General features: G+C 35.5%; 3 protein-coding genes and 1 long non-coding RNA gene across 5 annotated transcripts in view; 1 reads left to right on the top strand and 3 right to left on the bottom strand.

The window, feature by feature from the left end:
* The first annotated feature begins 9698 nt into the window (after positions 1 to 9698).
* On the top strand, positions 9699 to 67102 carry LOC110450069. The gene is made up of 3 exons (XR_002462931.1): positions 9699 to 10223; positions 47484 to 47630; positions 57676 to 67102. It is a non-coding gene; the product is annotated as an uncharacterized LOC110450069 (long non-coding RNA).
* A 7740-nt stretch (positions 67103 to 74842) lies between these two features.
* LOC110450070 (NXPE family member 3-like) lies at positions 74843 to 91930 on the bottom strand. Of its 2 annotated transcripts, none has more exons than XM_021497314.1 (5): positions 91795 to 91930; positions 84196 to 84341; positions 81309 to 82097; positions 78330 to 78376; positions 74843 to 76302 (listed from the first exon to the last, which is right to left on the bottom strand). In XM_021497314.1, exons 2-5 carry the CDS (start codon positions 84294 to 84296, stop codon positions 75512 to 75514), a joined length of 1728 nt encoding a protein of 575 aa, XP_021352989.1. In that variant the 5' UTR covers positions 84297 to 84341; positions 91795 to 91930; the 3' UTR covers positions 74843 to 75511. The 2 variants fall into 2 exon arrangements, with proteins under 2 accessions (XP_021352989.1, XP_021352987.1); XM_021497312.1 differs by lacking the exon at positions 91795 to 91930 and adding an exon at positions 84565 to 84677.
* Positions 91931 to 94436: 2506 nt separating this feature from the next.
* Positions 94437 to 122581, bottom strand: LOC110450071. Its single transcript, XM_021497315.1, has 9 exons — positions 122253 to 122581; positions 113602 to 116748; positions 112662 to 112856; positions 110424 to 110624; positions 109413 to 109577; positions 105906 to 106252; positions 104884 to 104980; positions 98915 to 98994; positions 94437 to 97637 (listed from the first exon to the last, which is right to left on the bottom strand). Exons 1-9 carry the CDS (start codon positions 122449 to 122451, stop codon positions 97560 to 97562), a joined length of 4509 nt encoding a protein of 1502 aa, XP_021352990.1. The 5' UTR covers positions 122452 to 122581; the 3' UTR covers positions 94437 to 97559.
* A 4407-nt stretch (positions 122582 to 126988) lies between these two features.
* The window catches only part of LOC110450079 (putative sodium-dependent excitatory amino acid transporter glt-3), a 36931-nt gene continuing 19740 nt past the window's right edge, over positions 126989 to 144179 (bottom strand). The window contains exons 3-11 of the mRNA XM_021497327.1: positions 140704 to 140826; positions 139908 to 139992; positions 138221 to 138263; positions 137720 to 137846; positions 137433 to 137559; positions 136839 to 137072; positions 136134 to 136328; positions 134516 to 134650; positions 126989 to 127632 (exon numbers count right to left, since the gene is read on the bottom strand). Coding sequence (XP_021353002.1) covers positions 127386 to 127632; positions 134516 to 134650; positions 136134 to 136328; positions 136839 to 137072; positions 137433 to 137559; positions 137720 to 137846; positions 138221 to 138263; positions 139908 to 139992; positions 140704 to 140826 — 1316 coding nt within the window. The 3' untranslated portion in view covers positions 126989 to 127385. The remainder of the gene's footprint in view (positions 127633 to 134515; positions 134651 to 136133; positions 136329 to 136838; positions 137073 to 137432; positions 137560 to 137719; positions 137847 to 138220; positions 138264 to 139907; positions 139993 to 140703; positions 140827 to 144179) is intronic.

The raw sequence follows: 144179 nt of genomic DNA on the forward strand, positions 1-144179 counted from the left end.
ACATCCAGTCATTCAATCGTCTCGGTAACAACGCACACGTGTGTCATCGACCTCTCTTAAAAAATGTTTTATCAAACCGTTACGTCTATGTATTTCAAGCTGATTCGAAATTGTATACGAAGCTAGCAATTTCATCAACATATAGCATTATTTAAATGAACTGCCAGGTTATTCAATAAAGAAGGTTCGTAGATAGCGATATTATGAAATTACATTTCGACAATACTGTCGCCATTTGCAGCTGGTTCTAATACAGGCTGTGCACATGAAACATCTATTTTTGGGCTGTATCATCAGGTACAATCACACATACGACAGGTATCTCATTAGAGACATACATGCTATAATTACAAAATCCTTGCTAGTGCGAGGTAAGTTTGATTATGAACGTTGTCGTATTACCTAACAGGGTAATTGGTATGTTGATATCCGTTTTGTGATATTCAGAGTTATTTTGCAATGTAATTCACAACATTTAAACGTCCTTGTAAATAAATAGTTTTTTTAATGAGATCTTAGAGTGACTCCTTAATGCAAATCACAGATATTTTATTTATGACCTCTACACGAATTGAGGAACCTCTATTATATCATATGCTTAGGTATAGACGATTAAGGATTAACTCAAATGAAAAGGCTAGTTATGAAATACTCTATTGATGACATTTGTTACCAGGACGCCTCACCTATTACATTACCAATTATTGTTATTGTTTACAGTTTAATCAATTGCGAAAATGATGAGACATGATTCTGTGAAAAGAATTCTTGTAAGTAATATTTCTCGTTGAATATTTGTTCAGCATGCATAAAAAAATCCTGAAATTTTGAAACAAGATTTTTCATTGAAACATAGCCAGAGTTTTGTAGATTATAACTTATCTTGTGGTGGCTAGTTGATCTAAATATCCATTAGCTAGCAACGATGTATAATGTTCCTGTTTTGATATTATTTCCCAAAGGAACATTTGGTGATATTCTATGTTCATTTTGAAACAATAATTTGTATTTTGACTGCGAGTATTGTTAAATTTTATTATAGGAAAACTTAAATAGTATTTAATATTTGAATTAATTGCATGCTTATCGACAAATACATCAGTGTCATGAAGCTGATTTAATGGTTATACGGGTGGCTAACTTGATAGTTTCCTTCTTCTATTTAAAATAAGCCATATAACTGGAAGCGTTGCGATTGATGTGCCAGGTGATTGTATAGGTACACAAAGTTACAGGATGCATTATGAAACGGGAAACACACTATGGCAAGTTTAGTCAATGGCAATATTAAAACATAAACCAAAAAGGGGGAGGGAACTTACACAAAATCACCAGCAGACGACTCTAGGTCTCCGGATCGGTAAGTTTCTTCCGCATGAAATACGGCATCGTATCTGCATCACATATTCTTTCAAGTCCAGGAAAGCATGACATTCACAAACTATGTAATACACAATAATAAAGAACTCCAGCCAACGCATTTCAACTTTAAGGGAGAGTTTTGTATCATTTAGATCAAACATTACATTCTGAAACAAATGCTGGCAATGAAGTTAACATACTTCAAATGATGATTGTTAGGAAATTCATTTAACGTATAAGTATAAATCATAAACATAATAGCATTATGATTATTGATTCCTTTGCTTGCCCAGAACAAAGAAATCGAGCGAACTATTTTGTATGTGTTAACCGATGGACCAAGATAACCCGTTAAATACTGATACTGCTTTGTCGTAAAAGCGATCAGTCCTTGAGAAAATACATCAATTACCCAACGATTTCATGTATGTGATCTCATATGTTCATGACTTTTGCGCACTGGTTGATTTTAACAGCAATTTTGGTCCTCTTCAACGATCATTTAATCTGAATTTCGACTTCGCTGAAACACAAGTTTCTTTTCAATTTTATTTTAGTTGATGTCATGTGTGTGCTGTGTATTTCTCTTATAAAAATTATAACAGATTCATAAAAACATTTACCCTTCAGAAGATTTTTTTTTAAACCGTGTTTAGTACGTCACACATTCGTTGTTATGGCTACACATGACTTACATATTGATGTATATGCCTTTGACATCGTTAGAATGGACGGAATAGATCCCAGTAGATCAATTATAGTCAGGTAAATGTACACACAGAAAAATACACCAGCATATCTCATGTATTATGTTTTAATATGAAAACAATCAATATGTTGAGACTCGATAAGTATACCGGATGTCAAGATAAGGTATTTTAGTAATTTAGTTAGGAATATCTTAAATAATACCAATGTATACAAAATATACAAGATATATATATCGTCTTATCTAGGTAGAATAAGCCACTCTAAAGCGCTTTTCAGAAAGTGCAAAGATATACAATTTTATATATCAATACAATGAGCATTTACATTATAATGAATACAATTTGGGAGGAATTCGCTGGGGCTGCCTTATCAGGCGATAACTACTAGCCCTATGCCACCTGTCTAATATTTCCCTATGTGTGTATGCCGGCGTGTGTGCCGGCGATGTAGTGTGTTCTGCTTGTAGTGGGACTTTGCTTCCAACGGTATGATTTATAGTACCACCTCACTTGAATGCTACTGCGCAACATCCATCCCAGACAGTTTTATACTCCACCTGGGTTGTCGGAGATGTGTTGGCAGGAGAAAAACACTTTCTCTGACTGCGTGGAAAGCCGGAGTGTTAACCCCTCTATCAATCCGCCAATCATTCAATAAATTGTATTTTTGTCCCAGTTTTAATGAATGCTTTAAATACAATACGTTTTACTTTATACATGCATTTGATAACATCTTTCTTTTTATAGCTGTCAATGTTAAAAAAATGTTGTACGTAAAAACACTTTATTTCCTGATTTCTTCGTTTTATAACTGTATATGTGTAAATCTATTACGTGAAAACAGTATATATAATAAATTTGGTTTAATATTGCTGTAAATGTGGTAAAATGATTTCCACAAATGTTAAATGCAGACATACAAATTAACGAGCCATAACAAAACACGGTTCTTCTACGATTTTCGTTTAAATACCCAATATATGCCACAGCACTTTTTACTTAGCCATTCACAAATAAGTGCATGAAATGTGACATCATATGTGATCAGCTAAGCAAGTCTTAAATTGTTTCATGATCCCGGGGTCAAAATGATAATTCACAAATCACAATTTAGGAGTTAAGAAAATTCAACAAATCTTATATAAATGTTGATGCAAAGTTTATTAGAGTGTCCTCGAGGATAATGTATGATACTTTCACGTTTCTGTGTGCATAAGCAAACAAAACTGTTAACACAACGACATCACCTCGGCGTGAAAACCGTCCGCCATGGATGAAACAAAAACTCGACATTTTCCATTTTCTATTTTTCTCTATCAAGAATGTTTATTTCACAAGACAAAGCTGGGAACGGTTTATGAATACCATCATGACCTAGTTAGCCATGATATGTTGCTTTTAGTGTTCAGCGGGAAGTCATAAATGTTCCCAAATCTCAGCGAAAGAGTTAGATGCGTCGTGACAATGGTGGACGCATGCAAGAAACCTTTCAATACGTTAAATTACATTCTTGTTCAATAAAGATTCAATTTTTTTTTCTTTCAAGTCACGGAGCGCTTTCCGGAAGAGAAGCTTTATTGAAAATTCAACTTCAAGCATAGTGACTCAAACTTACATAGATACAATGAGGAGATGAACACTCTTTTGTTGACAATTTCTGTTTTGTGTAAAATACATTTTTATGAAGACAGATATATTTGTAAGCTGCTACATATGCCATTTTTGAACCCTGCTCCGTAATTTGTAGTAATGCTATCGCAAACCCATATGTTTCGATTTTTTCTTACTTTATATTAAAGCATTATTACCGCCTATCCAAGTGTTATCATACCATACACTATTAATTTTTGTTTGCCTTCTATAGCATGTTTATCGTGTTTTTTTAGATATTGTCACTCAGTTGTAATATACCATCTGTTCCATCCACAGTAATATGCTCATTAATAAGAGATAACCAATGTATACTAAAGATCACTCCCTGTAATTCATTGTCCAACGAATGCTTTGATTTGCTTCACCATTCATTGGTATTTTGAACGAAACATTCAAAAAATTTCTAACAATTAGCACCTTGTATTAATGAGCTCTCCGAGGTGCTGTAGGGATTATTCCCAAACACGGCGTTAAACGCTTTGAAGCATTTCCAGTATTTACAACTATAGCATTTTTACCTTTGTATGGCTTAAAGTCATTCGGTGCATTGCTATTGTGTGCCTGTTAAAGGCAACCACTATATGACCGTATCGTTAGCTTCATCGGCAACAGTACATATTCAATTAATTGGTTCTAGCAAAACCAAAGTGTTGTCTAAAACCTGAAAATCACACCAACACACGTGTTTAAATTATGCTACCAGTTATTTATGGAGAAAGTGCTTGGGAAATTGGGAAGGAATGCAATAGGCTTGACACCAGCGGGAGACATTTGTAGAAACCTTTAGAATGATGTTAATACTGAACCTCGTTAATTAGTACAGAGACAAAGAAAACGAAAGTGTACCGAGCCAGGAAACAAAGTGGTACTCGTCTGTAGCAAAGCGACTAAGCGAAATATACGATTGCTGTATATAAAGGTTGGTTAAGGTGACCATATCGGCGAGGTTGATTAGTTTCAGCAAATAAATGCATATCGTACATTTGACATCAAATATCTGTACAAAACGAACGAAGTTCACACACATGTGTTTCCTCCTTAAAATAATGAGTAAAGAGAGTTAATTTTGAAACCTGTCCCTACTAAAACAGGATTACTGCGGCTATCAACGATAAACGTAACACGCACACGCTTAGGTGATTATACCTTTTCAGTTTAGTATAGGTGATTCTAGAGATTTAAAGTTGGAATTCTAATCGGTCTAAATAAATGTTGAAGCTATTGAAACAACGGGAAGAGATGTTGCGTACAATCCCTTATTGATGTGTGTTTTTAATGATCTGGTTAATTCCAAATTAATAAGTAAAGTGTTTATGTTATGAACTATGCAACTACTCAAAAGAGATGCAACTGTGGTCGTCAAGGTAACGGCAAACCACATGGACCGAAATATCCACCAGTAGAGTCTACCAGGCATTGATATGGATGCGTCCATTACGATCTACAGTGGTGAAAGGATTAAGGGCATACCTCGAGGACTAGGACTAAGAAATCCACCAGCTGAGCCTCCATGTTTCTAGAACGATGAACGGAATACACAAGCATGCGATTGCGCCTATGCTACTTCGTCTGTGTAACAACGACATACCATGACGGCCAATCCCAATGAATTACAACAGAACCGCTTCACGCATTTCGTCAATTTTCCAAACTTTTCAGAATGAGAAAAGTTGATGTAGCATTTTCTTATTACAGTGAAGATGCTCTTTATTTCATTACATTCTAAACACAGTGTCAATTTAAAGTTATAGCTCACAAATAGAGTCTGTTATCGTCAGGTGCGACGCGGTTTGTCTCTACAAAGGACTGATGATATTCTTCCTCGTCAAGGTCCCTATCTGTCGAGGAACTTTGCATCAATATGTTCTTTTGGATCTGTAGTGATTTGTACAATTTTGAAAGAGCTAAGAACTCTTGAAGAATTCGAAGCCATGTTTCAGATTTAAATCAATGTGCTTCGGAACCACTCTTGTAGCAAGGAGTCTGACATGAATAAGTACATTTATTCGATCAAACAATATTTTCTGTGACATGTATGAACTATACAGTTTGTTAGAGTTGATTGTGTCAAATATTTGATATATTTTAGATGAACAAATAGCTTACTAGCATATTTGTTAGCGCAAAATGTCATTATATCTTTAATGATTGTATACTCCCAACAGTTGTGTTTATAAAGCGAAATGCTTCCTTATGCTTTGTTTGTTAGACTAGGGTCTTGAATTGTCCATTGTTTTCGTCATATTACCGAAATCAGGAAACCTGTGTATGTACAACATTGTAGTTTAAAATATTTCATCAATAAATTGCCTTTTTCAAATTCAAGACAGCTTCCTCCCGTTTAAAATCAAATTAAAATCATAAAACAGTCATAAAAAAGCAATTAAACGACGTAAGGGTAATCCGGAGCATTCAATTTCCTCTCCATTATTTGCTTTTTATTAATGCTCTTATTTGGAAAAGGTGGTTTCAATTTTCTTTGCAAGATGAAGAAAGGATTGGTTTTCTCTGATGAGAATAAAAAAAACAAGTAGAATTGCTACAATAAGACATTTAGGAACTACATATAACGCAACTTCGTCAAACAACTACAAACTAATTTTCCGCTTCGAGACAGACATGATGGCGGCAATGGTGCTCCGTTTTCTGGGCGATTGTCGTAACAACCCTGGATAATAACTAAAAAACATATGCTCAGAAAATTGTAGGATGACATCGACTGTTATGTCAATTTGACTCTCTTATCCCTTTATGCATTTTGATGCGTATAATACTTCGCATTATTTAGTATACATACTGGGTAATTATCGCAGGATATTTAATTTCGCTATATAAGCGGTCACCAAAGATATCGAGAAATAAGATTACCCAGCTAATATTAATACTGTGTAAATATAAAAGATAAAAGAAAATAACTGTTTACCCTTTTACATGTACTACCGACGAATAGAAATACATTTAAAATATCAACTTCAGGGAAATGTATCGCGAAACTAATTGTGATCAGGAAACATTAGCCCCGCAGAATTAAACAACTTTATCATAAACAGTATCTATTAAAAACAAATAATGAAAAAAGACAATACATGATATACATGAATACACATGCATATCTACACTGATAACAACAATTAGTATGTATATTTCTTATATTTGAGAAATTGTAAAATAAAATAGAATTATATGTCGTTTTAACCAATTATTCGAATGGTTAAATATAACGGACTATACGTTTGCTTTCAATAGCATGCGTTCACATAAAGGTTGTGTATGTATATTGGCTATTGGATGAGCTCTTCTTTTGTACCAATGTTTATCAATGATCATATCATATCAGACGTTTTATTAAACGATATAACGGCATGATTGATATTTCAGTTGTCAAATTGCAATGATACGGCTATGATGCATAGCTGTGCGTTTCCGATTTGGTTATTTTTTTCTAAAAAAAATATAATAACAAAGCAAAAATTAATAAACAAAAACACAAAGAAAACAAAAAACAAAAATAAACCACCGACATCAGACACCATCAGGACATTAAACAACACCGACATCAGACACCATCAGGACATTAAACATTGTATAGTGATGTTCGCCAGGATGTATTAGATCACCCATCTACAATTTAAAAATCTGTATACATTTGTGCCTATTCGATATCCAAGAGTTTGTTCCGAATAGTATGACCTCTTTTATAGATTTCGACTGTGACAGATAAACACATCGTTTCTTAAAAATCAGGCTGATGAACACTAAGGACAAGGTTTAAGTCGCCACCAATCTATCATAGGGAAGCATGTTAGTTCTTACGTGATTTGAAAGTCGATGATTTTCTTTGTTTTATTGCGCCTACCCCAGTTTTCACCTTGTGAACATGACATTACTTGGAGTAAACATATAGTAACATAGCCGGTGTCGTCAAAGAAGCAGAAAACGCCTACCCTTCGGGAACACCTGGTCTTATTATCTTTGATCCGTTCAAGTGTCCGTGTGTGCATTTTTCTTTTTTTCACCGATTTGTGTTTGAATTGGTGTTTCATAGACTCTTCGGTGGTTTTTTTTCAATCTATTGACTTTCCCGTATACTGCCTAGCTTTGTAAAAGTTTGGACTGCAAGTTGGAATTTACTTTTAAAGAACGTGTCAAATGGTTTGGAAATCCCCTAAGGAGTTAGAGAAAAATACATGCATGTGTGACACAGTATACTTAACACGCTATGCATGATGTATAGTACTAATCAAACATCTCCGGATTTGACATATCTTATTCTTACAGATTCAATAAGTCCAGGAGTCAGACGTTCCTATGCCAGAAGTGTTTAGTATCTGGAACCCACTAGCTATTTGAAATTTCGAAGTATGTTGCATTCACTGGATTCTCATTACCAAGACATCTAGTCTTCAGATAAATAAATCCAAAACAAGACATTTCTGAGACTCAATTACATTAAATCAGAGCAAAACTTACTTATTTTACATCTTACGTCTGTCTTGATACTTCCACAAATTATTATGTTTGTGAAATTCATATGTTCCTACATAACGTTGTCCGAAAACCTGTCTACTTATTTATTTATTTTTTCGGAAATTTCATTCCAACCCGAAATAAAATCGGAAATTTGATTATAATTTTATAAGTCAAATTGCTACATTGAAGACAGATGTGTTACTTCGCTAAACAACTCTTAATGATCGATACGACTTTATGAAGATTTTACATATGAGTACTAAGGACATGCAAATATGAGTTTAGAGACATTAGCATTATAATTTATTTGTCAAAAAATATATCCAATCTCAAGATCTTTTAAGAATGATTTGTTTTGAAAAAAAAAGCCTTTTGCATAATGATTTTGACCTCTGAGTCGTTCATATAATTATACATAAACTTTTCCTTTAATATTGAAGGTCGCTGTAAGTCTTGTCTTTCTTAACGGAATAAGGGCGATGCGGTACTCGCTTGTTTCGGTACCTAGATGTTCCGGACCTTGCATGCGACATTTCCAAAAAGTATCGAAAAACCATATACTTAGGTCCTAAACTACTAGGTACTTAAGTCACTTCCCAAATTTCTGAAAAAGAATATGTGACATAACTTCGAATTACCCTAGATATTCATGTCGAATGTCGTTGAATGACACAAATAACGGTTCAACTTCAGGAACAGATGGTCGTATTATTCTTGTCCTTTTGGAAGGGCCTACATTTAAATACTTTTTAATTTCTTAAATTTTATTTCGAGACTTCCGTATTTTCTTGTTCCCATATTAATGGCTTAGTTTCACTAACGCTATTTTTAATTTGAGGACGTAGCATTAATAGGATTCACCCTAATATGGCAGATGTCATTAATAAAGCAGGTTGTACTATTCTTCCGGAACAGTATTTAGGTTTTTATAGTGTTTTTCAAGGGTTTCCAATTTTAATTACGATTTGTTCATTTTTTTCGAAATCTGTTGTTTTCTTGTATATTTTACCACCTTATATTGTTTCATTTTCATTTTACTCGATTTTTTTTTTCGTTAAGCTTTTACACCACATCACAATACAATATGCAATATACTGGAAGCGGTAATGTCAAAAAGACCATTGGCTTTGACGTGCGAGGTTCAAAACCTCTCCCCCTTAATTACAGTGTGGGACGCTTCTCCTGTCCAATCGCAACGTAATATAGATCAATGGGGAATGAACATAGTAAATCCTCAGAACTGCCACAGCATAGGCGACAGACAGTCAGTAACACTCAGTTCGCTCAATGCTTGGATCCTGTAACGAAAACGTTTAAAACAGTAGCTATCTTCAAAAACGTTCTTAAGCATGCTTAGTTTTGTGAGAGCAAGCACATTGGTATATCTGCCTGCCAGATGACCATCATTCACGCAGATATATACATATGCATATATAGAGAGATATAGGTTTCAGAACAGCAAGTTAGCAAACACTACACGGCAATCCTAACGAGTCGGCCACCGTTTGCTGATGAGAGGGAGCAGGCGATTGGCCGTTGATAATTACTGTATAGTCTAACTCTGGCATGGCTATAGTAACGGTAACCTCCACGGCAGTAACGTCTGCTGGTTGATTTTTTTCTCGTATATCATGGAAATGTCAATGCTATGCTGGCATTTTAACCTCAGCTCACTGGTGTGGATGTATCATACGAGCATAACAAATCTTAGATAGTAACATGTTTTTACAGACGCAGGCGTCAGTCAGCCAGGTACACATAAAGCACTAGTAAAGTAGTCATTCGAGGCACTGCTGTCGAGAAGAATACAACTCGCAATAATTTCCAGTGGTAGTTTGGATTTATGTCATTATTCCTAAACGTGGTATGAAAAAATTCATCGAAATAGCATGTGGACGGGTTATGAAGTTTGTGTATCTGTTTATTTGGAGTATTAGCTAATTTGTAGGTCCGGACACAGCGCAATGTTCCGGATACAAGTATACATCTTTCGGATACTGTGCTCTTTGCTGGTGTCATCAACAATAGGTATGTATCTTTTTGTTTCTTTTTGCGGCTTTTTAAAAATGTGATAGCAAACTATTTTGTTTTTAGATGAACCTTCCTGAACCCTATATGATCAAATAAACTTGGATACTCAAACGGCATTTAAACAATACTATAATTCTACATTATTGATAAAGCAGACAATACGCTCCCTGTCGGAAAAATGCTTTTATTTTCCTTGAACATGTTAAGGTGTTTCAGTAAAATAAATATGTTTGTTCATATTTACTCTAGTTTCATTAACGTTGAGATTTAAATACATTTCACTAAACTTAGGTTATCTGCTCTCTAAACTTCGATACATTCAATGCTAGTTTGACTCTCAAACAACTAGCTCGGTGCATTTAGATATACAACTACTCTAACCTTTCTTCAACATTTACAGCTTTATTTGTAATTATAATGTGTATTGCTTACAATTTACAGAATGTTGAGTTGTATCATTAACTTATAGCTTGAAGAGTGGTTTTGGTAATGCATTTAACTTAATGGCATTTCCAATATATGTAACTTAATATCTATTTTCCTTTTTAAAACGACATGCTAATGTCGATACTCTGACAGGGAATTGCTAGATGTTTCACATAATTGAATGGTATAACCGAAAATATCAATTTAAAAAAAGGTTTCATTTGATTGAAACTCAGGTTTTTTTTATAAGATTGTATTATATTCACAATATATCATGTCGTTAACGGTTCGTGATGTTAACCCGTTTAAAAGCAAGCTTAGCACTATAGTTGTTTTCTAATAAAGTCGTTAAAACAAAACTATCTCTTTTTTTTTCATTTCTTGAAATTCTTTCATGTTTGTTTATCTAGCTGTTATTGTTGCTTTGTAATCAGATCACTGGTTTTGATTCTTTTGCACTATAACGTCATTAATCCGCTCGGCATATTATCTGTTTGCAACAATGGAAGCTAAGATAAAAAAAAAAAAAACACAAACATAACAAGATTTTGCATGATCAGGTGTTGATGAACTGTCTAAAATTAAAACTCACAAAAACGTATTAAATTCCCCTAAAATCAACTTGAAAAAAAAATCATCAAGGAAGTATTCAGCTAAATGTGTGTCCTCATTAAAACAAAGATAGACACTTTATTTAATGAACAAGGAACGTAAACGAGATGAAAAGGAAGGAAGACATAACAGAGATGTGTTAAAAATACGTTTTATCAAATAACGAGATGCTAGTCAGGCTTTGGGGCTCGGCTGTTTGAAACGGAAATAACGTGTTGATTTCATCTTGTTAATAAAAACTCGTTTATAGCTTAAAAGGGACATAATGAAGGGAGTAGCCAAAACAATATCAATATTAAGAAAAAATATTCTTTGCGAAGCTTAGTCTACAAGAAACTATGACTTAAACATGTATACAGTTACGTAGCACTACAGCGTAAGTGTGCACCTATTAGTCTCCTTATATATTGAAACATATTTATCAAAACCAATGACATCATGTACTGCAAAAGCAAAAAAACGGAAGCGGAAACAGGTTTTTCGGAAATCCTGCGTCATATCCGGTCCTTACATTGCTGCCTTTCAATACATGTATTGTTGTTGGTAACCATCTATCTCAGACACACTTATTGAAACAGATCTTCATTCAGGATGTAAATAAAACGTGTCTTAACTAAAGGTTGCAATTTTATGAAAAATAGCATAAAGGGTAAATCGAAGTACTTGGCACTTTCTTAATAGAATAACGCCGTTTTACCGTCAACATATTTCTAAGTGCGCGAAATTAAGATCAAATTACACATTGCCAAAAAAAAAAAAAAATCAAATTCAAACCTGTAACATGTGTTGCAGAATTCCTTTAAAGAGTATGTATACAGCTCAATATAGAAATGGACGGCTGCGGCGATGGTTCTTAGAAGATTAAACACGCCATATGCAGTTGGCAATGAATCAACATCATTCAGGCCAACGTAATTCCTTTACTCGTCATATGCTAACGACATATAGCGTTTAGATAAATGACTACTGCTGGGGTGATTACTTGATGGACGGTGTATAAATATTAAAAAGCATGCGAACTCTACCAAGATTTCATAAATTCTTCTAATTAAAAATAAATGGCAAATACTGTGTAATGCACTACGCAATATTTTTTCCCTACAGTATTCGTCGTCGAACGCGTCTTGCATCAATTATACAATAATTTTAGAGGTCAAAGAAAAAGCTAAAACGTTTTTTGCATTGCACTGCAAATATGCACATTAGTTTTCTAAAAATCACGTTTTGTAATGTTCATGTGTTCTGATTTTATAAATGCCACAAACTTTCGTAAAGAGAGAAAAATATTTCAGAAAACGCATACATTTCTGTACGATTTCCTGCCAGGTTGAGGAATTATTTCGGGTAAGACTTATTGACGTACAAGGCCCTCTTCATGCCACTTTGACATATATCCTGACATACTGAGGACATGTCGTTAATAATCAGAAGATTGGATTCCCTGTCACACGGCAAGGTTAATCCCCATTGTGACAGCTTAGAAAGACCATTAGGCAAATGGTTGCATGTTTTCGAGAAATGGATATTGTTAAATAAGTTTCGATATACAAGAGAATCAGAAACTTTCAAGAAAGGGAAATAGAACCAAAGCGATTCTGGAGGGAACAAGAAGGTGAGCACAACCATGTTCATAAACAAAAACAATATAAAATGGCATTTTGTGCTCCAAGTGAATAAATCAATGTCGAACCAACCATGGAAAGAAGTTGGTTGTCATTGATCAATGATATTGGGGACATGCCTTAAAGCGGAAAATGAAATACCATAGTTGGTTCGCAGGCCATCACCATGGCGACCTTGTTGGTTTGCAGGCCATCACCATGGCGACCTTTTCATGTCTTCATCATAGCAACGATTAACAATTTAGATATATTGCTTATGATGTTCTTCTATCAGTGTGCTGTCCGTGTGAATTCGTGTATTGAAAGAAGACCTTGGTTTACGTTATATTATTACATTTAAAGGGTCCAGTACCACTACAGGGAAACACAGAACACAACTCTTCTGTCCTTTTTTATTTCCATAAACAACAGTAACCTCCCTACGTTTATTTTCCTACATAACCGAAGTTAGACTTGAACATTGTTACATAATTGACTAGGTAGCTCAGTTGGCCAGAGCGATGGTATCATGTTCGGAAGTTAAGTGTTTTCATGTTCGGAAGTTAAGTGTTTGAATCCAGATACTGTGGTTAAACTCCCATAAGATACATTTCAAGGTTAGTTTTTGCCCAAAATCGAAAAACTTTGATATCACTACCAGATGTTTCAAGAAGTTAACCTTTCCCAATGCCTTTATCTGAGTCTGCTATCATTAGTGATAATTTGGTGTATTAATTTTATCTATTATTATTATATATCAGGTATGGGATCATTAAAGGCTTCTTCTTACGTCAATGACTAGAAGAGAACTAGACTATATTCATGTTAATTGTATAAAATGGCACTCAAGCCAGAAAGGGATAATACCAACTGATGATATGGGCATATTCCCTACATTGACATTAAAAGTCCGTCAAGGGCTCGCTTCATGCAATATAGGACTTATTGCGTATACCAATTATTGACCATCGCGCTATGCTTATTTGCACTGGTATGATACGTAGTTAACAAGGCAAAAAAGAATAGCGGCAATACACAAGGACAGAACCGGATCTGAACGGTGGTGCAAAAAATAAACAGGATTCGAGGAAACACCTCATCAAAACGAAACGCAAATCCAGAACCGGAAATGTATACACTAAAGGAATGTAAGATATACTTTATTTGATAACGAGAACTTTTTATTTTTTTTATTGCTGCATAGCTGCTGTAATTACCAATATGATTCTACGCCAATAACGTTTGTATGTAATAAAACGCGTTGTATCTAACTCTCTCTTTTCTGGATTTAACTTTGTATCTTCCACTGAAGAAGACACATATAAATGATAAGGATGTAATCAACGACATTGGATTCCTGTTGGCATACATAATTTGATTTACTTCAGCACAACTTACACCTAAAACATCTCTCCTCTTCATCTGAATCATAACAGCTCACTGGAGCCAGCACACCATGCACGTGTGTTCAGATAGCGCATTTAGACCTCAGTAACCATATCATAGATTTAGAGGTAAACTATTATGATTTGTATAAACATAGCACTACATTAGTTTTTACGATTTCCAGGTCTGCGATATGGGTATACATACACATGGTGAAATATTTGTATTTTATGATGCAAAATGTCCAGGGCGAACACATGCTTTTCTGAAACGATTTAGCCTTCAGATAGAACAAAATACAGCATACAATTTAGAAAGATACTCAGACGAAATTCAGTAGAGAAACACAAACGGTATTTTAAATAAGTTTGTTGATATAGAAAGTCAAACAAAATAAATATTTACTGCACCATATAACACATTTTGTCCAGTTTTGATATCATCAGTTCAAAATTCAAAATTCAAAAGATGAGAATGTATAAGAGTTTTTGAAAAATGTGTAGAATACAAGAAAGGGAAAATGTGCTTATATTAGGTAATATTTGCTTTGCTCTTGGTTTAAATTTTGGTTTAGTCAATTGTTCTGGGACAATACATTGACATATCAAGTATATATTTTGAAAAAAAAAAACACTAATTATTTTGATCACCTGGATGTCTGATTCTAAGTTCTGAATTCACTACCATCTCCTAATCTATGTCAGCACGTTGTTCTACATAAACACGATAGTTTTGGAGTTATTGTTAATCGATGCGGGGCAAAACATATATGTATCTCTAAAGTACTAATATTTGAAGGATATTAAAGGAAAAAGATTCAATTCAATGTTTGACTTTGCATAGAATTCAATCATTTTGACCACCAAACAACTTGAGATAATAACGAAAGTGAACAGTATGACGATATGTATGAATAAGCCCTTAATAACTATGCAATATAATGCTTGACCTAACTTGTCATTAAAACAATTTGAAACTCCATGGCGGGTGACATTGTAATTCTAGATTGAGGTTGCTCAGCGTGATTGTTTTCCATTTTTCTCTCCGAGAACTCCAGTTTTCCTCCACTACTCTAACCTGGCTTATCTTTAATGGTCATGGAACGTAAAGTACAAAGGAATCAAAACAACCAGAATAAAGTTATAAACCTTGAATTACAGAATTACGTATCTAAAAACGAAGGAATAGATCATGACTTTAAAGCCCAGAATAAAACGCGATACAGATTTGCCGTACAAACCTGTATGAATGAACGGATAACGTGTCATATAACACACCGGGAATACAATTATTAAGCCTGCCTTTAAAAATCAAGAATAAAGGGAAATAATCCAGTCTTACACATTTTGAATAACGGATACAATGCAGGTCGTAATCAAGTGATTTTCTGTTCGTGCCTGCAGTAATCTTACTGAACAAAATAAAGATGATTTGATGAGAATAATGACATTGGTATTCATTATATTTGGCAAAGCGTGTAATGGAGTCAATTCCGTGACTCAAAATACAAGTGATATTTGTGAAAATGGATTTATTTTCATGGAAACTAAATTAAAATTCCATCATCATTTATAAGTTTGATTTTTTAAGTCGTAAAATGAAACTCATTACTATTAGTGGATTCCCATGTGCTCCTGTTTCTGTGATAGAACGTTAACTGTTTGCATTTAATAGTGAACCAATCAATGGTGATGTGGAGATGCTGTTACGTTACACTGACTATGAAATATGGTTTCCGGATGTGTATTGGCCCCTTAGCTCTCTACTGATAGAGGTTTAATGGAATTTCAGAAGAAGAAAAAACACACACACGAGCTCGCTGATATAAAGTATATTGCCCTCATTGTAAGACCCCTCATTGTAATAGCCATGCTTGTTATTTTTAATCTAATTATTAGGTTTATGATTTATTTTTTATAAAAAAAATGTTATTATTTGTAATTAAGACTGCTCCCGGTAGAATACTGCTGTAGCTGTTATCATCAGTCATGCTACTTCTCAACATTATGGCGGTTTTAATGCCCATTAACGATGTCGTGTATCACTAGAGACAGGCTGCCCACCTGCTACAAGCCGCAATACCGTCATTAAGATTATCAAGCATTAGGAGATATGCAATACATTATGTACAGCAATGATAAAGTTTTACACAAAAAAAGACACAAAAAACTCAACCTTTATGATAGGACTCAGGTCATGAGATGATGAGTTCCTGTTTTGATTAATACGAGTGATGTATAATGCTGAAAACAGATAAGAGAAGATCGATAAATGTTTATTTGTTCCATTTCATATTTGTTGATGATGAGTAAGCTGTAAATACTGGATTAATATCTTTAAACATGAACGCAAAACATGCAATAGTACATTAGGACGTTAGGGTCAAGTCATGTGAAGCACATGGCCTAGTTTTACGAGCGTTATTTAACTTAAGGAAATGTTTTCAATTAAGTGTTAAAAATCCCGAGAATGTTACAATATTCCTATCGCTAATTATATGGAAAAATTAAAAATTAAAATAATTAAGGTTACAGGAATTTTATGGAGAAAACAAGATCATGGCGAATGTTAACAAATCCGTGATTTAATGACCAAAATGGAAAACATCAGTCATCTTTTTGTACAAGGGAATACACCAAGTGTATTGGTCTCCGGGGGAACGGTGTCAATTGGTGCATGTGGTGTGCCTCCGAAGGCGTTACTCTACACCCTATAAGATTATGATGGTCTCTAAGATGAATATTAGATCCTAAATTGCATTTGTCAAACACCAGAAACACGTTTTTCAAGCTTTTTTTCTTATCAAATTTTTAAATTGAAACTACGTGTAAAAGTTCATTCAATCGCACAGATTTCTTTCCGATTTGATTGTCATTATAGTTTTAATCATGGGCGGATGCACACCGCCCACATCCCCTGGCTATTGAGGAACGATGCTGCAACTGAGGGTATACACAAACTGACGGACCGTCAGGATATGATTACGTGTCGTTACAACACGTGTTTCGGAAAAAAAAGATAGGATCAACAATTATTTCCAAAGTCTTTAATCAATTTGAACAAAACACAGGTCTACCATGTATATTTTGTCAATGAAGTTAGATTGGTGTTTGGGTATTCAGGAAGATCGACTCTCAACCTTTGTAGAACACAAACACACAAGGATATCTAAAACAGTTTGAAATGTATGCAAGAAGTAGCCAGTATGATTTCGTTTGTAAAATAGGTTTGTTTATCTTTTGTGTATCTGTCGTCCCAAACCCATGCTGTCGTTCTCGAAGCGTTTTCCAATATGGCAGACCTATTTCGCCACTCGTTTCAACACGACGTGGTCAAGAAGGAACAGACAAGTTCAATTTTCAGGAAATCAGTTCCGGGGCGGGAACCACTTAAGTAGAAACGTATCCCCTAAAGGAAACAGAATATTCCAAATGAGATATGATGCCTACCTTAAAACTTGCCTATAATTGTCTTCAACTTGGATATTTCAAAACCTTGTGTACGGAGTTTGACCGTCGTCAATTGCCATTTATTATGGTTATGGCTATATTCGGAAAATACCTCAGACTGCAGAATATAACTGTGACATAAGAGTAATGAAGGTAAATGATGTAACTGTCAAGTAAGGGAAAGTTCAAGATCGCAAAATCGAAATGTCCACGATTAGCTTAGTGGTAAGCCATCTTTGGTGATCAGAGTTAGACAAAGATCAATATTTCATGACCTTTTTAGGGATTTTGAAAATTTTCAAATTATTTTCAAGGCATATTGAAGAATCGTTACGGAAAATAATTTCAGAAGGTTTTTACTCCTTTAAAAGACCTGTAACCAATTAATATCGTTGTACGAGTACAGAGCAAGAAAACTATATTTAAAAAACTACTTAGTGTTTTTTCTTTGTATCAACATTTTAGTGTGATATTATTACTAAAATCGAATAAGGTTTTTGTAAAGCGAAGTTCTTATTGAGTTTAATTTAATAAAATGTTCAAAGGGAGTACACACAATGTTATGCAGCAGATCCTTCTTTTTACTAAATAAGGAAACTGTTCTTCGGCTTCATTTTTCTATGCTTTTAAGATATTTTAAACCATTGACCTGTGTTGTTGGTTCTTAGGTGAACATCCGTTCATTGATTCATAAAATGCAAAAAGCATATATCATTTAATGACTCTATCGTACATCTCCTTTGGCTTCTGTGTAAAAATGTTGATAATTTTTTCATGATGTTTTGCATTCTCACTCGATATCGCTTTTCATTCAATTATGTAATAACGTTGTGGTTCTTCTGTACTCGCCACTCCTCTAACATTCCACTTATTTGATTATATTGAAATGGCAAAATCCAAAAAGAGTTCTAACTAAAGACTTATGAAGGAGAAGACGCAGTATAATATTCATATGTTGTAAAACTCTCTTTATCATTCTTTTTGCCTTTTTAAGTTTTCAGGAACTATTTTTTTTTCGATATCAAGATTCCAAACCGTCACTCATATTTGTGTCTCTAACTTATATTTTTCACCACACTTTACGAACGTATACGCATATATATTGTATTCTACCACATTTGACTAGTAACGCGGCGTGACACGTTAAACTATTAATTTGTGTCCATGCCTTTCGCTAGCAAACGATCTAATGTGATCAGTCTTACTGCCTCTTTCAGAGTTCTCCGTTTTGCTGTGAAAGGCAGTAGCCATTGTATTACCATGCAACTTGCAGGCATCACTCTTAGTTACAAGTTGGGATTGGCACTGCCTTTCCCAACAAAACTTTGAACCCATAAAGTGGCAACATGTTTGGATCACATTCAAAGCGTTTTGGAAAAATGTTACAGGTACAAGTAATACTGGGTCAATTGTCTGGCCTGCTGTTCAAAATCTGTAATTGGCCAGCAATGAAAACGTCGTTACATCACGAACTGGGTAATCCCCCAGAGTCTAAGTCAATGTTGCTGTCTATAATAAAGAGATGAACTACCTTCAATCAACTTAATCTTGAATATACAGCTACATTCAAATTTCGATCGCACGAACATGATCTTGTTGGCATTATCAAACTGGTCATGAGGGTCAATAATTGGTGTAAACTGTGAGGGCGTCGTTCTGTTCCTAAGCCCTCAGCGTCATTGTCTGTCCCGCTAACGACATGTCGCCCCCACCACTGATCCTACCAGGATTATTTATCTTTGTAACGTAATGCAAATGAGGTAGCTTGCGCCGGTATCGATTACAGCTAATGCTGATATAATGACCAACATGTGCGAGGGCATAACGCATACAGCTTTGAGTTTTTTACATTCTATTGTAGTTAAGTGGGTTTATTTTATTCTAGAATAAACGCACATTTTATTAACATCTTTTTTCTTTCGAATATTTCCAACATTTTGATCTAAACACTAAAAAGTAAACGAACCTTTTTTTCTTATTATCTCATGTAGTATCCTAATTGTGAAGTAAGACTTTTGACATTAACACTGGCGTTATGGAATTAAAGGAAATAATAAATATGACGTCAATATAACAATATTGAAACATATAAGTTTTAGAATTGTATACATATATTTGGTAGTTTTGTTTCTGTAAATATTTGTATAAGGTCTTATTGATAGAGTAAAACGATAATTGAACTAGTTTTTAATGATGTATAAAGATGATGGTTTATTTAAGTCATACTACAGGTGGATTATTGAAAAATTAGGAACGCATTATTTCAAGTCGAAATTTACGTTGTTTCAAATTATGTGATTTCTTTTGGTTGTATCTGAGTAAATCATAAATTGGCTAAGGTTACAGGTTATATCAGAATGAAAGGGCTGTGTCATTTTAAATAACTTATTGTAATGTTCACAAAAAAACTTTAAGCTTCACAATTTTTATTATTTTTTGCAAAAGTAGCCATATTGTTTCGTCGAATAACAAGTTTTACATGGTCGGGGGAAGATCCATGACTGCTGTATCCCACTGCATGTCAAGAGATACGATAAGACAACTGTGACCTCCAATTGAGATTCTCCACCGTCTTTGCGGTATCGGTTTTCTTGGATGTTTTCTACACAGCGGACATCGTAGAAACCCAACTTGATATATTGCCTCCAATTGCTGAAATTTGAATCTATCATTTTTGCTACAAGCTTCCCTGCTTGTATTTTAGATAGTGTCTCCGTAGGCAGACGTCTTCTCGTGACCTAAGCTTTTGTGAGACAAACAAACAAAACAAATGTTCGCATTGCACTTCACATCTAGTGAATATTTCATATTTCTGGAATAACACGCCAAGCCTCCAGCTGTAGTGGTTTGCGTTGTGATAAATGTAACACCAAAATTATCCCAGACCGTCTGAGCATACAGTTACATGTATTGAGTATACATGAAATACACTTTATTTCGATTTCCCGTCTACTGAGGATTAGATTCATATTCATGATAAAGTTTGGTTTGGTATAATTTGTTAACGTACTATTAATAGCTAAGGTCATTTAAGGACGTGCCTTCATGAGTATTGTGTATGCGTGCATGGCATGTGTGTATTTGTGTATTTGCCTCCTTGTGATATCGCGGATCTGATGCCGACTTTATAGTTCTTGCTCACTGAAATACCATGCCGAAGGCACCCAGCACAGCACTCCGCCCGGTCACATTATACTGACAACGGGTGAACCAGTCGTTGCCATTTCCTCTAATGCTCAGCGTTAAGCAGGGAATAAAAACATTTTTCAGGACTTTGGTATGTCCCGGCCTGGGGACGAGACGTTCAACATTAAAGACAAAAGTGAGATGTTCCCAAGCAAGACGCTAGAGAAAAAAAGGTAGTAAGAAGTAGAAACAAAAAAGGAAAATTGAATATATCTAATACTTAATTTTATAACTTCATTCGTATTTGTCTTTTGCTCTTTAAGACACAATTTTAACGATAAAAACGTTTTAATGTATATTCCAAAATAAAAAATAAAATCCATTTATAATTCACAAAAAGTGTTTTTATAGCTCTAAGAAACCGTTAATTACTTTTGAGGTTTCAATATACGTTGAGTTTAATGTATAATGATGAAAACTTTTAGTTGATCAGAACAATCGCATTATCAACTTCTACTTCTAAAAAACAAATGCACCATACCAAAGTATTATGAAAAGTTTTTCTCTCTCACAGAACCTAGATCGCTGTATATATGAAGCTTTTTTGTACGTGATATCTCTGAAGTGCATCTTTACCGTTATTATACCGTCTTGAAGTCGTTTCACCATCCCAGTAAGCCATATATTGCTTATTCATGATTCCCTTATTGTCAATTCTGCATCGATATTGCTTCATTTTGTTGGCATTCCTTGTTGATGAGTTTCCAGTTTGTAGTGATTACCATTTGGTAGGCAGAACTATTTCCGTTCCACCTCTCTTTATTAGCCTTATTATAGCCGGCGTTTATGTGAATATTCTTGATAACTCATCACTCCATAAATGCTTCACTATATGTCGCAGGATTGATTATCAAACTCTCAGACGCTCTTGTCTATGCCTTTGTCTCTATGAAATCCTATTAATGCGAAAGTATTGCTTCATGAACACGTATCAACAGCGAGCAGCTCTCAGATAGGCAGTGCTGCAAAGAGAAAAGCTACCGCTCTCAAGCAATGCTCTGATATGTGGACGGCTTCCTTAATAAGATTCATATAGTGGTACTGTTGGTTTCATATGTCTTCATATCGCCTGATTATATGTATTCAGCTAGACCCGATCACTCAACAAACCATTCCAAATGTTTGGATGTCCAGTCAGGATTATAGATTGATTCTTGTCCAGCCATGTTATATCGGGGATGTGGGGTTGGGTTGGAAATGAAATCATTAACAATCATTCAATAAAATGAAAAAAAGGAACCTAACACACACATTGCACCTTTGAAATTTGGAAATACATACTGTAAACCAAATATGAATCCATCTAGGATTCATCGGTGATGCTAGGGGCCAAAATTGGATACTTTTCAACTAGCATACAATATCGACTACACATGTGCTGTCGATACGTGTGAATACTGATGTATACGTATCTTTAGTAGGTACATGTATTATAGCATGTGCGCGCGTTCCTGGTCAATTTTGCACTAATGAATATGAGTATACAGAATTTTCAATATTCATACAACCTCGTCATCATGAACAAATACGCCACGTTCCACTACGGTATCAGTAGAATACAAAGATGTCTCAAATACACTCGAGTCGTCGTTAGTAATTAGCTATTTGTTATTATGCACCCAGTGGCGATGTTTGATGATATTGTATATTGATCTTTGTTTCGACTGTTAGATGTGCTTATATTTTTTTTATTTAATTTGTGACGTTCCGTTTCAGGATTGTTACGTCTGCAGAATGACTTGCCTTGCAGGATCGGTCACCTTTGACATTTGAATAATAACAGATACAAGTTAGCAATTATCAATGTAATATAATATATCAATTCAATGCAATGTTGAGGGAGATGTATCAGCTTGTGTACTCGTACATATATGAATGAACTGTATTTATTCAACAACAATAATGCTATTACAAATCACTCTTGTTGTCCTGAATGGAAGCGCGCATGTGGTCTTAATGTGGAAGGAGACAGAAGTACAAGCAACAGACGCATATGGTCGAGCAGGTAAAACCTTTTACAGTGTATAACGTTACAAATTAACAACGTTTACTTTACACTTAATCCGGTATTGCATAGCAGCATATCTGCACTGCCTCTTCAGTGAAAGATGGAGAATAATGACGACAATAAAGGCCTTGGAGAATAAAATTACTGATTGAAAAATATCATCCCAAAGCATAGCTTACTTTGATTGTAACGTAAGCAAACTACACTCCTTAAAGATTCATAAACAAACCAGATAATGGAACGCCTACATTGTTTACTCAAGTAGAACAAATGGCGTCTGATGTTGCTGTCGACAAAATAACATCAAATAAATGTCATGTGATCACAGATGCTAGACTTGATGCATAATTCACATTCGTAAGCATAAGGAAAATACTTGTTTTGCGATGGAAATCAGGGACAAGCGATCTGTATCCTTCTGATTATAGCCCCCACAAGTTTAAGACATGGACTACTTTGTATGCATTTTTTGCATCCTGCTCCTGCAAATTCTTTCAACTTTGCATTTTGTAGACTTTAAATAAAAATTAGCATCTTTAACCAAAAGAGATGTTCGTTTATTGTATAAAACATGACGTTAAACGCAGAACTATGATGACGGACAGCTGCTTGACAAAGAACTCTTTTTCACAGTGTAAATGATTCTTGCATATATATACGTACTGCTTCAAGAATCTGGCATGCTTTTAGCTATGATAAATGGTTTCTGAAATCACCTCACGGTTCTTTTATGGAAAAAAGCGTTTTGAAAATCAATCAAAGAAATAAACTCATAAACTATGTTATGAGTATAAAAACTAGAATTCCAACCTTAATCCTCCGATCAAGATACCGTTTTTTTCTACCGACGGAGCTACCTAGATGGCGGGAGTTCTCTAGCCTAGTCGAGGTACAGTTACATGTATACACAAAACAAATTGAAGAGGATGTCAATCTAGGGAAACAAAGCTTCAGAGGACTTCTAGTATGATCACTATTTTATATTTATAACATGTAAACAGACACAGAAAATGAACGCGTTAAAACGTCGCTTTACCAATTATATATATCAATGATGGACCCTTGTTTAGGTCCATATTACACATATTCACACACACACTCACAAAAAACACGCAATAAACTTTTTTTTTATTGTTATATTAAATATAAAATATGTATGTTTTTATCGTTAAACAAGACTGTGAGATGCAAATGTTCAAGAGAAAAAAACTGCCTTTGGCCGAGAGCATTGTGACGTTACAATTCGAGTGACATTATCATGTGAATATTGACCCGCTGTTTCTAAAATAGCAACACGTAGTCAATATCACAATTCACAGAAACCATGTGATCATGATTCAACCAATGAACCTATAGGGAATAAAGATAAGTGTTGTTCAAGAGTTACATGCTGGTTTCATTTGTTCTTTAATATATTTGTATATCAACTGATCATTCGTTTCAAAAGTCTACAGTGAATGAAAAAATTATTTCATTTAAAACCAGTCTCGATAGGAAAATATCATAAGTAAGAACGTTATTTGAAAACAAAATTATGTCTTGGCACAAATATAATTCTTCTGTAGAAAATATCCTACTGGGAATGTGTTAAGTTAAGATACGATGAAGTTTTCGTATCTAGTCATAGATACAACTTCCTTACAATAAATGTCATTGGGAATATCTTCTGTTGTATACAATGTCCATAAGGTTGATTTAATATATATATAGGAGACAAACCTTCTATGTCTGGGGATTCGCGTTTTTCTTATTACACTGTCGAAAATAGAGTTTTATTGACGACGCGGAGCGTTCCGTTTCTAGCTGAAATTCGTTTTCAGAGGCATTTTTGTTTACCACGAGGTTTTCCGTAAAACGGACGCGTTTTTTGACGTCATTACCCATCATATCACTCCTGTAATGTGCGCTTTGCTCAAGTTTAGTCCCTTTGAAATGGAAATACATATTTCTTAATTATCAGATATTCAATAATACAGCAATCCTTAAAATACAATTGATAACCTAACAATACTTTAACTCCTGCTGTTTGGCTCTCACTACTCCGGTTATCCTAGCTATGATACCGCGCCATTACTTGGTTTGACCTGGACTTACATAACCACTGTCGATGAAGCAGACGACACCTAACCTTCCGGAACACCTGGTCTTACACTGTTTATGGAGAGGTCTAAATAAGTTAGGTTGTTCGTGATTTAACAGCTCCACAATTTTCATTTTAAGAAGGTATTACACACATAATTAGAGTTATAGATATGTTAATAATGATAATAAATATTCGAGGTTCTTATATACCGCTTTCTGACAACCTAGTTCGTAGGTCGTCTCAAAGTGGTTCACAAATTATTGTGTTACTTAAATATTCTTGCAAGCATTCTAAGGTAAAATCAATTGCCGCAAAAACTATTAATATGATTCTATATTCCACTCGAGAGAAGCCTTTCTCTGACTAACAGTTACGTTTCTAGCCAAGTCTTCATTTTAATATTGTGTAGTTTCCATTTCCAAGTTCATAACGACCAGCGATTATTATGACGACTGGATTTAGTTTTCATTAAAATAAATTGTTTGGCATACACTTATGATCTATCTGGGTATGAGGTAGTTGTCGACTGGCGATTTCAATATAATTGATAATGATTAACTACGAGAGCTTTCCATAACGGAAGTAACTTATCAAAGACAAGCATACAGGCAGTTGAAAAAGACACTTCAATATACTAATAATACTAAATTCTTTGAAAAAAGGCGGACAAATAACTAAACGAGAGCATGCTTAACTAGATTCACTTCCTGATTGGATAAGATATACAAGGTCTATTATTTTAAAATCAATTAGCAACTTGAAAGAAAAAGTCTTCACAAGTCTGTGGATTTTGGTCCGATGTCTAAGCCACGTTCACCGATCTGTATGATAAGAACATATACGTGGTTGTCTCGGTAGACAAAGCATCTAATAAAAGTCAGTCCTGTCTGCAAACGTGTTCACATATACTAATTGCAAAACAAAAAGCAAACAAACTAGAATTTCATGATTCCAAGGAAATTTAAAACAAAAAAAAATCCCAGTTGTTTGTTTTAAACGATATACTTCGAAATTATGTATTTGGGGAACAGCTTATTCGAATACCAGCTTTTTATATTGTTACGGACCTGCTTCATTCATAAAGGATTCTGAGACAACACGGTAATGATTATACATGTATATATATATTTATTGCTGGCTCTGCTAGATGCTAAACTTAAGTAATTGAAATCCTATTAACGTCCCGTCCTCAAAATGAGAACTGAAATAGTAACAATGACAGTTCAAGGTACACTAATGAGCATATGTAGAAAATACATTTTGATATCGTACAGGAATAATATAACATTATTTTTCAATGATACTATACACATTGTTGAACTCAATAGGAAATCACTGTTTCCAGTTCATTTGAAGTGTCATTTATTTTCAGTTAAAAAGCCGTTTTTGTTACATGCACGTGAACATAAGAGGCATTGCTCCTGATTGTTTCCCACATAGCATCACTTAGTTAGAGCAAATTGGGTAAGACTTCCGATGGTTTACCACTGTGTGATACCAAGTACATGGAGCTATTAGTGATGGTGTTCTGATATATATGGAGCAGAGGTTTTTGGTCTTGATGAATTCCCACTGTGCATACTTAGTACATAGGACGGGCAGGGGTGGTGATGGTTTCCATTGAGCAATACCTATACACAAGGCAAAACGTCCTAATGGTTCCCCATAGTGAAATAGCTAGTACACAGGGCAGATAGAACTGGGGTCTTGAGGGTTTCCGATAATGAAATATCTAGTACATAGTGCAGATAGAGCTGGGGCCCTGATGGTTTCCGACAGTGAAATACGTAGAACAAATAGGGCTTTGATAATGGTAAATTACAGAGTGCAATACAAAGTACATAAGTCAAGAAGGAATTTTGTCATGATTGTGTCTATAGTACCATTGCTTTGTAAGGGTTTTGATGGTTTTTAAAGTGAAAAACCTACTACATTGTTCATAAAGTGCTGGTATCCTGATGGTTTCCCACAGTGTAATGCCTACACTACATAAGACAAATGGGGTTTGGGGTTATAAATGCAGTTCCCCACAATGCAAGAAACAACACAAAGTGCCAATATACCTTGAATTCTGAAAGTTTCCCATTGCATTCCAGAATATATCACAAACAAATTATCTTTCTCTTTGCTCTGTATCTTCTCTATTGAGTCGTTATGCCTCTCCATGTATATCTTCCTTTATCTTTGTTTATTTTATTATATGTTTTCCCTTTCTCTTTTATTCCATACAGCAACTGTAAACGTCAATGACAGGACGCGAATATGCCATTAACATAGTCCAGGCAAACACTAAAAGAAGGAGACTAAGGTCATACAATAGTGGGGTATTCACGACGACGTTTAATGGTAAATGATAATTACATCTTTTCTCTATGTATTATCCAAAACAACATCACTGTTTGCATTTGTGTGTTGACTGCTTCCATCGAGTTAATACTTTTTCCCCGAGGAGATGTTTCTACTGGTTAAGCCACATTAAAAACAGATTCCTGACCATTAATTGACAATAGGTCTATTTTGGCCACTTTGCTGCCATCTAGTGTAAAGATTATATGGACCTTAGGTTGTTCTGTATGGCAGGGGATCAGTCATCAATTTCCAGCGTCCAGTCCGAATTTACAACCGATCGCCGTTTAAGCAACTTCTGATTCTCTTCATGATATATTACACAATAAGATTTAGCTTATTATACCTACATGTATATGCAAGCAACAGTACTATGGCGAAACTAAGTATACCGAGGTCAATTGAAACTAGCAATTTGGGCTTACATCCATTATCTTTCTAACGTCCATTAAGCGGAAACAACAGCAGCGTCCCCGTGCTTCCGATATGGTAACTGCGCAATGGGCGACAGCCTGTCTACTGTTAAAATAATAATGTCCTCGCAACGAAGGTCAACATGTTTCGGTCTCTTGTCTCTCTAGGATCAACCTCAAAGGTGAGAAACTGATATGTTCATGTATCAGAAGTACTTCCCCTCATAATCCCGCTGTCAGATGGCATAGCGATAGATTGGCAGTATATAAGTCGTTTTCGTGATACCTTTTCTCTCCGGATTCAACCTGGTTTTTGATACGTATGTCACGTGCTAAGGGGGCATGTGTACCTCCGGTATGCACCACAAATCTTACAGCTGTACAAAACAGCATGCAAAAAAACTGGTATGCGATTCTGAACTGCATGTCTAACAATATGGTTCTAGTCAGTAGATATCTTTTTCCAACAGAATATGAAATTTCAGCCATTATTTCTAATCTCTAGTTCACAACGGTTAAAAGTATTGTGTTCGCAACAAGGGGGTGCCTAATTGTTGTAAACCAATTCCTTTACACACTTTTATCTATACTTCGAAATTGTTAACATGTATGTCATTATTTGGTTTGTCCAGTTCTGAGTCATTCAAAATTTCATCTTCTAATTTGTTTTGATAAAATTTCCTTTCATTCAGCCTCTGGAAATATCTGCAGGAATTCCTTTGTGTATAGGATATCATATGAAATAAGAACGCAAAAAAAATGATTATATTTAACATGTCCGTTTTCATAACAAAGAGAAATTTATATATATCATGTCAATGGATTATACGAGTTCTTCATAAGATCAATTATATTAAAAAAGAGGGCATACAGAACTGCAGGCAATGATTTAACATTTCCATTTCCATTTAAATGTATAAAGTACCAAATATTGTTTATCTCTGTTGTTCCAGATGGGCATGAAAGAAGAGAATTTTAAATAAGCTGATAAAATTTTAAACTATTGTATAAAATTGGATTGTGTTTTTCCTTTACACTACAAAGAAATTCTATGGAAAGCTAAAGAAAAAAAACGAAAAAATAAACGTTTTGTCAGGTTTTGCCGGAATCTGCAAAGCCCTCAATACAGAAAATATAGCTAGGTAATACAATCTTCTGAATGCATGATCCAAGTCTGCACGCACGAGTGTGATACTTTTAAGAATATATGCCATCAAGTATAAATGTAACTAACATGAAATCAAAATTAACACAAAAGGAAAAAAAAAATGTTTTAAAAGGGGAAAAAAGAAAACAAAGACATAAAACAAATAAAATATTGAAACAAAGAAAAATTCATTAAATAAAAATTCAACCACTGAACGAATTACATGAGTGAAAATGTAAAACATAAAAAGGGCCTTGATAAAACAAAAGTACAAAACCATATAATGGACATTCATTATGGGAAGATGTGCTTGGATTTCCATCACGCCCAATGTAACTCATGTGATTACTCCCGTCAAATCCAGAAGAGAAATTTAATATTGGTTGAAGATTACTCAAAGTAGACGCTGAAATGACATAGTGGGTTAGTAGGTCATGTTGACGATAGTAAAAAGTTAATGGAAGGCTTCATGTAGAAAACAATGATAACATAATCGTTTGCTAGAATGGGATGCATTTATATTGCAAATGAACAGTGCCATTTAAATTGCATATGGGGAGACATTGCATATTATGCAACAGCATTACCACAAACAAATTTTAATATAGCGGTCATTACTTTTAAACACTGCAGTAGGGTTAAGCTTAGAATAATGTAAAGCAACGAATTCGTGGCACATTAATGTGGTACACATAAATTATGATCATCATACAGATGACCAATACTTTTCATTGCCATTCTTCATTGCATTTTAACTTGTGCAGCGCCATATATTTATGATGGAGACAAGCTTGTTTACAGAAAGATACGGAAGAGCATAAGGGGCATATAGAAAACAAAATATGTTTCGTTTATTTTGTGTTATCATGTAGGAATTTCGACATACCAATTCGAAATTTCGACTAACAAACACGAGATTTTAACTTAATAACTCGACATTTGTAGATGGTAAATAGAACATTTGATTCAGTAATTAGGCCTCATGTAGAGTTAGTAATACGAACAATAGAGATTTATTTGTTTCGCTTTATCGCCAAAATACTGTTTCGTAAATATACATTTTCTATAAAAAAAACAAGTAAAGGTTTAACAGCTCCTTTATTCTAAATGCTGATCATGTTTATGTATTCTAGCATAATCTTTTCTTTTGTTTTATTAATTAATATGTTTTGTTTGTATGTTTGTTTGTTTGTATAGATCAATCGCAATAAAACTCTTGTAAAGGCACTTCCATTAAAAGGATTCTTAGAAATTGTGTTTTGCTTTATCACAATAATTTATCAAAAACGTAATATTCTGTATACCCATTTCTTGCTAACAACTTAATTGTAAATATGGAAACTACATCAACCCGGCAAAACAATGAACCTTCTCACAAAGTTGAAGAATTCAGCTTATCTAAATTGCATCTTCATCAATCTTCACTGTCTCTGAAACTATTGTCTGACAATGTTTCCCGATCATGGTGTAGTTAACACATAGATTTCCCATCAATCAGCAGTTCGTATCAGATGGGTGATACATGGGTTCCCTGTTGCCACGCCAGTTTATACATTGCACATGGCCTTCACATAGGCTATCTCCTCAACCAATCGTAAACAACCAAGCCCCGATAAATGTAACATATATCCAAGTGCAAATCAACACGTACTCTGCGGTGGCCATGTTAATTTATTTCGTGTAGCCCGTGGTATCAGTATACAATGGTTTACTAGGTTACATGAATACACACAGTTTGTTGTCTATCCTTCTGCGATTCCGAGTCATGCTGTTAAATGCTGTCGAAATCTTGTTGGGGAATTTTAACGAGAATGTTTTATGCATACACAAGTGGTTGGCTTTATCTTATCATGAACGCATACGTGATCCCATGTAAAGTTCATTTCTATTATATATCACACAGCCTTAGGTGCTAGACACATTGCAGTATGATAAAACATGAAGGGCTATGTTATGTTTTAGAAAATTTAGCTGGTTCGCATTTCTTTTGTATTTGTTTTATTTTCAGATCTTTTTTAATCAATGCAAAAGTACATGTCAATGTGTATCATTTTTTTTATTTTTATTTTTTAAATGTATTCCTTTTCAAATATTTTACATGACATGCTACAACACATAAGGTGCATACTTGTTTTTAAAGCTCCTAAAGCTTAAGAGTTGTTATTAATAGTTTTGATTGCAATGCTTACAATGCAAATTAAATTTTGATGTCTTATAGATAGGAATAATGGATACAAAACAACTGATATATTGGTGACTATATATTAGATATATAGTCACTAGTATAATCAAATATATGATTATATATTACATATTATAACTGTTAACAGTAATCTTAAAATAATGTCCAGCAAATTGAAGATTCATGAGATATTAGTTAACATTTGCCATACATTAATTTCTTTTTGAAATTTGCTTTGTATGTGTCATCTTTACCTGTTGCAATACATTTTTCGTGTAGTATAGCTGTCCTTGATTGCTTTTTTAAGATCATTTATAAATAAACAAAATTGAATGCATCTTGCTTAATAAATACATTGTTTAATAATCAAAATGAGCGTACTGTCTGTTTGTGTTCTTATTCAATCTTGATGATATAGTCCAAAGATAAAAGTCTCCTAATTATAAACAAAAGGGATCATTAAAAAGGTTAATAGAAGGACTCGTTCGTAATTTTGATAAGCATTATCATTATCATTGTAATTTTACTTCTAAGAAGGAACTATTTTTTCTACAACCACTATCTCTTTTGTCACATCCTTTTCTTCGCTACCCACTAGTGCGTATCGCAGAAGACGGGATATCATTGGTCAATATTTTAATCATAAGGTCATGTAACAATACTTTGCGACGTATTATTTCATTGTGACGTCATGATTCACGGCAATATCCATTTCGAAAACAGATTAGCTAATTGGAAACATGTTATTTTCCATATATATCATAGGAACTTTATGGGAGAAAACGTTCCTCAAACTCGTGATCGCTGGTTATCAAGTTTTTCTAACTCTTGTTAATACATTTTTAATCTGTAAAAGAAGCTTATTGAAATTCTTGTCTTTATACAATTTGAAAATCGACTCGAGTTAAAAACAAACATAATAACAGCCATCACTCACTCGTTGGTGAACCACTGTATGCAGTTGATTCTATGTTGTAACCACAAATAATATGAAATTGATTCATAATTAAGGATCATCATCTATACATTTTTCCAATGAAAGTCAGAAATATTCGCAAAGCTCTAAAAACAAAAGCAAAACAATAAAAAAGAGTATATTATAGAATAAGCGCGCCGTAGAAGCTGTGCAGATATTAAAAAAATGGAATTTGTGTTTTTTTGCCTTCCGACAACGTTTTTGGTCATGGTAGTCAAGTGGCCTTTCGAGCCTATATACTTTTTCACGTTGAATCTCAATTAAATTATTCAAATGTATTCTTAGTGTTTTACAATATAAAAAAAAAATAACGCAACGGTATAGTATATGTAACTATACGCAACTTATTGAACATAAGTATTGCCTACTTGTACTGGTATATTTAGTGTTGGTAAAAAGCACAGATAAGCTATCTGTTCATTTTAAGAATATATATCGACCGACACTGGTGTAGGGCGATATTGAGGTATTGAGATATAAGCGGTGTGGGAGATACATAGAGCTGCGTATGGTGTGGTGATGTATTACATAGCTGATGCTGTTACGCAAATAAATATCAGCAGAAAGTGTTTAATTGGTATTTAACCTCTTTTCCCCAATTGTTTTAATTCTTCAGCAATAGTTGGGATAGGGATTGCCAGGGTTGAAGGACCCTGGGTTCAATCCACGAACAATTTAACCTTGACTACGCTTGTAGTGTAATATTATCCATCTGCATGGCTATCGGTTGATTGATTTTAGTGCATACTTTCATGATATTATGTTATTGTACCTTTATTCAATATTCAGACGTAATGTACTTTCCGTCCTGTCACATACGCAACCAAAAGAATATATGAGTGAATATGGTCACCGTATAGTGAATTTTAATATAGTTTACAAACAAAAAATACAAAAAAAATGACAATAGCAAACATATAACTAATTCAGCATGGCTTTGTCATATATAAAACAAATCAATTCAAAGTTGTTGAGCATAAGCCTTAGTAGGAGTTGACATACTCAGTCACAATGAAACTTACTTAACACGGAAAGGACTGTTTGTTGAATTATAATACTTAGCCACCTACAATATGCATGTAGCATGGCAAACTTACACTACAATAAAAGGAAATGTTGTTGTATTACATTTAAGGGTTGAATTCGGTGGGTTAAAACTTAAAACTGCCCAATGACCAAACGCCAAAAGTACTGGCACACATCGTGGGTTAATCTGGGGTCTGATATAAAAATAGTCATAAAATACTATTAATGACATATACAATTAAGTTGCTTTATACATTTATTATCTGAGAAAAAGAACAAAATGTGTTCATCTCTTGTTGTTATTTTCACAATTTCACAACGGATACTTCTTAGTGTCATTGTTAACATGTCCAATTCTAGGTTGATTTTATTTATTTGTTTTCGCTAATTCCCTTTGTCTATCATATCGTTTAATGTCATACGCCAAGTTGCTTGTGTTTCAAGAACGTCCTTGTATTCTTAAGACTATCAAACCAACTCGTTTTAAATATCGGTGCAAACAAGAACTGAGTTGTTAGTTGAGCTACAGTGTAATAGAAGAACTGGATGCGAGTTGATGTAGCCGGCAGCAGGCGAACTCCCCGGATACGGGCTATTATTGACAGGTTTTTACACAGACAGTTAACCTTAATACTTGGAAAATAGTTCATTACATATGCAATTTGAGTGATATTATAAGCAAGTATAGATATATGATAATACTTCATGAAAACGGATGTATTTTCAACGAAAATAAAATGGTGCATATAAATAATATGAATAAATGATAATTGTTTTCAAAGATCCTTATCAATGTAATGTTTCTTCAACTAGTTTTGCTTTAAATTTTTGTATCACCATACATGTATAACAATATACTTATAGAAAGACACGTACTTGAAGTATATATCGATGTAACGATAGTATCGCGCATGCGTGCTCAGCATCAATGAAATGTGGACTATGTTATACATAAGTTTAATTTTGACTGTAATTGATTTGAAGATATCAAAAATTGACAAAAACTGTTATGCAAAATGAAGGCCAAGATAGAAAGGCGAACGGACGACTAAGATAATTCGAACAACAAACGAACTGTATTCAGCAGAAGTTTTAGACGAATGAAAAACGAACTGAACAGTTTTTAAGGAACAGATGGCATATGGAAATAACAATTATGTAAACAAACCAATTGCAGTGACGTTACGAGCAAACATTAGATACGTAAGGGGAACTGGAATGAGACATTGTCAGTTGTCATTGGCAAAGGCGTAAAGATTTAAGCAAGTCGTTTGGAATGAGAAACAGCGTTTAATTTCCTGTTTAAACTACCGAATTAGTGAAGACAAGTTCCCATAGCTCCCATACAATCGAGTTTCACTTCAAAAGAATATACTTAAGATTTAACATATCAAGGCATGAACGACTATTTAGGAATTTAAACATGGTGTTATTGTAACGTTTATCTCAGCATTGTGTGCAACGTACTAGTCCAAGTGCGTCTATATCATGTAACAGATCGCGTTGCATGTTACAAGCAAAAATAGATGAACAAAATACCTCAAAATAAACAGGCAATTAACAGGAAATGAGATGACCCTGAAACAAGTTGAAACATTAGATATCCCCCAAAAAACTATAGGGAAACGCACAATGATTCCATAAAAATAAAGCACACAAAATTTATTAAAAAAAATAAACAAAAGCAATGATGTTGCTAATCCATATAATATTGGAGAAAAAATTGGATCCATCTAGCAGAGCCTAATACATAAAGCAGAGTCTTTGGTAGCTTATAGATTGTAACATATACGGTAGACAGACTTGCACCCATCAAGCAGATCCTTATACATAAAGCAGAATCTTTGGTAGCTTATAGATTGTAACAAATAAGGTAGACAGACTTGCATTCATCTCGCAGATCCTAATAAATGAAGCAGATTATTTGGTAGCTAATAGATTGTAACATATACGGTAGACAGACTGCTTTGCTTTTGACTATGATAAAGCATTTAAAATAACACACACAAAAAACCCAAAGGAACTGTAAAACCTATCCTCAATAGTTGCGTGGTCGCTAATATAGTAAACGACACTAAACAAAAGAAAACAATTGTGAAAATATAGCAAACCGAGGTTTATAGTGAGTTAATTAATCAAAAAAACGAATAAATATGTATCAAACCGTATATTTCCACACTAAAATATTAATTGTCGCTCATTGAATGACTTTTTTTTCATAAATGGATGAATTTTGAAAGAGCAATTTCAAATGGGTTGTTAATTGCACGACTGTGAAAATTTTGTTGGTGAAAAACTGGGAGTTAATCATCACAAAGACAAACACATATATCAATTTAGCATTTTAACTAAAATACTACAGTCATCTGAACGGTTGATTCAAAGCCGTAGTCAACATTGTACAAAACGATGTGTCAAGTGTCACACTGAAAAGAATGCAAATTATATACATGTGCGAGAAATACAAAACAACTATTTAATGTATGGTCTTGATATAGTTTTTTATTCTGGATTGTAGGGTAGATATCAGGTGATACATGGACAATAGGTCCCCAAAGCCACCATAAGCCTGGAGAAATTTATTTTCATGGACTTACTTGTGCTATCAAATGGGGCCAAGGACCTATTTCAGCCCAATCCCCCTGTATTTTGTGATTTATTCATTTAGTTTATATTTGTTTCTTCACATATTTTTTTCTTTCATTAATCTCACAAAGTCTTTTGAAACCAGTTAATTGAATTGGTTTCATCGAAATCAAAAGATGCGTAATTTGATAAATAAAGAACTGACGTCATTGAAGCATATCTCTGTATCTAAGAAGGCCGTTAATAACATTGGCATGACGATGCATTTTCTGCATGATTAAACAGGATCCTTCTTTATTGATTTTTTTCTCTTCTAAATTAGACCTAACAAATACAGAGATGAGCTAAAATCGTGTTCTAAACCTTTGTACTTAAAAAGGTAGAATTAAGTGCAATGACAGCCGGAAGGTAGTAATAGAACTAAAAAAGCCAAACACTCGATGGTCTGGACCAGAAATGATATATGTTTATCTCGCACGCTTGTCTCTGTCTTTTGTTTACAAATACGCGATATAGCTGAGTAAGGCATCGCCGTACGTCATTTCTGAATTCAATAAGAACACAAAGGTTGTTTGCTAGATAACGTAACAGGACAACAGACTTTGTCTGTGAACAATGAAGCACTATAAAGCGTATCATAGGAGCTTTATTGAAGAAGCAAACCTTATCACACGCGCGTTCGCGTGTTCGTCAGTATCGCTTAACTTTAGCCTGTCTTTATGACAGCGGACAGAAGACCCAAAACATCGTTCGTGTTTATCATTCCGTCATTTTTCTAGATGCTTTCAAAATATGATTTTGGAGCCGGGCCAACAATAACACCAATTGTTGTTCCATGTCAGACACCTTGTTATGATACGGGTCTTTATACGTTTGAGCGTGAAAACATTTTTAATGAATACGGGCCCAAATAAACTTTCAGATATTTTTTAGACGTCTGTTACTATAATAAGTCAGAGTCAGATTATTTGATTGCAAGTTGGTTCTCAATTATTTGTAGAATTTATTTCCATTGGTAGTATTTCTGGAAAGCTGTATTAGAAATAATAACTAGTACTAAGATGGATGCATGGATGGATAGATCGATCGATCGATCGATTGATCGATTGATTGATTGATTGATTGATTGATTGATTGATTGATTGATTGATTGATTGATTGATTGATTGATTGATTTTAACAGAGAAATATTTTCATTATCAGCAGGAACCTGTTTTTGTTGGTAAATCCAGCTGCTGTTTAGGTTGAGGTTTTAAATTTATATTTTTTTTCTTAATTGCACAAGCCTCTGGGTGCCTGTTAAAAGAGCTGTACAATTTTAGCCCTATGTGTTTCTCAACGTCTATATGTTTCTGGTCTTAAGTTAGCCATGATATGTACAAGGTTCAAGCTAGCATTTCAAAAACAACTATACAAAGCATCAATTATCGTAGAAGGGACAGGGGAGAAGTGAAGGACAGCTGCTTTTGTTGATAGATTTAAAATGTGTCCCTCTTCAGCGCGCTTTCTCGTCAGATTCCGATAACGGTATCACCGAATAGCGATGTAATGGCTTTTCAGATGTCTAGCAAAGTTATCATCGAAGCGTACTATATAGTACATTTTAAGCTATTTCGACATCATTGGTTTTGGCAAAGGTAAATGCCATAAATCATGGAGGCTGCAAGACAAGAAAGGTCGTTACATGATACTTATACATGTATACATGTAAAAATACGTTATGAAAAAAAGGCATAACATTGCTATTAGTTTTCCAAAAAGATAGTCCCAAGTTTTATTTTTCTTCGAAATAAAAAAAAATAAAGCTTTGATTTTACAACGGCAGCACTTTTACAAATTATGGCTGTGTAATAGCATTTTCTTGCTAACAAATAAAATACGTGACCAGGGTTAGCCACCGACGACTCTTTTGTATATTCGGTCGACACAATGACCAGCGCTCGTTTTCATGAAACTGTTTTCATGCTCAAACTGAGATTTTGTGTTTAATCCAAATTTCTTGATCCGATAATAAATCTTAAAAAGTTCACATTTTTGACAATGATTTGGAAGATTTCCGGAGAGATTAGATTTTTTTTATGAGAATGTTTAACCTGTGTCGCAAAATGTACACGTACAGGTATATTTCCAATAACATTGCATCATATCAAGGTATCTTTGTTTCCTGTTGTATTTGTATCGCATTGATTCTGAGTTTGTCGCTTAGTGTTGAAGGTTGACTAAAATAACGATGCTTTGCCGGACTGGAACCAACTTGTACCATATTAAGACACACTTCAATATCCTAAATATCTAAGGGGGCAATGACTCCTGGCAGTCAGTCTATGATCTGGAATCTGATAGCAGAGCGGTTATGATTAGATGACAATCTAGAATTCCCCTGTCATGTATAATTAGCGACAGTCTAGACGTGTCGATGTTTTCAGCCGTATTATGTTAGATGGATGTCCGGCATACTCTGTCTTTACCACAGTTTTAAACCCCATGTGATTTCGTTGTCTGAACGATTGATTTTAAACTACAACAACAACAACAACAACAAAACTAACTACAACCAATCATTTTTGTGATCTGAGGGGTCGAGGGTGGGGGAGCTGAGTGTTAGGTAGGTAGTGGCAACCGGTTCTTTTCCAGATAAAATAGGATACGAACATGTGAAGGATGCATGAAGATAGTATAGTATACGTCATTATGTGGCCAATTTTGTAACACATTTAAATAAAGGCTTAGTGAAAATTGTTTTCATAGATATTGCAATTAAAAAATCTAACGCCGGTCGGCCATGTTTATAAGAAATATGCCATGTATAGGCTTTATAATATGTCAGCATACGTTACATATACTTTTATCACGCGAGATGACCATATCTCTGGTCGAAATTGGCCAGCCTTTGGCGCAATTCCAATGTTTATATCTTAATTACATTTAAGACGTAACAGGACGTTGTTTTTTTTATTTATTTTCTGTTTTACAGACACTTTTCACTTTCCAAATAGTCCATGCTCAACAATGTATTGATGCGTTTCTTGATAAACAAAAATTACAGCGTTCCATGAGTAGGGATTCACAGTTTCACATTTTATTTCGACGTCTGAGAAACTGAGGTTGATACGGAATTTCGAAACCAATGCCTTCATTTATCGCTTATTAACAACAACATAAAAACATATTTTGAAAAATAATTATTATCTTGATAGTTTGCACGCCAATTTACACTATTGTACCATGCCGTCATTGTTCACGTGGCTTTGTCGGCCATTTTTGTTCACGTTCGGCTCTGGTTTTCTTGAAGCAGATTTAATATTATCCTGGTATGCTAATAACGGTTCATTACATTAAACAATAACAAGCAGGTGAGGAATACTATAGGTGTAAGATAAGCATGTAACGGTGACAATCCTTTATTACACAGACGTCATATGGATAAACTGAAATCAAATTTCGGGCTCTTATTTAATATTCAGATTTGTCGCATTCATTCAAACACCTGTTTTCCTAGACCTAATAACCAAATTACACCATTCTCCATCCCCATCGTAACATAATCGAAGAGCTTCAAACCACGATAGCGTCTGAGCAACTGATTGTTTTCCATAATAAATGTAGATGCCTATCGCAGACAGATAGCATATCTTTATCAGACCTTTGATATCCATGCCACGTATCATGTTACCAATTATTATTTCAATACTGATATCACGTTTGACACACTGGAAAATCCTTTAGGCGTAGTATGTCGACAACGCCACTGTCGCCTCTTAGTTACGTGTTCAGTAACACTTTTAGACAAGCAAGGCTGGCTTTACAGTATCAGAGTAACATGAAAACTACTTAATCGCAGGGTGACAATGTTAATCAGGGAACTATCGGTCAAATTTCTCATCACGATAGCTTTACGCTTAAACATACTTGGAGACCGGTATCAAGTTGTTGGAAAAAACGTCATATGTATCACAACCTTAATGCGTGTTAAGTGAGCGAGAACATTTGAAAAATCGTGATAATGTAAACAACATAAACATCACGACGTGACTACATGTCACAGATGATGAACACGTGTCTTTGTCTGGCTGAACAGGGAACTAAAACAAACTCAGCGTAAACTAAGCGCAAACATTTTGCAAAAGTTAATCGGAGCAAAATGCAAGGCAAAAAGAACAAAGAGTTTGGCAAAGAAAGAACCTCAGTTTATTTACACACCAAAAGTAGCAGGCGAATTTAACAAAACCGAGTGATCATAACCATATTACAGTGGTTGAAAGGTTGATTAGTGTTACCTGTATGCGGTCTAGTTTATAATATTCAAATTTCTCGCTTTTTTTCAATTTGTAAATATATCATCATGTGGGGTAAAATAATATTCTATATCGTTCCAAACAATTCGTTAATGTACGTAGCTATACGAATCAAATATCGAATTTGCAAATAGTCATGGAGTTAGTTTACAGGATTATATTAAAAAAATAGCTTCCATTATTTTCATCAATACATTTGTCATTAGCACATTGTAATGTTTTGTATTAGTTCCTCTCCCAACGAACTGAAACATATCGGAAAAAATAAGGTTACTGACTGTGAAGAAATGAACAAACTAATCGGTACAATTCACAAAGCAATAGTCAAGTTACTAAACACGCTTGCATGTGTGGTAAATAGAAGCGAATTACCTCCGTTTCAGTCATAACCCGAAGTCGATGTAACCTGTATGACGGTTCTACCAGCCCGATGTGCTCGGACATGATATTTCCAACTCTACACTGGCATACCATTGTATAGATTAATTTGTTCATTTCTTCACAGTCTGTCGTGGGTGTTGATTTGAAGCTGTCATGTCCGTATTCCCAATTACCGCCCGCCGTAATCGGTAGAGAAAATGGTGGATACATGAGAACTAATCGCTATTGGAGGAGCTGATCATGCGATTGACGATATGAATAGACAGCTCTCAAGATTTTAAATATAGCATTGGATGGCATTGTGCTGAAAACTACCATTTGTTGACCTTATTGGTGTCGCTTCTCTATAAAAACAATATATCAATAGTTCATTGTACTATCGCTATTTGTTCAGTAACGTTTTGGCGTTATACATATGTATGGCGATATATCGAGAAACATTCATTCAAAAACGTTTCCATAACCAAAAGCACGAACAAAGAAAAACATTGAAACATATTTGCGGCAATGAATTAAAGGTGAAAATAAGAAGAATAAGACCAGGTGTTTCGAAAAGGTAAACGTTCTCTACTTTACCCAACAACCGCAGTCTAAATTTAGGCAAAATCAGATGAAAAAAAACTTGTACAAATCAAGGTTGATCAAGGTTGAAGGCTGATGAAAGAGAGATTGCAGTTTCATTGGTTTCATGGAGGGTCGACAAAGTGCATAAATTCATTAAAGCTTAAAGACAGCCATCGTCGATATGCCTGAACGTGAGATTGAAAGACATGAGAAGGGTTTTGTCAGAAGTTCAGTTCTGAAAAGTTAAAGCAAATACAGGTTGCACAGGAGAGGAGCCTCAGTGTATTTCATAGAAATACAAACAGTCTGTTCGAAAATCTTGCCATCGAACATAATGGCAATAAGGAAGTTATTGTTTCTGACGATTACATCCTAGCTGCATTTCAATTTTGCCTCTGTCTTCCTACTCAATATAACACCATTCATTTGATATATTATCTCATTTAATATCTCTCTGCCGACCCATCCATTAATACACCTTTTTTGATACAGCATATCGCCAAACATCTTTAAAATGCCGAAATTAAGCTGGACGGATGGTAGCAGAATACCGAGATACAAATGTATTGCTGTCGTAGTGAAACAAGTATTCTATCATGAATATTTTTATTGCAATGTACGTTCATAATCTTACAGCAGTTGATTCTGAGACCAGGATATGCATACTTCACAGAATATTATCACTTCCATTCGACCAAATTTCGTAAATTCCTGTACTTAGTACATATGTAGTTTCTCTGCAGATCACTGCAGTGGTACTTCGATTTGTACGGACATGACAGCATACACATCTCAACTCAGGAAAAACTGTGTTAAAATGACCAATTAAACCATACAGCGTGTGTACTGTTTAATAATGAATAGCACAGTTTCGCCATACAGGTAAAATTGACTACAGGCAATACACGCGCATGTATATAGACTGAAATGAAGGTGAAACGCTTTAACAAAATTCATGTTTAACAATTTGCCTACTTTGTGTTATTTATGGAACTTTACCCTTCTTTTTTCTTATATGTATCAGTTTCATGTGTTGATAATTTACGAAAAACAACAACATTGAAATGTGTTTATGGCAAATATGTTAAAATGTGCGAATAACCATTTTGAAATATATTCATTATAACTGACCTTATGGCCGCTTGACAATCAATCTTGGTTTAATATATCTGTTTGACTTGTTGTTTGGAACAATGCATAATATCGATTTCCTTCTCATATTTGTCGTCAAAAGATAATAAATTAAATAAGTAACGTAAAATCGAGCACATGCACTAACAAATTAATACGTCAGAAAAAAACACTACATACATGTATCATGAATGCCTTGGTAAATTTTCAAAAGAACGGTCAGGGGTACTTTGAAATAAATGCACAATGCTATCGTTTCATTATAAAATTCGCAATAATTAGAAACCACAATAGTTTGTTTTGCGTTCACGCTGATGCTGCCTTAGGTTGTGTTAAAATGGACATAGAAAACTTTGTTATTACATTTAGAACTGCAAATGGTTCACAATTTACCCAGTTTTCTCTGAATCAAACACTCATGAAAGGTATCATATCACTGATATTTTCACAGTGAAGTCATTATCAATGTCCGCGGACGTTCCGATTGTATGTGATTCTAGCGAGAAAGTTGACCGATATATACTTTAAACACATTTGCATCGTGAGATTAAGCTGTACGGTCATCATTATTTCTCTTGAAGTTCCCCTGAACTTGGAAGCGACTGCAGCGCTACCGACGGATTAAGCCCTCAGCAGTTTATTTATGAAAAACGGGATAACATTTCTGTTTTTCTTATGTCTCAAATGTGATATCAGTATTGCAAAAGTAATTGGTAAAATGATACATGGTATATATACCAAGGGTCTGATCAAACTATGCTAGTTTTCTACGGTAGACATTTACATAAGTAGGATAGGGTTGCTCATACGATTCTGTGGTTTGAAAGCACCTTTTAACTTTGGTTACGTTATATCCAGGTGGAAGAATTGTACATTATATAATTGGGCTATTGGACCGAGTAAAACCTTCACTCGACCTTCTGCATTATGTATGGATTAAATGCGACAATGATTAAATGTTTGGATCAGTGGCCCGATATTTAATTGTGATGGTTCCAAAATGACCTCGCCTCATTTAATTTGTTTATCTGTCCAACAAGGTGTGTCATTTATGACTACAGTTGTAATTACATTGTATTCCTGAAATGTATAATATTTCTGTAATCAAAATGTTTGGGGCATGCCGTATTTTGATTGAATATGCTAAAAGAAATTCGAGCAAAACAATTGCAGACAAAAAACGTTATGATTACAACAATGACGTAAAGATACGATCGTGGAAATGTTTGCTTTCAAACATATTTATAGTATCTTGTTTTAGATCATTTATTTGAGTAATTGATAAGAAGCGAAAAATTAGCAACGTTCAACCGTAGTCCCTCACATCCTGAGAGAAAATCCAAGTCTGTTAATTTCTTCCTCTGGAATAAACTGAAATTATCACCAAGGACGATTAATAGTTTATCATAACTTAGGTACGGTGTAAAACAGAACTTTAAAAAAAAATAAAAAATATGGATTCGTACATGTGAATGTAAACCTTGGTATGTTATCCCTGTGTGGCAAATACACACGGGACTATTATTGCATGTTACAATTACCATTGTGGTATTTGTTCTGGTTCGTTTAGTCCTGTTATGTTGTCATCACAGGTCACAGTTTGACACATCACTAGCATATAACTGTGATAGTTATAGATTATCACGCTGTATTGTAATGGTTTGTCTGGAGAATAATTTTCTCACCGGGATCACGGGGATAAATACAAGAGGCCAACGCAGGTTGAACCGAAATTTTGTCTACGTGCAAACGATGAGAAAATTGATCGAAAGACAAAACCTTAAAACGTTGCGCGATAAACTGTTTATTATCAATTTACTACTACCTTATATATTTGTCCATTTACAAAAAGTCAACTGAATACGCTATCTTCCAAATGACTTCTAAGCATCTAAGCTTCTGAACATAATCAAGATCTTAGCCTCAATGTATGTTTTATTGGAGGTCATGCTAAAACTATATGATTCTCATTTCAAAATCGTGAACAGATGCAAAATAAAAATAAAAAAGCTTATTCACCGTAGAATGAAGATCTGTGTTATTAGGTGACAAAATGTAATGAAGACTGTGACTCCTGGTGTATTTCGAAATAAACTGCCCAATATCAAAAGCAAGAGTGTGAACCACGGCGTGCATGGATGTAAAGTGGTTTTTTTCCTTCACACCTTAAAGATGGGCCTAACAGCGAAATTGCTTTGTGAATGACAGACCCACTTTTCCTTGTGATTATCACATCAAACGTAGTGCCTTGGGTGTGAGACCCCGGGAATCGAGTAGCCCAGAGAACAGACGAGCTCCAATTGTCGGTAAGCTCCTCTGTTGGAAATTGAGATCAAAAGTAAAAACTATTTCTTGTTATTCTATAACTAACTGATCTAAATAGGTTGACCACCTATTAAGAAACATTGATCTTTTTCCGGAATTTATTCCGGAAGACTGTCCAGGACACCCAATCAGAAATGCATATCACCAGCGCTGATAGAATAATCAATGTGCTTGAAATTTGTATACACATAATCTTGGTCGAAACTCAGACAGGTTACACTTTCTTACAAAATCGGCCGGATGACGTTAAGACGGTTACGCTCCAGGATCGGCCATGATAAGGCATTTGATCATTTGTTCAACGAGGGTTTGCACTGGGTACTCCGGTTTCCTCTCGTTTTCTTACCCCCAGCACGTTTTAATCCGTACTCGAAAGAAGAATTGTTAGAAGCTGGAAATAACGTGTTTCATAATTGTTGCAAAATGTAAAGTTTCTTTTTTTCTCGGACAAGACATCTTTCCCTCATTAAATCTTCCAAGTCCAGCACAGTCGAGGATATTGTTTAACCTACTAGTTGTATCTGTACAAGAGTATACTGATGATAGGTCGGGCATCTGTTACATTCAGGAAGACCCATTCACATCAAATAAAAAGTCCATGGTAACGGAATTGATATTGTCAAAGATAATGCAATTACCTTAAATTCAAACATTTGCCACTCTACAAGAGATTTCATTATAAAGTCGACAAAGAGATATTCATCAATGTAATATAAAGTAGGACAGATTTGTATCAAATATTAAAAAAGTGTATTGCATCTGATACAAAAGTAAATTTCAAATGCAAACCCACGAAAATGCCCGACTTTATTTCATTTAATTTAGGCCTAACCAGGTCAAGAATGATTTCAGTGGGGCATTCAGTTTTAACAATATGTTTTTCTTTATTTGTCTGATAATAGTTTCGGTGAGAGCATACAGGTTCCTATTTAAATCAATTATGTAATCAATTTTGTCTTCTTTTCACAAAATACATTGTCTATATCGTTGATAGAGTAGCTTGCATAGGTGACTGATCATGCATCAGCTAACCCATAGTACGTGATCATCATTTCGTGTTCCTTACCAAGTCTCTTTTTGTACTTTTAGTATCTTCTGATGTTATGAAGCCGTTGCTAGGTCATGACTTATTTTCAACCGACCGACAGTTCAGAGACACTATAATTAATAGAACAACTAATTTTGAAAGTTCTGTAACAGGTCTAGTGGCACGAATGGTGGTATGTGAGAGCACTGGTTTAAATGTTTTTTTGTGAAATCGTAACAACGGGATTGAGCACGTGCCGGTGTCAAAGACAGATCATTACATGTTGATGTTGATCTAATTATATTAATACACACCATAACATTCATTAACAGTGTTGACACGGAAACGTGCACTTAAACTGTACTCGTTTGTAGTTTGTAAGCAATAGGTGTTATCGCGACCATCCACGAGTTACTCCCCTTCGAAGAGTTCTTGCTGGAAAATACACAATCTCGCGAGAGAATGCGAGGATACGGGGGCAAAACAATCTGCCATGTGTTAACAATATGCCCCACCTTCACTGTATTGAACCAACAAAAACAACTCACAAGAATAGAGGTCATATCAAATGCATTTAGTGATGACATTCCAATCAAAGTGTTTGTCAAAAACAACCATTCTCACGTTTCATTAACATAAAGGTAACACACGATACCCTGTACGCCGCTGACGGTCCGTCACAGCTGTGACGCTTTAGCTTCGTCCTCTTTTTCAATATCTGGCCAATTTAACATGTCTGCTTGCTATCATAGGTGTACTAGCTCCCCAATTTTCTTATTTTGGAGTATGTGATACCTTTTGACTTTAAAATATTACCCAATTCATTACATGGAAGTTCGTGGAAATTCGTATCTGAATGTTTTGGCGCTGCCATGTTGTCCGTTGCCCCAGCGAGTACAGTTTAATCCCCTCCTATTTGAAGAGTTCCACTGGTCGCGATATCATCTATTGACCTTTGTGGATTATGGTTTTGGCATGTGTATCTCTAGTAAGGTGACATATAAATGCGTAACCGTGGAAATGTGTTAATATATATGATACGCAAACATGGAATGTGAACCTACTCAGTTCAGTGCACTCAAGTGTTCGTGCTTTATCGAGTTTTACAGTGTATGGATAAATTGGCGCACTCGAGTGTTAGTGCTTTATCGAGTTTTACAGTGTATGGATAAATTGGCGCACTCAAGTGTTAGTGCTTTATCGAGTTTTATAGTGTATGGATAAATTGGCGCGCCATAAATTATGCAGTAGAAAACATGATATAGAGACTCACATTGGTGCAGTCATCATTTAGCGCAATATGTAAAGCTCAAAAGCGCTAAAATAAAAATGCCGTTAAAATATGTACTTAAAAAGTAATCCCACCTTTTGTGTCTTGTTTTACCAGTACTCGATAATTAAAATAATTAAAAACAAAATATTCATGAATGAATTATGTAACGAAATATGTAAAAAATACACTAAAAGAAACATACAGAAAAAAAAATCCTTTAACTGATAAACTAATCGAATCATGTACGGAGAAGGATGAGCTGATGTCTAAATTTATGGACTATTTGACACAAGGTTGCAGTTAGAATGACGCCTTAACAGGAACGCTGAACGACGTAATTGCGACTGAGCCTTTGTATCAAATCTTAATAGCGTCGTTAGGCTACAAATAGGCCAGTGTAACACTAAATCAGGTTTGAATTAATGGCATTACTTTTATTTTTTTGCACATGCGACTTTCAACATTCTTGCATTTGACTCCGTTTTTTTTACAAATATTCCAAAACTGGCTCAACGAAATTGCAGTTTTAAAGTAAAATCTTCTTTAGAATTGTACTTCATTAATCCTCAGATCTTTAAGGGTTTTCTTATTCACAAGTTTCCTTTGCTGTGTCATAGCAGTAAACAAAAATGAAAAGTAGAATAAACAATGCATGCTACAATACGGCAAAGGTCCTAGAAGACCTACTGTATGATGCAGTATAATTCAGGTTTTGGCATATAGTATATATTACAAACTTTTAATGTACAATCGCCTGTGTAAGTTACGTTTATCTATGTCCACAGTCTGGCAATGGTGTAATATATTTCTTGCTATGTTTTTATATGTTCGCAGTGTCCAGCATCCGTTGCTACGAATGTGAAAACGGCGTCAATCCTGCATGTGGCAAATACTTCAAGGCCTATCAGTTTAAGGCGAAAAAATGTGGAGATGGCAGTCATCCTTTTTACAAGTGCGCACTCCAGCGGCAGACGGAGTCAGGTATGTAGGAACAGGAAGTGACATATCTAGTTTATGGCAGTCCAAAGGTTAATTCAACAATGTATACAATGAAACAGATTCCTAGGTGAATAAGTCCGGTTTGTTTGACAGTTAATTATATATCGGATCAGTTGTGCATTCGTGTTTACCATGTGTTATTATACATGTACAATTATGTGTTTGTGATTTCAATATCGGGGTGTATATGCATTATAATATCTGTAAACTGTTATTTTTTCACGCTGCAATGGAATAATTTACCATTATCGCATAAATTAAAGATATACATAATATCACGCATCATGATGTCCCGTACATATTTATAGAGATGCCACAATTGCATAGCAAATTTCAGTTTCACATGGCTAGGTATATCATAAAATCAATGTTAACCCTGTCCAAATTCCTCTTTAGCGAGTAATAAATACCACATGTTATGGGAATTAATTAAGATCCTCTATATTTTTATTTAGAAGAATCAATATCACTACGATGTGTCCTCTCCTGTTGTATCCATTAGTTTTATTACAACAAATGTCTAATAACACACGAGGCTGTCAGGAAATGTACACTGGAGAACTTGAAGTTCATGCGCAAAGCTTTATAATAATTCCAAAATGTATTACCTCTCCTTGAAATATATCATAGATTTCAATATGATAACGTTACAGTGAACTTGACATTTCGGGATTTTTAAATCATTGTATTTTACGTTTTTAGTTAACAAATGACTTGACCAGCTAATGTTTAAAGTTCGTTAAGCCTGACAGGCGTACACCATTACTTTCAGGGATTATACGTTTTTTTCCGCAAAGCACACAATTAGGCAAATGTCTGTCGCCCTTATAAAACAAATCCGTTCTCCATAGTATATGGGACGTATACAAAACGCACAATTAGGCAAATGGCGTAGTTCTGATAGCACTAATGGATTCTCTTTACTGATATATTGAGACGTATATGCAAAATGAATTATTCCAATCGTTGGATGAACTATTTCGTTTTACCCACATTGAGCCTCAATCACTGTAAGTGGGACACAAACATGTCCACGCGTCTTAGTCTTGAAGCTGTCCATGAAATCCATTTAGCAGACAATTCTTTATAACGAACCTGCGGGGTCAATTCCTGCGCAGACAGCTGTAGAAGGATACTCTCACGTAGGGCGATAATGCTTTCAATCATGAAAAGGCGTGTTACGTTGAATACTCATCGAGAAGCCAAACGGCCTGTAGTGAGATATCTTGTCAGACACGTACGACGAGAATGGGCCCGAACCGCTGAGTTTCCATTGACATATGACAGCGCATATCAAGTTAATGGAACAGCTAGGACTTCCGGGAAATAAATAAATTGTCAGTCGTTGGTGCTCAAGGATAATCATTTCTGCGTATTCATAAGAGCTTGTTAAAGTGCAAGACCATTTCTGTTTCAACGCTACTAAAGAATCGTGTTTTTTAAAGTGATGACATTGATTTATGAAATGCTACGACATGTGTCGTCCCTGAAAGAAAATCGTTATATAGATGAAAGATGACTGGTCTTCTGTTGTCTATTGCCTTTTTCTGACAAATACAAAACCTCTTCTCTGGAAAAAAGTTATTTATCATATTACGGTAGCTCAATTGTTTCACTGTATAAATGATACTGTGAAATCAGTGTATACAAGACAACCCAGTTAGGAAAGCAATGTGTTCTGGGACATACCAAGCAGTCCTTAAAATTGAAAGTTGTTATTTCCTGCTTAACGTTAAGCATTTAAGGTAATGGCAACAGCCATTGTCAGTATGATGTGACCAGACGTGTTGCGTACCTTCGGCATTGTATTTCAGTGAGATAGCAATATAAAGTCGGCATCAGATCCGCGCTATAACAAGGAGGCAACAACACCAACAAACCCCATCTCTGACAAACATACACACCACATGTGGAGGCAAGACCAAAAATGACCTTAGCTGTTGTTGTTAAACGTTGAAACCGGTACAACCAACCAACCTAACGTCATTTAATTATGTGTTGAATTAGCACAGAGTTTATAGCATTTGGTACAACATCACCCTTGCTGTCGATTTGAGATCTATGATTAGGAATTTTAATACACCTAACAAATCGCCCTCGTTGAAAATGTTAGATTATAAACAAACAACTAATACAAACATTTGTTGCAATGTTACATGTATAAGTAATGTTGCGAATAACTATAGGTTAACAAATTATAAAAGGCAGAGCCAATAAGCAGCGTGCTTGAATTTGTTAGCAAAACTGCGTTTCGTCAGTATTTAGACACAGTGCATCGCTTTTTTTTATTTTGAGTTTAGGCTAGTATATTGCTCAAGTTCAATTTATATGTAGAAATAGTCTTCATTGGTTGACATTCATAGTGTCTTGTTGTATAAATATGACATAAAACAGCATATTAGATTATATCAACTTTATTAAAATTACAACAATGTAACGAGTTCAACCAACTTAAACAAATCACTGTTGTTTGCCCGAACGTCAGCGCGCGGGGTTCATATTGCTGGAGGAAACTACGTTACTCAGAGGAAGCACACATGGTCGAACAGGTGACCCCATACCTGTCCATGTCCGATCGGGGAATCGAACCCCGGCCAACTTAGTGGATAGGAGATTGTGTTATTCACTGCGCCCCCTGACCAACTTACAGGATAGTCTTTAATATTTTTTAAATACTGGTACATTATTATACCAATATGTATCGAAAGCCATATAAATGGAAGGCTGTTTGATTCAAGTTATTCATTCCAGTATCTTAGTTATATCAAAGATATTGATTTCATAACGTAAGCATTTGTTCCATATTGAAAAAATGTTGCTTTAAAACAGCAGCCTTTCAAATGTTATTTGATACACATATTTTAAGTAGATGTGGCCTAAAACAGAGGTGTAACTAATACATGATTCCTTTTGGAATATGTTTTTCGAAGTCATGATTGCCGATTGCATTTGTTGTTGAACTGTGTTAGCTTCACTTACGCCTCCAGCGAATACAATCGTTTCTGTCGCTAAATAATCAGCACAAAATTTGATCAGTTACTATTTCTCATTGATTGGAGTGAACACGTGGTTAGTAATTTAATCAACAAAACTGTTATGTCTTTGATAAAGTTTGGATATGATGTTCAAGTTAGTTTAATAGGTACTACTATTAAACTGTATTGCCAGAACAAGCAGTTTAGTTCAACTCTTTATTACCTTGCAACTTACGGCTCGTCGGTTCAAAATCAATATATACATGTATATATATAAAAGATAAAACAATACATCACTAAGCTACCTTTCCTATACACACGCACACACATTCACTCAGTTAAATATATTTTGCTAAATTTGATAACACTTTCTCGTTCATAGTTGCCCTGAGCTGAAAACAATGCACATGCTTGGTTTATTGTAGTGATATAGCCTAATTAAAACAGTACCCGCCTCTCCTTCTGAGTTCACAACTAGCTTCATTTCTTTCAAACTTATCATTATCGACTGTAAATTCCAGTACTACTGTGAAGTCATTTTCTTGAGAAAATGCAGAAAGTTTCGGTAATAAAACAAGATAGGCTGGAATAACAACAAGCGCACAATATGATTTTATATATAATCTAAGACTGTTATTTACCTATGTATTCACCTTTATCTTTTGCTGATGCTGATTTGCAAATTCCCTTTTTTAAATAAATTTCAAAAGGTTTGTTGGACATAAACCGGTCTAATATATCCAGTTTTATCTTATCAATAATATGTACAATCCTTTTACCTTCGCTTTCTCTAACTTTGTTATTAACATATATCATTTGTTTCGAATGGGTTAATTGGGACAGTTAACATCATGTGTTGAAAATTTAAGTCTGATAAGATAGTATTGTTATGTCTATACACGTTGTAAAATCTCGAAGGTTTATGTAAATCAAAAACTACTTAGTGAAGTACAAAATCTATTCATATAAAACGTTTTTGCTTGTAAATATCAGACTAAAAGGAGTTCCAAGATTACGAACGATTGCTTGCAGGGCATAGTAGAATTTTGTCCAGCCCCCTCGGACGCTCAACCCTCTGTAATCAAATAACCGAAAATGATTTCCTTCCCCACTGATTGGGTCGCCCGACCGACCACATTGATTGTTCCAGGTACACATGAAGACCATCTGTGCGCTTGCTGGTCAACAGGAGTAATTGCTATATATATTGAAATTACATATTTAATATTTTTTGAAGAATAAAAGCACTTTATATTTTTTGATCGCATCACGACATCCTGCTCTTAGGGAGCATGACATCCTGTCACTGGGATAAAGTTAGCTCCTGCTTACGTTAATGTCAGTTATCGATAAGAGCTAAGGTTGACACCAAAATCAATTAGTGATCCGGTAGAAATATTCCTATCCCATTAATGTGGTGTCCAATATATGTCCTAACATGCTTTTAGGTAATTTGTGGGCACTAAAAATGTTCCTCTTGCAAGCTGTCACAATCCACTCGTTCCTTCACAGTAACATTTGCATTTATGTAGGTACATAATGTATCTAGTGTAGAAGTTATCGATATGCTTGTCAAGGGTTAAAAGACATCCCGGAGAATGAATAAGCTTTAAGCTGCCAAAGCGTATGAATTTGGAAGGAAATGCAAATGGCATATTCCTCGCAATTCCCTTCTCAGAGCCTTGCAGTAAAAAGGCAAAGAGTTTTTCATGGAGGTCCAAAAACTGAACTCACACTTACAAATCATTCAGAAACGACTATGGTTAAGGGAGCAGCTAAAAACCTTTGTTGCCTTTCATGGACACAGGGTGGGGAAGGATGCGGAGCTGGAATTGGTGACATTTGTATCAATTATTCAAATATTCATAAGGAGGGGTACGATATATCGATCAATTCTAGATCCAATGTGTTACATACAAATGTCATTTAAAGCGTGCAATTAAAATAGTACCAAACCTGGGAAAACGTCGATAAGGAAGTCTAGAGAGAAGTTTTAATTTTAAGATTGAATGCTAGTAGTCAAAGAAGGCACGAGGCCGAAATGTGAATTAATCATAATAATATTGTTTTTATTTATTTTTATTTATTTTTATTTTTGTTAAGTACTTTTATATATGACTGATACTTATTTGCTTTATGTTACTATTATTCCATAACATAGTTACGATCGTCAACCATATTCCACGCGACGTCGGATGGTCGGTTGGCGTATGGGGTCACCTTCCCGACCACGCGGATATTCTCTGGGTGCCCCGCGCGCTAACATCCGGGTCAACAAGAGTTATTGTAAAATAATAAAGTTTATGCGACGTCAGACGGTAATAAATCATCATTACATTTTTTTATCGCAAACCGCCTATTGACAATGCTCGCTTCACATTTAATAACAACTCGTTCAAAAGCAAGCACATCAGTGAACCGGAAAATGAAATATTAAATCCAAAGATCGTATATGATGGGATAACTGCATTGTATCAATATGAAAGACGGGAGAAGCATGACTGCCAGCTATACACACGTTTAGACATAAGATTAATAGAATTAATACCAGACTTAAGGTAAAAACCGTTGAAATCAGCTGCTTTACCGAGTCAATTTGTAACATGTACTGCACGGGAGTTTAGACAACAACAACATTGAAAGCTAACGTCAACAATGTATCTTTACCGACACTTATGTCTGTAAAAAAACAGCTCCCGCTTTAAAGTGTGCATCCCAGTGGGAGTGTATTGGAGAGAGCAGACGAGACGAAACACAGCGCATATTATCCGTTTTGGTTAAAAATCAGTCCCGCATTTGCACGATATTCTTAACTATCTAAGGTTGTTTACATGACTGACTCATAAGGTAAGGTAAGCACTAAAATGATAGCCGGGGTTCAATTATGTAACCTAAACTAAACCACCTTACAAAATGCACATAAACTAAAATAATGTGTTATTTATTATAACAGGCGTAAAAAAGTGGATAAACCAAATCATAATTTGTATCATGAGTATTTTCATTGTACCGCATAGGGAACTTAAACAAATACATCAGTTTTCTACAGGTCAATCTGTATGCTAAATTTGTAAAATGTCCACGTGCTAATTTTTATGAAAGTAAAGCTAGAGAGACGAGATAATTTTATAAAATGCACGATGCTTACGAAGTAAGCCTTGGTTGTTTTTTCGTCTATGAAGACCTTTCTAGAAAAGACAGTATTTGTTTGGCGATGTAGGAACGTACGCACCGTGTGTTTGTTTGGTTTACTGTTGGTGTTCGATTTTTTTGATTTTTTTTTTGTATTCTTAATTTATATCCAATGATGTTATAACGTCCGAGTAAAAAAATACAATATGTAAGACATAGAAAAACAATGATTTACCTCATTTCTTAAGAGCATGTTTGATTAGATGATACTGGTTACATAACGGGACAATAAAAACATCAATTTGCCCACAAGCGCTCAATTTTTTCAGATTAAACAGTTTTGTGACAGCACAACGCACCAAAAATACCTTGCGCACACCGTGCATACATCGTTCACACACCGTCCGCACATCGTCCACACATGGTGCGCACAACTGTGCGATTTAACAATCGTTCGCCCCGTTGTGCGCTTCTCTCCGCACAACTGTGCGATTTGCTACAATTTGTTGATCAATATTACGGAATGAAAAAAATACGGAAGGCTTGTATGCAATAATGTACACTGTATATATTACTGTAATTTCTCATCTCTATAACTGAGATTATGTACAATTTTACAATGCGTGTTACACAGTATACAGTGACCGTTAGACTGTCAAGAACGGGTTTGGCTCCTCGGTAACAGAACAGGTAAATAACAATTTGATGAGTGACCGGAGTGTTACCTGGTCTTTGTCCGACACATAGAGCTGGTATCTGATACCGTATGACTGTTATGAAAATACAACTGGTCGTTTAACATTTGTTATTTGCATTCGTTTTGGTCTATAGCTCATGGTTGTCACACCTTGGCGAGTTACGTAAGTGCCCCGGGCGGGGGAAAACTACGGTCAAGGTACAAAGTGGCTATGTTTACCTGTGTTTCCGAGACTGTGTTGTTATTTGACCCGTGTCGATTAAGGTCCTTTAAAAAACACCGAAAACACCATTTCTAAATTTAAGAAAGTTTAGACAAAAGATAAGCTTATAAATGTAGAAACATACTAAAAATCAAGTTTATATGTTTAAACACAAAACCGTATATATTGTTTTACACCAACCACGATTGTCATCGCACAGCGTTCGTCGATCGTCCGCACAAATGTGCGCAAGCAATGATCGTCCAATTTTTTATTGTTCGCACTTCGTGCACCCATCGTTCACACATCGTACACACATCGTGCGCACACCGCACATCGTGTAACGTTGTGCGATCCCACAACTGTAACTGTTTTATTCGGAGCAATTCTAGAAATATCGCACAGAGCCATCATATGACTTTTTCATGAGTAGAGATGTTAGATATGGACATTCCATCCATTTTTTTTTTTTAAATTTGGTAAAACCCTCGGGTGTCATTTCCCTATCTTACACCCTTGGACACAAACGAGCATTTTTCTTTCATTCCAACTACGAGAATAAGCTCAGAAACCATGAAAATGTGTTTGGACTCGCTGCCATTTTGAAAATATCAATTTTCCTCCAGAGCTTCTTAGACGTAAAGGAATCTGTCGGCCAGATTTAGAATACACCATATTTGCAAACAGAATTTGCGCAGAAAAAAAATCTCATCTTTCTAACGTGTACGGTAAATATATCGTAATATGTTTTAATTCCATAAAGACACCTTTTACGCATTGCGGCATCGGAGTTTTCAAAATCCGTTATGTTATGAATTCCTTTCTGGAAATGGCTGCTACCCTTACTTTTTTACATCACATAAAATTGTGTGCTTGGCAGATTAATTCATTTTTCTTACCAATGGCAGCTTTCCGATATGATAAGCATATAACATTAACTGTGACGAAAATATCATGAATTTTACAAAGGTCCGCTTTGAAGCAGATATTATCCTCACCTGTATTCAAAAACTTTTTTTATTTAACTTCGGACACAAAGTATCGACAAAGCCAGAAATTTTACATCGCGACTGCGACTGTTGTGGAAACAGTTTAAAGCTTTATACTATACTTCGATGAAAAAGATGCAATTAGGAAGCTTTTCCTATATCTGAAAAGACATCACCACTCTCTATTGCGATAGCGGCTCAAAGTTAGTAACGATTGGCCAATAAATCGCATTTATATAATTAACATACCAAATTGATGTTCTTTTTAAACTATTATTATTTTCATAGAAATGTAGATTTAACTTATAAAATGCTAACTAACGAGGCCATTCTCTTACGAGAGGCAATTCGACACTAGGATGTCTGTTGTGCTTCCTGTATTCTGAAGTCACTTTTGCCCGATTTGTGTCCATAGTAAGCAGCAAGACTCATTAACATACTATAATTAGGTTTAATTTGCGGTGAAATAACTTGGGAGTTCTCTTGCGGTCTTACTGTTAAATCCAATGATGACCTTCAAAATATTTGTGATGTGGGTTTTTTCGCTCTGTCAATAAACATGATTTTCTGTCTTTGAACTAATAAGTGTCTGATATTGATTTCTCGAATATTTCTTTAATGAAAACGATGTCGACCTTTTTGATCTTCATAAAACCGGGAGATTTCTCATTATAGCCGTTTCTTTAGAAATTGCATGTAAAAACAATACTTTCAACAATAAGGAGACATCAAACAGATTAGAAAACGATTTTTTGCCATTTATAACTATAATTTTCGACCATTTATATTTCCTTATCTTTGTTTATTGTTTCCCTGAGGAATATAAACGCAACGGTATTATATAAAATTGCACTAGGCGATGCATTCATCCGCGCACTTAAACGCATCAAACAAACCGCAATTATCTATGGCTAGTTTAATTTATCGCTTTTTCTTCTTTTATTAACGATAAAATGCACGAGACATATTCATACATTGGAACGTTCTTTCCTTTGTGTGGAACACGTTTTATTACTTGAAACCATATATAAAACATAGTAAAGAGTTCAAAATCTGTGTTATTGGAGGCCCCAAAGGACATTTTTCAACAGGTTCTGAGCGAGATTTTGTTACATCCTATCCTTGCATGGTGCCTTAAATACGAATAAGTTACAGAATCTGAGCATTTGACCTCGCTCAGTAACAGTTTATATATATCATCAGTAAAAACCTAAAATAAGCGGCAGTTTTCTGCAGAAATTACCGTCGAATGACGTCATTTTTAAAATGATATGGTTAACAGGATAAAGAAAAGAAATAACTCATGGAGGTGACAAAGGATCAATTTAAGGATCGTTCCTATGTATAATTGTGTAAGGAGGAGAAAGATTTATCGTTAGCAAGAAATAACCATGAAATATATGATATCACGAGAAATGTGGGATGCATCAGTCCCTTTAAGGACAGTAATGACGTGGAGATGTAAGTTAGGGATTTGCGAGTTGTAGGACAGGTCTATCTCTTGTGAGACGGCGGTCTCGTTTGGTTGCAAGGTAAATATAGGCTATTATAAATAAGTGAAATCCAGACTGCAGGTGGTGCCTTCGGTTTCAGTGTTCAGCTCTGCCAATGCCCTACCTCCAAACTTTGCAACCGAGTATCTCTCACAAAACAAAATATCCCAGAAAAGTATAATTAACTGATGCCACTTGGATGGATGATTAAATTGAATCAATGATCTTGAACCAATTTTCTACATCCGCCGTTGTGACAGTTCTGGGTTAAATAAAGTTCAAGAAATTATTTTCACTTCAGTAAACATTTTTGACCTCTCAGTCGTCTGTGTTATTAGTGCTTCGTTGAGATGTCACGCATTTACTATTGATATATTTCTTTATTTTTAGACTAATAAATTAACCCCTTGCATGGTCAGATGATGAACGCAAACTGTCTAGATAATAAAGAAACTGGTTCGCTGTGCGTTTTGAACTATTTGCACACTGTGTTTCGGTGTTCTGGAATTTTATTTACAAACTTTTCCTTATCGTTGTAGATGGCTGGGTCGGGATTGCCAGAGTCTGCTATCAGATGGGCACCTTGTACGGTCTTAATGAGACGGATGGATGCCGCGAATGGACTAACGATATCGGATTTACCGCCCTCTATTGTTTTTGTTCCACAAACTTCTGTAACAACGGAATTAATCTCTCGTCAGATACGCTTTTACTCTTCGCAAGTACTTTGACGTTGGTATGCTCTTTTTTGTTCCACTAGCATGAGTCACATACGGTGACGCTGTGGTGCTATTTTGGTTAACACTTTTCCAATCAATATTGGTGTACGTCGTCGGCTTCAATGGTTCAAGAAAGTAGTAATTGCGCTATAGGAGATGCAACGAAAAGCCGACGAGATTGGTGACCTGTGTCACTAATTACCGCCTTAGAAGCTAGTGGTTGAAGTTGTGGACAGTAACGAAGTATGATTGTTCCGTTACCGTTGTAGAAGGCGGAACCAGGAAAGCCGTCAATTCTTTGTCTTTTGTAAGCGCTGTAACAGAAAGCACTACCAGCTTAGGAATGTCGTCAATTGTGTTTCCCTGGTTAGCACTGTACAAGAAAAGCACCACGAGCGTAGGAAAGCTGTCCTTTTGTAGTCCGTGGTTAGCGCTGTACAATGAAGCACAAGGGACTAATATAAATGGTCTATTGTTTGTCCTTCGTTGGCGCTGTAAAAGAGTGCACCAGGAGTTTAGAAAATTTGTTAATTGTGTGACATTCGTTAGCAGTGTACAAGGAAGCACAATGGGGTTAGGAAATCCGTCAATTTGTGTTCCTGCTTAGCACTGTACAAGGAAGCGACAGGAGCTAAAGAAGCCGAAGAAAGTGGTTTATTGTGTGTCCGTAATCAGCTCTGCACAATGATGCACAATGGGCGGAACGAAATGGTCCATAATGTGTCCTTCGTTAGCGCTGTAAAGGGAAGCACCAAGGGTTTAGAAGCTTGTCCGTTGTGTGTCCATTGTTAGCAGTGTACAAGGGGGAACCAAAAGCTGATGAACGTGTCCTTGATACAGGCTTGCACTGTGAGTTGGACACAATGGTAAAGTATGTGACGCTTCTTGTCACCATATAGAGTGGCGCATTGGGGAAACGTGGTCAATTTAGTTTACATTGTTATCGTTGGACATGGTGGCATGAGGAGCTCGGTAAAGGTTTAAATTGTGTGTCACAAGTAACCGCTTTCCTAAGTGGCAATAAGGGCTCGAAACAGTGGTGAAGTGAGTACCACTAGCTCCCACTGTACGAGATGGAGTGAGCTACGAACATTAGTGAAACGTGTTTCACTAGTTACTGCTGTATAAGGTGACACAAAGGCCTGGACACGGGCGTGAAATGTTTATCACTGGCTACCCCCTCTCAAGGTGGCACTGATATTCAACATACCATCCGAATGCTGATATGAAATCACATCGAGGCACTAAGGTGCCTACACATATTTACCAAACACAATTACAAAGGCGCGGTGGTGCGTTTCTCGTGCTTAGTGACAAGGACAAAACATGGCGGTAATATCATCCCTCCTCACGCTGGATGCACAAAGTAATTGAATCTGATGCGTCCAAAGTATTTAAGTTTATAACTATAGTATTGGACTTTGACACCACTGTGATATAGCTCTGAACAGTATGATAAGGAGGTCACGTTTCATCAAGAATATCTCTGAAACGATGAGAATCACCAAATCATTCTGATCCTTACCTTGATCAGTTAATCGATGTGATGCAAATACAATAGTGGAAGTTGCTGTTATATTTCTGTTACCATAGTTACGGCGAACGGGAGTGGCGGTGCACAATACATGAATATGTAAAGACGATGCACAATACATGAATATGAAAAGTGTATTTTAGGAAAAAGTAGACATGTTTTAGATAACTTGACTTAGTCATGTGATGAAGTCAGGTTTAATCGATGAAAATCGATGATATGAAACAATCGGGAACGACGGAGTTGTATAACATAATAACATATAAAATATGTATTATATAAACTGTATTTCCATGCATCTGGCAAGGTAAACCATTGTTAGGTATGTAGGTACGAGTTTTGGAAGTCTTATTTTGTGGGGAGTGTTTCTAGACGTTTTTGAAATTAAGATCAACAACCCCGCCCTTATGGTAAATATATATGGCAATGTCGTTAATAGAAATGACATTTTTACCAAGTGTTGATTTAAACACATAAAACGTCTGTTAATGCCTCTGCATGCCAGAACAGATTTAAACAACACATGCTGAGATTGATTATCAGGCCCTTGTGCTTTACCTGTCAGTGTTAAACCCATCCGTCCGGTGCATGACACTATGTATACATACACATATATAAATATTGGCTTGAGGTGGGATGTACATAGAAAAGTGATGTCAACTATGCAGACTTTGTCTCGTTCTCTATTCAGAACGGCACGGAACAAATTGTGCTATTTCCCTTCGTTCGTTGACAAGTCAGATGAATGGATGCCCTGTTTGACCTTTGACCTTTAGACTTTAGAATTGCCATTGCGATCACAGGATTGCATGTGACATTTATCACTTACTTAGAACCACTCTCTATAAGACAGCAGGAATGTACTACCCTTCCAACCAAACCCGTTATCACAGTCAGTTTGGTTTGAAATATCCTATTTTTTTGTGTGATATGGCATATAATTGCATTCTTCCAAAATATGGAATATAGGAATCCATTACGACTGAAGCAACTGTTACTGTGACGAAATACTGTCTATTATCAACAAACAAACGAATAAAATTGTCATATCAAGTACGTTATGTTCCTGACCTTAGTGTACAAAACTGATTATGATGCATTCAACGATTAGAATATCCTTACCATGATTATTGGAGGGATCCTAAAACATTACTTTAGTTTTCTGTTTAAATATTTCACCAGAACATTATTCAATTTTACTTCTTTATAAAATTACAGCTTACTGTTTCCCAATGGCATTTAAAGTGGCCATTATCGCTTATTTTTATCTCATTTGAATTTGATTAGTAACGAAAACGTATAAGTATAGTTTTCTGGCGATTATTCAAATTTATCATACATTTAATGTCATCATTGTTTCCATTTATTATTATTCCAAGTTCGTATCTAACGATTACTATTATACAAATGTATCAAACTGAAGAGTTATCATTCAATCACATGTTTATTTTCCTTGTCTTAAATTTGCTTTTATTGTGCAAAAAGTGTTACTTTTATGCTTTCCCCAGCTAGAAATCCTTTTTGAGATTTTTGTATTCTTCTCAAATGTTAATATGATCTATCTCTGTAATTGACGTTTAAACAACACGTTCTCTTTCCTGATTCTGTGAACTAGTTAATGTCAAAAGAGATGCGCATGGTTAGGTTCTATTACTCAATATTTCCATGTTTCTTCTAAATTAATACAAATGTGATTGACTAGATCAATCAAAACAATTTTAAGGTAATCTCATCGCTTGAAGCCAAAAATCGGAGAATAGTGGAATGTATGAGAAAAAAAATCTCTGGTTCAATTTCGAGAGGCATTTTTGGATTAAAGTTTAAAATCTAACATTTTTCATAACTTAAGCAAGTTGAATTAACTTGCAAGTTTTAGACCATCAAAATGTTTGTAAATAAAATGCCCGAAATATTTACTATCAACAAACGATTGATAGTCAAACGATGAGTATGAATAGGTTAACCCATACAGGACTTTGCGTAATGCATTTGTGAGTGAAAATATGTGTACCCCCATGACTGAATATAGTTTGAGGTGTGTTTTGGAGATGAAGTCGGGAACCTTACCATGAACATTAATAAATTGAGTGTTATAAAATGTGTTATTCTTTAGACGAGTTGCAAAATGAAGCAAATGAAGATAAAGACGCCGCATCTGTATAATTGCCTATTTATAGAGTTTTGATTTTTGTATAAGTGTTTGTAATAGCGCAAATAATTTGTAAAGTAGGAGTACTATTCAACTTTGATTATTTCAGGTATGTCTTTATATTTTTCCTTTGACCTTAAAAAAAGATATAGTCTCTTGTTTTGACAGCCTGCTGGCCTGGTTACAGAAATATTGGAATGTTTTTCCTGCAATGACGGTCTCAGATTCCTCTAGATTATTGTTTCCCATGAATGAATAGAAAAAATGTCTCACGTTTTATTTCGAATCATAAAAAGAGGGGAAATGCTTGAAGTGTTATTATATGCTTTCCAGTTTATAGAGATATTGATTTCTTTCGCTGTAATGGCGTTCAACTATTAGCAAATTCATTATTGTATTTTACCACTACTGTCTAAATAATATTTTGGATAAAGGTTGAAAGACCGGTTCCGAACTTTTACCGGACATATAGCACAAACATTCACGTTTTCAAAATATAATCTTTGTAGGAATATTGACCTCCTGCAGGACTGTTTGCCCTGTAAGAATGCTTTCTGGCTGTATGAATATTTGCCTGTTGAAGGATTTTATGCCTGATGAAAGAATGTTCGCCTGTTGTAAGAATATTGCCCTGTATGAGGAATATTTGCCTACTACAGTCATGGTTTTCTGGCGTATTCATGCTTGTCTGATGCAGCAATTTTTATTGTTTGCATGTTGTTGGTATATTTGTTGATTGTTTGAAAGTCTGGCTATTGCTGTAGAAATATTTGCCCTCTAGGAATGTTTTATTCTGTTGCAGGAAAGATTACCTGCATAAGGAATGTCTGTGAGCGGTATAATTGTTTATGAGCATTAAAGAAAAAGGTTTTTTTTAGGAAAGTTTGCCATATAAGAATGTTTGCTGTAAGAAATACTTGTCTGTTGCAACAATGTTGCATACTGTATGGAAGTTTGCCTACTGTAAGAATGTTTTTCCAAGTAGAGCGTTTGTGTGCTGAAGGGATTTTTGCCTGCTATATCCCAGTGAGCACATAACGTTGCTACAACGTTGTGTTCAAGTCAGATTCTTACGTTGCATATTGGTTCCCAGAAGGTTGCATGTGAAAGTTTTCCTGACATCTTTTCATAACGGTGCCACTACGTTGTGTTTAGGTCAGATCCTAACGTAATATTTTGGTCCGTAGAAGGTTGAAGGTGAACGTTTTCCTGACGTCTTTCCACAACGTTGTAGCAACGTTATGATATTATCTGAATTCAACATTTATACAAGGTTATATACAAACGTTGTCCGAACGTGGGTAACAACAAAGACGTCAGATTTCGATTTTGTTTTATTAAAAATATTAACATGCATGCATTATTACATGCACAATGTATAAGATTTATAAGATTTATTCATCCATCATTCCTCTTCTAGTTTGACATGGCTTGGCCCGCTTTAGATTCGGTGTCCTTCATATTCTCTATGTTGATTCTGCAACAATAACATATATGTATTATTGACTTAAACATAGATATATACACATATTTAGAGAAAGATTCTATGTAATGAAAGAATAATCACGTCTGATTGTAGGAAGTGTTTTCATTCTATCGGATGTTAATCTCGACTGTGCAAACATGAATACTTTATTAACAATAAAAATAATAGTAGTTTAAATGCACAAAGTAACCACCCACGTTTTTTCACATGTGACGCAACACGTCAACATACTTTCACAAAGTGACAAAACACGTCAACATATTTTTACATAGTGACACAACACGCCAATATATTTTCACATATTGACACAACACTTCAACACACTTTCACATAGTGACACAACACGTCAACGTATTTTTCCATAGTGGCACAAGACGTCAACAGACATTCACGAATTGCCACAACACGTCAACGAATTTTCACATAGTGACATAACACGTCAACATATTTTCGCATAGGGACACAACACGCCGATATATTTTCACATATTGACACAACACATCAACACACTTTCATACAGTGACACAACACGTCAACGTATTTTCAAATAGTGACACAACACGTCAACGTATTTTCAAATAATGACACAACACGACAACGTATTTTCACAAATTGACACAACACGTCAACATATTTTCACGTAGTGACACAATACGTCAACATCATATCACATAGTGACACAAGATTTCAACATATTTTCACGTAGTGACACAACACGTCAACATATTTCCACGTAGTGACACACCACATCAACATATTTCCACATAGTGACACACCACATGAACATATTTTCACATAGTGACACAACACGTCAACATATTTTCACATAGTGACACAACACGTCAGCGTATTTCACAATTTGAAACAACACGTACATATATATCATATTGGGATTTTATACTGTATCATTTCACTAATAAATAAAAACTAGACTGATTAATTTCAGATCAAAATTATAAGTATACACATTCCTTTATAAAGATCTCGTGGTATTGCTTTGAATGATAAAATTTATTATCTCTGACATCATAAATGATTTATCAAAGCTATTTTCATGCCGAAAAAATAAGTTTCAAATGCAAATATTTCATATTTTGATAGTGGAACGGGTATATCTAATACAAGGAAAGGCCTTTATGAATTGTTTTAATTACATAGGGTTTAACGCCCTATTTCATTGTAACAGTAAACGTCACTTACGGGTGTGTTATACAGCGATAGTAATGTATAAGCGGAAAGCTTCATAAAGATAGATATACAATGTTATTGTCACAATGATTAGTTTTACACGGATCGAAATCACAATCTTTTTTGTAAATATTCAGTACGCCTGCTATTTTAATAATACCAAGTTATTGAATCATAAAACCGTAATAAAGGATGGAAATGATTGACGTTTTCTTATTACAGATGCGTCATCAAATTCTCATTTTGAAAGTTATATTATGTAAAAATATGTCCATGTTCTCGTAAACCTCGTCAATATGACGTCAAACTACTGCATTGACCTTGTAAACTACGCCAAACTGACTTTTATGCTAATTAAGCGATCATAAAGGAGGGGGGGGATAAATCTAACAAAATTGTTTATTGCATAGGTGAATTCGTCACATCTCCTGTATTTCACCAATTATATTCCGCAGACAAAAATGTTCATTCCTCAAAATGAACGCTGAAAACTAGCTACATGTGCATGCATATGATAGTCATTATGGCAGTACGGAACGTATTTTCACGTATTGCCACAACACGTCAACGAATTTTCACATAGTGACACAACACGTCAACATATTTTCGCGTAATGACACAACACGCCAATATATTTTCACATATTGACACAACACATCAACACACTTTCATACAGTGACACAACACGTCAACGTATTTTCAAATAGTGACACAACACGACAAAGTATTTTCACAAATTGAGGCAACAAGTCAACATATTTTCACAATGTGACGCAATAAGTCAATATATTTTCACATAGTGACACAACACGTCAACATATTTTCACGTAGTGACACAAGATTTCAACATATTTTCACATAGTGACACACCACATCAACATATTTCCACGTAGTGACACACCACATCAACATATTTTCACATAGTGACACAACACGTCAGCGTATTTCACAATTTGAAACAACACGTACATATATATCATATTGGGATTTTATACTGTATCATTTCACCAATTAATGAAAAATAGACAATGATTAATTTCAGATCAAAATTATAAGTATACAAATTCCTTTATAAAGATCTCGTGGTATTGCTTTGAATGATAAAATTCATTATCTCTGACATCGCAGCAATTGACCCAAACCTAGCGGAAATACCAGTTGATTGATTATGCATATGCTATCTAGCCAATAGGTTGCTATGGAGATTGACCAGAATGACCTATACCTTATCAGGAGGTAAGATCTGTACAGACCCGGGCCCCCAAGTACACATAGTGTACCCTAGTCGTTAACATGCGGGGTGTAGTACACTAAATGCCACTCGTTGATCCGATTAAGCGCAACTTGTCAGCAATGAAATTTACTTATTGTGAATGAAAAAACAATCAATAATTTCTGTTTCACCGGTTGACTGGCCTAAAGTTGTTTATAATATGACCTAGGCCTAATGTATGCACACGTGTTGATACATATATAGTGTCAATATAGTGAACTCCTCTACCGCTAAGGGGAAGAGAGAAATCCGTTATAATATGAAGTCTTCGTAGAGAGTGGGAAATAAAAAATAAACAGACGGTTAAAACTATTGTTAATCGTACATCATGGTTATCAGGATTAGCGTTTGACCCGTTAAATTCAATTTATAACTTTAAAATGAACATGGACAAACGTGCAATCGTTTTCTTATACATGGCCTGACTGATCATCGAAGCTGCCGTATTTTTTAACATTATCACATTGCGTTAGTATAGAAAATGTGCACATTACAAAAACACACTAGAGTTGCATACCTTAATTGAAGTTGCTCAATGGACGGGATTCCTCAAAACATGAACAAGGACGTCTCAGAAATCAAGTGAAGTTTCCAACACAAACAGGAAGTGAGAAAAACCGCGCATATAAGCGAAAGTGAAAATTTGAATAGAATTAGATTGGAAGTAGAAATGGTAACAGCATAGATTTATTTAGAATATTTGGCTCATTTAGAAATACTTCACGAAACATAAATTGTATCAAACTGATATTAAAGTTACCAGAATACAACGTTGTACCAACGTAAATACAACGTTGTGTGCCCACTGGGATAGGAATGTTGAAGGAAGTCTTGCCCTGTACATGTATGTTTGTCTGCTGTATGAATGTTTGTCTGTTGTATGTATGTTTGTCTGCTGTATGAATGTTTGCCTGCTGTATGAATGTTTGCCTGCTGCATGAATGTTTGTCTGTTGTATGAATGTTTGTCTGTTGTATGAATGTTTGTCTGTTGTATGAATGTTTGTCTGTTGTATGAATGTTTGTCCTAAAAGAATATTTGTCAACTGCATGAATACCTGCACGTAATCATACGCCGGACGACAAACAATGCCAATATTTACTTGGCTTCATCATAAATCAAAAGTCGAAATAAATATCTTTAGTAACACAACACACATGTCCTTGGTAACATATGCGTTATGGCTACACGTACAGTTGTTGACCAAAATCTAACACAAAAAAGCCAAATATTGAAGTAAAAAGTTCACACTAACGTCAAAATTATGTTGGTGGATATGAACTGCATACCAAAAAAACGTGTCTACACTGGCTAATCAACTAGACTTTAAAATTCATAAATATGTCTTTATCACTAAAAATCAAAAGGGGAGCTTTATACACCGTGTATACAATGCTAGACACACACAGATAGTTATAGATAAGGGAAAACAATATCCGCACATATAGATATAGATATGTATTTATATTGAAAGATATTAATTTCGCTCATATCAAGTCATGTTAGATAGGCTTTGCCCACGTCATATACCCATGCTCGCTGCTATACACGTTTATCGTTCATCATAACGTTACATACGTTTATTGTTTACATGATCATTATTGAATAAACGAATGACATTGAAATAGTTGATTTCAATTTGTTTTCCTTCTATAGTACACGTACAATATCATGGAACAATATTTGTCTGTGCGCTAATTAAATTGTCATAGGTGTGATATTCAAACATAGCGACTACAGGAAGCGATAGAAACAACACTAATGTAAAACAAACGTTAACCATTTCCTTATAAGGCTTTGTGTTTCCCTCTGTGGACGAATACGGTGTAGGTAATAATATTACGGAAGTATACTGGTGTCAATTGACAAAAAATGTATCTCATTTCAACGCGCTTACTCATTTGAACGAGATAACCAACGTGTTAAAACGAGTTAAAATAACTTTTGATTTTGAAATAGACACTTAAAGCTTCCGTATAATATATATATTTGATTTTCAATTACAAAATCTGGAGAACAAAGACTTGAAAATTACACGACGTAGACCTCGTTGGGCGGTATATAAGTGAAATACTTTAACTGATATCGGATATAAAAACTCAATTGAAAACAAACAAAAACCTAACAAACATATTAAGGATTGGGGGACATAGAATTCGTCTTTCGAGGCTCGTTAATTGGAAAACTTTGGTAAAAAGTCACGATGGAATCTTGGAGTTTACTGATTTTTGCATCCACTTGTTAAGACTTCTTTTTCAACCTATCATACAATATTGAAAGAGCCTTATACATGCACCATTCAAGTATAGTAATATAGACAGTGATATATTTTAAAAAACAGAAACTATATCAATACAAAGACAGACATAGTAATTTGTCACCCTTGTAATTTGTAAGACTCTTTCTAATTAGATATCTTGCCGAGGTTTGTATTTCTATAGACCCTGCACTGCCGTGCGAGGGTAGATAACTCAAACTAGAATCTCTCTTCATAACAACAAAAATGGCGTCCGACTCACACAAGCGTTCGAGGTGTGCCAATCATTCACAAGATAAAATAGCCTACTTAATTGACAGCAAATTCAACAAAACAGGCAATGAGGGGGCCGCCGCTAGGGTGCTAATTATAAAGATGGTTGTGTATTGTCCGAAATTTTGCCGAAAAAGTGTCCGGTACTGTAGGGGCTATTTTGGTAGCAGTCAAGTAAGGTGACCCAAATCAGATCCCAAATCATCATTTTATACTTTTTCTAAACAATTTCTTCCGGTTGGTAAGTATGGATTATGAGAAGTTCTTTTTTACACAACCAATACACTGTCACCTTCATCAGACAAATGACCGATGAAGCGTATGCACACAAAGGTGTCAAATGTGTACGAGTTGTCTATAAAATCGATGTCGATTTCGGCTATGCTGGAAACGTATGTACAATAGTTGTTATATATGTACCGAAATGACTCAATTCAGCTACGCATTGTTAACACTTGGTCATAGAATGGGCCTTAAAACGGGTAAAAAAAAACAGTGTCAAAGTAAGGCGAAGAACAAGAAAAGGCCAATCAAGGATAAGAACAAAACCAAAGGTCAAGTGGTCATCCCGTATATAAAGGGTATATCCGAAACCATCCAGAGGATATATCGTGATCATGGCATAGCAACAGCCATGTAGCCCTACAAGACGCTTTGCAATATCCTAGTACACCCAAAGGATAAAACATCTAAAGAAAACGTCACAGAGTGCGTATACAAAATCGGATGCAAAAACTGCGACGCATCATATATTGGAGAGACTGGAAGGCGAGTTGGGGTCCGCCTTAGTGAACACCGGAAAGACACAGAAACCCAAGAAGGTAGGAAATTCACCAGATCTGAAAGAAAACAGTCGGAGTCCAAGATAAATAAATCGGCAATCACAGACCGTGCCACACAGAAAAACTATGGGATTGACTGGGAAAACTCCAAAGTTTTAGACAGAAAGACCAATCTGTTCAAGCGGCAGATACAGTAAAGGAAGCCATCTGGATACGTGGCAGTGGGCCAGTTCTAAATCGAGACGAGGGGGCTCAAAGACTCTCGCACATCTATGACCAAGTGTTAACAAAGCGTAGCTGAATTGAGTCATTTCGGTACATATATAACAACTATTGGACATACGTTTCCAGCGTAGCAGAAATCGGCATCGATTGTATAGACAACTCGTACACATTTTACACCTGTGTGTGCATAGGCTTCATTGGTCATTTGTCTGATGAAGGTGACAGTATACATACTTTACTAGTCATCGAAACGTCATATAGAAAATTTTATTGATTGTATAAAAAAGAACTTCTCATAATACATCCTCTCATACATTCATTGAAAAATCTGAGGAGGACTTATATTCATTTATTTTTGTATCAAAGGAAGAATATCGATGGGTGTTCTTACAAACGAAATTAGCACCCGGAGCTCACTTGAGATATTTATAGAACGCTCTGAAGTCAATAATCGGCGTTTCCAGTTTTTACGAATATAAGGACCCCAATCGGATCAAGGCTTTAATTTTGCAGTATCTTTTCCTTCAAATGAATATTATTTGTCAGCATATTAACATTTTAAGATGACTTTAGGAATTTATATGACAAAAAGTATTTCTATAGTGTATATTTTCCCTATAGTCCAAAAAAGAATGCATAGTCGTCGCACGCGTCATTTTTTAAAAACGTAATCAAAACACTGACATTTGAGTTTGAATTACGTTTACTGGTGCTATTTGAACTTAAAAACTAACCATCTGTAGACAAAAAATGGTACATAGCTACATGTATCTATTCTAAGGCTACATTATTTTTATAACTGTTTTGTTGACACATTTATTGATTTATAAGTATTTTTGCAAAAAGTATTGTCACATTACAACTCAAACTCACAAAGTGACTTACATGTATAACTTTGCACAAAAAACCGGCTCATGGTCTATAAAAACCAGACGGGGTCTATGATCCCGTAGACCCCTCCTACCCCAGAGATTACTAATAATGCAGCCCGTGTGTCAATGTGCAATATTGTATGACGGGAATCCTTCGCCTTACGCTGGTAAAATCTATATTCACACAGTTTTAATTTCGCCTTCATTACGGAGGGCAAAAAGGGTCAGAAAGGCGAAATATTAATTTGTGGCGAGAATAACCTGGTACACAGACTAAACAACGATAAATGAGAAAAGAAATGTATACAATAAAAAACATACATGAATAGTAATATATACAATCAGCCTATATAAATTATGACTTTGAATGTACAATGATAGCAATACAAAGCGACCAACAAGAATGGCAATACTGTATATACAATGATACAGATGTACTAATAGTCAAGCATACAAGGATGGTAATACAAAATGTATATACAATGTTATCCATTCACATATGAAGCTATTAAGGTTAGCGATATATCTTAGGTATAAGTCCCAGGATAGACCAGCAATGATATATACATACACAAATAGAAATGTGTACAACGATATACATTTAAAGTACATTCAAGGCTAGTGATATCAACACATTGTTGCATATGAAAGATTCCTGTCCAACTGCACTGCCATTTTCCCTATATAAAGTAACCTCCCCTTAACTCCGTTTTTGCACATTTGGGTTCGTACACTTCTGTTGGTAAAACAATCTATAGTCCAGGGTTCGAATCCTGTCTGGTCCTGCAGAAAGTTTAACACTCAGAACACGTTTGTTGGTTATATTTCTTATATCTCCGTGATGTTTTCATGACTGTCCAGCAAGGTATTCTTTTCTATTCATAAATGATTTACCAAAGCTATTTTCATGCCGAAAAAATAAGTTTCAAATGCAAATATTTCATATTTTGGCAGTGGAACGGGTATATCTAATATAAGGAAAGGCCTTTAGGAATTGTTTTAATTTCATAGCGTTTAACGCCCTATTTCATTGTGACAGTAAACGTCACTTACGGGTGTGTTCTACAGCGATAGCAATGTATAAGCGGAAAGCTTCATAAAGATAGATATACAATGATATTGTCACAATGATTAGTTTTACACGGATCGAAATCACAATCTTTTTTGTAAATATTCAGTACGCCTGCCTTTTTAATAATACCATGTTATTGAATCATAAAACCGTAATAAAGGATGGAAATGATTGACGTTTTCTTATTACAGATGCGTCATCAAATTCTCATTTTGAAAGTTATATTATGTAAAAATATTTCCATGCTCTCGTAAACCTCGTCAATATGACGTCAAACTACTGCATTGACCTTGTAAACTACGCCAAACTGACTTTTATGCTAATTAAGCGATCATAAAGGAGGGGGGGGATAAATCTAACAAAATTGTTTATTGCATAGGTGAATTCGTCACATCTCCTGTATTTCACCAATTATATTCCGCAGACAAAAATGTTCATTCCTTAAAATGAACGCAGAAAACTAGCTACATGTGCATGCATATGATAGTCATTATGGCAGTATGAACTGATATAAACTGAACAAATACATCTTGGATGTACTCCCCAGAAGACACAAATACACACATCTGCACAGACTTCTGAGGGACTCAGTATCGGTGGGAGTTGACCTAAATATCTGTTATCTGATGCTTGATGCTGATTCCGTTTGATGCGGACATCGTCTACGCGTGTTAACAAAAACAGTGTGCATGGTAGACCCTATGTATCTGCCAATCCTTCTCATTGTTCCGACAGCAGCTTGTAAGCGTCAGAGGTTTGGGAGAGCGACATGGCTGCTATGACTAATTCCAAATTATCCCTTGCCTGTGATCAGTCAGCGAATTTAAGAATTAATGACAAGCATCATTACTCTATGCCAGCTATTCATTGATGTTAAGCAGTTGTGAGGCCTTGTGATACTGCAGATTCGCTAATCAAAACAACATGAACCTGGATTGTCAATGTTCTACAGGATTCTTAATTACTTTGGACGTTGACTATGGTCCCCTGCCACTGACTGTACAGCATAACAACTAACAAATGACTCTTGTCTGTTTTGCTCAGAGTAGCCAATCTTCAATATCCCCTGGCGTGCATGTGTTTAAGCAGTGGCATGCATATTATATAACCATCAAAATAATAGCAGTTGTAAGACCATGTGATATTGAAGATTGGCTACTCTGAGCCAAACAGAAAAGGGATTGTCAATGTTCAGCGGGGTCTATCACTTTTGGGCGTTTGCTTTGGATGGCAACATGCTGTGCACCATTACAGTTGAACATTCGATTAATGACACATATCTCGTATAATCATCAAAATCCTTTCATAAACCTTGCATCTTTCATGAACGTACTCGAAGGGTCTTCGTATTCCAAATCTTTCCACTCATTAGCAAGTTTGGAAATCCATTCTCAAGTTCTCAAGTCGTGGCCAACTTCCTATTGAGAATTCTCATGCTGACATTACATGATAATGAACATATTATACTACATGTATAAGTAGGTTGTTTAAATTAGTATACAGATTACAATCCCGATTCTCAGTAACCAACCCCAACCCCACCCCTCCCACCATTAGTCTTACTTAACGACTAATAAGTTATGCAGATATATGGTACTCGTTCTTTATTCATTATAAGTCATTATAATATGTAGGTAAACGACGTTAACTTAGTTAATAACAATGTGTTAAGGCTGATATTTTAATATGAATAGTTCCCCAACACTTGTGACATATTAATCTTTTTTGCGACCCGATTAAATTCTAAGAGCCATGCGGAATCTCAGTTCTCTTTTAATAGTCGTGGAATAGTATAATGGCTTACAATCATGATTTCTGTAGCTTTTAGAAACCACAAAAAATATAGTACAATGGCCCGGTAACAAATGTTAACGGTATATAGATATGGGAAATCATTAGCCTATCACCAAGGTCCCTGGGTTCAATTCCACAATTACATGTAGATTAGAAAGATTCTTTGTCGCCTGCCCCAAAAACGTGTGTTTTCCTGGGTACTCGAGTTCGAATTCCCTTCAATATTAAAACCCGCGCGCGCCAACACCGTGGGAAACAAAAGTAATAAATTTAATTTAAAAAAAAAAATACATATTAACATTTCTTTTATAAATGCAAAGGGCCGTGTGATAGCGGTTAATGAACGACCGTTATATTAGCTGTCTTTTCGTTGCATTTAGTGGTGTTACACACAGCTAAACATGCAATAAACATCATAACATGCCTCTCCTCTTTATGAATGTTATAAAATGATAAATCATCTAAAGTTAATTTATCATTCAAGGTAACTTTATCTTTGTTTTCTTATTAACAATCTACAATAAAATTAAAGTAAAATTCACAAGTAATACTACTTGTGAATTTTACTTTAATTTCAGTAGTTCAGCATGACAACTGCCATCTGAATTTGAGACCGGTAGGCTTCTTCAAAGCCAGTTAAAGACAAATTAAGATTCGCATTACCTCGGTGCATTTATTAAGTTTAAAAAATATATTATTTTGTAGTATCAGATTTGGTTGTAAAAGAGAGTAACATGTTATAACGCCAATGAACGAGTTTATTAAAGCATCGGCCTTAATGTCTTACTACATATCTAGACCAAGTTAACGTCGCTATGTACATGTACAATTTTAATAACTAAAATTTGGGTTCAGTGTATCTAAATTAGATATATAAACTTCGATGTTTAATTGTGGTCTTTAAAATGGCTAATGATGAGTTAGACTTTAGGGTGTCCATATCATGATTTAGTCGAAAGTGAGGCTGTGATGGAATTGTTGTCGTTTGGAACGAGTTCCAGGGGAAATTACTCGCACAGAAATATTTTGTGTATTGAATACACGGGACTAGGGTATGTCAATTTGGAGGACATCGTTCATTACTTTATATATAAACGAACCAGTCAACGCCTAAATGAAATATAAAACAATAACTTAATAAATAAATGAAGGTAAATAAATTCACAGCAAAAAAACAGTGAAAATTAAAAAAAACTTGGATCGTATCGGATTTCAATTTCTACTATAATTGGACTCAATGCAGCTAGCAAATGTTACCTGTTACATTTGCCAATGAAACTGACCAGACTAACATTGTCTGTGCGAATGAATACGCTTTAGAAAATCTTATATATAAAGTGATGTTTTCATCAACAAAAATTAAATATAACCTTCGAAATAGGTTATTATGTGTTTTTCTTCATAATTTGTCTGTATTGAACTATCAGTATATACCATCATGTTGTGTGGTGGTCCTTCAATGACGGACTATATTGTTTTTCATTACATCAATACGCAGGCATGCACAAGCTCCAAAATCTGGGACAAATTATCAGAATGGACCTTCACAAGTTCTAATTATCGAAAAAAACATGTTGATTGAAATATACGGATTGAATCTTGCTTTGGTCGATAACATGTGGTGAAGAATTGAGTTGGTCTTTAAACAAATTCAACATGAACTGCGAAGTGTATAAATAGTGGCGCGTCCTTAAATGACCATAGCTGTTGATAGGACGTCAAACACAAACAAACCAAACCATTACTAACAATAACCAATAACGCTCATTGAAGATATTATGAGTTAACAATGAATGGTTAGGATATAATATTTGATATTTCACAATGATCCTTGCCAGACTTGACCAAATTCTAACTAACTTTGGTATTTTTTTAAAATGACTTGATGAGCCATTTGTCCACGTTTCGTTTCGCTGTAGGGTGCCAGTAACTGGTCCTATATGTACCACGTTTTTCAATGGTCACAAAGGACCGATTGGAACGTTCATACATTATGAGTGCATATTCGGTTTAGGATACAACTGCATATGTCAAGATGATTTTTGATAAACAAGAAACAGTGTGATATATAAAAAAAGAAGATATATTTATTCATAATATTCGTCATATTGCACTCACATCTACATAAATACGATACGAATACTATAAAAAGATCTTGTACTCTCAGCAAGACGTCAATTTTGGATGATACTACATACGATTATGAATAAAAAAATACATTGAAATACTCAAACCGACACATTATTGGCTTAGTTCACAACTTTAACAACCACAGAGTTAATAGTATTTATAATTAATTGGACATCACATACAGCATTGGGTTGGGAGATTTTGTTAAAGGTGTAAACATAAATTTGATCATGAAGCCAAATTTGTACTTTGTCGCTTTAATATTTATAAATCTGCATGGAAGCAATTTGATTGGATATTAAAACAATATTTTCCTATCGTGCTTGGCAGTTTTAGAAATTATGTGTAAGCCAAATATGTTTAACTATAAAAACAACAAGGCCATGGTAAATGTATTAAGATTAGGAGAAGCGCACGTGTCGGCGATAAGGATAACCTTAAAAATGTATCAGCGATTAGCTCATTAGAAACAAACGTATCCGTGACCCCGATAAATAAAAATCAACGAATAGGAGATTATGACAACCCAAAATAAGCGAATAATAATTATGATCACAAAAATAAACGTGTCAGCGACTATGATAACATAAAAAGAAATACTGATAACTAGCAACAAGCGTTTCAATGACTTGGACATAAATACGATACAAGAACTCTTGTTAAGTCCATCTGGACGTCCTCCGAAGGATGAACGTCGACGTTTTCGGAAGAAACCGTCATATCCCACCAGTCAAGATAGACGATTCTATCATGTAGTCCTTTGAATTCTTCATACCAAATTTGGCCGTGACATCGACGAAGGTAGTCGAGAGGTTCCAGCACAGACGTGTATGTGATTGAGTGAGGACCTTGGATAAAGACAGCTGTGTCCGGGGCTCTCTTCCAAAGCCTCAGCAAGGCCTTGCGTGCGTCTCTGACCATAGCTTTATACACAGCGATTGTGGCTTTCGTTAAATGGTAGTAAAAGTGAATGACCACAACTATTGGCCGGTCAGCCGTTATTTCGTCTAACCAGCTGCCTACTGACCGCATGGTGTCAAGTCCCTGATAATCTTTCACAAATAAGGGGGCATTGTGAGGAGCCCACATAAGTTCTAAGTTCAAGTCTTTGTTATGCGCCTCAAGAAGCTTATGCCAACGGTCTCCTTTTGTGTATTCAGAGGTGTTATAGGTAGATCCTGACATGGTGACCAATTGGACAAATGTTCCTCGACTGTTTGAATCTCCAAGCACAACGAATCGTTTATTTCTGAAACATGATATGTAATCTCCGGACCGGAACTTTGGTGAACAATGGAGGTTAACCCATTGGTTGTGGAAATAGTAACCCGCAGGAATGGAATCTTCCCACGTGTCAGCTCGGGGTCGATCATAGCACGTGCCAGGTGGCGATTGCAGGCTATTCACCTTACCTGTAAATCAAAATGTGTATGTATAAGCTTTCAAATGCTATGGCAGAACAAAATATGTTTCTATTGTCTTATAGAAACAGAGAGAAAATTTATTTTGATATTTCTAGAAATACATTTACCCGATATCAATGGCGCATATTTGTAAAACATTCCCCTAAAATCAAATCGCGCCGCTAACGGAAGGACAGATAACATCAATTTAAAATTGAACAATATCAAGAACGATTTCAATTCATTTTTGAACTCGTCTCGCTAAAAAAAAAAGTTTGTTTCAATTAAATATTTTGCTTTAATTTAGCATAAATGTTTATAATACTAATTTTTGCTCAAGGTGTATTTGTTTGCCTCGAACAAATTTTAATTTTAACGACAGTAAAATCATCACGACATAGAAAAGGAACTATGACATTACCTTAATTTGCACACGACGTTTGAGCAAAATCAATACAAAAAAGGACAATTAGCATCACTTTGGCGTACACAATAAGTCTGAGCAAAATCAGGACAAAGGTCGGGACATCACCTTGGCTTAAACCCATAAATGTGTCAATCAACCAAAGTCTACGGCACAACCATGTTTGGTGACCGATCAGAACTTGAAACGCGTTACGCATGCCGACCAGTGCCCGTGTGAAGTTCCATAAGCATCTAGTTAGTATTCTCCGAGAAACTCCCGAGAAAACGTAGAAAGACATAAACGCAGCAAACACTATTGTTAGCTGGATTTAATTACTGTAAACGTACAGATTAAACGGTAATTTTATTTTTGGCGTTTTAACGCTTTAGCTATTTTGATAATCTATTACAATTTGATAGCACGATAGAATTTGAGTTTGTCAAAATTAGTGCGATTTAGAGTTTCAGAAAGTTATAAAAAATAGAATGCACAAAAACAACACAAATCGATATGAAGAAACAGCATAAGAAGCGGAAAAGATAACAATAAATAATATATCAGGAAATCTAACAGTGCCATTACCCGATGGTTCTGAAGAATAGACTTTTCTTCCGCCATATACGTCACTTACATGATGTCTCCTGTCATTACTAGGGATGTATGTAGGTCACTACCGATCTAGGACACAGTGGCGGGTGTTAAATCATGATAGACACTAAAATCGACCAGTCGAGAAATAGGCAAGGTGAACCACAATAAAAATTCCTCGGCGTAGGTTGAGGCGCGTTCTCGATAACCCAGGGGTTCCAGTTGTTCGCTCGCTTGCGCTCTTTGCACCCCTGGAATATGTCATAAAAATTTAAGGAATCTGTCAGTCGTATTACGGTAACATTGACTGGCTTTGAAGTCGACTGTCGCTTCTCTGTAATCTTTAAAGGATAGGGATCAGCCTAGCGATTGGTCAGGTTCTTTTTTACTTGAGACCAATCAAATAGCTATCTGCGTGTCTGACATATTCCGGGGGTGCAGAGAGCGAAAGTAAGAGAAACCCTTGGAGTATCGAGGAGTGTTGAGGCGTATCTGGCAGAGAACCACTATGATTAGGTTTTCGCTGACTAAAAAAATGTATTTATCATCATAATCTGCAAAACGTCCACACTGTAATACATATAGAGAAAACTGGTTTGTGGTATGAGATCCAACATATTGTTAAAATATATTACCCCTGTATGTAGTAGACAGTGCGAATTTAAACATAAAGGTAAAATACATTTTAATTTAGCAAGACACTTTGCCGAGTGTTGAACTTCAAATTCTTATCCCGAGAGTTAAATTTATCTGATTGCATCATTGATCCTTTTTCTGCCACATTTTCCTGTTATAGATAATAAATGATGATTGTGAACTCTATGCACCGCACCATTATCAATGGTGCATGAAATATGTAACAAAATTGATGACGTGACTTTGGTTCCGCGGCATTAAGTGATGACGCGGTGATGACGTTTACAGAAGACTAACGCATATAATCCGTATTTCACTATGTATTTTAAAAATGTTCCTAGCAATAACGAGAATGCCTTTTTGAAGTGTGAGGAAACCGGTTATCATCCATGTAGATATCACTTACCCTCGCTGACTTTAATCTTTATTGGAGGGAATTTGACATGTCGTACACTGCAATACAAAAAAACATTTATTGAATTTTAATCAAATGTCACTATATAACTGATAAGAGTGGTACTAAAGAACACAATATCACGAATAGGATTACAAGACAGGAATATATTGATGGGAACCAATTACATATGTTAGTGAGCGATATATCACATGGTTTCACAATTGACAAATTGACAGTTACGGAGTGTTAAACGCATTCAGTATAGTAAAAATGTATTCCATATTGCATTGTAGCAGTGCTTAGGAGTTCGTTTTACAACAAAGGTTGCATGCCACTGTGTGTATGCTTTGCTGACAAAATGTAAAGCAGTTACAAAACAACTTGTCATCGTTTCAGAACGTTAATGTAGTGCAGTAATACAAATAAGCTGATGTTCGGTTTTTTATTATAAACACAGTGACTGGGAACGCCAATTCCTCAATTCATTCTAAGACAAACACGACAGTAATACATAAGCTTATAAGATTAACAGGTGTACGTAACACAGCATTACTTCCAAAAACATGTTGGACGATAGCTAGATTATTAAATGAGATTGATTCGATAACCAGAAGGTCGTAAGGTCTACACGGTAATATACCCCAGTGATACACACATGAAATACATATGTGAGAAAAATCGCCCATTTTTCAGATAAACTTAGTTTAGTAATCAATGTTACAGTCATCAAATATCGTGTGACAAAACTCAGTATGTATGTGAAAGATGAACAGTTGTAAATTATCTGAAGAGTACTATGTCAAGATACATTTCGTTACTTGTTATTTATAAAAAAAAAAATCTAATACCATGGAACAATATTCGAACTTAAGAACATCGTATAGCTTCACTGGTAAACCACATCTTTAAAATACATGTGTAAACTACACTTTACAATAAAAAATGTTTTTGAGTAAACATGTGTATCATTTCAATGATAATTATTCTAATATATGGATGTGTCTGTGCCGGTAGGGACTGGCCGGCCCACTCACACCACTAGCTACCATACTTAGGTTACCATTCCTGTTTAGAATAAAATAAAACAGATTAAATATACAACAAACAAACAAAAACTGACCAAATAAATATGTAATAAAAATAGTTCTTTTGTACGATGATGAAAAGGCTCGGTGTTATAAGCTCTTAACATGAAAAAAGTATATGTACATGTTTTATCATGTTAGGGAAGTATATAACAAACGCAAGGTTATTCACGTACGTATTGTTTTACTATGCTATAAGGCTTCAATACATTGCGAATATAAAAGTGTTGTTAGCTAAACATTCGCCAACTTTATGATAGACAAATGATTTGTGCATAAAAAACCGAGAAAAAGTCGTTTGAAAAATATGTCATTTATGCAAAAAGGAAAAAAAGAAAATATCTAGCATTGAATAGAAAATACAAACGTCTGAAATATATTTATGCTTAGTTTGCTGCATTTTACCCCAAATAATTGATGATTAACACCGAACCTATTAAAATAGAATACCTGGAGTCGTTTAAGGATGTCATTTTGTTTTTTCATCATTGACATATCGCCTCAACGCCTTTTCCTCTTGACTCCAATCCATTAGGTGCACACGCTATTTTTATGGATTCTCTTAACTTATTTCGAAAACTAAATGTGCTGACGAATTTCTGGGGATATTATTTACAACTCTTTTTAAACTGAAGTATAAAAAGGATTTTGAAAGTGTATGGTTACTGTTTGAATGTGTAAATGAACATAGATCGTACGACTTTGTAACCCAAAGCATCTGTTATGATCAGCGTAGTTCATGTGACTGGAAACGTGAAATCTATATATGTTGTGTTTAACGTATGTACTTGGCAACGCTCCTAAACGGATACACGTGAATAATGATTTGTATATAACAGGAAAACGGGCAATATGATTTAGAATGAAAATGTCACGCCATGCTAACTGTAGGGTGCAATAATGGAAATAAAGTTAAAGATATAATAAAGGTTAGGTAGAAACACAAAAACATGAAACAATAATGAAATCTGTAGGTAATCTATATCAATAACGATAACAGGGAAAGAGAAAGAACGAAAACATCTCGAATCGCAATTTTTCTTTTTCTTTTTTCTGAGGTGGTTTTTTTTTGGGGGGGGGGGGGGGGGACTATTAATACGAACTTATCCTAAAATGAAGTTGGTCGATGCAAAACGCCAAAATAGGAAAACATTTTACTGTACCAAATGACCATTTACCACCTCGGTAATAACATAGAAAACCCATACGGTCAAAGGTGATGTCACCTTAAATGATTTCTTACGCACAGGGGAATGGTATACAATAGGATGACATCAGTATCAATAAATTATTGACGATGTTACAAAGGAACCCCCGTAAATTCAGCTTATTAGGGAATCATATATCAAATCAATTTTTATACCGTTCTTTTAAGTGAGAATATCTTATAATCAGCAAAGCGAAATGTTAAAACAAATCCAAAATGCTGTAATATACTTATGTAAACCTTGGCTTAAATTGATTTCTTTTTTCAGATTGTGCATTTTGTGTTCATCAACTTTTTAATTTGTTAAATGCACAAAGCCCGTATTCACGGAACCGCTTCATGCTTAAACTCAGATTCTCGGCAAACGCCCAATTTCCTGTTCTTGTGATAAATTCACATTTTTATAAATGCTTATGGATCATTATGGAGAGCCAGACACCGTTTTCGATGTTCAAAACTTTACTTAAAGACAGTGTAAAAATGATTGAAGTGAGTTACAAGAAAATCAGTTTGAGCACAAAATCCTTACTTGAGCATTGAAAAAGTTTCATGAATACGGCTCTGGGTCTTAAGCATACGATAAGACAATGACTTTACATTTCGTAAAGGATATTAGAACATTTATGTTTTGAATCATAACATTTCTGTCCTCAATTATGGATAGAAAGGTGTAATTATACTGAAGTATATACTTACTCAGATACTGTTATCATATCCGTATTCAAAAAGTTCGTTTCATCAGAGCACTTGATTTTTTTCATATCATTACAATCCAAATGCCGCGATTTTGGCTGACAACAGAACCACGGTATTCCATAATTTATTTCAGTCAAATTGCATCCGGAGCTTTCGTGACAGCCTGAAAGTCCCTCAAACAATGGACTGCACTTTGTGGCTTCCTTGTGCTTTCCATCTGAGCTGATGAATTGCGAACTCATTTCATAGAGTAGTCCATGTGTTTCGGTGGTATTTAAAAAGAATGCAATGTGCTCTCTTGTATTGCCCATAGATACTATAACCTCTGGTGACCCTGCCCAAGGCAAGGTCAATACTCCTGTATACGTTCCATCACCATGGTCTATCGTATACCCGTTAACATTAGACTTAGTCGATTTCTGCCTTAACCATATTCTTATGTGATCTCCTCCTGTGGCTATCGGTGCCCCAATATTATCGTATAAAATTATCCGAACCTTCAGCGTGTCGCCAACTTGGAAAGGACCCAATTGGATTTCAATTTTAGAGTTATTTACAGAGAAGAAATGGTCAGGGTCAGATACAGAAAGTTGTGTGTAAGCGTTGTATCTCTGTAGAGCAGTTCGAAGGAGATGAGGATTTGAATCTCTGGCAGAATGGGGAACACGTAACACATCAGATATGCTGTTGATGCTTTGGAAGAAATGCGGTCCAGGTACATCAAACATACGGATGTCTCCTACAGCTCTTTCGTATTTGGATAAATCTTGTATTGTCGCAAACTGGTACCTGGAATAGATTTTAAAAGAAATTGTAAGACATGCGTTGAAAATGGATGACAACAGAAGAAGCCATGTCGTCTATGCAAGTTTTGAGCAGCTTTTAATTGACAAAAATAGCATCGTAACGAGAAATTCAATGAAGCGTACATGCACCTTTTTGTTTATCGGGCATGGAGAATAACGAAAAGCAATAAATTATTCATCGGTTTTGGAAAAGTCTGATTTCATAATAAGATAACAGTAATTTTTCAATAATTACTATTGCGTTCAAAGTTTAGGAAAATTATTATGGATACGTTTTTTAAGATAAAAGATGACGTTGCACTGTCATGGTAATGACGTTAAAGTATCAGGGTATTGTAGGGCACGATTTTTTCTGATCAGATGAGATGTAAATTTTGCTTGAAAATATTGTTGAAATAAGAATATATGGATTATCATAAAAGCGCTTTATAAAATATAAAAAATAGTTTTACAGAAGTATATATCAAAGTGACTTATGACATTGCCATAAAAGTGTAAATGAACCTTTATCGAATATATGTTTAGTACAGTATTTCGAATTATTTTCACTTGAAATGCATGCATGATGTGAAAAGAAGGAGGCGCCTATTTACGAATGTAGTTGGTGCAGAAAGCCAAACAAAACTAACTGTTTTTTATGGCAAATTATGGTCATTTCGTAATTTTAGCAATTATCAGACGTACTTTATATCAAAAGAACGAAGAAACTATAACTGTAAAGTTACGAAACATGGGTAGAATGTTATGGTTAAGGGAAAGGTGCATATTCAACCCTAACAACGTTATACATTTATGATTTTGGATTTAATAGATAATTTATAATCAAAAACGTTTTTGTAAACTATATGTCAAAGCTATAAGGCTACGGCCAACCTCAGAGAATGCTGACCCACCAGCGGGGTTCACCAACTTCTATCAGTAGACACACTTAGAAGGAAAAACTGTTTTAGAAATGCAGAAAGTCAAACAAAGAAAAACATTACTGCATTATTTTGACATGTCATCCATTTAATATGACTTTTCAATGATGTTAAAAGTAAAAACATTGTTGAACGTAATGTCTAAAATGGTCTGAACATATATGTCATATGTTAAAAACACAGCGAGAGAGAAAATATGCCAACAAAATATCTTCTTACGCAGCAAATTTACAATGTTTAGCAACAACATTTAAAGAATCTTCAGCAACAAATATTTATAAATCATAACGGAATACAATCACAATACCAAGACAACATACACGGCGAGTTTTAAATGAAACGATGTATCTTAACTTCGTCCCTTCTATCAGACATGATTGTTTTTATTAATAAAGTCAACCACAATGAAACGTCAAGTGACACGTATATGAATTTCACAACTACTCAACGTAATGACATTATGATTGATCTAATATTAAATCCACATAAAATGGTGATGTTCTGGAGCAGGAAATGTTTCCTACAACCCATGTTTACAATAACGGACAGTTACACAATTGTCCAAACTACATAAACTACATGCATTATTCATTAGCAAAGGCCCTGATAACATGCCAGAATAACCAATCATCTTTTGTTTAATGTGATCTAAGTTAAGTATTGTTATATTAATCACAAAAATGTGCAAACACTGGTGTTGTTTGTTTTGGTTTTAATAAATTCTCTTAAAGATACTTTTATATACCCGAAAACAACATTTACATTTTTTCAAAGGTAATAAAGAGTGGTAATTTTCGTATACTTAACATGAACAATTTCTGACAAGGTAGGTACGTGTAACAACTTATGTTCGTACATTTTGAATTGACCTTTTTAAAAGCTAACAATGCTTTAGATAAATACCTTGTAGCCTCAGGCAACCTTCTTTGTGTATTACAGCTCAGTATATCTGTCAGTTTATACAGCCATATAAACGTTGGCATTTTTTTCGAATACTAGCCTGACAATAATTATAACATTATTCGTGGAAATCTTGATCTTGATCTAAGAAATAAACACCTAATAGATTTTGCCGATAGAACATATACATAGACAATCTGCAAGCACATTATGATTCATTTATTATTATTATATACATTTTCAATTGTAGTTTCTACTTACATACACCATAGAAAACCAATCCCACAGCAGATCGATATCGCCGATAAGGCTCTCTTATACCTAAACCTCATCCCAGCTGTTTGAGTAGGCAAACCATCCATTTGGGAAGACTAGGTCCACATGACGTGATCATTACGATTCATACACTATAAAATAAAGAAATAGTTTACTTTTACATTTTGAAAAGGTCGACACGTGCAGGATATACGACAACGATTTCACCGTCAAAGAACATTAACATATTCCATCGATAAAAATGTCTATTAATAGTTATCAATCAAAAATGAACGTCTTATGAAGTAATGTTAACTTATCTGTTAAATCATTGAATGTACAAAACATAAAAACAAAATAAACAACCAATCTTACCTGGTTAGCAGACGGCTAAAGCCATTGTTAATCCGACAAGGTCTGACCTGTAACTTGCTGGACAGGTGAATGAAGAGCAGACGTACGTGTAAACTTAGCTAGCGGTATGTAGTTATTGCCAGGGGCGACAATACCAGTACAAGATGGGCGGTTTATACGTAACAGTGTTGTCATTTTGTGACACATTATATATATCATTATCGAAATTAGTTTTTGTTATAGTGACAGCGGAAGCCGTATGGTAATATCAGTGGTAAATATACGGTATGTTAAGAGATTATGCTATCGATAATTTGATGTTCACTAGCATGTATTGCAGTGTATTTATATTCAGGTTTCTTATTATGATTATGGGTTTTTTCTTCCTTATTTTCATATCAATGAAAACATTTAATCCAAATGTTTAGACAAAGGTATGAGTTACTTAAGGATTGACCTTCATTTTGACGGCGTATACGGTAGTATGAGCGGAGTTGGCAACGAACATATTCAATGGTGCGTGTTAGCGCTCCATAAATAATATGTTCGTTGCCAACTGCTTTCATACTACCGTATACGCCGTCAAAATGAAGGTAAAAAAAATCAAAGCGGGTTACCACGACGGTAGCTACGGTAGCCGTGGTTGCTAGGACAATATATCTCCAGTGAATCTACATCTATTTATGAGTAAATTTAGAAAATACGCAGTGAACAACACTATTTGTTTCCTTTCATTGATTTTAAATTAAGCAATGTGAGAAGCCCTTCGAACTTGTCTCTTCATTTACAACGGTCGTCATGTACGCGCATTGACACACTGATCATGGAGTGACGCGGTCGAATGTTTCAGAACGAAGCCACCATTGACGACGTTACCGCCAAAGAAGTTTCAATGTGCATCCATGGAATAAGAAGTTTGTCAGCATTCCTTTGTTGTATAACTAGACATAATTGATCCCGAATATGTTCTTTGTATCTAGATGGTGAATGAACCAAGCAATGGTAGTCATTGGACTGTTATCTTGCTGAAGCGTGATTGGCGCCATATTTGAAACAAGTATCAATCCGTCGAGCCTTTATTCACTACGTATAGCTAATCTTTACGCAATCAGAGTTTACTAAGCTGAAGAAGGGAAACATGTAAATATAAGCATTTTTTTTCTCTCTCAGAATTCGTCAAACCAAAATGAAAATCTTAAATGAAATGATCATAGAACTAAACTTAAATTGCCCTATACTTCTGCTTCGTATTTTTGTGTTTATGGAAGCCTAAGCCAACGTTTGATAAATTCTAATTAACAGTGCACTGTAACAGACAACGTTGAAGAATCGAAATGTAACGTCATTGAGAAAATAAATATTCTTAAATATTCTTCTTAAACAATACTGATGGCAACTGTCTTTTAATATGATTAGCAGGATTTATATATTAATGTACAAGAAAAGACAAAATTGCAGATTTCTTTCCTGAAACCGTGATTTATGGAGGAGGGGGGGGGGGGGGATATCACATGATTTATGGAGAAGGGGGAGAGATATCACATGATTTATGGGGGGGGGGGAGAGATATCACATGATTTATGGAGGAGGGAGAGAGATATCACATGATTTATGGAGGAGGGAGAGAGATATCACATGATTTATGGAGGAGGGAGAGAGATATCACATGATTTATGGAGGAGGGGGAGAGATATCACATTATCTCCTGATCGATTTGTAACTGTTTGCTTTAACGCCATGTAACTAAAACCTTTAAAATGCAACAGTTTACTTGTGATATATGACACTTAAATAAACAACACTGACTTACTATACAGTTGAATAAATATTACCGCAAGTATTCTTTCTAAAAACTGTTCATGCTAAATACACGTATTAACTAGTTATCATGAAAAAACTTTACTTTGCATAAATACTAACAAGTAAAAACTGATACGGAAGTTGTATCAGAACCTTAAGTAAATCAGGAGGTGTGAAGATGTTACTGTGCGAAACATAATACAAAAATCAATTTCAAAACATAACTCATACTCTCAAAGCTTTAAAAGCGAACTGCATTTATGTGTCATGTACGACATAATGCATAAGGGGCCTTTTCTCGGATAAGTTAAACATGCAACGGATAAAACAGACAAAATTGATATAATCATGATATCAGGAAAGGTTAACATAGTCATCATATCTGGCAACGTTAATATATATATGATATCAGGCGACGTAAGTATAGTCATGGTATCAGGTAACGTTAAAATAGACATGGTATCAGGTAACGTTAAAATAGTCATGGTATCAGACAACGTTAAAATAGTCATGGTATCAGGTAACGTTAAAATAGGCATGGTATCAGGTAACGTTAAAATAGTCATGGTATCAGGTAACGTTAGAATAGGCATGGTATCGGGTAACGTTAAAATAGGCATGGTATCAGGTAACGTTAAAATAGGCATGGTATCAGGTAACGTTAAAATAGTCATGGTATCAGGTAACGTTAGAATAGTCGTGGAATCAGACAACGTTAAAATAGGCATGGTATCAGGTAACGTTAAAATAGGCATGGTATCAGGTAACGTTAGAATAGGCATGGTATCAGACAACGTTAGAATAGGCATGGTATCGGGTAACGTTTAAATAGTCATGGTATCAGGTAACGTATGAATAGGCATGTTATCAGAAAATGTTAAAATAGGCATGGTATCAGACAACGTTAGAATAGGCATGGTATCAGCAAATGTTATAATAGGCATGGTATCAGGTAACGTTAAAATAGTCATGGTATCAGGTAACGTATGAATAGGCATGGTATCAGGTAACGTATGAATAGGCATGGTATCAGAAAATGTTAAAATAGGCATGGTATCAGACAACGTTAGAATAGGCATGGTATCAGTAAATGTTATAATAGGCATAGTATGAGACAACGTTAGAATAGGCATGGTTTCAGGTAATGTTATAATCGGCATAGTATCAGACAACATTAGAAAAGGCAAGGTATCATGCAACTTTAATAAAGTCATGATATCAGACAACTCGATATAGTCATGATATCAGACAATGTTAGTATATTCATGGCATATTTGTATCAGGGGACGTTAGTATAGTCATGGCACATTTGTATCAGGCGACGTTAGTATAGTCAGGTTATCAGGCGACGTATATATAGTCATAATAACAGGCGACGTTAGTATAGTCATGGCACATTTGTACCAGGCGACATTACTATAGTCATGGCACATTTGTATCAGGCGTCATTACTAAAGTCATGGCACATTTGTATCAGGCGACAATACTATAGTCATGGCATATTTGTTTCAGGGGACGTTAGTATAGTCATGGAACATTTGTATCAGGCGACGTTAGTATGGTCAGGTTATCAGGCGACGTATATATAGGCATAATAACAGGCGACGTTAGTATAGTCATGGCATATTTGTATCAGGGGACGTTAGTACAGTCATGGCACATTTGTTTCAGGCGACGTTAGTATAGTCATGGCACATTTGTATCAGGCGACATTACTATAGTCATGGCACATTTGTATCAGGCGACATTACTATAGTCATGGCATATTTGTATCAGGGGACGTTAGTAAAGTCATGGCAAATTTGTACCAGGCGACGTTAGTATAGTCATGGCACATATGTATCAGGCGACATTACTATAGTCATGGCACATTTGTATCAGGCGACGTTAGTATAGTCAGGTTATCAGGCGACGTATATATAGTCATAGTAACAGGCGACGTTTATATAGTCATGGTATCAGGTAATGTTAAAATAGTCATGTTATCAGGTAACAATAAAATAGTTATGGTAACAGGCGACGTATATATAGTCATGGTAACAGGCGACGTATATATAGTCATGGTAACAGGCAACGTATATATAGTCATGGTAACATGCGACGTTTATATAGTCATGGTATCAGGTAATGTTAAAATAGTCATGTTATCTGGTAACAATAAAATAGTTATGGTAACAGGCGACGTATATGTAGTCATGGTAACAGGCGACGAATATCTAGTCATGGTAACAGGCGACGCCCCTATAGTTATGGTAACAGGCGACGTATATGTAGTCATGGTAACAGGCGACGCCCCTATAGTTATGGTAACAGGCGACGTATATGTAGTCATGGTAACAGGCGACGATTATATAGTCATGGTAACAGGAGACGTTTATATAGTCATGGTAAAAGGCGACGTTTATATAGTCATGGTAACAGGCGACGTATATATAGTTATGGTAACAGGCGACGTTTATATAGTCATGGTATTAACCAATTATGCAGCAATATGTTATTGCCGTTTCCATATGCACCTCGGGCTATAATTCAATGTGTGAAGAGTTGGCGTGTCTACTGATTAATCAATGTGTGAAGAGTTGGCGTGTCTACTGATTAATCAATCAAAATGAACGTAACTAGTCTTGATATTCATCAACACGCCAAAAAAAAATGAAATATTTATTTAGACAAGTTAGAGTATGCATTCTATATAAATATATAACATAATAATGGAATAAAATATAGAGAATGCAGTATTAGTTTATATTTAAGGAATGATTTTTATTTTTTCAACATTTATGAGGTCATAACAACAATGGGTTTATGAACATATTGAATGAATCGCGTTAGCGATTCATGTAACATACAGAATGTATGTCCAAAAACCCATTGTTGTTATGACCTCATAAATGTTGAAAAAATAAATATCATTCCTTATATTTACATTGACGAATCCTTTCAGTGGATCGATATAACAACGAATAAAACAAATAAACAGGGTTTGTTCCTGCTTATACACGGGTGCAACGCAGTGGCGAGAACAGTGTTTTTTCGCGGGGAAATGTGACACTATCGTGAGAGATCTTAGCAACCGTCAACAACAATAACACAACAAAATGTAGTTCCATATTCAATGTTTATTTGTAGCACAGGACACGTGAATACGTGGATATTTCACAAAGCACAGTTCAATAATATTTTAAGATGTAAGAATTAAGCATCTAGGTCGGTCGTTCCGAGTGAGTAGTTTTTGTAGTGTATTACTACGCAGTGTGATCAGGTTACTATCAGTTCCCACGTGCTGAGATTCTATGAACACCTGTGTTATGCATTTATGAATGTAATTTTTGTCAATGGGTCTAAGCATACAGAATGTAAATATAATGAAATAAGTGTTATTTAACATTAAGAGATTGGATTAAACTAATAATTGCGTCGTATATAAAAACAAATTCCCTTTTAATACCTCAAAATACAAAACAATGTTATAAAACAATATATACAAGTTAAGTGTCAACCGATTAAGATAAAAATAGTTATGACAATCAATCTCACATTTAAATCAACACATTGCTTCGTTTTTTATTATTTGTCAAATCTTGTCAACATTTTCTCAGGATAACATTTTCGAAAAAAAATGTTCAAGCTAGCTAGCAATTAATAACAGTTACTGGCTTTGTGCAGATAAAATGCAGTGCAGGAGGTGATCGATGGGTGTATAAAACAGGACCTTGCTGATGGCATATCACTTATACACGCTTTTATGCATTTAATGACTTTGCTTTGTTAGCTTCACACAGTCGTGTGTATGCTTCATTACTTTCCTTTCAATATTTTGACATGAACATCGATAAAACAAATTTGTCGGCTAAGGTTGGTGTCAAATTAGTCTTAGTTTATTAAAACAAATTGAAAACATTCTATGCTTATATATGGTTTGATTGGCATAATTCTGTGTATATTTTTTTATATAAACTGACATTATTGGTTAACATTATATCATGGACATTCGGTAACAGATGAGTCGGAGTATTTTTATCTTTTATTAAAAAAAAAATCAATTTTTATATCTGAACGTTTTTTTATCGCAACATGATATGACACAAATGTGTCATCGCTAAAAACTAGTATTTATTTTAGTGTATAACATCACTCTCAGTATGCTAACTAGACTTCAACATATAAATTAACCCCCACAGGCGACAGCTCTCAAACAGTGCACTGATGTATATTGCGAAAATACACAAACACATATATAATGCAATGAGTATGGTAATGGCGTAAGCTTGTATACATTTTGTCAAAATAATTTTATATTGAAAAAAAACATCATTTTATATTTATAAGCTTATTGGAATCATTTTAATAAAAGAAAAGACAATTTACCTTTTCCTTAGCGAATTATTGCGTTGTAAGACATCGTTCTCAGTCGCGGGAGTTATCACCCTTTCCACATGCGTTTATAGTTAGAGTGAGTATGCTTATATTTTTGAAATTTTTTAATTTTCATGTTCAGCAATATTTATATCATCAAGCGTTATAATGTCCGATACTGTAAGTGTAACCAGACTGGGTTAAGGCACGTTATGGGACTATTCTCGAAAACGATATACATCTGGTGCACAAATGTAACGGTGTGTCAGTTGAATGCATGCATTATTGCTTTTCCGACCGAGCCAGTCAGATATAGTTATATAAAGGTCACTGACTTGTATCATTCGTATGAAAACACATCAGTTCTGGGAAATGTTGTACATGCACAATGTATATTGATTACTGTGCAAGTTGACAATTTTGAGGTATGGACATTTTGGCCGTTTTCTTTTTTTGCGTTGAGTAACTTACCACGAAAACATCAACACAGATTATAGATAAATAAAATACAGCGTCATTTTTACAGTATGCATAAAGATTTTTTATCATTACATTAAACACACTGTTATCATTGTAACAGATTACACTGTTTAATGCCTCCGCTAGGAGTCGACGCCATGACATCTGGTTTACAAGTTTTAGTGAGTTGCATGATTTCAGCGAGTTACAAAATAAAGTTCGTTTAAGGCACAGGACACCATATAATCAGTTGTTAACGCAAAGAAGAGTTCAATTCAGAGTTGGGTTTTTCCTGGAGTATTCTCCCTTTTATATAGAAAACAAGCCTACCAAAAGTAGTGTTCCCGGCTTAGCGTAATTACCTTATCGTGATTTTCGTATGCTTTGCAGTTCTTTAATTGGACAAATATTTCGTTGCTATGTAGACCCTTACAACTCTTTTGTTTTTGTTTTATTTGTATTCTCAAATAAGCAAATTCCAAACAATTACACTTTGTAAATAAACTGTAAAATGCATGGCAGCATGTGAATTTTTGTCGAATACTTAATTTTAAAAAGCCATATATATTATATTTCACAGCAGTGACAATGCTAATACAGTAATATACTGTTGTTTAACAATTTGGTATCGGTTACCTCAAGCTCAGAATTCTTCCCGACCTTTGGAATATGAGAAGTCATTCATAAATTTATGATATCCGAAAGACGATGTTTTTGCAGGATCCCTGTATCACTACACTGTGGTTTTCCTATATGCAGCAACCTCCCATTAATTTCCGTTTGGATATAACTGTAGAACAGTTTGGCCAGACACCTCTATCACAGGTAGCTCAATCAGTTATACCAACAGTTTGGCCAGACACCTCTGTCACAGGTAGCTCAATCAGTTATACCAACAGTTTGGCAGTGTTCAGTGTTCCTATTTTGGTCTAGTCCGGCGATGTTTTTCGTTAAAATGTCAAAACACTATTTTGATTATTTTGTTCTTGTTAAACCTTTTATCGTGTCTTATAGAAGTCGTGCAAATATAGTTTTCTTTTTCAGAAATAATTTATTAAAGCTATAGTCGTGCCGGAAAAAAACCAGTTTGTAGTTACAGTTTTTGACAGAGGTACGGGGATCCTTTATATACATTTTGTACATTGAAATGTGAGGAACGTTTTTATAGCAAACTTAAAATGGGGTATTTCTATTTGGTAACCGATTTGTAGTGTTACGTTCTCTCATCCTTTAATACTTTAATGTCCCCCGTACCGGTAACACTTTCTTTTTGTTTCATACATGAGTGTAGCTTAAATAAATCCTTCCTGAAAAGAACACAATACCTTGCAGAATTGATATGAAAAAACAGTACAGATGAAATAAATTATTATGATCAGCAACAGCGTTTTGTGAGTAAATATTCAGCGAGGCTAGAACGAGATTCGAACCATAGACCTCAGTTGTTATATATATACTGTCCCTCTTAACAATGGGGCTACCTGGTCAACGGAAATGACTCGGCCAACTGTGTTACAGTTACATCCAAAACGATGCTACGGGATTTTACTGTATTTAAAACGAAACAGTTTAGTTGCAAACGGATCCAGAAGTTCCGTATTAGTTTACTCCTTTCTAAGTAAGGTTGTAGTATTGGATCACCTCCTTCGTTGTTACGTTAGGTTGTACTGTTAGTCCTTCTCGTTTCTTAGTTACGTCAGGTTGTATTGTTGGTTCACCTCCTTCGTTGTTACGTTAGGTTGTATTATTAGTTCACCTTGTTTCTTTGTTACGTGAATGGTAACTTTATTAGTTATATAAATACCATGTTGTTGGCTGCTCTTTGCCCATTTTACAAAGGGAAAGTAACTTCTCCTGCGCTAACGCCATAAGTTGTAGTCCGTCGGCGATATGTTCAAGGGTGCAAACAAACTGACACGAAGGTTTTGTTTGGCCCCGCAAAAGCAGAAAGCAAAAAGGAAGAATAATGTTTTATTGTGCTTTTTTTTATTAAGGTTAGATATACGAAGCGCAGTGTATTGAATTCTAATGACGAATGATTCCAATGTTTTAAGCATTTCTTTTGGTTGAAGTTGATTTCTCAGTTAGTGGAATATATAATCAATGGCTCTCGAATGTTCAAAAGAAAGGGATGCCACAGTTTTTCTGTCTTGAAATTAAACACAACAATTTAGTCAAAACTTTATGACAGGTTTCCTGATGTTTGGAAAACGCATTGGACTTGAATTTAAGGATCCTTGCATTAAAACAGGAAGACTTGAATTTAGAAACCACCATTTACTTTAAAATATATCGGTTTGCTGATTAAGATAAAGGATCCCCGTACCACTACAGGAACTGCAGCTATGCTTTGGAAATTGATTAGCATTTCCCTCACTTTGATAAATAACATTTGAAATGAAAAACAATCCTTGCAGGACTTTTGTATAAATAATAAAGATGAAATAAGCGATATATATCAAAAACTCTGTTCTGAGTGTTAAAAAGCAAGATTAGACAGGAATACGAACCTCAAACTTCAGATTGGTTGAATCGACGGAGTTTATAGGTCAACTGAAGTGTCCTAGCCAAAATGTGCTAGTTATATTGAATATTAAAATTAAGAGGGTAGTTATATCAAATACAAAATTAAGAGGGGTTCACTGTGTACACCAATAAACCATACTGCAGAGGAGCAGGGATCATTAAGGTTAGTATTTCCGACAAAATATTTACTCGTTTTCCTTAGCAAGTTAAGAAAGATTTATTGTTGTATCTAAAGACACTTTGTGTCCCCATATTGCAGTCTAGGAATTCGGCATTGAAATTCATACTAAAATCATTGGGTTTGTGTGTGTGTGTGGGGGGGGGGTCTGTGTGCAATCTGTTTCATAACATTCGTTCAGTGAATCTTGCACGTGAAAATGCTAGTATTTGTAAGAATAGTTAGTAACTTGTTCCTCGAGATAAAGTTACATTGGAATTTTATTTGTGTACTTGTTAATTATATCTACAATGATAATAATTACATGTTGTTGATTACTAAGAAGCCCAGTGCCGGAAGGTAATATCACCAACACCATTCTAGTAATATTTTAAAGAAAGCAAACAGATTATGGTCTCCTTTTCGCTTTCTAGGGTAGAGGTGGTGTCCGAATTGCAAGCAACAAAATAGAAAAAACTTTTTCTTCTATTGTTTTTATTTTTTTTGATATATTGATATTGAAATTGATATAACTCTTAAATATTTAGCTGTCAAAACAAGGACAAAAACCAAAATAAGAAGAAGACACAATTCGTTCACGAACAACATCATCTTTATTCGTCATTTGTAAACAACTACTTTTACAAAATAGGACAACAAACCAATTCCTACATTCGGCATATAGACACATTTATATAGAAAATGTATAGATTATCTTTCAGTCAATATAATTAAAACAAGATGCAATTTTGTCCATGGAATTGAGCACGTCTATTTTGTTTTGATCATATGATTCCTCGGGTTAATGCATTGATAGAAAAAAATCAAAATCATAGAGACCGACAGCCAGTCTAGAAATTAATTTTAGATCTTTCTATTTATTCAATCACTATTAAATCTATACCAACAGTTTCTAATGAAAATATGTTTATTGCCAAAAAAGATGTACTCCATACACAATTCGTGATATATAATTGGTAATAGTAAAAACTCATATTGGTTATTAAATAAACATTGATAATTAAGTTCAAATAATTAGTTACCATTCATTATAGATAATATTAAAACTAACTGCTTAATTAGACCAAAATTACCTGTTGCCTCGACCGTTACGTGGAAACTTGATATCGGGCGATCAAATATATTCAGGTATGCCCAACCGTTTATTTCTGTATGCTTATCGAGTACAATACACACATCCTTTGCCAACACGACGATTTTTCATGTAGAAAGGTTGATCATATTCGTTGAACGCTATATCAACAGATGCTATCAATATCAGTATCGAATTGTAATGAATGTGGTATCGAGTTGTAATGAATATGGTATCTAAACGATAGGCCATCGAGGTCTAATTTTGATATGCTTCATGAGATCATTCGATTTGGGATTCAAACGCAAATCGCTTAGAAAGTTCCTTAAAAGCTGCTGACAGCATTGCATTCATCGTAACTTTAATAATAGTTGGACTCCTTTCAGTTGTTTCGCCCAAAGGATCACTAAAAGGTCATTAAATGATCACTAAAAGGTCATTAAATGATCACTAAAAGGTCATTAAATGATCACTAAAAGGTCATTAAATGATCACTGCACTACTACCAAAAACTGTATTGAAAATATGTTTTCCCGACATTACAGTAGCTTCGATAAATAATTTCTGAACAGAAGACCATACCAAACGGGACTTTCATAAGAAATAATGAAGATAAAATAAAATATAATCAACAACAGTGTTCATAATGTAAAAAATAATGTGCAGGACAAAACTGAGATTTGAACCCTGGGCATCAAGTCGCTATACTTTCGCACTAACCGTTTGGACTAACTTGTCAGCAGAAGTGTCTTGGCCCAACTGTACTGCAGTTATAACCAAGTGGAAGTTGGGGGAATGTTTTTGTATATAGGAAAGTGCAATGGGACAGGGGTCCTTAAGATTGATAAACGGTAAGAGATGCAGATGAATATGTTTTCATTTTGATCCGTATTTATCGACAATAAACTATTTCCAAAACAGCATATAAGTTTTAAGCAAAAAACATGTTTATTTATATAGCAATCCATTGTGCATATTTACCAATCTTATAACAAGTAGAAATATACTTCACAATGCTGAATCAATTTCATTAACAAAAGACAATATTAAAACATATTACAACATCAAAACAGTACCGTTTGTCTTTAATGGAACTCATGTACGCACAAAATCCCTTTATTTGAATTTAAGCACTTTCATTGGGATAAAATACAAAGCTTCTCTGGTTCAAATAAGAGCGTATGATATATGTATGAATCCGTGTCCACTTAGATCCAATCTACAGATATTGCACGACGCTATTCAAGCAATTATAATATCCGCACGTTTTCACTACCATTATTATTTCAAGCAATGTTAGAGGTTATAGTCCTTATTACGTTTAACTATAAAAATACAACTTGCCCAGGAAAATAATGTCATTTAATGTGAGAATACTGTTAAAATTGTAATGGAAATTAACGCGTTTTCCATTAAAAAATATTATCGGATTGAAAATTTCGGAAAGTTCAAATTTCGCTCTGGGAAATTAATGTCATTAAAAACTCATCCTCGTAAATAAATACGTCTAAAATTAAATGCATTGAATCATAAGCCATCAAATTAATTGCCCCAGAGGCATCATTTAAATAGCAAGGGCGAGACATATACGTCATAATGAATATCGGCAGAAAAGACCTCAGTAAATATGAGCCTTGCAAGATGATCTAAGTGAAAATAAATCCACTTTCAAATGTATGCGTCAACAAAACATGAAGCAAAAAACAAATTAACGTTTCTTGTGCATGGAGTATGATTACGGCAATTAGACATTTATCCAATAGTTTATTAAGCGATGAGGACATGTTGCGATACACAAATTATATCAGGCTATTTTCAGGCACCCTTCTGTGCTATCTAGACTAGCTCTCGGCGTCTACGGTACGTATCCCTTGTCAGGATATAATTAATACAAGGATGTCACTAATGAAGTGTACCTTATAAATTGTGAACAAAATGTTGATATGGAAATTATAAACCCGAGTATTTAGTTTCCATATCTAACATATTTTATTTTACCAACTTTTTAAGCGTAGCTTCCGTAAAAGGCCATATAACATTCCTTAGCCAACAATGAATATATATTATTTCAAGAAAATTCACAAATTATTCAACAACAAATGTGTACGTACAGCAAACATCTGACAGTCTCAAATATTTAAACTTTTGTACAAAAGCTGTAAACTTTTTGCTTTTGTGAGATTATAACAAAAACTGTATTTGCCAGAGGGTATCACTCCACTGGTCAAAATAGCATGTATAACATTAAAATGACGTTACTTTTAGATTGTCAGCCGACAAAAAAATCGTTTTATTCTGCACTTCCTTATCAGGACTCTAAAACTAAAACTAAAACTAAACACTTCATAAACCGTTAGGAACATTTTAGAGATAGGATGTCTGTGCCGACATTTGTTATTGTTGATTTGTTATAATATAAGACAACCATTGATGTAGGAAACATATGACCTCTGTAAGCATCCTTATAAACGAACAAGAAGTCACAATACTGTATATTCACTGAGACATTTCCGTAAGAGTTAAAAACAAAACTTAACACACATTTTGTTTGGGGCAGTGCCGTCATGTGTTTTACATAAGACATATTTTTGTTAATAAAATAACATTTTATGATGTTTCTTATTTTCATATTGTAATGCTGGACTTGCTTATTGACCCATCCAACGCCATTCTAGTATTCGGGATACACCGGTAAATAGACACCTACAACAAATATAATATATTTGGATGAATAAACAAGGGATGATTTTTGTTATCAAAAACGAACAAGGGGTCACAAATCTGTGTATATTAAGGACAGAGATCTGATTTATGTAAATGTCATCGCGCCATACCAACAGGTAGCAAGTACTATTCGTGATGGGGGACCATTACAGATGTCCCCCAAACTGCCCCCATATTCGCAAAGATGCATCAGAAAAGGATCGCATTGCCATAGTACACCTACAATGTACATACTTAATGTGAGTGAAATTGAGCAATTTCTAAATTGCGATCAATCAGAAGCCTCTGTGTGGTTGATATGGCAATGAAACGTATGTGATTGAATTTGCAGTCCCCCCCTATATACACCAATGTTCATCAAAATCGAACAATATCTAAATTTCGACCAATCAGAAGCCTCCATATGGTTGTTATGGCAACGAAACCTATGCGGTTGCATTTGCAGTCCCCTTATTCCCCCATATACCAATTTTCATCAAAACCGAACAATATCTAAATTTCGACCAATCAGAAGCCTTCATGTGGTTGCTATATGGTTGCTATGGCAACGAAACATATGCGGTTGAATTCACAGTCCTCTAATATCCCTATAAACCAATTTTCATCAAATCGAACAATGTCTAAATTTAGACCAATCAGAGGCCGCCGTCCGGCTGACCAGTCGGATGACCGATCGAAAAATGAAAATAATTTTGCGCACCGCCTGTCATACACGAACACTCATGTAAAGTTTCTTTGAATTCCGACCTACGGTTTTCGAGAAACATGTCGGAAACCTCGTCGGCGGAAGAAATTGGAAGAAATAATAATAATAAGCAGAAGAACAAGAGGAAGAAACGGAGAAAAAACAATATGTCCCCTAACTTTGTTTGGGGACATAATTACATGCAAAATATAGCAATATTGTAGGTGACAAAGTTTATGGCAATTGATGAGATTGCATAATGAAATATTGACAGGTTGAACAACAGTTTTAACATGGTCATTTAAATATTTTGCTTAGTTACACAGGCGTCGAATGCTCAATTTATTAATATAAGGAACCTTGTACAAAAGAAACACAGAAGTCAATAATTATATTCTATGCACAATTTTAGCTTAACATACTTTAAAAGCTTATTTCCTGATCAAAATTTATATTAGAAATACATCAAGTATTGATCACAAAGAAAGGAATAAAATTCAGTAAAGTAATATCGTTATGAAACGGTGACAATCTAACATATTTGCTCGATTACATTTGCTAAGACACATACCTCATCAATGCATCCAACAAAATTCTTGAACTTCTTTCCCCATCCCAGTTTGATACCACAGTGAGATCTGGCTATTCCCCCTAGAAATATAAAATACAAGTAAAAGTTTAACTACTATCAATATTTTATTATTCCTGTAAGAATTGTTGCTATATATAGTATCTTAGTGTCCTTATGAATAACTGAACGTATGTTAGCAGACTAACCCCTTACTGAATTGCTTTCAAACATATCGCTGAGACTCCTATATTAATCAAGATACACATAGCATTACTATCCAGGTTTATGTAACGTATAGCTTAAAATTCGAATTCGGTTTTAAGTCTCAGTTACACAAACCTTGGATTGTCCAGTTTCGGTAACATGGTTTGGTTTCAAAAGCTTAAAAGTCCAAGTATCGGTTATATATATAAAGGTTTAAATGACTTTTCAGTAACAGCGAAAAGTGTTAACACGTTCTATGACTTAGATAAATAATTTAATTGTAAAAAGTACTTGTATCTTTATGAAAATGCATCTTGATAACATTTTTGGCAGACAATCTTGTTTGAAATATATACTGTTAGAATGATTAAAATATCCTTTAAATTTTTTTTTTTTTATTATTTGTTATTGAATTGTATTTTCACGTTTTTGTTTTTGAATTAATATTGTACCAAACAGAGAGTAATGGACAAATGTTCAGATTGTAAGATTTTATTTTTAGAAAAGTTTTTACTACAAAGGACTTTGATGTGTGTGTTTTTGACCTGAAATTACGTTAACAAGTTATATATAATTTTTCGAAATTACAATTTATGTATAAAAACAGAATTATTTTAGGTGCATCACTTATACCAACACACGTATGTGAGTTTTGTACAGGAATATTTTCGACAACATGGTATATCTACACAGACTGATATTTGATGTAAAACACATGATACTTGTATCTAATCCACTGAGACGATGAATGGTATACGATATAACACATGCTTCATAATAACGTAATATGAACAGATTTATACCGAAGTCATAATAAATCCATAAATAGAAACTCAAAATCTAAGAAATTTGGCCAAGCAAAAATCAGTGAAGGAAGAATCAACATGAAACCGGTGGAAACTGCGAGGACCAGGTGTGAATATACATGTATATATATGTTTATTATAATTATTTTATTTTAGTTTTCTATTTTGGAAAAGATGTCTTGTTTCTGATTTCATTATAGTTTTTACCGTAAAATGTTAAAATTAAATCAGCAAATCCATCCTGTCAAAAGCGTACTCATTTATCTTTATAATGGATTTCTCCATTTATGGTATAACAAATGTGCTAGCGTGTCACCTTAACAGCGACACGGTGACATGATATAACATAGTAAAACAGTTAAATAAAGGTGTAAAATAAAAATAAAACACTTACAATATTCTATATTCTTTCAAAAACTGCAACTATGCAAAATATATTAAAATTTCATCCGTGTATACATTAAATAATATTTAGTTTTGCATATTTTTAAGATATTATACGTTATTTGTATTTTATCATTGAAATATAAAAATGTCCACAGGTTTTAACAGATATATTGAAATACAATTATCGTTTTTCATTTCAACAAATTTTATTTCATTTAGAAAAAAAGATTGAACAACAGGCATAGCCTATATAAGTTTTCTCCTAAGGTAACAATGGGTGAATAAAAAAAAAATATATATATATATATATAATATAGTATGTTGTTATTTGGAAAAATTATCGTTAAAGCGTTCTTACTTATGCGGCACTCGCTGCTTCTTTATGATAGAAGAAACAGCGTGCATCGTACATATAAGATATGTATAAGGCATTCTTGATGACAGGGGCCGCGGTGGCCGACTGGTTAAAAGGTGTCTGACCTTCGACGATCACTAGCCCTCCTTCAATGGGTCTCGGTTTCAAGGCCTACGCGGGGCGTTCGCCAAATACTGTACGCAGGTCGATTTTTTTCCGGGTACTTCGGTTTTCCTCAACAACCAAACGTTTGCTCGTCCTTAAAGGATTGTTGATAGGACGTAAAGCACCAAACAAACAAACCTTAATGACTACCACGCAAAAATTACATTAAGTGAATGAAAACAGAAATACCAAATAAGGCCACTTTTCATCTCGCCAGTACAAAGGTACAAATTATCATCAAGAAGCAGATCTTATCACAATCAATACGTTTTCAAGGAGCACAGTTGTTTCATAAATAGCAGGATATATGTATCTACATTGTAATACACTGTCAAACAAAGATTATCGAGCTAATTTATTTTTTATATCACAAAGAATGTTGCTATTGTTGCTATTTGATTGGTCAGTTTATTATTTTACTCGCTAGGGAAAAATCATGTAGTTTTTTTATCTCCATTCAACCTTATTCTTTATAGGTAACATTTCAAATAAACGTCATTAAAATCAGTACGAATATGTACCCTAACTGATTTAGGGATATATGAATAAATATATAATGTTCTCGACGATATACCCATTAGAGTTATTGATTATTTAAAATGCTCAGTGAGAAATTGTCGCGTTGCCGGAAGCAATTTGTCCTGACCGAGTTGACCAGGTGACGACTGTATGACAAGTAATATATATTGTACACGATGCGTCTGTCAGCGGTGAAGTGGTCAGTTTGTGTGTGCAGTAACCGATGGACATACATCGGACAGTCGTATACATGAAATAATGATTAATGAGGCTATCTTCAACACTCCAGCACCATAAATGTATGCGTCAGAATATTACGGGGCCTTCTCAGTCAACTTCAGGTTTTTTGCTGTATATAAAGTTTTTTCTGCTCAATGCCGATTATCATAAGGAATTGAATATTTGATTCATTTGGGAATTATAATTTTTCAAATTTATCGAATATACGAGGAATTTACTTAAGAATACACCTTTTTTTAATTTCTAATTTAAAAAAATTATATACAAATATACCGTCTAAGATGGATTATGTTCACTAAGTTAGAAAAATCAGCTTTTAATGAAACAAATAGTTGAAATATCATTGATGCAGTATTGTTGTTTTTATAAAATTGATAATGTTTATTAGCATAAATTGTGTCTGTGAAATAACACAGACAAATAATTCTTAATATAGAGTATCACTCATGTATATATGTTTTTCAATATATTTAGCTTTTGTTCTGTATTTATCATACATTGGAAATATAGGAAAAAATCAAACAAAATATATTTATTAACCACAGATATTTTTTCACATTAATCACATATACTTCTGTTTTTTTGTAAGTTAAATTAATAGTCTTTTTGACTATTTTATTAAACAAAATGTAACACCATTGACGTGTAAGTGAAATGTATATCAAAATATTATTCAAATATGTATTGATCGAATTAATTCAAACTTGTCCCGTGTTAGGTTGTTTTACCCTACTTAATGTTCATCATACATATGTTTCAAAGTTAAATGCGTTCTACCAAACCACAAAACATAATAAAAAAGATACGATACGACGGTTTTTATAAATGATTTATGAAATAGCTTAGCAACAGTAAACTATTACCTCTTAAGGCATAGTATCAAAATACTGTATACCGTGAACATTTTCACCCAGCACAACTTTCGCATACGCCGGTAAAATCCATAGTCACACTGTGTTGATTTAGACATTTGAATTATATGTTTATTTTATTGTTTCCGATATACATTTATTATCAGTCATATTGATATCTCAGATGTATAATGAATAGCAATGGTTATGTGTGTAGATGTACTGATAATGATAATAACTGTCAACCATGTCTAGACAGTTGTATAGTGATAAAGATTAATTATAATCAGGACTAATACAATATGTTCATTATTACCGTCGGCTGTTCACTGTGTTCTCGTGGAATAAATATATAATGGAGACAAAGCGATAAATAAGATATGATATACTTTATATATAACTTCTCCTCGTTTTCATAAAGTCAGAAACATCAACATACACTCGAGCCTGAAATAGGTGTGTTTATATACTTAGCTTGTCATACAATGATAGATACTTACACGTAACAGCTTGAAAGTATCGGGCTGACTATTTTAATATAATGTTAATGCATTGCTTATTTAACAATATTTAAAGAAACGCATGTCGAAATTACACGTAAGTGTCAGCATGATCACTTTCATTATTCATTTCAAAATCTGACATATTTCTGTTTCTTCAGTGATGCTTATAACTCATGAATAATAAGTAATATATACAGGAAAGTACCAATGATGCTATCGAATCAACAACAGTTAGATAAGATAGTAGTCACTTAATGCGTATATATAAAGACCATTAAAATGGAAACCAGGTAAAGAGTGTTATAGATTACCCACGTAAAATGTATTCCATATGCTTCACATGTCAAATCTGTCTTCGAGTATTTTGCATAAAGTTAATCAATCTTAACAATATACGTTGTACACTAAGTAAGGAATTTGAAATATAAATAATAAACATATCACAAAATTAACTGGAGCATTAACACACAAATATTACTCCAATTCGAGACGATACAAAGAGACGGTTGTTTTCATTTTTCAAACAACAACATCTTGTACAGTCACGTTTTTGTGTACATTAAAAAGACAAACAAGGACATAAGTGTATTATGTAATAAACAAAATTCACTAAAGGCTCCATTTCTTATTGCACTTACATCATCACTTTTAAATTGTGCCAGATATCAAAACAAAAGACATCGTGAACACTCCCAAATCCCATAGGCTAAAGCAAGTGTCTTGACATATAAGTGTTATCTTTACTAACTGTGGCCTCAGTCAACATGTCTTCGGACATGACAACACATGTTTACCCTCTTATTTACTTTATATGGTTTTAAAGGGAACTCATTGTATATGACTTAACAATATAATATTGTCACTGATAATATAACCATTATTTGTTTAATTCCAATTTTGACAAGGTATCTACTTAAGCATTGTCATGCACTCCTTATACATCAACTTTAAGAAGGCTCCTTCATGTAGTCAACTTCCAAACCAAAAAGGGTCCGTTCCTACCAGGTACATTAATCATGTTCTTGGATTGTGAAAACATCACCAAATCTAATTTATCTAAACGTTGTATCAATAAAAACAGCAAGGTTCTTCCAAATTCGTAGCTTTTTGTTTTGAGGAAAACGACATATAACGCAGTTACTGTACACATATTTTATTCGATGACACACATTTCCCTACCTCCTCAGTGGTTGAATAATAACCACTTGGATGTCGGTGATAATGTTTATAATGACTCGGTGTTTCTATTTTTAGAAACGGCAGGCCAACATTTATTTTATAACGTCAGCTCAATTATAACGTCACAATGCCTCCCGCCAAATGCAGTACATTCCTATGTACAGTTTTGATAAGTTTTAATTATTTAATGAGAAAAATGTTAATTAGCATCTTATATAGCAATTAAGGACTTTTAATTTCGGTGAATATGCGGTTATATGGACCACAAGAAGTGTTTTTTTTTAAATGAAATGAAATTTATTGGTTTTATTATAAATCGCATATAAGTAGGTTGAATATAACACAGCAAGTATTAACTCACCACTCTTAATAGTGTAAGTTATTAATAAAGGATACATTTGAAAATTAATATCGATCCTTCCTACGATTTTACTTCCATTTAACCTGGTGAAAGTCTGATATATTATCATGTCGATACGCATCGTCGACAGCATGTTGCTGACCATTTAAGGTCATGTATATTATACATTATACCACGTGACTGGTATATATAAACTGCAACGTATTAAAATCGGCCTCAGTCCGGCTCTATGTATCCTCCTAATGACATACGCTTAGTGCAGATCCTGTTCTTCTGAATACAGTTAATAATGCTTTGATAGTAGCACTATGTCATAGAAATATCAAAAACTATTAGTAAATAACCAATTGTGTATTAACACGACGGGATCGTTTAGATGTGATGATATATTTAACTTACCTGAAACGTCTATGTCCCGAGCGTTGATACCGGACTGACCCTCAAGCCGGCCATTACTGATGGTTATTGTGACATCTCGCCAGTCTGAGGTCTGAACCTAGAATTCATATCAATTATAAAAGTTATATATAGAAACCTGAATAATCGCTATTCCTGGAAGATGTTCAACATTTTCAGGGGGAAATGAACAATATTACATTACATTTTATCAGAAAAGTAAATTAGATATTTGTTGTCAATAAATATTCATGAAATAAAACAACAAGTCAAATGTATACTCATGTTAATCAAATTTAATAATGTCTCATTAATATATATACATGTATGTATTTTGATCCGAGTTATTTTTTACTGCAAGTTCAAACTTGTACGTATTTTGTAGAAGTTAAATTATTTTTAACAAATACTTTTAAGACATCATGATGATAAACCATGGTTAGAGGGAGCGTAATTTCTAATGCCGTAATGTATTTCAAAGTCAATATAACGTTTGTTTGCTAAAAGCATTATCAAAGGTAAATGAAATAAGGATCCAAATTGCATGTATTCCCTACGTATAAAAGGATTGATCATTCCAAACCCAGGACAGGTAAATCGTCTCTATGTATGCTTCTTACGATGATTGTTTTTCTTATATAAATATAGATGGTTTATTATCATGCATCATACTGTTTGCTATATATATTGTGATTACTTTTAATAAGGTGTCTACAGGGCAATGTATTGCATCAGTCCAGAAACGTTTACCTCGCGGAAACTTTGATATCATGTAGTAGGTACAAAGGACCCGATTTCAGTACGAAAAAGTCCGCCTTCCCACAACACAATTATACTTATATGATATTATTGCATATACACTTTGTAATTTGTAGATGAGTATTTGAGTATTGTCACTGACAAAGTTTCGCGCTGCCTGCCTATCGGACTGACTGACAGAGACTATTACGTGAACGGAATGGCGGACGAAATACCAACCTATATTCACTTCTGTTAGGTACTGTTAACATCGAGTTTGCACTTACCGAAGATGGTACCCATGCTGTCTGAAAAGCCCCTGTATTGGTTTTTACTGAAAAAGAGTTTCCCGATGGCTTCGTGCCTACAACTAACGTAGGAATCTCTTCACAATCTCCATTGTACAGCAATGCTTCAGTGTCAATTTTAAGGTCCATTTGTTTGTATCTGATATTCATAAAAACTGTTTTACCGAAATCCATATTAGCAAATTTAGGCATGGAGATAACAGATGTCCCATCAAAACATGCAGCGCCGTTTGAAAGTGTCACGTTTTCAGTTCTTACAAAGGTATTACTTCCGGAATAATCCCTGAAGTCAGTGTCAAATGGGAGGAAAACTTCGGGTTTACAAACTGAAATTGCAAAAGGCAAGGAAAGGTCTTCATCAGTTAAATACAAAACAAATATTAATGAAATAAAAAGCCATGTTTGATAATTATGATAGTATGTCATCAATGATATAAACAACCTCATATATGCTTATATATATGCCGTTATATGAAATGTAAGTACAACTGATTTAAATGTAACAGAATATTATCAATTTTTCACTTTATTCACAAACAGTATGCATGTCAAACGTGTCAAAACGTTTCAAGACCGACTGGTTTCTTTATCAAGCTATGACTGAGTGAGACCGACTGGTTTCTTTATCAGGCTATGACTGAGTGAGACGACTGGGTTCTTTATCAGGCTATGACTGAGTGAGACGACTGGGTTCTTTATCAGGCTATGACTGAGTGAGACGACTGGTTTCTTTATCAGGCTATGACTGAGTGAGACGACTGGGTTCTTTATCAGGCTATGACTGAGTGAGACGACTGGTTTCTTTATCAGGCTATGACTGAGTGAGACTGACTGGTTTCTTTATCAAGCTATGACTGTGTGAGGCCGACTGGTTTCTTTACCAGGCTATGCCTGAGTGAGACGACTGGTTTCTTTATCAGCCTATGACTGAGTGAGACCGACTGGTTTCTTTATCAAGCTATGACTGTGTGAGGACGACTGGTTTCTTTATCAGGCTATGACTGAGTGAGACGACTGGTTTCTTTATCAGGTTATGACTGAGTGAGACCGACTGGTTTCTTTATCAAGCTATGACTGAGTGAGACCGACTGGTTGCTTTATCAGGCTATGACTGAGTGAGACGACTGGGTTCTTTATCAGGCTATGACTGAGTGAGAGCGACTGGTTTCTTTATCAGGCTATGACTGTGTGGGACCGACTGGTTTCTTTATCAGGCTTTGACTTAGTGAGACCGACTGGTTTCTTTATCAGGCTATTACTGTGTGAGACCGACTGGTTTCTTTATCAGGCTATGACTGAGTGAGAGCGACTGGTTTCTTTATCAGGCTATGACTGAGTGAGACCGACTGGTTTCTTTATCAGGCTATGACCGAGTGAGACCGACTGGTTTCTTTATCAAGCTATGACTGTGTGAGACCGACTGGTTTCTTTTTCAGGCTATGACTGAGTGAGACGACTGGTTTCTTTATCAGGCTATGACTGAGGGAGACCGACTGGTTTCTTTATCAGGCTATGACCGAGTGAGACCGACTGGTTTCTTTATCAGGCTTTGACTGAGTGAGACCGACTGGTTTCTTTACCAGGCTATGACTGAGTGAGACCGACTGGTTTCTTTAACAGGCTATGACTGAGTGCGACCGACTGGTTTCTTTATCAGGCTATGACTGAGTGCGACCGACTCGTTTCTTTATCAGGCTATGAATGAGTGAGACCCACTGGTTTCTTTATCAAGCTATGACTGTGTGAGACCGACTGGTTTCTTTATCAGGCTATGAATGAGTGAGACCCACTGGTTTCTTTATCAAGCTATGACTGTGTGAGACCGACGGGTTTCTTTTTCAGGCTATGACTGAGTGAGACGACCGGTTTCTTTATCAGGCTATGACTGAGTGAGACGACTGGTTTCTTTATCAGGCTATGACTGAGTGCGACCGACTGGCTTCTTTATCAGGCTATGACTGAGTGAGACGACTGGTTTCTTTTTCAGGCTATGACTGAGAGAGACCGACTGGTTTCTTTATCAGGCTATGAATGAGTGAGACCTACTGGTTTCTTTATCAAGCTATGACTGGGTGAGACCGACTGGTTTCTTTATCAGGCTATGCCTGAGTGAGACCGACTGGTTTCTTTATCAGGCTTTGACTGAGTGAGACCGACTGGTTTCTTTATCAGGCTATGACTGAGTGCGACCGACTGGTTTCTTTATCAGGCTATGAATGAGTGAGACCGACTGGTTTCTTTATCAAGCTATGACTGTGTGAGACCGACTGGTTTCTTTATCAGGCTATGACTGAGTGAGACCGACTGGCTTCTTTATTAGGCTATGACTGAGTGAGACCGACTGGCTTCTTTATCAGGCTATGACTGAGTGAGACCGACTGGTTTCTTTTTCAGGCTATGACTGAGTGAGACCGGCTGGTTTCTTTATCAGGCTATGACTGAGTGAGAACGACTGGTTTCTTTATCAGGCTATGACTGAGTGCGACCGACTCGTTTCTTTATCAGGCTATGAATGAGTGAGACCGACTGGTTTCTTTATCAGGCTATGGCTGAGTGAGACCGACTGGTTTCTTTATCAGGCTCTGACTGAGTGCGACCGACTGGTTTCTTTATCAGGCTATGACTGAGTGAGACTGACTGGTTTCTTTATCAGGCTTTGACTGAGTGAGACCGACTGGTTTCTTTACCAGGCTATGACTGAGTGAGACCGACTGGCTTCTTTATTCGGCTATGACTGAGTGAGACCGACTGGTTTCTTTTTCAGGCTATGACTGAGTGAGACCGGCTGGTTTCTTTATCAGGCTATGACTGTGTGAGACCGACTGGTTTCTTTTTCAGGCTATGACTGAGTGAGACCGGCTGGTTTCTTTATCAGGCTATGACTGAGTGAGAACGACTGGTTTCTTTATCAGGCTATGACTGAGTGCGACCGACTGGTTTCTTTATCAGGCTATGACTGAGGGAGACCGACTGGTTTCTTTATCAGGCTATGACTGAGGGAGACCGACTGGTTTCTTTATCAGGCTATGACTGAATGAGACGACTGGTTTCTTTATCAGGCTATGACTGAGTGAGACCGACTGTCTTCTTTATCAGGCTATGACTGTGTGAACAATTGGTATTATTCTTCTGTACGACGATGTGACGAAATTGTTTATTTCATACATATCAGAATATGATATCATTATATAATTAATTAACTTCCACCATTGTTTGCTATCCACAATGAGGGCAAATTTATCATGATGGTGATTATAAATTCACAGCATGCCCTATATAGTAATCACGTGTGAAGGGCGGACACACTGGACAGATATAAATTTGTAGAGGGCGACCAATTGACCGAGCACAAGTTTCACTGCATACAATGCTCCGATAATCATGAAATAAATCATAAATGTAATACTTGTTCGTAAAATATAAATGAGTGACAAAATATATCAACAAACATAAAACAAGCAGCGTTTAAACAATGCTGAAACTCGCCTCCTTTGAACGAATAAGTTGGATTCCCCATGGCTGCTGGTATACAGTCACAAATCTCCCCTTTGTAAATCTGCCCGACACTGCACTTCTCAGAAACCCATCCTGAAGAAATCTGCTTCTCGTATGCTGTCACATCGGACGTAACGGGTCTCTTGTTACAATTTTCTGGAAAATTAAGGCGCTTAATTCAAAAAGAAATCGTATACAATTGAGTCAATATACAGAGGACATATTTATACCATNGGGGGGTTCGTGGGTAATCTTCATCCACGAATTCATAGGTAGGTGAAGTAATTACAAGCAATGCAATTCTTCATTTGAGTGGGTACTCGTAATCGCGAATCCATGTACCCACGAAATGGTATTTTGTCAGAAATAGCTGATTTCACAGAAAGTTTCCTATATACGATTTGATGCCTATCTTGTCTCCGTTCAAATCTAGCTAAGTGAAGCGGTATATGAACTTTAAGAAGAATTGCACATTATTAAAAAGCTATTGTTGTTCAAGCAGTTGCTTCGGTAGTGATATTTTTATTACTTTATCGATAATATATATATTTTAGTGAAATTGTATGATACTAAAGGATGACGCTTTTATTAAGCTTAGTTAAATGTTTTGCATCTTCGTGAAATTGCACTTCTGAAATAGTTAGGTCTAAATTGAATTTCACTACAAAACTCTTCAGGGAATTTAGTTTGTTTGTTTCCTTGAGCAAAACAATGACAAGATGGATTCATCTTATTGCAAAAGAAATGTGAAAATAATCTGGTACAACATTTTTTCTAAATATTATTTATTGGTTGAATAAATGCAGTATTAACTAACACATTGTTGATATACGCGGGGAAAACACATTTACCGCTTCCGAACCTTTTTGTATGTGTGAAAATTAATCGTTTAGTATTAAGACATTATTATTTGTGTAATTTCTACCCTGAGAGCTGTCGCGTTAAGAAACGACTACTAAAGTTCTGGTTTAAGAATTATAACGCTAATAGATCAATATTTACCTTGCCACATAAACTGTAACGGGCTGCTTACTGGACACCTGTCCGCACACACAGAGCTGAAGATACATCCCTCTCCTTGGACAAATATTTTCCCCTCAGGACAGCACCTCATGACCGAATGACCGGCCTGGCACTGCCAGTATGCGACACAGTTGGTCGTATGTGAGAATTGGAACTTGTCTGCAAGCTTTTTACAGAAATCTGTTTGATATAGGAACAAATAAGTAAAAATTATAAAAATGCTCTTCTTTATTGTATCATATAGTATTAAGGCATTGTACGTTAATATGTTATTCTTATAAATAAAATAACATAACACTTTCTAAATTCAGATAATTAAGGGCAATGTTTTTTATTTAACGAGAAAAATGTTTGGATGATATATTAACCATATAAAAAAAGAACTACGACGTAAAAGGAATAGACGAAATTGAAGAAAATGAAGAAAAAAAAGATATGCTTTGTTGAAAGAGAAATATGCCATTGATTTCCAAATTATCAAAATTCCATTATGTCATACAAAAGTGCGGTTTGTTTATCAATAGGAAAAACAGTACCGAATTATTATGATGACCAATGATCACAGGGAAACTATGCATCCATAGATGAATTATGAGAAAACGGTTTTCTTTCTGTATCCATAAAAGACTGACTGAATGTTTAATAACTTGTATATTGACTAACGAAAGCTAAAAAGACACGAGTGGGTATTAATCGCCTTACGTAACATTAAAATGTGCATACAGATGAAATTTCCGTTAAAGACAAAAAAGAAGCCATAGATATAATTGAAATGTTGCAAATTATACTTGATTTTAGCCAAAATCATTTGACTTAGTCTATAAATAACTATGATTAAATTTACTGCGATATGTGTGTTGATTTTGATACTGCATGGTATAATTTGTTTAGGGATTGTCCTTGGAATTGTATGTCAGTTTTGGGACGGTTGTGCAGTGGCGAAAAGCATTGATCGGAATTCAAGCGTAGTGGTTTATCTGTGGCTATCGGTGTATCATTGTACGCCCTAATGTAAAAATGTCTCGTCTTTGTATACTGCTATGCAATTTGTATACAAGACTGATAATACCGTAGCATATCTCACGTTCTATGAACCCATATTGACACATCGTAGAGGGGAACATTGCAAGTATCATGTTGTTACTCTCACTATTACTGACCCCAAGCACAGATGCCTTGACCATATAGGTCAAGCTCATAGAGTTGCCTTAAGTGTTGTGTTTATTGACAAAACAACATAATTATTCTGTTGTGGGGGAGTTATTCTGACGTATATAGAGAATTATGTTAGTATAGTGATTAGGTTATTAAATACTAATGATAAAAAAAATCCCACAAAGCATAAAAAAATCCATGGAAATATCTAATCGTGTAGTCTGTCATACTGTCAGTGTATCGCATGTCCATATAGCTGTATTCTGTTATGTTTAAATATGAATTTATTCTACTGATTAAGAAATATTTTGGATACAATTATTCAAATATTAGCAACTCGGTTAATTTTACAAGGAATATATGCCTGCACAACCTAACTATTCGTCAAAAGAAAGAAAAAGGAAAATTCATGAAGAAATCTTTTAATTGTTAAATCGTTAATAACGCAAAAAAAAGATCCTTATAGATGTTGATCAATTATTAATAATGCAAAAACTATAAAAACAAAAAAGGTGTTATTAACACAAAACCGGTTTTTCAACAGGTATTATTTAATAAATGAAAATTACATCAACTGCGTTAAATCGTAATCATAGAAGAATTAACTATGTACATATATATCGGTTAATACCGAACAAAAATTAAAAAGCCACTTATAATAAAAAAAGGGACAAGCAAACAAACAAAAATAAACGACAAAAACATTCAAGGACTAAGTGATGTGGAATTACGGAGTGAAAGAAGAAAGAGTGAATTAATTTACAATCTTGTTAGGATGGTCACGAGTTAAATTAAAATAACAACTCTTAACTCAAACTTTAGGAAATAACAATTAAAATTTAATCTGTACGTTCAGGATAAATATAATTTATATTTTTTTATTATCAGCTAAATGTTCAGAAATTCACGTGACTTCACAAAAATGGAAAACAAATATTGACAACTTTGCATTAAACATAATAAGTACCCTCCTTACAGAACAATGCAAAACAGCAGAAATTAAGTCATAAGTTCTTCAACTTTGTCTCGATATAACTTATTGAAGCAATTAGTTTGTCTCACCGTGTTCGCAGTTGACGTCTTTAGATGGTTTGCATGTGACATCAATATTACTCCAGAACTGTCCGTAAGGACAATCTTGTACTCGAGGTTTAAAGAGACCAGACTGATCCGGATAACATACGACAAATTGATCACACCGGGAGGGATGACGTATGTATCCTAATCCGCCATCCATAGTGCACCCAAGACAAACGGCTGTGTAAAAATTGAAAATAAAGAGAATATTAAAAAGATGATAAACAATCGAGGAACAAAGAAAACAAGTTTGGTGTTATAATTTTGAAGGTTTTGATCAAATTATAGGTACAGAGTGAGCGATAGTACTATGACTTTCAAGGACAAGTGTTACTTTCGCAATATACCTTAATCATAGTATAATTGCGTTGTTGACTAGACTATTAGACGATTCTGATAACGTTGTTTATTTTACAGTTAATTGATAAGACATGGATCAGTTATAATTATTGAATAGCTCATTCCGGGTTTGTTTTGCAGTTATAGCATTTTATTTTTTCAGTAGAAAGGGATGATAAACTTCTTAATTTGTTCAGAAGATAACTTTAAAATATTCTGAAATTAAGATTAATATTTTGCTGCAATCTTCAAAATACAGTCATTACTTTAAAAGCATTTGGAATAAAATACTCAATCAGATATGTAGGAAATATGTAATGCACCTTACCCCCTTACTATCTTACTATCTGTGTGGAACAAGAAAATCAAGACAAAACCTTGAGTAAACATACCATACCTCTAATATACATAATAAAAAAGTTTCTTTCAGAAAATACCGTTTACTTCAGTCACTCACTAAGACGGTGTTAAAACTTCAATAAGATCAATGATATCGAATCCACATACAGTACTAAATTAGCATTCATGTATAATGAAGAAAGATTTGCTCAAATATTCCACAGCTGACACATTTAACAATCTTTACCTGGCGATAGTGTACCGTCCTTGCTGGAACGGATGGATGAAAGTCCTAATTCGGTCTGACTAACGAACCTCCCTCCAACATTTGCTGCAGAAGCCCCTCTTTCCTGTTCCGAAGTTGATTTCTTGGCGGCCTTTGCAATTTCAGTCTCGGCTGCCGAGATCGTCAATATCTGATTGATGGAAGTCTCAATGGCAGATTGTTCATTCGAGGGTCGATGCACAATTCGCGGAACACTTTGTAAACCGCTTACACCAAATCCAGACTGACTTCTTGTTACCTTAGAGCCTACAGATGCATTGGAACCAGATATGTCCACTGGTTTGACTATTTGCTTTGGGGTTCTTGCGGAGCCATCAAACAGTACGTTTGTACTACCTGGAACAGTAGCTGTATTTACTCCGATGTTCAAGCCTAATGAGTTTGATCCACCTGGCAATCTTTCATTCATTCTTCCTCCGGCGCTCGAGCCACCACCCAATAAACCAGTTCCTACTATACCACTGTTTACTACACCAAAATCCGTCATACCCATGTTTTTCCCTCTGGCCTCTCCCACGCCCATATTGCCGATGTGACTTTCGGCCAAAACCTCCCTCGATATTCCATCAACTACAAGTCCTCTTCCAGGTGTCCCAGCTGTTGATACCCCACTATTGACGGTTCCCCTGACTGAAGGATCCCCGCTGGTTATATCAACAGTGAACTTTCTATTTGATGAATTTTGTTTGATCAGCGGGTTCTGAGTGTCCAATAAAATAGTCTCTGTAACTAACCTAGGTGGAAGAGATGTTGGGCTCTCTAGAATTCTTGTATCGGCCAGTAACATTGCATTATTCATCATTGAAGGATCTGTAGGTATACTGTTATCGAATGTAGAGGACGCAATACTATCAGCAATTCCAACTGACAAGTCATTTCCGTTCAAACCCAAAGAGCTCCCCAGGCCATTGATAATTGACATATCCCCCAAGCCACTGTTAAACTTAGGCCTAGATTCCAGCATGTTGTTTGCCTTATTCAAAGCTGTGAGTTGATCAATTAAAGACTGCGTCGTATCAGAGTTATGAAGTAGTCCATTATTAACACCACCAGTAATTTGGGGAAATATTTGCTGTTGTCTAGCGGTAGGATTTATGTTGTTGTCAGGAACAATATTCCCACCTACTTGGCCTAAACCACCTCCATTCCTCATCAGAGCAGAAAATAACTCGGCTCCGGGCATGGATGAAAGATCCAGACCAATCCCATTAGAAGCAGCACCGCCAGGATTTTGATTTGAGGTATCTTTATTCGTTACTGATCCAGCTAGATCAAATGTATTGCTTTGATCAAACATGTTAAACCCAGAATCTGGAATGAAACCAGGATCTTGCGAATTTAAGTTGAAGCTGTTACTTCTACCTGTTACCGATTGGAGAGGTTCCATGCCGAAATCGCCAACTATTGAATTGCCAATACCTCCCATGGTTATATCGGAAGCGAAAGATGCCTGATTTTTAAAATTCGAATCCATCTTAATCGTTGATTGTAAATGAGAGTTCACAGAGTTTTCGCCACCATTTGATTTCCGCACAAACTGATTATCAATTGCGAAGGTTCCATCGCGACTAAAATCGAAATTTCTACCTTTTCCACTTTGAGGACTACCTCCGTTCAAATTGATATTTGCTCCTGATGTAACATCGGTATGGGAGGGACCAGCGAATACTCCACCACTATTCAAATCAATATTCCTGCCGATGGTCGAATCAATATTTATGTTTCCACTGAAATCAGTAACACCATTAACCTTTAGACTATCTATACCAATATTATTTGCTTGAAGGGGATTCATGAATTTTCCCCCACCGTTTGAATTAATGCCACCATTCGAATTTAAGTTAATACCACTAGTAGAGCCAACACCACCGCCATTCTTCATTGAATTTAGACGTCTGCCTCTGTTTTGACCAGAATTAAGTCCAACACCGATATCTGCAGACATCCCGTTTGTTCTAAGACCACCCAGGCCAATAGTTCCGGTTTGTCTGAGTGTTTTATCTGCTCCAATACTGTTCCGGAAGTTGCCGTTACCGGTGTTGGAGAGAGCTCCATCTGCAACAAACTGTGATTGTGTAGGTGCAAACACGTCGAGCATGCTACCCGTAGCCCCTGCGGTACCGGTACTGGCGGGAGAACGTAATACCCCTCCACTATTTGTAACACTATCCATGGGAAAGGTATTTCCGGGAGGAGAACCACCCGAAAGCGTCTGTGAATGATCAGGAATCCATTGCGTACTGGCGGGAGAACGTAAGACTCCTCCACTATTTGTAACACTATTCACGAGAAATGTATTTCCGGAAGGAAAACCACCCGAAAGCGTCTGTAAATGATCAGGAATCCATTGCGTACTGGCGGGAGAACGTAAGACTCCTCCGTTATTTGTAACACTATTCACGGGAAATGTATTTCCGGGAGGAGAACCACCCGAAAGCGTCTGTGAATGATCAGGAATCCATTGCGTACTGGCGGGAGAACGTAAGACTCCTCCACTATTTGTAACACTATTCACGGGAAATGTATTTCCGGAAGGAGAACTACCCGAAAACGTCTGTGAAATATCAGGTATCCATTGTGTTCCATCAGGTGTGTTACCATTATTCCCTAACACAACATGACTATCTAATGAGTTTGTACCGGCCGTATTGTGCCTGTCAACAAGAACATTAGCATTTTGGTTACTTTCCAAGCTGGGTCTGTTATTTTCCCTCCGACGCGTTGTTACTACAATTAAATTCCCTTTCCCATTTGACTGTGAATGTCTTATAGGAACAAGATGTTTTCCATTTAATGAAAGGTCACTATTGACATTGCTTCTTGAAAATATTTGTTTTTGCCTCAGATATTTTTGAAGGTTCAGTCTGTGTGTTTGAAGAAGGAATGCATTTCTTCGATTGGAATTCAAGTTTTGTTTAGCACGGTTATCCTTTATAAAATCTACAAGTTGAAATGTATTATGATTAATGGTATGATACACATCGGCACCGGAAGAAGTCATCATGTCCACTTGACCATGCAGATCCTTAGGTAAGAACGGGTTTCCCGGACCGTTACCCATGGATGGCTTGATCCCATGCATTCCATTACCAGGATGTTGGCCATAGCCTGCAAACAAAATGTGGTTTTATAATGCTTCATTTAGTTTAGTGTTCAACTATGCTGAAAGCGTATTATTTATATGTGCATCCCGTTGTGCGCTGGTGTTAACACCGTAATAACTGGATTTAACAACGTAGAGCACTGGAGTTAACATTGAAGTGAACTGGAGTGCACATCAATGTTTGGTCTAGTGCACTTCATTGTTCACTACGTGTGCACTACAAAGTGCACTAGATACCAAGATACGTTTGCTCCCAACTGTATTTATTGTCTTTTGTCCATAATTTGTCCGTATATTGTTAAATATTTTATTTTTTGTATAAAAAAAAATCTTTTTTGTCTTATTTTGCAAAAATTACGAAATTAGTTATTACGGCTTATATAAATTGTCTGCGGGGATTATGAGGGAGGGCAACCGAAATCCCTTGAGAAAACCAACGTGGTCTTGCAGTTGAGCAAACCAGTTGACGTCCGATTGGGAAGTAGAAACCCTGACGTCATGGTTTGAAGGCTGGTGCGTTATCCACTGCGCCAACCGACCATCCAATATATAATTTATCAATGCTGTTCGGGAAACAAATTATTAGCTGAAACTTATATCTCCCCTCCTTGAATAATAGCAATACACATACACCGTGTTGTCTTTATTTTCAATAAATTTCTTCTATATATCATTTGTTTTCGCGTCTATTAATCAAGAGCTAAGGATCAAATTCGTAAAATAAATACATCTATAAGCAAGGGAAACAGATATATCATAACAGAACCAATGCGCATAATATTTCGAGTAGTAGGAGTTTTTCTTCTTCGAGCTAAGTCTGCTACATTTATTTTAGAAATATTTCGAATGATGTTCATATACAAATGAATAATTTCGTTTTCAGTCTTAAAATATTGCATTAGTTCTCTTTGTTCTTATTTTTAATGACTATACCAAAATACTGCTGCATCTGCTCACATGAGTAGTTAGTAGCCTGGTAGGTAAAATGTATAAGAAAGGTAGCCAAAATGTCTAAATGGTTGCAGGAGATCGAATTTTCCCATAAGCAGAAGACACAGGAGAAAATGCATGAGTCTGCACGATCCTCCACATGAGTCGCCTCGTGCAATACATATTTAGTGGGATTCAGCGGGTCTCCAATATCTCCTAAGCAGTATACATAAAAGAAAAAATATCGTTTCTGCAGAATATAGTTCTATTGGGACATATGCTTAAGTCTATTTGTTTTACAATGAAATCTGGATTTATTTGAGGCCTCTATGTGTATGCGGAACAACCGGTACGTCCGTTTTTAAATGTAACATTTTCGGATATAAATCCTGGCGGACCTGCAAAAGTTTATGCAGGCCTTGTGAGGCTTTGCCAAGGCTCGTCTGAAAGCAGCATCAGATTACTAGGTCCGATCTTATTTAATAAACGGACAACTCTGATCCAACCAGTTCAACCGTATAGAACGCGATGAACGAAAATTAAAACTTTTATGTGTGAAAATGATCTCTTACAGTCCAAGGATGTACACCTCTGAGAAGTCAAAATATTCCTGTATAAAACTTTTTTTCTTATATGGATTTTTGGAAAAGGGAGTTAATGGCATAATAGAAAATGCTAAAAAAAATTGTCCCTATTTTCGTTTTTGTGCTATGATCGGTCAAAGATGCCAATTTAACACAATATGTGATTTTAGGTGATTTGTTTGGTTTTGACCATTTGCAGAACAAATTCATACAATTTCTTATAAGTGTGTATGTATGAATGTTTGTAGAATTGATGAAAATATCATTTCGTGTGCTTCTTTTTTGTCCCATTATTATTTGTGCTATATTTCACCTTTTTCGGGGTCAAAAATCAAAAGTGTTTCAGTTATACTAAATATGTAAAAATTAAATACCAATAATGTATAACTTTCCACTTTGTTGCATATTCTTTTTATCATATTGAACATTATAAAGTTGTACAGCAAAATTGAACCTGCTAAAATTAAAAATTACGACACAATGACAATTTAAGTGATCAATTTAGTGTCAAAAAAGGTGAAATATTAGCCTTTTGTGAAGCGCAAGAAATACACATTACATATAATACACATTTTCAAAATGGCCGCTGAATTGGTCATTTCTTTTAAATTCTTGTAAAAATAAATGTACCAACAACAGTCATCTAGTTTTTTGACATATTTTTAGATGTGTGTTTGCTATTAAATTAATAAATTATTAAATTTGCTACATAAACCCGTTACACCAGATCAAAACGAGACTTGAACGTGATTAAAACCTCAGAAAAGTACATTCTTAATATATCATTAAAATGTGACGTCTATAGAAAGTCACCTTCAGTGCCAATCGGAAGGCAACTGCCTATATAGATCAATGTCTTATGTGCATGTACTTTACATATAGATGGAAATCGTTCCTTTCCAAGTTCACCTGGGACAAGTATGGCTCACTTTCGTGACAACTGTCCATATCCGATGGAATAGAATAGGTAAAACCGAATGTCACCTGGCCGAGAAACTGCTGATTTGAGGGGAAACTGACTAATCTGGGTCAGTCACGACAATCAACCTGTCGCACGTTCCTCAAAATACAGCAGTATACTTATAAATCATATAAGGTCGATAGACAGTGTCCTAGCAACAGTATAATAATGAGTGTTTTACGATCACTGGTGCATCATAGCTGTGTACACTCATTGACAACCTTGCAAGGGTGTGCATTGGCTTTTATTTTACTTGCACACTAGTTGTAATGGTTCATTCGTTTGTATACAATATAATTTTACGGAAACTCTAGAGTTTTTCATTACACAGAGATATCCTTAAATTTGTGGCGGGGGGGGGGGGGGGGGGGGGGGAGGTTAACAATCAATTCAAGCCCTGAACTTGTTTAAGTATGAATTGTCAGTGAAAGTGTTTCTCACCTGCCCTAACTTTTCAATTAATCAAGGTCGAGTATAAAATGGTCTGGGATTGAGGCTACGGTGTATGTATTGTAGCATACTAGTGAGGTGGCACTAAGGAAAAAATGGGTCGTTAGAAACCGGGTCCAACGGCAAACAGAACAGAATACATCTCAAGTTCCAATCCAAATCTGGAGGTATAAGCAGAGGTGGCTTATGACCAGTAATTACTTGCTGATAAAAAGCAGCTCCTGATAAGTCTTGGTGTTTTAAACTTTAATAATTGATTTTAAGCGATGTTTCCTTACGTCTTGCAAAGCGACTTAGGGCTACATGTATTACAGTACGAAATGGAATATCCTCTAAAATTACATTAATAACAGCTACTAATTTTCGTGGTGTTTTAATTTCGTTGTTTTCGTGGATAATCTTCATCCACTAATTCATAGGTCCACGAAGTAATTACAAATAGACCAATTCATCGTTTGAGTGGGTACTCGTAATCCACGAATTCCTATACTACCGAAATGTCGTTTTGTCGGGAAAGCTCCACTAAAATATCTGATTTCACAGTTCATAGTTTGCTACACGGGGATATTACTTGGGTATTTTAATTATATGTATCGACACATTTGATTGGAAATCGTATAACTGTTTAATAATCGAAGTAAACTTTATGTTTTTAATGGATTGAATATTGCTTTTAAACACTATCATTGTTAGGTGTACTTGTTTTGTTTTTACATTTAGATAATATGACGTCAATTCAATTGGATTAATATGAATTTAATGATGATAAAAGTGTGACGTTACAAGTATGTAATTATCAATGTACGACCATCTATGGCAATTTATAATTAAGTAGATTTTGTATGTTGCGTTTTGATCAGAGAGCGAAATAGCAATACTGTTATTCAAAATCATTGTTAAAGTTTGAGGTCATGACTGAGCCCCTGTCAGGTTTAGTCAAATGTGAGCTAAATCAAATAAGATTAAGCACTTTGTAGTCCAATCAAACTCAAATATTTAACGTAGTGTACGGATTATGTACTTTACTTATTGTGGAGAATGTTTATATTCCAATACCAAACACAACATGTAAATTCCAATACTGTACAGAAAATATCGATTTCGATTTTCTACAGAATATATACTTTTCAATTCTGTAAACATATTTATGTTTCGATGCCGTACAGAATGTGAACATACCAATACTGTACAGAATATGCAAATGTGTATATTATGCATGAAATATACGTTTCAATACTTTACAACATGTGTACATTTCAATACGTTATAGAATACGTACGTTTCAATAAGTTCCAACATTTGTACATTTTAATAATGTATAGAATATGCACGTTTCAATACTTTTTTGCCAATTTTGAATATTTCTTCTGTACATCATATGAATATGTATGTTTCAAAACTATACAAAATGTATACGTACTATCCAGTAAGATATGCTAATTTCAACAATGTGCATAAACGTATGTTTCAATACTTCATTTTAAGTTTCAATGCTATGCATGATCTGTCTGCTCCGATTCTGTACACAAGTTGTACTTATCAATAATTTACAGAACCTGCACAATTCAACTATACAGAATATTAATATATGCATGTTTTAAAACTATACAAAATGTATGTGTTTCAATGATGTACACAAGTTGTACGCTTCAGTACTATGCATGATTGTCCGTTCCAATTCTAAACAAAGTATTTGTACGTTTCAATTCTCTACAGTATTTGTACGTTTCAATACTCTACAGAATAGTTTCATTTTAACACATTGTGGGATATGCACATTTTGATAGTGTACGGGATTTGTATGATGATCTAAATTCGGGTAGATAATTAACCGCGACGTCACTTTTATCTATTTAATTCGTGGTGTATTTTTTTCGTTCAACATACACGAGTTATCCTTGTTTTTCCTGTGGTTTTCACTTAGTCGGATATTTTACGGTACTTTTTATCTAGCAGATTGAATTCGGATCACAATTATCACGAAAATAACATCCTCGCGAAATATCAGCTCTTTACCGTAACCAGTGACTGACGACATATGTGTTTAAAACTTATCCTTTCACGTGAAACCCAGACACACTTCAAGTTGTAAATTTGTATTTTAGACAGACAAGTAAATATAACGCTAAATCTTCATACATCAATTAAAATTTGGTGATATAATGAATCATTAACGAAAAAAACGTCTTGTTGTATGAGCACGTTCCTATAGGTAGTGTTTATATAATCTTACAGACACTATTTCACGTGGTAAATTAGGGGATTTTTCTCACAGTGAGATGCAGAATTTAGTTACTTACATTTATCAAACAATAAAAACGATGAAATACCAGCAGGTCATGTTAGAGATACTTTAAAGCTGTTTAAGTATTACTTGTTAAATTTGAAGGACAATATTGTGCATCGCCGAAACAAAAAATAATCTAGGTAGATTTTTATGACTGGGGTAAAAAAAGTGGGGTGGGAAACATGACATTTAAGAAACTATGTCAGAAAACATATTAATAGATGACAAACCTGGAATTTTTTCCTGCAGCTAAAACAATTTCTCGTAATCTAATTTAACATAAAACAAAATACTTACCGGACAACCCGGTTATTGGAATACACGAACATCTCCTGTGAACGAACCTCCAGCCCTGAGCGCAACATTTGATTTCCCAAGTTTTCGGACCCGACCGTTCCAGATAGTCCCTCCCGGCATTGTTTCCCATGGGCTGCTTGTTCGGACAGAAAATGGAAGCGTACAGGGTAACTATGGGCAACATTTGGGCCACTGTCATCGTGCCGGTGTTATGTGATAATCCGCACTAATAATTCCATGTTAAAAATGGCGCTGAGTTTGGATTTGCGACTGTCAACACCAACGCGAGCCCATGCTGGTCTATCTGGACTGGACTTGTTTCCTCACACACCGTTACGACGCAAATGAGGGTTTTTGGCACTCGTGCGCTATAAAGTAATCTGTCATCCGATCTGTCCGCCGCTTTGGCGATGACAAGTGACATTGCTAATACACAATACAACGGTTTTATTCGCGTAACTTCCCGGACGTGGGATAAAGCGGATGTCGGTAACTTTCGAGTTCCTCTTGGGGTAGAATGGAAAAAAAGTATATTGGATTCTTTGAATATCGGAACACCCTGCGTAGATTTGTTAGTACTGACTCCTATATCGAAAAAAAATATATCATTTGAAAAAAAACCAACAAAATGAAAATAGTTGCTTACAGGTGATCAATTTCTTGACAAAAAGTCCATCTAGTTATTATTTCCGTTGAAACAGGCATATAGTGAGCAATTCACTTCGATTACATACGAAGCACTAATGTGATTCATTTACATGTACTTACACTGGCGTTCCTAATTAATTTCATTAACACAGACGTCAGTTACATATTCGCCTTGTATATTTCATTTCGTTAACATAGGCGTTCGTAAAGTAATTATTTCAATTAACATAGGCACCCATAAAGTACATATAATTCATTGCAATAAGAAAGGCGTCCGTAATTTAATTGGGTTTGCAAATTATTTTGATCTGTTTTGAATTTAGGGCCCAAACCAATTATTTCATAAATCTTGAACTTCCTTTTCCGAAAACTGTTTCTTCGATCAGAAAATTTGACCTTTCCTCTCACTACTCATTCATTTATTTTTAGCTGAATGAAAGCATTCGTTGTTTTGTTATTATGAGAGATTTCTTTTCGAATAAAGGCGGAAGGCATTATAATAAATTGATTGTAAAACATTAGAGAACATGTTGTGCATAACACGACAAAGCCGATGATGAAATACTGCATACCGGGACAATTTTGCACAGTCAGACTTTCGCCCTTCGCTTGTAAAATCTTACATCGCCCAGCATTACAAATGTGATTTCGTCTTTCAGATTTAATTACTATATAAATAATGTTGTTGACCAATGCTAGCTGTAATGGTGAATGTGCCCTCATTTCAGAGGGCGAAAAAGTCGAGAATAAAACTGCAGCGAAAATTTCTCGATATACAGTACACTGTAACTGCATATTAAATTGGTAGGAATAAGTGTGTTCCTGGTTAACGATATAATTGATAAGAATAAGTGTGTTCCTGGTTAACGATATAATTGGTAACAGTAAGTGTGTTCCTGGTTAACGATATAATTGGTAAGAATAAGTGTGTTCCTGGTTAACGATATAATTGGTATGAATAAGTGTGTTCCCGGTAAACGATATAATTGGTAAGAATAAGTGTGTTCCTGATTAACGATATAATTGGCAAGAATAAGTGTGTTCCTGGTTAACGATATAATGGTGAAGGCAATATTTTACAGCAGACTCTAAGCAGTCCAAAGAGAACAATATTTACCCTTGTACTGGCGCTCTTGCTTTTATTTTAATGTGTGACTTGGTGATTGACGACCACGTCGATCATTTATAAAGACCATGTAGTTAAAATAAACGACACTTAATACTCTTCTAAATCAGCGGATTGCCTTGATGCTGAGACGATTTTGATCTTTCTGTCGTGATCATTCCCTTTCTTGATAGTGACATCCCTGTTCCCAACATACGGTGTTAAAATGTCGCAAAGGGTTATGCATTGAGAGCTGTTTCTGAATATGATGATTTCCGATATAGGTGTCGAATGCTGACAAACAGGTTTTATGGTCGCCGTCATTGTTTCATTGGTAAATGTCTTAATTCATTAAGCGATATGAAGGTCTATGGTTTTATCATTATTATCACAATTGTGGTTTCGTTGCCAATACCCCGGTTCTCGCTTGGAGGACGTAGTTTAGATAGGATTTATCTAGCGGTTGTCGTAGTGAAGCAGAGAAAATCGTTACTATATTTTGAATGTAAAATACCCAATGGGGACAGTCTCATCTTCGCTAGCCAATTGTTCGCTTCTTATACACTCCACTTACCCTTGTCGGATATAGCCGTGTTTTCATAATTCCCTCCACTGCCACCTAGCGGATATACCAAGTTATCGCTCTTCTCCCAAAACACTTTTAACCAATCAAAATGACCGTTAGATACACACTCCATCGGCGTCTTGACATAAGCACATGTATGTCGAGGCGGAGTATAAATGACAGAGCAATATGGAAACAATCCAAAGGCAGCACACATATTTTCCCAGGTCATCATTTATATGTGACACGTAGTCAAGGATTTCCACCAACTGATTTAACACTCCAGAGGTTTCCCCAAAGATCGTGCATGCGCTTATTGGGGCGAAAAGACGACACAACGAGAATTAAGGTTTGTTAATTGTCGTCCTTTCGGGGCGACACAGCGAGAATTAAGGTTTGTTAATTGTCGTCCTTTCGGGGCGAAAAGACGACACAACTTGAATTAAGATTTTCGAAACAACGAAATGGTACATATCAGCCACCGTACAAAACACTCTGGCATAAACGACAACGTGCTTCCGTACAGGGCGTCGCCATTACTGTTTTCCTTCGTCAACAGCGCTATATGTAAGACGCGATTTCATTGGATCGAGCGAATGGCACCGCAGGAAAATTAAAAGGCTCTGTGAACACGGCTATATCCGCCAAGGATAAGTGGAGTGTATACGAAGCGAACACTTGTTTAGCGAAGATGGGACAGTCCGGGATTCGAACCCTGTACTTCACATTGTTATACCATCGCTGAAACCGAATAAGCTACATGTGTACCTGGCAACGGAGATGTTGGAGCCAAATGTGCTACAGTTATATCCAAACGGAAGTAAAGTGGAGGTTGTTGTGTGTAAGAAACACGGCAGTGCAGTGGGACAGGGATCCTTAATTCAAACGCGGCAGTGCAGTGGGGCAGGGATCCATAATTCAAACGCGGCAATGCAGTGGGACAGGGAGCCTTAATTCAAACGCGGCACTGCAGTGGGACAGGGCTCCTTAATTCAAACGCGGCAGTGCAGTGGGACAGGGATCCTTAATTCAAATGCGGTATATGCTTCTTTCTTTCAGTTCCAAAATAAGATTATCAAATACTCTCGCTTAAGTAAAGGTTTAGCTGATATAGTAATGGGTGTGTGGTCAGTATATTTGACCGATCGACACACAAATAACAACTAGGCCTAGTTAATCATATTAGAGGGAGATTTTTTCTTGATAGCTTAGTGATAATTGTTTTTGTTTTTTATTTATTCATCTTGCCTTGATCAGACAAAGAAAATTAAAAACTTAAATATAACTAAAGGATTGATTATATTCATTTAAAACTAACTTTACGCATAAATATCGTAGATTTGTTAATATATTGACATTTTTAAGGCTTACATTGCTGGTTTATGTAACGTGCTGGCTTGCTCGGGCAGGATGGGAAAACGGAAGTCCCAACACAGTGGGACGACATAGTTAGGGGTAAATTGAGGAACAATTATCAATTGTTTATATTATACATCTATATTTCACACCTACATATATGCATTTGTACTTGTGTCTATGGTCGATATGCATATGTGACAGAGTAAAGAAATATTTAGAAACAATTGATTGTTTATCAAATAAGTCCAAAATCGAAGCGACGGATTTCTTTCTTTCTTGATTTATTGCTTTTGCAATGTTTCTTCTTTTTCTTCGTCCGCCAACATGCTAATGAATCTTCACTCAATTAATGATAATAAATTCTTCAGCAAAATGGTTTTGGAAATTTCCTCAGAGGCTACATGCCAAACATTTAAGAAAATTCACCCGATAATTGATATATATGAGTAGATAAGCAGAAAGAATCTCTCTTTCCGAATGTTCATCTAACATGGCCGCCGCATCCTCTGCTGTTAGCTGTTGGTACGACGTTAAACAATTTAAAATCAAACCAAACTCCTTTTCAGCCGAATGGTCTTCGCCATAAGGAAGAGAGAAAGGACCCTATAGATCAGGTGAAATAAGAACCACAACTTCTTGTCGGCATTTCTGCAAGTTTTCAAGGTTTTTAAGACATTATCTTTGGCCTTTGAGTACACTTTTTCTTATGCTTTTTCTCAATATCTGATTATACGATCTGGTGTTGGATTTCCCAAACATTTATTTTCAGTTGGATTGAAGATAGAGATCGCGATTAGGCTATTATCGCTATTCCTGGCGTTAATATCCAACACGTTTTCTACCCCAAACCCCTCCAAATATTCATTTCGACGACAAAAGTATACGTCAAGCTGAAAGTCGAAATGCATCAAAGATGTTTCCTAACTTCCTTCGGCTTCGGATTAAATTCTCTTATTGCATCAAAATAAGATTCCTGTATTTTTGAAATGTTCAATACTCATTCTAGACAATACCTAAATATAAAACAATCTAAAATTTGGCTGGTTGTATATTTGTAAATATTAAACACTGGTGGCTGTCTCTTTCCTATAAAATGAAGAGATAATTATTGTATGTCAGTTTGTTTATATCAAAGTTGTAAAATATGGAAAATATCGTAAAGTTTCATATGTACATGTAACAGGACAAACTCATGGTAGAGATTATAAAATTTTATTAAAAAATCTCATTATATCGACTTATTACATTGTACGTGACAAACTATATGACAACTTCAAAATCGGAATAATGCAAGTGAAGTGCTTAATTACTACAGAAATCAGGAATGTATATACATTTTTCACATAAATGGATTATACAAATAATGTTAATTGTATTAAATGGAGTGTTGGCGAGTATAAAAGAACACAAAAACTTAAAAATACATTGTAAAAGTGATATATCTAAATATCAAATGTCAAATCCTTGTAGTCAGCTCATTATAACCGTTATTCTCTGAGCCCGATTTAAATTCTTCAATATCCTCTTTTGGTAAACCGGAAGCGGAAACAGTGGACTGCTGACGTGATATTGGTCCTTTATATCCCTCACTTAGGGTCACGCTAGGCCGCGGCTGAAATGGCAGGGCTGACCGACACGCTCTATAAGTGCCCACTGACCCCAGAGCTTGGACTATCAAGTTTGCAAGAGTGCGCAAACGATCCCTGAAAGTACAAACAAGTTCTTTCACGTACAAAAATCTGACGATAGAGGAAACCGCTGACAATAACTGCAGTAATGGATTATCTCAAGTGACGGTCACCAACTCTGTTATAAATTTTTATATTCGCTTTTTACAAGTAAATATTATGACTTTTTGACAAATGACAACATCCTTAATCAACCTGTTTATCTTAAGAAAACAACACCCTATCACAAAATAAATCATAAATAGGTGTTTATGACAGCTGTTATAAGTAGCGCAAGTGATTATAATTTGTTTTGTTAACCACCTGTGGCTACTCTTGTGATTTCCTATCCAGCAGTTTTTATATTTATTATATACGCCTACATTTAGTGTTTGTGTATTCGTAGTTTCAATATGGTTTTTTTCCAAACAAAAAAAGGAAAAGTATATTTGAACTACCTCATGTGAGTAGCGGCCTATACGCTGGTACACAAGTGAGTCTACCAAATTTCTAAAGTATAAAACAAAAAACACTTCTTGTTGTACCTCCTTCTTCCCCCAATTCTGAACAGGGGCTAGCTTCGCTTCATTTCAGATGATTTTAGTCTAAATTTAGAATGAATCCTTACCGGGAACGCTTAACATTTAACAGTTTAATGACTTTTTAAACTGAAAGCAGAACATATTCAAAAGAAAATAATTTGAAACAAAATCTGTATACTTTTACCGAATGTTTTAAACACGGCCTCTTCCGCTAAGTCTTTCCAACGTTGAATTAGTTTCTTGGTGCACTTAAATAATAGACGAAACTAACAATAATACAAGTGCAATGCATCTAGTGTGTTTTATGGTGAATATATAACTAAATGTCACTTAACAATATAATAACAAAGATGTTATTCTCGCAAACTGTTCCCAGTGCAGAGACCTGTTTACAAACAGCCATCAAACTGTTCCCAGTGCAGAGACCTGTTTACAAACAAACATCAAACAGTTCCCAGTGCAGAGACCTGTTTACAAACAAACATCAAACAGTTCCCAGTGCAGAGACCTGTTTACAAACAAACATCAAACTGTTCCCAGTGCAGAGACCTGTTTACAAACAAACATCAAACTGTTCCCAGTGCAGAGACCTGTTTACAAACAAACATCAAACTGTTCCCAGTGCAGAGACCTGTTTACAAACAAACATCAAACTGTTCCCAGTGCAGAGACCTGTTTACAAACAAACATCAAACTGTTCCCAGTGCAGAGACCTGTTTACAAACAAACATCAAACTGTTCCCAGTGCAGAGACCTGTTTACAAACAAACATCAAACTGTTCCCAGTGCAGAGACCTGTTTACAAACAAACATCAAACTGTTCCCAGTGCAGAGACCTGTTTACAAACAAACATCAAACTGTTCCCAGTGCAGAGACCTGTTTACAAACAAACATCAAACTGTTCCCAGTGCAGAGACCTGTTTACAAACAAACATCAAACTGTTCCCAGTGCAGAGACCTGTTTACAAACAAACATCAAACTGTTCCCAGTGCAGAGACCTGTTTACAAACAAACATCAAACTGTTCCCAGTGCAGAGACCTGTTTACAAACAAACATCAAACTGTTCCCAGTGCAGAGACCTGTTTACAAACAAACATCAAACTGTTCCCAGTGCAGAGACCTGTTTACAAACAAACATCAAACTGTTCCCAGTGCAGAGACCTGTTTACAAACAAACATCAAACTGTTCCCAGTGCAGAGACCTGTTTACAAACAAACATCAAACTGTTCCCAGTGCAGAGACCTGTTTACAAACAAACATCAAACTGTTCCCAGTGCAGAGACCTGTTTACAAACAAACATCAAACTGTTCCCAGTGCAGAGACCTGTTTACAAACAAACATCAAACTGTTCCCAGTGCAGAGACCTGTTTACAAACAAACATCAAACTGTTCCCAGTGCAGAGACCTGTTTACAAACAAACATCAAACTGTTCCCAGTGCAGAGACCTGTTTACAAACAAACATCAAACTGTTCCCAGTGCAGAGACCTGTTTACAAACAAACATCAAACTGTTCCCAGTGCAGAGACCTGTTTACAAACAAACATCAAACTGTTCCCAGTGCAGAGACCTGTTTACAAACAAACATCAAACTGTTCCCAGTGCAGAGACCTGTTTACAAACAAACATCAAACTGTTCCCAGTGCAGAGACCTGTTTACAAACAAACATCAAACTGTTCCCAGTGCAGAGACCTGTTTACAAACAAACATCAAACTGTTCCCAGTGCAGAGACCTGTTTACAAACAAACATCAAACTGTTCCCAGTGCAGAGACCTGTTTACAAACAAACATCAAACTGTTCCCAGTGCAGAGACCTGTTTACAAACAAACATCAAACTGTTCCCAGTGCAGAGACCTGTTTACAAACAAACATCAAACTGTTCCCAGTGCAGAGACCTGTTTACAAACAAACATCAAACTGTTCCCAGTGCAGAGACCTGTTTACAAACAAACATCAAACTGTTCCCAGTGCAGAGACCTGTTTACAAACAAACATCAAACTGTTCCCAGTGCAGAGACCTGTTTACAAACAAACATCAAACTGTTCCCAGTGCAGAGACCTGTTTACAAACAAACATCAAACTGTTCCCAGTGCAGAGACCTGTTTACAAACAAACATCAAACTGTTCCCAGTGCAGAGACCTGTTTACAAACAAACATCAAACTGTTCCCAGTGCAGAGACCTGTTTACAAACAAACATCAAACTGTTCCCAGTGCAGAGACCTGTTTACAAACAAACATCAAACTGTTCCCAGTGCAGAGACCTGTTTACAAACAAACATCAAACTGTTCCCAGTGCAGAGACCTGTTTACAAACAAACATCAAACTGTTCCCAGTGCAGAGACCTGTTTACAAACAAACATCAAACTGTTCCCAGTGCAGAGACCTGTTTACAAACAAACATCAAACTGTTCCCAGTGCAGAGACCTGTTTACAAACAAACATCAAACTGTTCCCAGTGCAGAGACCTGTTTACAAACAAACATCAAACTGTTCCCAGTGCAGAGACCTGTTTACAAACAAACATCAAACTGTTCCCAGTGCAGAGACCTGTTTACAAACAAACATCAAACTGTTCCCAGTGCAGAGACCTGTTTACAAACAAACATCAAACTGTTCCCAGTGCAGAGACCTGTTTACAAACAAACATCAAACTGTTCCCAGTGCAGAGACCTGTTTACAAACAAACATCAAACTGTTCCCAGTGCAGAGACCTGTTTACAAACAAACATCAAACTGTTCCCAGTGCAGAGACCTGTTTACAAACAAACATCAAACTGTTCCCAGTGCAGAGACCTGTTTACATACAAACATCAAACTGTTCCCAGTGCAGAGACCTGTTTACAAACAAACATCAAACTGTTCCCAGTGCAGAGACCTGTTTACAAACAAACATCAAACTGTTCCCAGTGCAGAGACCTGTTTACAAACAAACATCAAACTGTTCCCAGTGCAGAGACCTGTTTACAAACAAACATCAAACTGTTCCCAGTGCAGAGACCTGTTTACAAACAAACATCAAACTGTTCCCAGTGCAGAGACCTGTTTACAAACAAACATCAAACTGTTCCCAGTGCAGAGACCTGTTTACAAACAAACATCAAACTGTTCCCAGTGCAGAGACCTGTTTACAAACAAACATCAAACTGTTCCCAGTGCAGAGACCTGTTTACAAACAAACATCAAACTGTTCCCAGTGCAGAGACCTGTTTACAAACAAACATCAAACTGTTCCCAGTGCAGAGACCTGTTTACAAACAAACATCAAACTGTTCCCAGTGCAGAGACCTGTTTACAAACAAACAGCAAAGTGTTCCCAGTGCAGAGACCTGTTTACAAACAAACAGCAAACTGTTCCCAGTGCAGAGACCTGTTTACAAACAAACAGCAAACTGTTCCCCGTGCAGAGACCTGTTTACAAACAAACATCAAACTGTTCCCAGTGCAGAGACCTGTTTACAAACAAACATCAAACTGTTCCAAGTGCAGAGACCTTTTTGCAAACAAACATCAAACTGTTCCCGGTGCAGAGACCTGTTTACAAACAAACAGCAAATTGTTCCCAGTGCAGAGACCTGTTTACAAACAAACATCAAGCCGTTCTGTATACCGTCGTACTAATTTTAAGCGTTTAATCCGCTCTTCTATGAATCTGACCAATTTTACAAGTGATTATATAATTACCTAGTTCAATAAGATATCGAATTTAAAAATACTATGTCCGTCAATATAATATCTAGATATAAAATTCCTTTTATAAAGTAAAATTTGACGGCCGTTACAATTAAGAATAAAAATGGTATTCAACTCATATTTCATAGAGTTAACACAGATAACAGATTCTATTTTCTCTTTAGGTATATTTTTCTACCAATTCGTAGTCTTACAGCAATGATTCTAGATTAATGGTATTAATAAGATAGTCTTTGAGTTAGATTTAGTAGGAGCTTTTTCAACAGTAGGTCATGGTTATAAATTGTGTTATCATCCCTTTCGGGGAGTTGAAAACATCGCTGTCTGTATGTTTAACATATTGGCATATGGAAACAAACTTACATTTGCTGAATAACAGCACGAATTTGATTGATTATTTTCAAAAGGACGTTATTGCTTTCTTAATAAATATATATGAAATTAAAAAAGTTATATTGCGGGAATTAAGTAATGTCCATCGTGCATAACTAAACGCTATGTAAAACCATTGAGTAGCAAACACCTGCTAAATATTTAATTGGATTAATTACCAATGCGCTACAGGTCATGCACCGTATGTCATTGTACATGTATATAGCTTGTATTCATCACCCGTGCATGTACATTGTACTCTACCTTTGTGGTGATACAATACGGCCATGTACTTCCTTTCAAGGTATTGTCCAAGATTAATTATATCTAAGGACCACGGTACTAGTACCAAATACTGTAGCTTTACACTGGAAACCGATTTCACAGGCATGACCTCAGCTTTGATAAATCATTTATGAAAAGGAAACCATACCATTTGGGACTTTTACAATTCACAATTTTACTCGTCATTTACATTGTAATAAATAACCATTGAACAACAAGAAGTTCGTGAATTGTTTTTGTCGAAGAAATCATTGTTATGAAGCGAGCTTCAGTCCCTGAATATGTTACCTAGACTAGCCTCCGTCTCTAGAATATCGACTTATTCAGAAAAGAAAATTAACTCTAATACTTTTAAACACGTGTCTGCCCCTAGACTAGGGGGGATAAGCTAGTAGTAACATGTGGTTGAGAAATTCTTTATAAGAAGTTAGGGGCTGGTAGCCAGTCTACATGTTACAATGCTAACACAAATACACTTATTTTTTTAAATAGGTCACATTCCTTCAGTAGAACATCACGCTATACATCACAATTTGTAATAGAAAAATGACTAGGTGATTTCTTAATTAGATAAGGTGAAACGTTTGTTTATTTTCTGACAGATTTTTTTTTTTATTGAATGTTTGATATGTTTTTTACTAGAAATTTTCCTGTCTACAGTACATGAACGATGGGTCTGTTTTTATCTCTGATAGATCACAAAAATCGGAAGTACTAGTCTAAAAAATTACTCGACCTGCTCCGCAGTGAAGAAATCCTGTACATCGATGTTCCAATCGACTTAGCAGACATCGCGGCCTAGGTTATGTATGAAATAATTATGATGAATGGCTTCCAGGGATACGATATGGGATTACGAAAAAGACGAAACAATAATATTCTAAGTGAGACTGTTACCAAAAACAGTTCGTAAGTGAATATTTTCTGTGAGGGGCACAATTTATATATCAACAACAACAACAACAACAACAACAACGATGTATTCGTTTTGCTGAGCAGGGTAAGTCGGACATAGCTTTTGTATTAATTCTCAAAATAATTTCGTCAGTTTTATCACAGAACAAAATAATATCTTAAAAGGTGGATTTCATTGATGATTTACATGTAACTCTACAAATGATCAACACTCTCAAATTTTATATTCGCTTTGGAGCATGTCTTAATTTCATTAAAATATCTTGTCTATCAAATATGTGAAATGATTTTTTTTTAATCATGAATATATTCTCTTTGATCCTATTGCTTGAAACAAAAATAATTATGTTTGAAAAAAAAAATGTTCAAATATTTCATGCGCAATTAAAGAAGAATGCGTAACCGATGTTATCACATTCATATATTATATAAATCGATTTTATCTTATCAAAGAACCCGATGTCTACAAACTGAGCAATAATGTTATGTAATGGACATATCTGCCTGTTTAATGATAGACACAATACATTTGTTTTTGTTCGTTCTGTTCCCAATCTGTGGAAACAGTGGTTCACTTCTTGTGTGAGTGTCCCCTATGAAGTGATTTGCAAATTAATCTGTTTTACCAAATAGGACAATCCTGTGAAAATTTCTATGATTCTTATAGTGTCGGCAAATTTAACCTCCTGATAGTTAATTCCGATATATGTTAGGAAAGACTGTATTTTTGATGTTCGGCAGGCGGAGAAAATATTATCTCTTTCTACATATTAGTGTTTGCATCCTCTGGTATTTTAAACATATCGAACCGAGTCTCTTAATGTTGGAATAATTGTGTGAGTTTTATATGATGTATGTATTAAACTTGTATATTTGTATTGCAATGTATTGTGAATTAAGTGTTGTTTTGTACGACTAAAGTAAAACTGCCTTTAAGTGTCCCGTATGTCAGTAATGGCTGGGTGTTAATAGGGTTTTACCTGAACTTGTGAAATGTTTCTATGGTATGTATGTATTAACGTGTGACATTCAAATAAAATATGTTATTGTTTGATATTGTTAACTGGTTAAAACAAAGCGATCTGAGACTGTCTCTATACTTACAGAAGCCATTCAAGTGTAAACAACAGCGTGGCGGTCTCCGCCGGTAAACCCAGTGCGGTCATTAGGATGATGACAGTCACCAGACTGGCCCCGGTCACGGAGGGGATGGCCAGGGACGAACATGTGGTCAGAACGCTGTGAATAAAATTAATCATTACGACTTCAATTAAACCAACCTTAAGGATCCCCACGCCACTGCCAAAAGTAATAATTATGCATTGGAAACTATTTCTTTCGACTCGCATGACAATAGTACAATAGCGTTCATAAATCATTTAAAAAAGAAAGCCATGAATTTTCGAAAACAACAAATTAAGATGATATAATAAACACACCGTATATACGAAGAAAAAAACACATTGAGCTCGCTAGAATTGTGCTTGCAGTGGGTCAGGGATCCTTAGGCAAAGGCACCATATTGCTTACAACATATACATTGTATATTATATTTCCATCGGTAAGGTAAACTCGGTAGTTTTCTATTTCATCACCATGACATAAAAAATATATAAAATAGTTATCATCTATACAGGGGTCATGATTAGCTCCATATATTATTTCTGCATTAGATCTTGGGGGTGGGGATGTCATATCAGAGTTTAGAGACGTAATTAACAAATAACATTTGTATAGCATGAAACATTCGTGAATATGTTTTCACGGTTTGTGTATAAACAATTTTATTAAACAAACGTTTAAGGTCTACAGGTGCATCTATACTCATCTAAGGTTCATTTTGTCCAATATCCTCTTTCGGGTTCAATTTCTATAAATTGCATTATGTGTGAACATGTCGTATTGGACATCAGGCCATGCTTATTTAGTCGTTTCAAAACAAAACTACATGTATATTGGATAGGGGGGACAACTCCAATGTCAAATAAGGTTATGTTTTGGTAATTGTGTATCATGTACTAAGTAATGGGTACACGTAACAGGTTTCACGCAATCCTATATATATACTTTCCAGTGAAATATAGGATATTTGCATTAAAAACAAGGTAATCTTTTCACACTTAGCCGTATTCGGGGTGCAGTTTTAAGACCAAAAAAAGCAAATAATTGACATTGTCAACTGTGAGTGCACTTATGCCTCGATGTTTCCTTACTGTACCGACAAAATACATCACTCCCTGTCTGATTATTTGTTTATCCATTTACAGATTCAGAATATTTTGGGGTTTTTTGGTGAATAACATTGATCATCCACTCGTGGACTGATTTGTTGAATATCCATCAAATATTTACCCATTCGTGAAAAATAACGAAATATTCGACCACTCGTTAAAAAAAAAAAAAAAAAATCGCCCACTCGTGAAAAATATAAAAAATATTCACTTACTCGTGAACGATATCAAAATGTTCGCCAATTCGTGAAAAATATATAAAAAAAAAATATACACCCACTCGTGAAAAAATATTAAAATATCCACCCTCTCGTGAAATGTAATTGGCTATTCAACAAAAAAAAATGAGAATATTCTTTGAATACATTATTAAGCCGACAAGAACATTTCTGTCGTGATGGGCGTGGACCTATAGCAAGTAAATGTACCAGAGAAGGATATGACGGTGAGTTTTAGATTGTGGTGGATTGACGTTAGTTTGATATACTTACATAACAAGGATAACTTTGCTTGCATCGGTTTCAATTTCTGTAAGTTGCATTAGAAATATACACGTCGCTGCAATATACACGCTGCTTCCACAGCGCCCCAGTGTGGCCGACAGCGGTACTACAAATCTGGTTACTCTTCTGTCGATTCTATTGGTGTCTTCAAGAGCCTTGAGCGATTCGGGTATGGATATTGCTCTGTAAACAGAACAGAAAAAACTTCACTGAACAATACATTTTCAATTTCAACACTAAAGGCAATTTATATATTTATCAGAACAGATATCTGCATCACGAATATGGTATTTGGCGATGTTTGTGTCCACAATATAATTTCACTCATAATGCTATGATTAAATACATAATGTAGCGTTATCAAAAATACATGTGCTTGGTAATCACGTTTGCACCATGCAATGGATAAAGGTCCGTCCGATATATCTTAAAATGCGCTGATTTGGTAACTTTTCTTACTTTCATGAGTACATAAACTTACCATTGCACAGTTTTAAACTACTTTCTACAAGTGCAATATCACATGTGTTCTTTCGTTCATCTTTCAAAGAGCCCTTCTTTTGAAATATTTTCTTTTTTTAGGATGAATTCCAGTCGCTCTAGATCTATATATAGAAATATGGAGTTCAGTGTGTGTAGGTGTCTGTATAGGCAAGAAAGTGGCCACATGAACTTGTTAAATCTGGAACGTACGAGCTTGAGGTGGCAAATCCAATCATGAGAACGTTGACGACACTGAACAGGAAACGGAAGGGCTGCTTTCTGGTGAGCAGACTGTACGCTATGGGAACCAGTACAACGCTGCAAATGAAGAGAGACGCGATCACCGTTGCCGAGTACACCCCAAGCCGTCGAAAGTCCTCCTGAATGTTGTCCGTGCTTGCTATCGTTTTAGCAATTAGACTTGCTACACCGAAAGGTGTCGTTCTACAAGATAAGTAAGTATTTTGCTATATTAATTTTTGAAAAGTCCTACTTTGAAAGGAAACGTTGGCTATAGGAGCATTTTATTAAATTGTTCTTCATACCAGTGACATTGACGTATACGTGTAACAATATAAAACGTTTATGCAGAAAACATGATTTGTTTTCAACATATACTTTCTTTTTAATCGTCAAATAGTCACTTCAGAATGACAGTGTGTTGGTGCTAGATCTGAAAATGCTTCTTTTGTCAGGCACTAAATAAGGTTTTGTCATAAAAATTATAGCTTGTCAATATTTAAATCATACATGTATGTAGGTGGAAAAACTAACAGTTATTAAAAACAAACTCTTTGCACTGACCGTATGATCCATTTGAGTATCTGCATGATGACGTCAGTAGCGGAAGTGAAGAAAGCGCCGAACGGCATGCCTGCCTCTCGCACCGCCCCTGTCGCCACACCGAACAACGAACTTGCTATTATGAGCCCTTTAAATGCAAAATACATGTGTATTAATTGATTAATATTGACATTACCTTAGAAGCAAACTTTTACTGCAAAATACTATTAATTGAGTATGAACTTACTACATTTCAGGACTTTTTGTAATTTTGTTTAAGAACAATGGATGTCCAAAAATGAGCGTACCAAGTATATTGGAGGATCCGGCGGAGCCGATATATTTTCCGCTGATCTCTTTAAACTCTCGCGAGATGATCGTTCCGTTCATTGTCATGTTTTTTAGAACTGTCTCAATATTATACTTCGTCTGAGTCTGAAATTTAAAAAAATAAAATTTTAAAAATGTTGTTTTTTTAAACAATGAGGAAACAATGGAATTATGAAACAAAAATGATAAATATACATTATGTATAATCTGCAGTTGGTTCTTTTGTCATTCAAGTAATCTTTGAGAATATTTGCAGAGGATGACGTAATACCAAAACGACAAAATTATATACCTATAATCCATTAAATACATTTGTGAGTATTTTTAGTATGATTACATCATATTACCAACTAAAAGGCCATACTTTGAATGCCAAAGCACTGAATGTTAATATTTAATTTTATTATAGTTTAGTAAAGGTTTGGTAAAATCCAGGATTCATAATTGGTATTAAAATATCCTGAAGTCCTCGGAATTACCTGTTGAAATGTGGCTTGTATCAAGTTGCTGGGGATCAGATTCCTAAAACAGAGGTCAAACATTGATAAAAATATTGACCAATGATAAAACACTTGAACACTAACCGCAGACATATAGATTAAGTAGTTCACTTTATTTGTATTAAAAACGCCTTGTGCGTAGAATACTTGCAATATCACAACTGAAATGTGTGATAAGGTTTTTGGGACAATGCATTCGACTTATAAACTGTGATGAGGACAGATAAGATTGCTTATAACAATTGTTGATAAATATCTAATGTATTTTTACATAAACAGTCTATATCTCTATATAAGGCTGTATATTTCTACTTCATCATATGTATGTATGCACTGTTTATATTTTAAGGTGAGGGTTTTTATATGCTTTTCATGTTGCCAAATTCCTTTTGTATGTAAAACGTATACAGTAAAATATTCTGAAATAAAAATGAAATGTGACGAGGACACTATTTAAATTTGATGCACCGAAACAGGTACTTATTCTATTCAAGATTTTCAAGATTTTTTTATTACGCTCTGACACACAAAGTGTGTAACAAGAGGTCAAACAAAATAACATCAATCAAAATAAAACATGACAGAGAGAGTAGATTACACATGTATTCAGAAGTATCGAGCACGCAGCGTAAAAACATGAATTACCTTCGCCGTTTTGTTAAGAAAACACATTCATTAAAAACAAATCCTGCTATGTTGAGGTTTATGTGGTATAATCCTCAATAAATCTTGTGACGAATTGTATGCAATGCTGTTAATATCACATTTGTCTCGAGTCCCGTTTAATGAGTATATGAACACTCAGTCCGATTTTCGCATGGTATTTAATCCTGGGCCTGTACACCTAAGCGTATATTCATGAAAAGTGCACATTGGTACAAATGTCGAAATGATGAAAACATTACAAATGAATAACGTTTCCAACGTGGTGGAAATTTAAGCACAAACATTTTAAATAAAGCAAAAATCTATAACAATGTAAATATCAGAGTTTATCTGAATATTGTTAACGACAAATGACAAAATTAATGCATTTTTATGCAAAAATAAAATAAATACATGCATGTCGTAACTTCGATTGATCAGTTGATTAAAATGTCAATCTTGAAGCTTACAATAATGGTCCCTTTGTATTGTTTTCACTATTCTGTATTCAGTAATACAACAATCGCATTAAAACGATGTTATTTAGAGGATGCATATGGTTATGTTCCACAGTGTACGAGCCACGTGACATACCTAAAATTGCACGTGACCCTAGAGGCCGGCGATGTGTATCGACTACGTGATAGTGCATGAAATATGTTCAAAATGGTGAAATGAAAACGCGGAGTAAATTGTTGTGTATTTAACAAGGTTTATTAATGAAACACAATATCGGCAGTGAGGCGTTGCTTTTGTTTTGTATTCATTACAACGTTTAACAATATAAAATATAATTTGATGTACTTTGTCATTTAATTGGAATCTTTTACACAAAAAAACTAAATGAAAACTATCTATAACGGGACTACTTCCAGTACTTATTTGGTAACGTATTCATACGCCAACTGGAATGTTTATGGAAAACTATATATCAAACACTATCAGTAAAAGGTGTATTTAGTCAAGTTAAGAAACAATGTAAATATGCAATAGATTGCCAACAATTAAATTAGACACATACCTCAACAGATCTGCAAATATATCCTGTGTTTCCATGGTGACTGATTCTAGCTTCTTACCCGATTCCGAGTTTGACACGCCGACACCTTTGAAAAGAAACGCGTTTTGAAATAATATAATATTGTAATCCTCTTTACTTCCACACAAGGGGCAAAACCGGGATATTTATAAAAAGAAAAGAGGAAATGAAAATGTTCATTGATATCATATACGGACGTACATTGTATGACTCGTAGTTTCAATTTGTATCCATATTTTGAATAATAATAAGAATATTTCGAGGTTTTTATGTACCGCTTTATCACAATCTGGGTCCTTAGTCGTCTGAAAGCGGTTCACAAATTGCTGTCATTTCGGCGCTCACAGCTAGCTTTCAACAATTTCACTGCCCAACCACGTACTCATTTACAGCTGAGTAGACTGGAACAAGTGGAGTTTAGTATCTTGTTCAAGGATACAATACAGTGCCGTGACGTGACTCGAACCCGCAACCCTTAGATCATGAACCCAGGGTCCTATCACTAGACTCCATGCCTCCTTTCAACAAATATTTGCAATACCTTCTGCTAGCCTGATCCATGGTTATCAGTCGAAATAGCTTTAGCATCAGTCATATAATGACTGTTTGTTGTGTCTCATCAAACTTAAACATGAGTTAACGTGTTCGAACTAATTATCCCCGACAAGTAAAATTGCAGAAAAACTCCTTTAACCCGCCATTCCCTTCCTCTACGAGCAATATTGTTGATTTTTTTTTTTTTTGCAGTTCGATATCCGTTTCTGGAAATGTACTGTACCTGGTCTGATAATAACAGCCATGATGCAGCCAATCAGAGCCCCGAGAAAGTTTGTGAAAACGAGGTAGGCAATAGACACCATGCTTATCTTCCCGTTCGACTTAGGGTCCAATGTGGCCGTTCCTGAAAGAAAATTGTACATGGATTTATTTGGGGAAATGAAATGTTGTGCTAGACAACTTGCTCACCACGTGGGTTTCTCTGGGTACTCCGGTTTCCTCCCACATTAAGACCCCGACGTGCTTACATCCGGGCAAACAAGAGCAATTAAGATCAGTTGTAGTAAATTGGTTCATAGTTGTTGTAAAATAAATATCGTTTATATTATAACCTATCGAGAAAATACATTCATGTTTACGGGATATTGTGTAGCTTATACGTATATACAGTACCTATACAGTTTAGGTGTTTGTTTTGGGGGACCACGGTGGCCAAGTGGTTAAGACGTCTGATATTTTGCTATTACTAGCCCTCCACTACTGGGTCGCGGGTTCGATACCTTCGTGGGGCAGTCGCCAGGTATCAAACATTCCTGCGATTCGTAGTAGTAGCGGGAATAAGTTGTCTCGTGCGGCATGAGCAGCAGAAGGCTGTCACGTGTACTCGGGTACACGGGTGGTAGATGTTGTCAGCTTGGTCATTTCTAGTCGCCTACTCGGAAAGTACGGTTCATTCTCAACTGTTTTTGACGTACGGCCGTTTTTATAGCTATGGAAGGAGACCATTTAGGCTCTGACATTCAGGACTCCATTTCTATTAAAGTGAATGAGGCTGTGGCTAGTTCGCTGAACCAAATACCGCGCATTTGGTCATGCTCATTTCTAGTAAGCTTGACGCCTTCGAGTCTAGGATATCGACTTAATCTGAGACGCAGATGGTAAAGCTACAGCAAAATATCACCAACGTCGCGGACCCCCACAAATTCACTAAAAAGAGTTGCGAGGACCAATATAAGTTCAATGCCGAGATACAGGCGAAGTTCAACAAGGTCGGTCAAGCTGCGGAGTTAGGTCCTGGGGCCGTCGCCACTAAAGTCTCCGAAGGTATTGCTTTAGTAAGTTAGTTAAGTTGGCTGATTCCTTGGAGGCCAGATGGAAAGCGGTTGTCGAGTTCGCAGCGAACCCTATAGCCTCAGATTCTGAGGATAAGAAGCTAACAAGAAAATCAAGACGACGAAGTTCAAGTCAGCGAGAGGGCGGGGTCGACACGCTCCGTATCAACGGTACGGTGGCCCTGCGACGACGCAGGTCATGCAAAGCACAGATTCCGGCCATGGAGCGACATGGAGGGGCTAGCGACCTAGTCTCTGTTACAACTGTGATAAACCCGGACATTGGCGTCTTGAGTGTCCCGGAGTGTCCGAAGGGGCGTCGGCTCTTAATGGCGGCAAGATAAGTACATTTTGTTTTACTAAGCATGATAGGTTCAAAGGTACCTTATTAGGCGTGGATACGCCACAGTTATGTTGTAACACGGGTAAATCTAGCACAGGCAAGTCTGAAAATTGCAATATCGGACATAACGACACTATTAACGTCGTTGAGCAAGCTAACAATGCGGTTCCTGTTTCCAGGTCGCCAGTAGGGCGGTTGAAAACCCGGACGGAATACTGGCGTGAACAGGGCACGCTTGATGCCGTTCTATCTGTAGTGGCTGACGGGTATACAATTCTTTTTCGCGAAGTTCCAGTCGAGGTAATTTTGTCAAACAACAAATCAGCACGTGATAATCCTAGTTTTGATGGATCAGAAATAAGAAAGCTTCTAGATCTGGGGTGTGTTTCTGAGATAACAACGGCGTATGTGCATGTAGCAAACCCAATCACCGTTGCTTATAACAGGGAAGGTAAGCCCCGCCTGGTTTTGGACTGTCGACACATAACACTCATTTTCTTAGGTTTAAATTTAAATACGAGGATGTCAAGACAGCGCGTAGTTTATTTACCGAGGGTGATTTTTTGTTTACGATTGACTTGAAGTCTGCCTATCACCACGTGGAGATATTTCCAATGCATCGGAAATGTCTGGGGTTTAGTTGGTAGACTCGCGGCACATCAAAGTATTACGTATATAATGTGTTACCTTTCGGCATAGCAACGGCTGGGTATGTGTTTACCAAGGTGCTTCGCGAGGTTTTCAAGCATGTGCGATCTGCGGGGCTGAAGTTAGTAATGTATTTGGACGATGGGATTGGTGGCGACGAGACCGAACGCGGAGCCAACGAGGCAAGTATGTACGTACATTGTACAAGGCGTATTTGATCAGTACGGGTTTTTAATAACCGATGACAAGTGTCAATGGGAGGCTTCACAGCGAGTCACGTGGTTACGGATCACTGATCATCTGAGCAGGTGCACTTGTTGTGATGATTGGTGCGTTCAACAATGGGTGGTAGACTTATGAGAAAACGCATGGGGCCCCATGTTGTTGATAGATTTGCTACCGACTACAACACATAATACGCGCAATTCAATTCCAGATGGTGATGTGCAGGTACCGAGGCTATCGACGCATTCACAGCTCACAGGGCAGTGACAGGGGGTTACTAATTGGTTAGTGACCCCTCCTAGGTTAGTTTGCGAGGTTATCCATAAAACGAAGGTGGACAACTCGCGTGGAACTCTGATTGTTCCAAGTTGGAAATCATCTCCTTTTTGGCTGATGTTATGTACAAAAGAGCTTTAAAAATTCCACAGATTTGTAAAAGATTATCGCGTTTGAGGACGCAGGAATGTCACATTCAGCGGTAGAGCGAATAACGGGTGTTTTGCGAAGTCATTGTTGAACTTCGATATGCTTGTATTACGTGTTGATTTTAGCGCATAGTCATCTTTTTTTGTTGGTTTATGTTTTAAACATGCTTAGTATAAGACTCTGCTATGCGTGATGCAGTTCTTGCTTCAGGAGAACAGGAGGGAACGTCCCTTTATGATTGTTCGGAGGGTATGGCATCTAGGCTGTTATGCAGCAGAGCGGATGCCACCAACAGGAAACATCATGGGTGTTTTCGGAGATGGGAGGAGTTCATTGTCTCCCATGGTTTCCAAGCATTACCTGCGTGTCTCGTGTACGTAGCTCTTTATCTTAACCATTTACTGTGCATTAGATATTCATATTCTACTGTGTCGGCAGGTGTTTACACCATTAATAGGGCGAACAATGTACATGGACATAGGGATCCGACGACGAATTCGTTCTTGACGAATCTATTGGAAGTGTCCAAGCGTTTGGCGAAGAGGCCCGTGTTTAAAAAGGAGTCAGTGACTATCGACAATTTGGTGGACTTGTGTGACATTTATAAAACGTCTGTAATTTTGCTAGTTATTAGGGATTTTACTATTATTTTGGTGTGTTTTTCAGGTTTTCTGCGGTTCAGCGAGCTAAGCAACTTGCGGCGTTCTGATTTAAAGAGCAAGCAAGGGACAGACGTCAGCTTGTCAACACGCGATGTAAGTTAGGTATTTGGAGTTGGCAGTT

This window comes from Mizuhopecten yessoensis, unplaced genomic scaffold (assembly GCF_002113885.1).
Source record: "Mizuhopecten yessoensis strain PY_sf001 unplaced genomic scaffold, ASM211388v2 scaffold4947, whole genome shotgun sequence".
In the NCBI taxonomy this organism is placed as follows: Eukaryota; Metazoa; Mollusca; class Bivalvia; order Pectinida; family Pectinidae; genus Mizuhopecten; species Mizuhopecten yessoensis.

Bases quoted from the DNA above. Each gene is read 5' to 3' on its own strand.
- LOC110450071 (XM_021497315.1), bottom strand. From the start codon at position 122,451: ATGACAGTGGCCCAAATGTTGCCCATAGTTACCCTGTACGCTTCCATT. The intron at 104,981-105,905 runs GTAAGTGCAAAC...TATGAATTCTAG, and splicing joins CAGCATGGGTACCATCTTCG to GTTCAGACCTCAGACTGGCG. The intron at 97,638-98,914 runs GTATGTGTCTTA...TATTTGTTGTAG, and splicing joins TTGTTGGATGCATTGATGAG to GTGTCTATTTACCGGTGTAT.
- LOC110450070 (XM_021497314.1), bottom strand. From the start codon at position 84,296: ATGGATGGTTTGCCTACTCAAACAGCTGGGATGAGGTTTAGGTATAAG. The intron at 82,098-84,195 runs GTAAGTAGAAAC...AATCTATTCCAG, and splicing joins ATTGGTTTTCTATGGTGTAT to GTACCAGTTTGCGACAATAC. The intron at 76,303-78,329 runs GTAAGTGATATC...TTTGATTTACAG, and splicing joins AAAGATTAAAGTCAGCGAGG to GTAAGGTGAATAGCCTGCAA.